The sequence below is a fragment of the Aplidium turbinatum genome, chromosome 11, assembly GCF_918807975.1.
Source record: "Aplidium turbinatum chromosome 11, kaAplTurb1.1, whole genome shotgun sequence".
NCBI lineage: Eukaryota > Metazoa > Chordata > Ascidiacea > Aplousobranchia > Polyclinidae > Aplidium > Aplidium turbinatum.
In genome coordinates, this window is record NC_137482.1 from 16,183,461 (window position 1) to 16,319,859 (window position 136,399).

At 37.4% G+C, this 136,399-nt stretch overlaps 5 protein-coding genes across 5 annotated transcripts; 3 read left to right on the plus strand and 2 right to left on the minus strand.

Annotated features, from left to right (window-relative positions):
- Window positions 1–21,559: 21,559 nt before the first annotated feature.
- LOC145780252 (neuronal acetylcholine receptor subunit alpha-7-like) lies at window positions 21,560–34,008 on the plus strand. Its single transcript, XM_082591956.1, has 13 exons — window positions 21,560–21,623; window positions 23,457–23,596; window positions 24,065–24,109; window positions 25,172–25,281; window positions 26,533–26,713; window positions 28,127–28,199; window positions 28,493–28,690; window positions 29,763–29,846; window positions 30,380–30,492; window positions 31,626–31,766; window positions 32,543–32,622; window positions 32,900–33,013; window positions 33,909–34,008. The coding sequence occupies exons 1-13, from the start codon at window positions 21,560–21,562 to the stop codon at window positions 34,006–34,008; spliced, it is 1,443 nt and encodes a 480-aa protein (XP_082448082.1).
- Window positions 34,009–36,719: 2,711 nt separating this feature from the next.
- Window positions 36,720–51,086, minus strand: LOC145779391 (sodium-coupled monocarboxylate transporter 1-like). The gene is made up of 13 exons (XM_082590970.1): window positions 50,864–51,086; window positions 49,738–49,939; window positions 45,112–45,229; window positions 44,294–44,400; window positions 43,793–43,908; window positions 42,906–43,046; window positions 42,284–42,413; window positions 41,967–42,055; window positions 41,205–41,317; window positions 40,486–40,640; window positions 39,998–40,120; window positions 37,980–38,145; window positions 36,720–37,445 (listed from the first exon to the last, which is right to left on the minus strand). The coding sequence occupies exons 1-13, from the start codon at window positions 51,046–51,048 to the stop codon at window positions 37,285–37,287; spliced, it is 1,806 nt and encodes a 601-aa protein (XP_082447096.1). The 5' UTR covers window positions 51,049–51,086; the 3' UTR covers window positions 36,720–37,284.
- Window positions 51,087–65,711: 14,625 nt separating this feature from the next.
- On the plus strand, window positions 65,712–81,659 carry LOC145779477 (elongin-A-like). The gene is made up of 17 exons (XM_082591078.1): window positions 65,712–65,916; window positions 68,178–68,234; window positions 68,590–68,793; window positions 69,469–69,519; window positions 69,642–70,191; window positions 70,367–70,468; window positions 70,727–70,855; window positions 73,240–73,337; window positions 73,744–73,812; window positions 74,088–74,244; window positions 74,786–74,839; window positions 76,278–76,372; window positions 76,561–76,662; window positions 77,267–77,348; window positions 77,498–77,638; window positions 77,960–78,079; window positions 79,591–81,659. The coding sequence occupies exons 1-17, from the start codon at window positions 65,842–65,844 to the stop codon at window positions 79,653–79,655; spliced, it is 2,151 nt and encodes a 716-aa protein (XP_082447204.1). The 5' UTR covers window positions 65,712–65,841; the 3' UTR covers window positions 79,656–81,659.
- Window positions 81,660–92,691: 11,032 nt separating this feature from the next.
- LOC145779941 (uncharacterized) lies at window positions 92,692–95,619 on the plus strand. Its single transcript, XM_082591630.1, has 6 exons — window positions 92,692–92,930; window positions 93,330–93,507; window positions 93,750–93,866; window positions 94,252–94,404; window positions 94,746–94,851; window positions 95,090–95,619. Exons 1-6 carry the CDS (start codon window positions 92,794–92,796, stop codon window positions 95,497–95,499), a joined length of 1,101 nt encoding a protein of 366 aa, XP_082447756.1. The 5' UTR covers window positions 92,692–92,793; the 3' UTR covers window positions 95,500–95,619.
- A 1,398-nt stretch (window positions 95,620–97,017) lies between these two features.
- On the minus strand, window positions 97,018–118,087 carry LOC145780254 (sodium-dependent multivitamin transporter-like). Its single transcript, XM_082591957.1, has 18 exons — window positions 118,036–118,087; window positions 116,600–116,703; window positions 114,891–115,079; window positions 113,903–113,968; window positions 113,360–113,479; window positions 112,494–112,648; window positions 110,441–110,581; window positions 110,081–110,299; window positions 109,331–109,443; window positions 107,476–107,633; window positions 106,594–106,748; window positions 104,541–104,681; window positions 104,181–104,399; window positions 103,431–103,543; window positions 101,576–101,733; window positions 98,395–98,684; window positions 97,999–98,102; window positions 97,018–97,616 (listed from the first exon to the last, which is right to left on the minus strand). The coding sequence occupies exons 1-18, from the start codon at window positions 118,085–118,087 to the stop codon at window positions 97,414–97,416; spliced, it is 2,700 nt and encodes an 899-aa protein (XP_082448083.1). The 3' UTR covers window positions 97,018–97,413.
- Window positions 118,088–136,399: the final 18,312 nt, after the last annotated feature.

Here is a 136,399-nt window from a genome sequence, read left to right on the forward strand (position 1 = left end):
TTCCTTGGTACTCTGTCAAATGCCTTTTCTAAGTCGACGAAACACATATATAGTTTTCTCTGCTTCTCTCGGTATTCCTCCTGCATTCTTCTCAATATAAACAGAACATCCACTGTACCTTTTCCTGGCATAAATCCAAACTGCTTATCATTTAATTTCACCAATGTTCTTAACCTCTTTTCTAGTATTCGCTCCACAATTTTCATTCCATGCTCTAGTAGTTTTACACCTCTATATGCACTGCAACTTCTCACATCCCCTTTTCTCTTGAATAGTGGAACAACAATACTATGCTTCCACTCCTCCGGCATTCCCTCTCCATCTAATACCCTTTGGCTAAGTTGTAGCATTACTTCAATTCCCAACTCTCCACTTGCTTTTATCATCTCTACGCTCACTTCTGATGGACCGGCTGCTTTATGCAGTTTCATTTGCCCCATTGCCTCCACCACTTCATCACGAGTAATTTTTCCCACTGGACCCTCCACCAGATCAACCTCTGTCATATGATCCCATACATTCTCCTTATTCATAACATTTTCCATATGTTCCTTCCACACTTCTCCTCTGCTTTCCGGGCTGAAATGCAACTTCCCATCTCCACTCCTTATACATCTTCCCCCTACAATATCTTTCCCATCCTTTTTCATTTGCTTTATGAGTCTGAATACTTTGTTTTGGCTTTCCCCCATTTTATTAAGTTCCTCCTCAGCACCATTCTTCATAGCTCTTGCAACAACCCTCTTTGCCTTCTTTTTCATACTCTTATACTTCTTTTTATTCTCTTCTGACCCATTTTTGCGCCACTGCTTGTATGCATATCTTTTCTGTGAAATCGCATGCTTCACCTCCTCATCCCACCACCATGTGTCTCCACGATCCCTCCTCACTTTCTTTTTCCCACATCATCACATGCTGCTAGGACACCTTTCTGAAATGAAGCCCACAAGTCTTGCGCACTCATGTTTACCAGCTCTTTTGCTCTTTTCACAAACTTAATTCTCGTTTCTTTTTCTTCCAGTTTCCACACATTTCTCACAAAAACTCGTTCTTTCTTCACAATTTTCTTCACTTTTTTCATATTTAAGTCTCCTACTACTAGTCTATGCTGCAACTCCCACGGAATTACTTTCACATTCTTCAAGTACTTTCTCTGTTCCTGCCCAACCACAATAAAATCAATTTCCGACTCATGTCCTCCTGAGCTGTAAGTCACCTTCCTTTTCTCTTTCTTTTTAAACCATGTGTTGGCAATACAAAGTTTCCTTTCATCACAAAATTCAAGTAGCATTCTTCCTTCCATGTTTCTCTCCCTAAAACCATACCCTCCATGAATGCCCTCGAACCCATTTGCTTGTTTTCCAACATGCCCATTAAAATCTCCTAATCCAAACACCAACTCTTTTGAACTCCGTAAATCCCATTCCTCTGCCAAAACATCATAAAAACTTTCCTTTTCTAAGTAATCCCTACCACTTTGAGGTGCATATGCACAGATTAGCCTCGCTACCTCCTCTTCAAAAGCAAGTACCATTGTCATCACTCTGTCACTCCTTCTTCTAACTTCTATTACTTTCTCACATAATTCCTCTTTTACCAAGAAACCAACACCACCGATTCCTGTGTTATTTCCTGACCACCATAACTTATATCTCCTCCCATTGGCACCTAAAAACCGCGCTGACTGTCCCCTCCATCTTACTTCCTCTAGGCCACATATATCCACCCTTCTTTTTCTTAGTTCTTCACATATTTCAGTTCCTTCACCACACAAACTTCCCACATTCCAGCATCCGATTCTAACACCATAATCTTTTTTCAATGTTTTTTTGTATTCTCGGAACCCAGAGATTCTTCGCACCCCTTGCCCATCTAAGGGCTGCTGGGGACTAGGGGCCATTTTTAGCTTTTGCTGCATTTAAATAATATTTTGGAGCATAGATTTTCCAGCCGGATGCCCTTCCTGACGCTAACCACAGTTATTGGCGGTGGGCCTAGCCTTTACTTAAAAAAGTATTTTCTGCAAGGCAGCAGGATTTCTAACAAGTTTTAGCCAACCAGTCGAGGTTGTTGCCCATGAGGTGGGACGTGGACCCACTTGTTAGTTTGGTGTGTGATCAAGATCAGTGTTCCCCGAGACCCATGGTGTAACAATCCATGGCGACTGCCCAGGGTTCAAAGGTGCTACTTGTACTACACACCTACCTGACTGTGTTGTCTAATGCTTGTACGCTATCAGCGCTTAAGCTACTCAATGGCACGAGTGCAAATGGATAGCAGGTGCAGGTCTACTGTTGACACCAATATCAACGTGATTCTATTAAATCAACCAAGCACTAACAAATATGCAGACAAATATAAAAGAAAATACAAGTAGAAGGGTAGACTTGCCATGGGGAGGAGACGCTATCACTGACCCAACAAAGCTCTTCCAGGATTGCACACAACAAACAGACAAGGGTAACAGCTAACAGGATTATCAGCAAAGACGCTCGCATTGCCAAAATAATACATAGGTAGGGCACTTCCAGTAGCTCTATGGATGCTCATACTGCAAATTCAGGACGTAGATTAACTGGTCAAGGATTGTCCAGCCACCAAAATCAGTAGCAGATAAGGAGCAGTACACGCATGTGACAACATTTTTGAACAATGACTGAAGCACCAAAGGAACTGCATATGAGGTGTGTGCAAACCAAACGACTCTACTATTAGTCTTATTTGTAAACATGAAAGTCAAGTGTTGTCCTGCAAACACAGTTTGCACAAACTTTTTCTAGAGAGATACACGTTGGGAATCGAACTAACCATGCAGCAAACTATAGCACACACACTTACACTTTTGTCACCTCTATCTATTTTTAGACGTTTGCTGTGTTGACATGTAAGAGGTTTTCGCTGTGATGGTCAGAAATGGGTAATTGAACTACGATTTCTGGCTCGAAAAAAACACGGTAGTCAGTGACGTCAGAATTCTTATAATTAAGGGCGGCGGCAATCGAACGTGTCAAAACGGAGCAAATCCTCAAGCAAATTTTACGTGTGCGACAGATCTTGTAGAGGATATTTTTATTGCTTTTCGTAGGCGTTTTTCCCAACCGTCAGCACCGCTTATGTAGACCACCAATTATTTTCAAAAAATAAACCGCTATTTCCAAATACTGTAGCCGAATGTTACATACTTGTTAAAGTTTTTTTTATTGGACAATTTCAATAGAAGCTTAATTTTAGACGTTCGTATTCATTACAATTTTGTTTCAAAAATGCTGTAATAGGCTACAACAGCTATTCCTCTGAGCGAAAATCATTTTTTAAAAGAAATAAACTTGAATAAGAAGTGACAACCATGAAATGACATCGGGTCGCATTTTGGATAAGCTGTATCACGAATGCTTATCAGGTCAAGTGCTGCATATCTGATCAAAACAGCACTTTAGAACTTTACATAAATGTCGTGGCATAAATCACATAACCTTCCTTTGCAGCAACGTATCAAAGTTGATTTTGTTGCTCGTGCTGTTTGGCTTATCCCTTTAGAGCAGTGATTCTTAACCTTTTTTCTATCAAGCTCCCCTTCAATAATGGTCATGTGCCTCGCGCCCCCCTAGATTTTAAATAAGTATCATACCAAAAAAATTGCATTTTTGTATGTTTATTGTAGGCTACACATCAGTGAGATACTTGACACTGCTTCTTAGCGACTAGATTTTTACTGCGAGGTTTAACTCCAGAGAGTGAACAACGTAAGTCTCCTTCAACTCTTAGCCTGTTTCTGTACTTGGTCTTGATAGCAACGAGAGCAGAAAATGCAGCTTCACAAAGATACGTGGATCCAAACATTATTAGAATTCGAAGAACCCGAGTTGCGATAAGAGGGTAAACCAGGCCCGTAACTAGGGGGGGCGAAGCCCCCCCTGCAAAAATGTTGGCACCCCCTGGAAAAAATTATGTTAATTAGCTCTGTTCGCTGACTTTTCAGTTTTATACTCAATTTTCTTGTGTTATTTAATTGTAAACATTGTGTGTTTAAGGGTGTGGTAGAATGTTGTCTCTAAAACAAAGTTTGCCTAATTTTAAACGAAACTGCATTAAAAGAGCGAGTTTTGCCAATACCAAACATTCAAATATCTCAGCCAGGAATTAGCAACAAGAAAACATAGAGACTTAGCTTTATTACCGAAAAATGCCCTAGAAAACATGATCTTATCCTTTTGCTATGCCACCGGACAGCACCATTTTACAGGAATATTTATACCCACATGTTTGTTGAAAATGCTTTCAGAATGCACCAAATTCAAAGTAATTTTTCAAAATTTTCTGGGGGAGGCCCCCCAGACCTCCCGCTGCTGGGTGTCGCCTTTGGCGAAGACGCCGTCGGTCTTTGCCCGTCGGCCGTCAACCCCCACCCCCTTTCAAAATTCCTGGCTACGCCACTGACTGGTTCTATGATAAACTAGTCTAATGTAAACGTTGTATTAGGCCTACGATTAATGTTCTTGCGTAAATATACCCACATTGTGTACAAACGTCGTTTTCGTACATGATACGGAAAGTAAAAGTTGGGCCCCCTCTAGAATACTTTTTGCCCCCCTGCTGCTCCAAGCTAATTACGGGCCTGGGGTAAACAGGAAGGTAATTGGCCCAGAACGTCTCAAGTTCCAGTTCTTTGAAGTTTTCTTTAGCTGTGGAGTTGAATTTCATCTCAAGAAACTCCTCCTGTCCTTCTTCGAAAATATCAACTACTTCGCATTGAAACGGGTTTCTGATGAACTTCCAAGTTTCACGTTTCTCGTCCAGATCTGGAAAGTATTTAATGAACTCTGCTTTCAATTCATTAAGGTGGATTTCTATTTGTTTCTTCAACTCAGACTCAAAGTTACCATCTTTGAGAGCAGAATCCAAGTTACTGAAGCTCGCTGGATTTCATTGTTCAATTCGACTTCCAGAGGTCGAGTTTGGCTATAAAATTTCGAATGATGTCATGATGCTATGAAGCAAGAATTACTGAATACAATGTAAAATAAGATAAAATACAAAATATGACGAACAGCATAGGTCCTAGGACATTAAAGTAATTAAAAGAAAATTGAAATTGTGTAGAGCTCGCGCCCCCCTGGGGAGCGTGCCCCCCCGGTTAAGAACCACTGCTTTAGAGGTAGGCGACCTGCACTAGAACAACATTCCACCTCGAAAAGCCGAGCCAAATGTTGACCAAAGGACACAGAAAACGATTTTGTTAAGTTTATATTGAATTCGTAAAAGTCGAAAGTGTAAGAAGTGGCATTTGTAATAAATTCTGAATTCAACTTGTGTTGAATTGGGCACAGATACAAAAATAGCGACATCCACAAAGTAACACAAGAAACATTTTACTGGTCGCCCCAGGGATAATCTTTTTCGGGTGGCAAGCAATAATCGTCTAAACATTTGCTTTCCATATTTTTATTTATTGTAATAAGTCAAATGCGGACGGTTAGTGTTCTCACCACTGCCCTTGAGCTGCCTGGTTTTGATTTCCGGCCGAGTCACCTTCAAGGAATCTTAAGATTTTTGCTGATTGTGCTCTTTTTTAAAGTGTTCAGGAAAAGTCAGCGCCATTGTAAGCGAAGATTGTGGGTTAACAGCAACGATCATAGTGAAATTGAATACGGTGATTTACTAAAAACACTTTACAATAAATAAACCTTCAGATTGTTACTGATTAAAACATCAATACAAGGTATTTGGTCAACAAGACTGTCGAAAGTAAGTTATAAATTCTTTACACAAAAGCAGTTCTAGTAAGTCTATATCCGCTTGTGATTCATAGTTGGATACGCAAACTATCAGTGAAATATCATGGATTGCCGTAGACTGCTGGAAATTAATGGAATTAACTTTTAAGTGTTCCCTTTGGTCTATGCTACGTAGGCCTATTAAGCATTTTCAGTGTTCAGATGTGACTAAACCTGTAAAGGATTGTTTTATTTAAATAAACATTTAATGAGAACCCCTTAACTGGCACGGGCTCTTAAAGAGTCCAAACTCTTGATACATTGACGATTTTAAGAATCGTTGAAAGTTTATTTTTTCTGAAAAAGTTATGTAGAGGATTTTGATTTGTACTTTTCCTATTCCAAGCTACAATTGCTTAAAAGCAAAAGCTCACAATCTGTGAACTAAAAGAGAATTGTGTGTGGCAATTAAAGGGTTCGATTTATGTAAGGTGGTCTTGGTATTAGTGGAATGACAATTCAGACAACTATTAGCCCAACTGGAGGTAGAAACGACATTGTACTGTATAAGATTTTTCACTTTGCATCTTGTCGTCTGTTACCCGGTAGGCTAGTAAACAAACTTACGTTTGTGGGATTAAAGCTTATGAGGTACATAGCCGCAAGATCATTTTGCAAATACGGCGAAAAAATGCACAATTTTGTCAAAACAATGTAAACAATTCAACTTTCAAGCGAATAAAGGAAGCACCACTGTATAGTTCATAGGTAATGATTTAAACGTTAAAGCGATGTATAACAGTTTCATTGTAACAGTAGGCCCATAATTTTGGCCCAATATGAAAGAACGTAAAATTTATTCAGTTTTCATCTTGTTTGAGACAGTTAGCGAAAATCAATTCTTATTGAATGTTTAAACAACTATGAGAAAAAAGGAGATTTTCAAGTATAGCTAATCTGCATTTCATTTTGATGACTGGCATTATTTGCAGCCTACGCACGTACGATTAGCTAAGCATCTAATGAGGCATAGAAATCCTACCAAGCTTGTCGCATATGCTTGGCATCATTTTGGTATCATGATTTGCTGATCTATCTTTGAATGAGCACTGTTTGCTGTCCGGTTCAGGCTCAATTGAGTTCTCATCACAACGATCCGTTGTTTCTCCCTCTTTACTTAGTACCGCATCGTTTTTTTTACAAGTTTGTTTTTCAAAATTGTCGACGCTAATCTTTGACTGTTTATTGTTTTTCTGGAAAGTGCGTTTCAATTTTGGCCCGAGTATAGCCGCTGCAGTTTCACCAGTGCCTCTAGTGACGTCATCATACGCTTTCTTCGTGGAAGTAGCTTCTTCAAATTCAATGATTGCACAAACAATCTGAAACAATAAACAAAATATATTACATCAAAAAATAAACCAGACCACCAATGGCATTTTGTATTAAAAACATCTGACTTAAACCGAACGTTTGGTGTTATATTAAATTGGTATAAAATTATCCCATAGCGAGATATTTAATGATTATTTTGACCTTTTATCCGTTTTATAGGGTTGCTTTGTTAGAAATCCTCGCTTTTGCTCATTTTCTTTCCAATAGATAGTAATAGGCCTAAAAGGAAAGTTTTTTACACTTTCAGGTAGCTTCTTAAATTTTTGAAACATATGTAATAAGTAGGCTAACAACATGTTCAGAGTTTTCTTTTTAGGAATTTAGAAGGCAATTTTTTTTCTCGTAAATTCAACTTTTTATTGCAGCTTTCACCAAATATTTTTTTAAAAATACGATGACATAAAAAGCCCAAGCTTATGAAAGGTTTAGCTTAAAAAGTGATGCAATTGAGATAAGCTTGCATGTGACTCATCGGGTGGAATGTAAATTGTTACATTGCTAGAGATGCTTGTGGATAAATGCAACTTTTTATTGCAAATACTGCAAATGCAATTTTGTGATGTTTATGCGGCATAAATAGTTGCTCTCATGATATTACCCTCATGGATCAGGCACTTAGTCTTATGAGTTATTCAACAGTGACCTGCCTCCTTGTTACAAAAGTGGAAAAAGCGATGTCTGAGTAAAATGAAACGATAACGAAGCTCGCGTAAATGTACTATGGGTATCCTACTTGTTTTTTTGCCTATACCTAGCTGGTAAAAACGAAAACTTTTTCTAGCTCTCTCTGTTGTAGTTGCTTTATTTGTAACGCAATTGAGTCATTTTTGAATGCAATCGCTTTTCAGTAATAAATCGAACATCAGTTTTAACGTGCATCTGCAACTAATCTGAAAACCCTTGATGATAATAAAGAGAAAAAATCTTTTCGAAACGCAGTAATTCTATTTTTTTTTATCAAAGCTTAGGTCAAAGACATTTTACTGTTATTTTGTAACAAAATTGATTGTGCCTTGTTTTTTGTTCCGTTGTTGCATCTGCAAGCAAGTATTTTGACTTTGGCTTCAGGTATTGTGAGTCTACATTCTTTCATATCAAACAAGCAATGAAACATTGGTGTTCTAATTTCAATGTGAGTATGAACGTTCTTTGTTGCTGTTGTTAGAATGCTCATTGTTTAGTTGTAGAAATGATTTCCAAAGTGTCTTTCTTGAACCTTTTATCATTCATAGCGTCTTACGCCTGAGGGCCACCGTACCGGAGCGGACGGACATTTTTGTCATTCTGCCCATTATGCTTTTTGGTTTGCTCTGGTACAACTACGCGTCCGACTTTTGAGAAACAAAACAGTGTTTCCTGCTTTGATATTGTATAAAAATCCTTATTTGTCAAAACAGGTTAATTGCTCAAGGGCAGTTTGAGTTTCATAGCGTTTACTTGATATCCGTAGGATTTGAAGCATGCCGGATAACAAATCGGTTAACAACCCAAATAAAATAAAAAGTCGAATCCACACAGTATTTCTCTTCGATCAAATTTCTCAGTTTTTGAACGACATACAATCACCACAAACAGAATATCGGTGCATGGTTCCTTTCATCACTCGCGAAGAAGAAAACCAAACTTCTTGTTGCGATGATTTAAGTGGCAATGCTTGGATTCATGGAGGCGCATATGCAATTCTTTAATTTTTTAATAATTTTTTTAAGTTGTATGATGCAAGCAATGAGCATTTGCAGAAGTAATGTCACTGCTTCTAACGTCGTTTTATATCAAGCCTCAGATCTGATTCAACGACGACAACACTGCCATGGCTGCTAGGCATTATTTGCGCTTTTTAATTTTTTTCGGATAAGTTTATACAGTTTTAAGCTTTCTTTTAAACCCCGTCGCCGTGTTATCATTAAAAAGACACAACTTTGTTAAACACAGCGTTATTATCAAGATAAAAAAGTTATTTTTGTTTTGGAGCCTATGGCTGAATACAGACGGTGGGGCGAATATCTTTTCTATTGTATGATTACAACTTTTTAAACATAAATCATACGAATGAGTTACCTAAAGATAGCTTAGGGCTAAATGACAGTAGATTTTGGTGCAGTTCACGGAGTGCGTGCCATCTTACTATAATCGTTACAGGGTGATGTTACTTCATACCCTAGAGCGGTGTAAAGCACGTCTAGTCGTAAGCGTGTGAACTAGTCCCCAGGATGTTGTGCAAAATGCATTTTTGGTCATGTTTGAAAGAGCTTTGTGGCAGCTGATGTTGTTCCCAAAGTAAGTGGAAAATATTTGTTGTCATTGCTTTATTGCAATGGGATTGCAACAGATAGACCTAAAGTCTCTTCTGCACGTGCTTTTGAGTACAGCTTATTCTGAATTTGTAATATTTGTTCAATAAAGTATGAATTATTGGTAACGAGATCAGTTGCACACTGAAACTTTTTCTAAGATTATACGTTTGGTGATGTTGACTTTTCAGCATAACCAGCGTTCTCTGCATGCAATGACACACCGTGATCACACATCTTAGTTAGATAGATATAGCCTACCTTCCCCAACTGCGGAACCGCTGCTGCGTAACCCTTCAAGTGTTGAGGTATTGGTCGATCGGGACGCACAATTCGCAACTGTGCGATTGGCCCATATTTCTTGAACTGTTTCATGACGTCTTCGATCTCCAGAACGCGATTGGGATCGGTCACCAGCAGGGCAGTTGAATCTTTGCAGGTTTGTGAGTGGTCGAAAATCGCATTTCTTTGCTTTACTTTGGTGGAGGTGCTGTTCAGAGAAAGCTTTTTGGACTTTCTTAAAGCCAATACGAGGGTATTGTAACATTTGATTACTTTTTTCATACTTTTGACGTTGGCAAGTAACTTGATGCTCACATATCCGTCGTGACTTCGTTTCAACTGGCGGTGAAAGTACGCATTTTCTTTCTCCTCCATCATGATATCTTCCGCCGTTTTCACGATCAAGTCCAACGTTGATTTTCCACTTTTTTCGTTGCCATCACGCTCGTGTATTACCGAATTTTCTTCATCTGTAGATTCCATTGAAACCAAGCCAGAGTCACGTGACACCGATGCTGTGTCAGCTGACATGACATAAGGAGATGAACTTCTCGACGTGGAGGAAGAAAATGACGACATTGGCTGATAGTGATTTGTTGACGCTCCACGCGAGGAATCTTGCATTTGGGGAAATGGTTCTGGTCGTTTCATGCTATTCAAACCCCCAGTAGAATTTAAATCAGGCATCGGGTGCTTGCATACACAATCCATCTTCATCACGTGAGACAAACAGTTTGTGCAACGTTTTGATGTCGACGAAGAGTTTACTGAGTTGTCTTCGTGGAAAAACGTGGTTCCGTTAATGGTGGTAGCCAACACTCGAGAAGTTGGTGGATTAATTGGCAAGTTTATTGGAACTATGGCTTGCCCTGCAGGATGAACTGGGTGCTCAAGGTGGTACACATGCTGTTGATTTTGAAGTGATATAAATTCTTGCGGTGTGCAAGGAACTATTCGAGTACTTTGCGTAAAACCTACGCAAATGGGCGTGAGATCAACGGAGCAAGCGTTATGGTCGCAAATAGGAATTTGTTCTTGAAGAAACGCTCGTGGAACTGCTTGCATGTGGTCATGCATGCTGTTGAAACTCGGGTGCATTAGCTTGTGATGCAGATCGAATTGACGATGTGGCGGGGCTTGCCGTCTCTTGCGTCCTCGTTTCGAATGCCTTCGTGATCGCCAATCTGGTTGTACTTGATTGTTTGAGAGAGCACAAACTGGACTTTCCTTGTCCATTGCTTTATTCTGGAGACAAGTGTAGTTGTAGATGAGTAGCCACTTTAATATTTTACTTTGAGATATATTTATATTGTCTCTATCTGAAACAAGTTTGCTACGTTTAGTCTTGTTTGCCATTTTACTTAAAGAAGTAAATTTTAGTTTTAAGTGAAATTTAACCTTAGCAAAGCATCAACAACTACTTTTTTTAAAGTAAGATTTTAAGGGAATCGAGAAATTGTTTAAGTATACTAAAAAAACGAATGTGTTTATTAAAAATATCTCAACGAAATAAACTTATAAAGATTGTGTTAAAATGACAATGGTATAAATGCAAACTATTATAGTATGATTTCTGATGAAGCGTTTTGACTTCAGCAATGGCAACACTTCTTTTACATTGTATAGTAACGTTAATTATATGCAAACTATTTTCAGGCTTCACTGCGGTTCGCAAGAAAAAAACAACTCTTGATCGTTTATGGACAGCTCTTGCACTGACAAGTCTGTTCTAAGATTTCCAATTTTTGCTCTTCACTTATTTGAGAGTGCTAAACAAATTTACCCTTCCACAACACGAAGTAACATCAGTATAAACTTGAATTCTCATAACTGTACCTCAATCTAGGTTATATAATAATTGTATCAACTTATCTGAAATGTATTTTGAAAATAAACGATAAGTTGATTTCTTGACTTTCCTGATTAGTGTTGCTCAAGCACTCCAAAGCGATGAATGAAACACGTCTAGTTTCTACTGTAAGTGTAGCCTATCTTGCAATATGTTGAAGGGAAAGTCTTGGTATTTAAATTATCAAAAGAAAGCTTGCCTTCTTTGACCCTTTTGTCATTAGCCTGGGGCTACTAGGTTATTATTTGTCCAGACTCGTTTCCTGGCTCTTCGGGTTTGCCACTTGTCGACTCTTTAAATTCATTTATTTATTCATTATATTGGTTGAAGAATTTTGGTATGCATTTCAAAACCTAATTGATTTATGACGTGAAAAGAGCTTTACTGTTACTTTATGTGAAATGTCAGTAAAAATTCGCAAAGTTTTGAAATTGTCACCATACCCAACTTTCATCTCTACATTTTATTTCTTGCCGTACATATAGGCAGTATAGTAGATTTTAAAAAAAAATGGAAGAGGTATCAAAGTGTCGATAAAGCAAATTTTTTAAAGATAAAATAGACAATGCAGCGTTTTGATTCAAAGGCAAAGATTTTAGTCTCAAAGCTTGTTCCAATTTTTTTTTTATAAATTTTACCTTTTGCATATTCTATGGCCCAATAATTATGTTTTGTTTGTGACGCACAGTTTACAGTACATTTGACTGTAATCATTACTGTTAAATTTCTGAAAAAGTTGATGTGAAAAGTGTTGATTCAACAAGAAAGTTGAATTTAACATCATTTTTTTGATAGCAGCATAAGAAATACAATAATTTATTTTTTTAAGAAGTTTTAGCTACTGGAGTGAGTTGATTTAATTGTTAACTTGATGTACTGTAGTTGAATGAGCAATGTTTTACTTCGAAACACTGCATTATTTATCAGACCTGATTGGCACATGACCGCATTTTTGCCCCCTGAACCAGCTGATGATTTGAAAGAGGCATGCGATGTGCCCCATCAAGGCCATCATGTTGGGCAATTGCGGCCAGTTATGTTTTGTCCAGAATTGTTTGAACTTATGATGCACGGATTTCGGTTAAAATGGCGCGTAAAAAGTAATTTGCGCACTTTTAAAGAAGTTGGTATTCACAAATCTTCGACATATCCACATAATTATCAGTGATAAAAATCTCAGTTTCATTTCGTGATGATCATCGGTTTAACAATAGCAATGAAAATTTCAGTCATTTTTTGTAATATTCGCAAAATACCATCGGCGTATTTTCAATTTTGTGACTTAATGCATTTAACACAATAGTTAGGCCTACAATGTTGGTAACTGATCAAAAACACAGAGAAATGAACCATAGATTAGCTCTTTTTGGAGTAGTTTGATGAGACAAATTTTTGGCTTCATTTAAACCAGCGGTTCTCAACGGGGGTGGTAGCGCCCTCCAGGGGGCGTTTTAATTTTTCAGGGGGGCGGTATGATTATCTCGGCTTAAGGGGGCGTTTTGATTATTAGAGGGCATTCTGGTTTAACCCATCTACCAACCAGCGTAACGATTTCGTCACATCATTGTCTGGATAATCTACTCTACATGCTCGCAAGATAGCCAAACAATTTTTCTTACACCATCGTCGTATTTGATTGACCAACCGTTTTGTTTGCAAAAGTTTTGTCTACAGTATTTAAAATTTAAATTCAGTAATTTTTCAGTATATTACAAAATCTGGTGAGTTCCATTATGACGTAACCACTACTAGGCCTACAGTATACAGTTTTCATGCTCGCAAATATATACTTGCAGAAAATTTGAAAAAATCAATTTAAAAGATAAAACAGATATGAACAATGATACTACAACATATACGACGTGCTATAAAATAGACATTAAAACAGCTATTTTTATCAGTTGTGAATGTTTAAAAATAAATTTTGCTTGAATAAAAATTGCTGAGCATGCAAAGTAAACTGGAAATCTGGTTTAAAACCCTGTATGCAGTGTCCATGACCAATTGGATATTTTTTTATGTTTACAGACATATACGGTAATTGATTGAAATTATAATGAAGACTAAAAACTATAAAACAGCCATTCAAGGTTTCAGATTGTTTCAACTGACGTTATTTGGTTTAGCGTTGGTTTCAGCTGAGTCAGCTCCAACAAATGTTGCTATTAAAATGTATTTGAAATTGTATGAAAGAAAATAACGGAATCTGATCGATGGATAATTTCAACCACAGTAATAAAAAAAAATTATTCGCTCCCCCGGGATAAGTTAAGTCCTCCGTGGGACTAAGATCAGCTGTTTAGAAGCTAGTAACAATTAGCAGTTAACTAATTTAAGAAATTTAAATAATCTAATGGGTTTGCAGTTTCGAAATTGTTCAAGAGGGACAAAAGTTTTGGAGAAAAATTTCTTCATCGCTTGATCTCTCAATAAAATGAAACTGAATCAAATTACGAAAAAATCGTCTCAAGTATTTTATGGCAATATAACTGTTTTTGCCTTGGTTACTATTTAAAGAATTTTTGTTGCAAATACTGTAAGCGATTGAAGCTGGTTGAAATTTCTACTTACACATGAGATAATAATGATCATCAAAATTCAATTTTGGAAAAATTGCTTGCTCTTTCGTTTCTAATAATGTTGCTTTGTTGAGATGCAGCGAGCTAAAATAAAGCATATAATTTTTGTAACTATTTTGTACGTTTCAAAGGTATTTTCATGTTTCTAGTAGCTCGTTAGAGTTTACTTTTATTAAGAAATATTCTTGAAATTAAATACCTCTGCAGATGCCAAACTTTTTAGACGAAATTTACAAATTTATTTTTTGTGTTTTCGTAAAAACCAAACTTTCAGAAAAACGGATTTATTTTTGGGACGCTTCTTGCAAAGGTCACGTGTATTTTGCTTACTAGCTTGTATTTTGGCAATTAGCTGAGCTATACTGATTCTTATGTCAGACATTTTTCTACTTTTTGTACCTTCAACTAGTCGGAACATATGTCCTTGGCTGATTGAACTTAATTGTGATTTATAGCATCGCTTTCCTATTTTATGATTATTGTTGATCCGATATATGTCAGTTATAAACTGTAGGTAACCTAGTAAGTTATATTAAAATGATTTTTGTTAAGAAAATACTGCTTAAACAGCTGCTAAATATTTTTTCCTTGCGTTAAACTAATGAAGCTGATCTATAGACACAGCAAAGATGTGGTTCTGCTAACGTGCTAACGTAACGGACAAGGAAATAAATAAGGAAGAGTGTAACGCTTGTATGTTGTGACCTGTCCTCAGGTGCTAGTTTGGCAAGAATATTGTTTACAGTGAAAAATTATTGAAATCTTCTGACATATTTTCAAAATTTTGCACAAATCCAACGTCTATTATTGCACAAACCACGCAAAGTTTCTGCGATTCTTTGTACTTTTGGTATATCTGATACCAGTTTGAAATATACCCAGATAAAAATTGAAGAAGTACTTTTTATGCCTTGTATTGATTTGAAAAAACAAAAAATTAGATAAAATATTTTTACAATAAATTATGCCCTCCAGTTAAAAGAACCCAAGGTAGCACATCCTGTTCATGAGGTTGATCTGATACACTCTCAGTGCCACGCTCAAGTGCGGTCCTTTCGTCTATCATTATATTTCTTGTCCTTTTCATCCTTAAGTTTTGGAAAACGAGCTAGTTAACGTTGTAATCATACAAACTTTAATTAGAAATGATTACTCGACGACCGGATATTCAAAACTTTTCTATCTTATTTTATCTTTTTTTCTAACGCTATTCTCTTTTGTACCGCTGCAGGGTTTTGCTGTAACCACGAAATTGAGTCTTTATTGGGGTTAGTCAAATTTCAACCTCACTTATTTTTTTGAAAAACCACTAAACAATAGCTTTTCATTTAATTTTGATAAAAACAATTTAATTTATAATAAAATGTTTGCTAGTTTATTTTAGTTTCATTTATATACTATAATATTAAGCGGAGGTTAGTAGCAAATACTTTGAGACACTATGTTTTTTGTAGCCTACATCTATTTGTAAATATAAAGTAAACTACATACAAACCAAACAATTTTGTGCAACCGTTAAAGCTGGAGTTTAATTTTGATGAATCTAAACATAATATTGTTTTCACAACTTTACTCAACTTTGAAGTAGCCTAATCTTGTTTAGTGACATTCTCATGTTATTTTTAGGCGGAAAATAGTATTTCGTTTTTGTTTTGATGTGAGTATACACAGTTAAAACCCCAATTGAAGTCGGTTTGCATGATGTGCTCATTGCAGTAGAAAGATGACCACAGGCAAGGAAACGCCTACAATAACTTTGCTAAGAATTTTTGTTTTGTCACGGTTGTTATATTTCACCTTGCCCTGAGTTTATCAAATGGTCGCATCGCAAATGAAAAAGAGAATCGCCGATCTTCAAAATCGTATTTGTCACTTTTGTGCCAAGGAGTTAAAAAAATAAGTCATTACGACCTAAAATATGTTTCACTGCTAAGCTATTTTATGAATACTTATGCATTTTCGAGGAAATGTGTAACCTATCAAGTATCAACCCATATTTCTTTGCCTCCAAACTGCAGTTAATAGCAGAGTGGTTGATTAGTGCCTACCAGTTACTGTTAAATCTTATCGTATCCCTCTGTGGTGATCGGTGGTTGATACCAGCTTATACCAGTCAACTCGAGAAACGTCGAATTGCAACCTTTTTCAAACGCATATGACTTGAGCCTGTTGCAGACGGTTTAATTTGTGTGTCTTTTTTTTTTAATCAAAGATGGTCACATCCTAGACAGGTTGGCGAAGACGAGATGGAAATAGTGCGTTTTCAACCAAACTAAAATAGTCACTCTGTAGCCTAATCAACTATAGGAATGCTCATAATGAGTTCATCAATTTGCAAAATGTCATAAAATCTGTGGTACAATTAAGTATCAAAACCAATTCAACAATGTTTCATGCGTTTAAGAAATATTACAATACAAAATTTGTACTTATGTAATCTTCAGTGTTTTTCGCTATACTTTCAATTTGCAAACTTGAAAATAGGTTACTTTACATGTGGTTCTGTCTAATAGCTTATTTATACATTCATTTTTTCATTTCTACTTTCTGACAAGGACCTGGCCACCACCTCGAATAATTTGGGCCGTCCATCAGTAGTTTTCCATGACTCCTTTATTATTGTTGTCATTAGCATCATTGATAATAATAATTAAATTTGTTTATTCGTGTCGTATTTTGCAGCTTCACTTTTTATTAGATCTCGCATTTTACCTTTTACAGTTTTAACTCACTTGGAACTTTTTTTACTACACATTCCTCATCCATTTGTTCAATGTTTAAAAGTCATCTCATATGATGCTGTATGAGATGTTTATAAATATTCTCAACACAGTTCAGTTTGTGTTTATTTCTGACCAACATAACAAGAAGCAATATAGCAAACGTTATAACGTGCATTATAGTAAAAACAGAACAATCAGTTTAAAATATGTCATGGTCGCAACACCTTAAAACACCAGTCCCCTTTTCAACATAGGCTATTATTGGTGATTTGTCACGAGAGGTTTTCTTCATACTTTTTGAATCATCTCCACGTTTGTCGTCTGCTTTGGTTTGGTTGGTTTTGAATCTATATCCTCGGACTGACAAAGCCTTGATAACTTAGATTATTGCTGGCATTTACACTACTTGTAGAGGTTCTTGACGCAGGGCCGGTTACCGAGATTGATAGAGGGAAGTCTTCCGATTGTTGAAGTGTTGTTGCCTGGGAATTATTCCATCCATTAGGTGCTGCTGAATGGAGAGCAGTCCTGAAATGCGTTGCTCAAGCGCACACCCCGAGAGTCGAACCAGCGCCTGACAATGGCGTAGCTAGGGGGGGGGGGGGGGCGGAACGTCCCGGGCGGCACGTCTGGGGGCGGCACTTTCAGACAGGACTTTTTTTGTTGATATATAATGCAAAAGTACACGAAAAATAAAAGCATTTTCACATGCTTTTTCTTGAAGGGGCGGCAAAATCTGAATCCGCCCCGGGCGGCACATTCCCTAGCTACGCCACTGGCGCCTGATATCGAACTTTGGCCTGATATCACCCTTCTTCATTTCCAAGATGTCATCCCATGGCACATAACACTTCTCATACAGTGCTGTTGAAAGTTGCTTCAGTTTTTGTTTTCATTCCGTCCATATCCTTGCTGTTAAGTTACTACTTGCTAGTGCCATCACTATCTCATTATACGACTGCGATCCCCACGTCAACAAACTAAGTTAAGCATCAAACTAAATCTTACGTTTTTTGACCGCTAAAAAAGCACTTTAATTTCCTGCAAGAAATGCATTGATGTGCATGAAACCTACCGCAAGATGTCGCTAAATAGTATAAAACAAAAGCCAACATTTGAATACTTTGCACAAGCAAAGCCTGAGAGCAAAAATAAATACTGAATAGGCCTAAGTGTGATTTGTATTTTAATCTGGCCAAGTGTTTTACTAGCACTGAAATAAAGTTGTTTGAAAGCGAAAGAAACATGGTAAACTAACGAATAACTCAGATTCAGTAACATAGCCAGGAGTTTATTTTGCATTTACTAGCTTGTTTTGAGTCTTGGCTAGAGTAAACTGGTGATTGCAAGTGTTTGTGAGTAGGTGGCGTAGAAAACTTCATGCTAATTTTCACGTGAAAAAGTTAAGATTCTTGTTGTTTGTAAAACACCATTGGCGTAACCACCAACAATCTTCTGAGCTGAAATGACTTTCTTTTTTTCGAAACGAATCAGGATTCGGATTCAGCACACCAAATTTACATTTTATCTAATAAATAATGCTCTGTGATTACTTCACAGAAAGATTTTCAGACATCTCAGTCTTCCATGGCTTAACTCTGTAGCAGCATAAATGAGACTCGCTTGTTAGTTATTTCGGACTATTTTCAGCAAAGATCTTCTCAGTAGGCCCATAGGGCCTATTCAGCATATGGAGCATACTCCAATAGTAGCCTGCATCAGAAATTGTATTGTTTGAAACTTGGTTTGTGTGTTGATGCAATGACTTATTTCACTTGTATTAGGAAGAGTCGTTTTATTGCTCACAGTGCTCCGAGCGAATCTTGTTCGTTTGCTCGTATTTGGTATCTGGTGTGTCTTTCCTGCCAGCAGTATTTTTTCGTAGTTTGATAAAACGACTTCAGTAAAATCAATAACGACACCATCTTCGCATGCAGAGGCTCTGGTGGTCTCAAGTTCAGTTTCAGGCTAGGTTATATCAAAGATTTTAAAGTTGTACAGACTGAGCTCTTCTGTAAAAGCAGTAAAAACAAGTCGATGTAGTAGCCTAATGTGTTCAAATCGAACCTTTGATTGAGAAATGGATAGACGTGTAGCCTTCGAAAGTCTTTAGCTGATACAAAACAGAAAAAAGTTAAAAGCGTAAATAAAATATCTAAAGTTTTAAAATAAGAATAACGTTCTTCTCTTTATAGTGAACTTTTAACTTAGTCAAACTAAAGTGACAGTGGTATGACATTATGACACATAAAACTTTATTTGAGGTAGTCTACAATAGACTTATTTTTTTTCTGCATGATTTTATTTTTATAGCGTAAATTTGTAGTAGGCTATGTAGTAAATAAAAACAATACCGGAAACGGAGACTTTCTCTGATCTTGACTGTATTCATTGCGACATCAATAATTAATTGAAGCAAACTTGGAGTCAAGAACCTTAGTAGCATTTGGTGATGATTATCATCCAATAACAATGCGCTACAAGTTTGAGAAAAAAAATGATATGTTTGGAAGCCCTAAGTGTCTAATCTAAATTTGAACAAACTTTCGGAAACCACATACTTTTACTTCACCAAAGGAGCAGTATCCTAGCTAACGCTTTAAAGTTAGTTTTAATGAACAGTCGTGCAGGGAATAATTACAAATATTAGCAATTTTCAGGCAAAGTAAATTCACTGGATTCGAATAGCCCATTGTCAATGCTAAATTGAATCCACTTGCATAAAGAAAAGTAGATATTTATAGATTTTCATCAAAATTGTAGACACACTTTGATAGAAGTAAAAAAAGATGTGTAAAATTTTTACTTTTATACTCAAACAAGGAAAAAGATAATTTCCTCTGAGACTAAAAAACCAATTTGTTTAACAAAATATTTTGCTGATGTGATTTCTTTTCATTTCCCAGCGTACATTTAACGCATTTATTGTTTTTTTCTTCAAGTGACCAACGAGCTTTGTTTTTTGACAAAATGTATCTTTTTAAAATTAAGTCACTACAGCAAGTTTTCAATTACATACTGATATTGCTTTTCCATCAATTTTTCAATTAAGCTAAATTATATCTAAATTTTAAAACTACTAGAAAAATGGGTGCGATTAATTTTTAATTTTTTCTAAAGCAAGCCTTTCGCCTGCAGAGGTGTTAGCACTTAACAGTACGGTAGGCTACAGCTCAAAGCAAAATTGCTTAAAAATAACTCATGAACTGAATGCAGGGATATCCCTGACTGAATGTTTTGTTGCATTATTTACAAAAACGTGTAGTTGAAGTATTTTTGCAAGACAAACAGTTGAAGAATTTTTGACTTTTATTTGTTGTCAAAAGCAGACCTTAATATGAAATGAAAAAAAAGTTCAATAGCCTACTGCATGATGAACCTTTTGTGGTGTCTTAAACAAAATCGGTGAGCTAACTTTGTGCACTAAATTTGTCAACACTCTTGCTAAATCAATTTAAAAATTTTTAAGTGACCATTTTTGGTTACAACGGAAAATAGGTAATGAAATTGATTGTGTTTAGTTTTGAAGGATTTTGAGTGGAAAATGACAGATTTTGCAGGACATAGAATATAGAAAGCTTCCTTTCTATTGGAAACCATTTCGCGTGGTCAAAATTTAAAGTATCTGCTTTTTACAATGTCAATTCTTTCTGTACTCACCTTTTTGATGGGTTTCTGATGCAAATGTTTACATCATGAAATACAGAAATTGCCTTGTTCTTCAATACCAGAAAACAAATTTTGCAAAAGTACAGTAGCCTAAGCATTGAATTTGAACATTTTTGACACATTGGCTTATCAAGTCACAGTATAATTCTTTTTTTGATATATGCCTATTTTGGAGAAGTCTGGCAGTTGCTCAAAAAACAGAAAATATGGAAAAGGGTGTTCATTGTCCAAAGACAAGATAGTATCAGTAGGCCTAATATTTCGTTAAGAGAAAGAAAAATGCTGAAAGACATCGATAAGGTATAGCAATACAGTAATGCGCTGACACTGCAGCAAGAATGGAGAGAAACAGATTGTGAAAGAAGCAAAGTGGTATGAGAAAGAAGAACTAACTGTAACTTTACAACGAGAACAGCTACAGATCGAGTGCGTGGAGAATTTTAGAAGTCATTTGCCAGCTATGACATATTCGCTTGATGATGATCGTAGGTTATTTTGGGCTTTTATTTTTATTCTGCTGTAACGTCTTGACCTTGCAAAATAGAATGCACGTTTGTAAAATGGAAGTATCAATCTTGCTACCTTTTATTTGTATTTGTATGTAAAGACGGAAAGAGCAAAACAGGCGACACTCTGACTACACCTGGAACACTTTTGGTTTTACCGCAGTAAACAAGACACACAATCAAGTTATAAAATTTGTTGACACTAAGCCCAACACAAACTTCTCACATATTCTACTGTACTTATGATAGAAATGCTGGGACAATGTGAGCCTAACCCAATTTTCAAAAAATATTGTGGAAAAACTACAATTTTACTCAATTTTCTGTTTTTGCAAATTTGCACTAAAGTTTATACTTTTTCCCAACGATAAATTATGGTTTCAAGTGAAGTCTTGCAGCCGTTTTCAAGAAACAGACACATCTTTAAAATATCGGTTATTGACTATCGTATCGACGGAAATGAAGAGGGAATTGTGTTTTCTCATTTTTATGTTTGAAAGTCACAACGTATAGGCTATTAAACGCGTCACATGCAGGAAGTGCAAACATGTAAAATGACCTTCATGTCACCAAATGTCTTCATTCAAATAATTTGTAAGATAAGCAGCTATTATGCAAGTAGGTTGGTCACGTGATATCCTTATCTGAATTTTCTTGGACAATTGAGCATATCTACTATTTTTATCGTACGCTAAAAGATTTGTCTAAAGTCATTTTAAGATGTTTCAACTCTGTAATTTTAGTTGTAACAAAGCAATCGCAATATGAAAAAAAAAAACGAAAAGATATGGCATTCAAAATGCCGCGTTTGAAATTTTCCGAGGTTTTATATTGTTTAATTTTTTTTTGTAGGGATGACTGCGTAATAAACGTATCAATTCTTTGATCAAGCTTCTTCTTGCCTCTAAATTTTGTGACATTTCAGAAACAATATTCCGGGGATTGGGATTAGAAAATATACTTTTAGATCTTTGAATTTTAACGTTAGGATTTCTTAACAAACTTAAGCAGAGATGAAAAAGTTTGCCAAAATTGGAAAAAAATAAAAACGCCATAATTTCTGCAGTTGCAGCTAAAACAAACATTATTCTTTCCATCCATTTTACCTCTTATTTTAGTGAAACGAAACAACGTGACTAAATTGACATTCTAATCTAAACAATAAGAAAAGTATAAGAAAGTTTTAGCCTACGGTAGATTGTAAAATAACATTGCAAGAAACAAGAAAAGCTTTATTGTACTGATGTAAACATAGCCTACTGTAATTGTCTCAACAAGTTGAAAAGAAGTGAATTTGTCGCTTCGAAATGAGAGCATGGTAAGTAGATCAAAAGAAATTATGTCATTCCTTTCTTTTTTCAATCGATAAACAACATTTCATCAAGTTAAAATTGTTGAACACAAACACAAATCATGGAATTTTTTTTTTCAGATTGCAGGAAGCTCTTTTAAACAACCTTGCTCTCACTACAATTGTTGTGTTGAAATGACAGTTGTAAATGACATAGTCTGAAAAATGACACAAATTTTAAGGAAGCAGTCAGTCTTTCATTTTCCCAAGCAGACGTGCAAATCTTTCGTTGGCAATACTGGCTATAGACCCAAGAAAACATCCCGTCTACTTTTAACTAAATTATACATTGGCAATCGACTGGGAAAAGAATAGTTATGGCAGACACTCGTCTATTTTTAGTTGCAGCCGGTTATAGTTACAGCCATTACATTGAAGTTTTTCGGCTAGCGTGAGAGCCGCACCGATATAGAGCAAAATAGAGCGTATAGGCTGCTAGTAAGTATTTATCCATTTGAAGATAACCGAGTAGAAGTTGCCTTTCTAAAAATAAATTTAACGTTTTATCATTTTAATTTATCACAACACATTGTATTTTGTTGGTATTTTATGACTAGGCCTACTCACTTATTATAACTATTGATTGTATCAGAATTGTGTTTATTCTTGTCTTACCATTGAAACAGGAGTTCAAATAAGATTACAAAATTGATGATAAAGTTTTTTTTATGCTCTAAGAAATTGAACATGCGATTGCAGTTTGTACAATGTTTTTGGTTATTCTTCTACGTATGTTGTTTCCTAATTTTGGGTGAGTTTTACTTGTGTTTGTATTTTTTCTTCTGTCTTTTCTTTTTGTCATTTTGTAGTTCTGCGTAGGACATTTAAGTTTAAAGTAATCAGATAGGCTTAGGCCTTTAAACCTAATGACGCTATAATTGTCACCATAAGTTATCAACTACAGATTGTGATAGAAAAAATTCTTCGTGAATGAAAACTTGGCAGTCAAATAGCAGATTTTAAAGCACTCGGCTTACTTGCTTTCTTACAACGTTTAACCTTTTGCGATGTTTATGAGTGAAACGAGAACCGAAAGTCTTTTTGCAGTGTTAATGGTTACGATACAAACCCTTGATTTGTTATGAGCTTTTTTATTTCAGTGGCAAACGGAAGTTCAGAAGAAAAGGAGTTAATCGACAATCTGTTGAAAAAGTATGATCCCAAAATTCGACCGGTAGAAAACTTTAAAGATGTCGTTAACGTTTCCTTCTCTTTAACGCTGCAACAAATAGTCGATTTGGTAAGTTTAAGGGTGACAACAAACTTCCCACAGCAAGAAAGTGTGGTTGCTTTCCACACTGAGATGACAAATCGCTTGTCGAGATTAAGTTTTTGTTAAATTGATTAAAATTTTTTTTGTAATTTTCTGGTTTATAAATTTCGACTTTACCCAATTGTCCCACAATTGGATTTTGGAACCTGAAAAAAGAAAGCGAGGTTGAAGAGCGGCCCATTTCACTTAAAACAAAATCTTGGTCAAAGTCTAAAGTTAGGTCCCGTGGTTAACTTCGAAAACAAAGGGCAAGCATCATCATCTTATTTCTTTACAATCTCGTATTGTTTTATAATACTTCGATGCATTACCGCAAAAATTTTAATAACCAAAGACTTGAATCAAAAATTGATTACAATATTGTCTTCATAACATTATCAAGTATGAAACCTAATTAAACTTTTTTTGCATTTTTTTTTATTTCTGATTAAACAGGATGAAAAGAATCAACTTCTAACAACGAGCATGTACATGGGATGGGTAAGTAGTGCTGTTTTTCTTATGTACCGTACTTCATTGCCGAGTGGTGAGAGCCCTGATACAAGGCTGGAAAAAATGCCAGTTTCACACCGCTTGGGAGCATGCTGTGTCGTGGCAAGACAATAACACGTATGTTTCGTCTACTTTAATCTACAGTAAATCTTCAACCTCCGGCAAAAACTTAATTAAGACAAATACTTGCAGACTGCACTGAGTAGATCTGTATTAAAAACATTGATCGAAATAAATTTGTTTTAGTTCGCAATAAACAGGTCTCAGTGAATTACTTTTTGACATGACATACTCCTGCCAAAGATATTTAAATTAAAGCTTATAACAGTGGTTCTCAACCGGAGGGCACGCCCTCCTTGGGGGTCGTCAGCCACTTCTCATGGGGGATGTTCTTCTCACGAGCTCTACAACGATATTTAATCTTTTTGCAGTATGCAGAGGTTTCAATGCTCTGTAGCCAAGTATTTTGCAGCTCACACTTTCTACAAACTGGTAATCATTGGTACCGTATGGTTATAGGTATCTTTTTTTGGGCTTGCTCTGCAGTCTTGCTTCATTGTATGTAAAAAAGAATAAAACCTATTTACTGCTAGTATTTATTGCATTAGCATTATTAGTTACAAACACCCTAGCAGGCTGCTTCACCTTGATTGGGATTATTATCAGAAGATTCTTATTCAAATAGAATATATTTGAATGATTCTTTTTGTTATATAGATATATTATTTATTTGTTAATTATTTATGATTCCATATAAGTAAGAACATTCTGATGATCCCAATCAATGTGAAACAGCCTCTTTAGGTTTTTTGTAAATACTGACTGTAATTGATGTAATTCGCTCAGCATTGAGCACTTTTTTTAGGGCAGTATCAGCAGTATTTACGGTTTACTATTATGCTGAAATTAAATCAGAATCTACAAATAGAACATTAAAGTAGGCTGTTTCTCACAGTCATGCCTTGTATTTCGTTTTCTTCAAGTGATTTATTACATTTAAAAGCTTTTGTAAATGGCGTGATTAAAAAATATATATCGTAATCTGAACAGTGTTGGAAAGACGAGTTTTTAAAATGGGATCCAAAAGCATACGGTGGAATAACTGACATTCGACTACCGGCAAGTTACCTGTGGAAGCCAGATATTCTAGTCTATAACAGGTGAATAAACAGAAGAAAGTGGAGAAGCTAATCAAAAAATAAAGAGCCCAAAATGTGAATATGCTACTAAACTCATGTTCAGCAAACGTTTGAAAAGCTGACCTGTTTTCATCGTCCGTGCTGTTGAATGGAGAAGGTTATAGGCAGGGGGTTATAGGTAAAAATAAAAGTCCCTGCTTAAAGCTTTGTAGGCACACGTTATGAAACTTTCAATGAGTTAAAGAGATGAATGTAAATTATTTTATTTTTTTAAACATTTCTTGAATGTGTGTTGATATTTGATTACAAGCTATTTCGATATATAATAAAGTAACAAAAGAGCTGAAAAATATTTGTGATTTTCATCATAAAAGTCAGTTTGCCATCTTCTTCTTTGGAAGCAGCTTGAGCTTGTATCTCCACTTCGAAAAAGAAAACGACTCTTAGATGATAAATTTTATGTCAATCTGCATATGGCTTTGCGTTATCATTGGAAAATCAACACAAAAACTAAACAAACCATGAATGAAAATATAAATGCTTTTTCCCTGTTGTCGATGCGTTGTGGTCATTTGAACTTTAAAGCTTGTAATTGTTTAGACAAGTTGGAAAACAAGTTTTATTGTTGTTTGTCTGGAGTCTTTCTATTAATATTTAAACGAAAAAGAACGTGAACAATACAAATAGAACAAAGACACTAGCTTTAATAATTTAAATTCACTTAAAAAAAAACTTTTTAAGAAATTTCAAAATTAATGCAACCCAATTATTGCACTCAAAGTGTTTCATCATTTGTATTCTATAAAATGGAAAGAAATTTTGTCGGACTCACACAGCGTTACTTTGTTATAAATCTCTTAAATCAAAACTTGACCATTTTAAAAGGAATTTATAAGTTCCGTTTTTAAAACGCTCGCTTTGAATGCGAAGTTTCATCTTTGATCAATAGGATCTATTTTTACATTTTACAGAAATATGAAACAAGATAGCCTACATGCATTTGTCTATGTTGAATCAGTTCTTAATCTTTTTCGGACTGGTTGGGTGCCTGGGAGTTTTGTTCACTTACTTTCCATAACAAATTTTCATTAAATAATGTCATGTGTAGATAGACTTAAAAGTTATTTTATGGTCTTGTTTTAAACGCAAAATTTAAAAAAATCTTAGGTTTTTGCGTTGGTATCGCAATAACAAGATCCACAGCAAGGTTGAAACGCCTCTTCTTTCTTTTCACAATCTGCTTCTAATACAAAATTGTTTCCAAAATTTCAGTGCAGTTCCCGCTTTCGACCAAATGTTGAAAACAAATTTGGTGGTCCAGCACACTGGTGACGTAGAGTGGCTTCCTCCGGGCCTGTTCCAAACTACATGTGACGTTGACATTCGATATTTTCCTTTCGATGAGCAAAAATGTTTGATCAAGTTCGGATCCTGGACTCATCATGGCGGATTGGTAGTTTGTGCTTGTTTCTACTGTTGGCAGTGTTTTTTTTTTGGTGTTTTGAGAGTCCATGTATTGAAATTGTAAAGTTTTTTAGCGCTGTGGGAAGAACCTCCATCAATGGGACAAATTTTGCGTTTTGCTAATTTTTTTAAATTTTGTAACCAAATGCAGTGCTTTTTTTTTACAACCCTTATGTCAATGCTTTTTTTTTTTCAAATAACACTTGATTTAATTTCATTATCTCCAGTGGTTTAGAAATAACGCGCAGTTTTTTAAGGTTACTCGAAACGTCCCATTGTTGAATCTGGCTCCACCATTGGGACAGGCAATTTCTAGCAATGGGACACAATTTATTATCCGTGTAAATGCATATTATAAACTTGATATTCACTTTGTTATTGATTGTATTTACTGTAGTGCATTATTAAAGTTTTCTAAATTTTTCTCAACTTCATCATGCAAAATCTTTTTGACACCATAATGAGGTTGAAAACTTAGATTGCTTTTAAGATCATTATTTGCTTGGGCTCTTTTGTATGTGTCAACCCAGTTTTTCAATGTTTGGCTTGGTATGTCAAATTCTCTTGCTACAGGTCTATTTTTTCCGGTTTGTATTGCTTTTTCAACAGCAGTTTTCATAGTTAAAAGATCTGTGTTTCCCTTTTTACGAATAAGTCGAGTTGATTTACAGTGTCCCATTGATGGGCAAGATCTGCTGTCCCATTGTAAGATGCCATCCGCAAATGCAAAAAAAATCAGCTAATTTCTTAAAGGCTACGTCACTGCCAACAACGTTTTGTCCTAAGAACTGCCAGACAAATAGACTATGCTACCATGTTTTTTCAACCTGCTTCGCCAAGTATGTACAAAAATATCTTCAAGACAAGTGACCTGTCTTTTTTTACTTTGGGTATCAAAAAATACACTTTCTTTAACAAACCAGCCATGCATGCAAATTGAAGGATCCCACTGTTGGTACAAGCTATAGACTACATGGCGAATTGAAATTCGTCATATACGTTGTGCTCGCTTGATCAACCAAGCGTGGGAGACCAAGTGTCCCATTGTAGAATCGTCCCAATGATGGAGATTCTCCCCATATTTGTTTCATGGTGCTCGATCATAAAGCGGGTGCATAGGCTACACTGCATATTAGACTTGCAATATCTCAAAGTTAAACTGACGCACTTTGATGCAAATATCGTTAACCTTTCCGGATGTGCCCTTATACATGGCATTTGACAACAGTAACTCACACCACAAACACCTGAGACTCAGATGCTTAAAACGGTCTAAAGTATGACTTGGTTTTACCTTTTTAAAATTGATTGTAAAACCTTTCCCATGTTGTGTCATCTTACAGAGATAGAAAGGTCAGTATCTTCATGAGATATTAATGCTCAAATTTCTGCCTCCCTTTAGGTAAACTTGTATTTAAACGGCGAACATGCTGTCAATGACTCATACACTCCGAGTGGAGAATGGGATCTATTGTGTAAGTTGAAAAAAAAAACTTTGGAAATATATATTAAGTATTCCTGGTTTATTATTTTTGCTTCACTTTTTAATAGCGGGTTTTCATTTTAGCGTTTTTACTATTTGCAATATAAGTTAGGCTACATTGCTGAAATTTCTTTCTTTGAGCGTATGTTTAGCTGTCTAAGTAACCTACAAATCGCATCAATAATGTACGCTGCTTAAAATTGCGTTTTAATTTCAAGGCATTAAATACAAAAAAAGCATCAAGCGCATCACTGTTGAAAACAAGTAACTGTTTTCCATTTTCAGCCATGCGAGGGAAGCGTACTGCCATGAAGTATGAGTGTTGTGGAAATGTAACGTTCGTTGACATAACCTACTCAATTCATATAAAACGAAGAACATCGTTTTATGGCTTCAATCTTTTGTTGCCTTGCGTTCTGGTTTGTTCCCTCACAATATTAGTGTTTCTGCTTCCCGCTGATTCTGGAGAAAGAATAACGCTTGGTAAGCGAGCGTAGGCCTACAATATATTTGGAAAACTCAAGTTGTAAAGTTACTCATGGTTACCCAACGTTTATGGAAACACAAAATGCAAAACTTGCTGCTGAGAGCAGGTTGGGTTGCACAACATTGTGGCCAGATTTTTAAATTTTTTTTTTATTTCCGTAAAATTTTAACCACTTTAGAAGTAAACCAACGCTTGTCTGTAAAAACCTGCTTAACATTAACCCATGAAGGTTTATCAAGTCACCAATGCACTAGTGTTGGTAAATTTTCTTGTGAAGCTCATAGCCTGGAAAACACTTGGTTTCTTTAAAGCACTTGAATAAGAGGAAAGTTATGTTCTTGATAGTTTTACAAACGTTAACTGTTGCCCTATCTTTTACTTGCTGTAAGTTCTGCAATTAACTTTGCACTGTATTGATCAGTTGATAAAAAGTCACTTTATAGTAACATGAATGTGATATAGTTGCATTGTTGAAGCTGGAATACACATATTAATATTTTTTTAAGCTAGTTGAAAGAAGAATTTTGCAGGAAATTTAAGAACGTTTAGCATCGCTATCGAATATGACGTACTCGGTCATGTATTTCCCATCCCGTGGTTCAGAAATCTTTGCGATACCTTGTGTCGAGCAATTCACACTTCGACTTCAATACTTGAGCTCACGTAGCAAAATAGTCCACCCCATAAAAACGTTTTTTATACATCGTCAATTTGTTTAAACTGTGACTCATATGTTTGCAAACATTGTTTTTAATTTAAAAACATTTACAAGCATAATGAATAAATTATACTGTACTGTAAACACTTAATTGAACACATCCCTTTGCCAAAAAATTCCTCAGTTAAAAAACACATTCATTAATGAACAATGGCCCTATTTTAATTGGATGTCTTGTGATGTTTGAACAGAACTTTGTTGTGACATTTAATCATTGACATAAAAAAGAACTTTGAAGCAACATTTGAAGCGATATCAATAAGATATTCAAAAAATAAAAAAAACTTTTACTTATAGGTTATACCGACTAAATATATCATCATACATTTTATTAGTTCTTATTATTTTAGGCATCACGGTTCTATTGGCTCTTGTAGTTTTTCTGCAGTTGGTGACCGATAACCTTCCCCCAACAGATGTTATTCCATTACTTGGTAAGCTGCATGTAGCCAACAGGCTTCTTGTAGATAGCCTAGTATATAGGGGTTCATAACCAGGGGTGCATGCACCACTAAAAGGTGCGAGACCTGTTTTCAGGGGTAGCGGAGATGCTGAGTCACTATGGTTAGTTATAATATCACGTAAGAAATTAAATTTGCTTACCGGGCTTTTAACAAACATTCTGAATTGTAGGCGACTATTACATTTCAGCCATTCCATGAGGGGTGCGATAACTGGTTGGTCACTTCAAGGTGATGCCAGCAAGGCAAAAGGTTAAGAACTTTTGGCCTGCTGGTAGGAAGCCACGGTGCCGATTCACTTGGCTTTTTTAGCTGAGTTCACAGCTTACAATTAGGGTTTGAAGTTTGAAGTTAAATTTTTTTACAACACGCATTGGAGTTAAAATTTTTCATTCATAAAATTTCAATGAACTGTCTCAATCGATGATAACCAATGCAGGAAATTAATTTAGCATTTTAACAAAGAAAAACAATTAGGCCTACTACAAATCTCAATGCATTTGCAGGGAAGTACTTCGCCTGCAGCATATTCGTCGTTACGGCATCGGTGGTGGCAGCTGTAATTTCGCTAAACTTTCACCACACGAACGCTTCCAACAGCAATGAAATGCCAGCATACGTGAGTTACAACAGTTGCAAATAAGCAACTTATGCTATGCTATCATTATCAGTGTTAAAGTTAATTTTTTTATTTGTTTGAAGATATCCTACAGCAGGTTACGCTTGATCTTTTTTGTTTATTTATTATTCTTGGATGTATTTTCGTATTTGTTTACTCCTATTCATCATCATCATCATCGGCCCTGCCTGAATAAGGCGTCGGCTACCGTGAGTCTCCACAACGATCGATTGTCCATAGTTCTTATTAAGTTTTCAAAATTTTGGTTTGTCCATGTTGAAAATTTTTTGAAGATTTCCAAACGGTATTCCTATTGCCCTATCGATGAAAACTTGGAAAACCAAGTGGCAATGGTTCGATTCCCGTTGTAAGGTGCACTGAAAGTAGCCTACAGCTTGTCTCCGTGTGGCGGCGCTGAGCGGACTGAATAGTAGCTGATAATAGCAACAAAACTGCCAACATAAACGGACATTTCAAACTGTCAAGTGTTACAGCAGTGACCAAGCCTGAGCCACGGCAAGCTTCAGGTCTTCAGACATTTCAGTGTGGCAATTAATATCTTTATCAATCCGCCCCGATAGCTCAGTTGGTAAGCGCGTGACATCGTGAACAAAGAAGCTTCAAGATCAAGCGGCGCAGATTCTACTCTCAGGGCATGCACTTGAGCAGCACATTCTAAGGAGTGCTCTCCATTCAGCTGCACCTAATGGATGGAATAACTCCCAGGCAACAACACTTCAACAATTGAAAACTTTATTCTGTCAATCTCGGTAACCAGCCCTGCGTCACGAGCCTCTACAAGTATGCGAAGCAACCAGGAATAACCTATCAAGGCTTTGTCAGTCCGAGGATAAAGATTCAAAAGCAAAAACCAAACCATAATAGTTTGATTTGTTGACTTCAACATTTGTATACTTTTTACAATTTACAAAAAACATGTTTATTTTTTTAAAACATGTTGACTTTTCAAAGTTTATTTTTATTTTATTTTTTTATACAATGTTTCAGAGTTGCGCAAAGCACGCGTGTATTTAACTTTCATAAAAATTATACTACGACGCGTTGTTTTTTCAGTCCAATTTTGAATTTTAGGTTTTATGCATAAATCAAAATTGTTATTACTACCATTACAGATTCGTTGGATTTTTCTTTATGCTCTTCCAAAGCTTTTGCGGATGAGAAGGCCTGGAGAAAACAGTTACCGTCGCAAGTTTTTAGACAATCCAGAAAACTTTCAACCCAATGGCAAACTAGAAAACTATCCTATCATTGCGGTAAATAAATTATAAAAACATTGTTGCAGTTAATTTGTAATACTCTAATGTTGATTTTAAACGCCAAAGGCATGGCTAAGCATTGAGTGCGGTACAGTCATGGATATCTAAAGAAGGGGATACAAGGGCTCACAGCGATTGCCTTATTCTCACGACACTAGAAGGGCGGTAGTTGGTACCGCGTTCATTTTGAAATTGCAGAAAGTTTTGTATTACAGCTGGTACAATCAGCTACAGAAAACAGTTAGCAAATATTATGCATGGTAGAGCAGAGCAGGTCTTCCATACTTTTTGCTCTCAACCTCTTTTAGTGTCCAAAAATATTCCGTGACCCTGCACGGTTAAAATGATAAACAGTACGAAACGTACATTGGTGATATTTGTTGAAAGTCTTATATTGAACGAAAACTAAAAACAAGCTAACCGTACTCGAAGCGTATTACTTTCCATGCAGCCTCTGGACCTTTTGTTTCCTGATGCTTAAGTTTTCTCATGAGCGATCAATTTTAAATTTGAATGTAAAAACATTGATGTTTTCTCCTTGAAAGGACAAATTAAGTTTGTTCAGTTTTTCAAGCAAATCTGACAAATAGCATAATTTCGAGTTTATTTTACTCGATTTTAAAAATATTTTTTTAGTTGAACCGTTTTTTTGCGTAGGCTGTGGAATGTAACTTTGATTGCTGGCATGTGGTGAGCCTCGTGCAGTGGCATTGCTTATTGTTGCAAAGCATCAAGCGATCTAGTGATTTGTCTGAACGTTTTCTGTATGCCAGGTTGAAAATCGATTGAATCAATGGAAAGGATCGAAATCTGATCAAATAAAGGAACTTACACTTCTAAAAGAAGCACAAAAGTCAGTTTAAGATTTTCTTATATCTAGTATAGTCTAGACTTATTACATTACCCATTAATGACCATATGCAAAAAAAGCAGTTTATTGTAGCTGCAGTCTGCAGACTAATTGGGACAACCTTATCTGATCGATATGTTTGATGCAGCTTCAACGAAAAACTTTTTCCTTGTAAAAATTTAAGAGAGTCAGCAGTTCACGTCGAGTATGTTATATTTCAAAAACTGATACTTGTTTACAAAACATAATCTAAAACCCTGTATATTTGTATTCCATCCAGAGAAATGATCGATATTTTAAACGAAGTTCGTTCCATTACTAATCGAATACTAAATGAAGATAAAGATGAAAAAATTGCGCTGGAATGGAGGTTTGCTGCTACAGTTTTGGATAGGTAAGCGAAACTTCCTTTACGCGAACATTTTTCTTCCAGTGATTGCTACCGTGATTTTGACTGGCAAGAAAATCTTTACATCGTTTTCACATAGTCCAATAGTACTAGCCTACCTTCTAGTAGGCTACACTACTACATCCAGGGCCATTGATACGATATCTTGGGCCCTGTACCAATGGAATTTTTGGGTCTCAAATCAAGAAATTTTACAAGTAAACAGACTGTATCCAAAGAATACCCGGTGGCTTCTTCATGATCTCGGGCCCCTAAAATTATCCCGGGCCCGGGTTCAAAAGTACTCCTGGACCCCCTGTCAACGCTACTGGCTGCATTAAATGCGATTTAAATGTACATTCATTGGTTCATTTGTGTTTCGTTTTGAAGACTATTATAGGCTATAATGATGTGCTACTAGTATAAGAATGTGAAATCTAGTTTCTTCTAATGTGCGTTGGCTATGTGCGATTATATCAATAGTAACGATCATGCTTGTATTTGCGCCCATTGTGATAAAATAAAGTACACCGATGGCATACAACAGATAACAGGAACCAGGGAAGTGACATATAGTCCGAGTCAGCTGCTCCCTTTATTTTGGCATGCCATTAAGTGTCTTTGCCGAGACGCAGCCGCATGCTTTGAAGCTCATGTCGAACAACGTCCTTTCGAACGTCACGCAGACGTTTTCACCATTCGACTACGCAGCCGACGTTGCTTCAAAACATTTGCTTGAACATTAAGCAAGAAGTACGCAATAATATGAAAAGTGCGACAATCTGGCGTACTTTCCAACAAAAACTTTATTTTAGCAAAATCAATCTCCTCGTTGCCATTAAAGTTTTCTATTCTGTATTTCAAACTTTAGTGAAACTTAGTTCTCATGGAGTGTTCACAGGTTTTGCCTCTACATATTCTCCTTTTACTTGGTCGTGTCTACAGTCCTGACCATTGGCGTCGCTCCTGGATCTCTGATACCTTTGACGTATGACACGTAGGAGAAACAAAGAAAAATCTAAGCACAGGTCAAGATTACACCTTGTTTCTGAAACAAGAATGACAATGGCCTCAGTTCATACGCTCAAATGAAAGAAGGCTTGAAAACAAAACTACAGCAGCCAACACATATCGTGATTGATTGATGTTGAAACAGATCTGCTCAGAGGATAATTTGATCCCGGTACCAATGAGATCCTGAAGAACAAATCAAGACATTGCTATGAAAAATGCGCTATATTAAAAAAATACGCTGTAATTTCTTCAATATCCCGGGCTCTTAAAACCATCCCGTGCCGGAGTTCAAAAGTGCCCTTTGAAACCCTACAGTGAAGGGATTGTGTGTTGTGGAAAACAGTGAAGTGGATTAAGGTATCTCATTTTTGGGTTCATGTTCGACCTTTTTGTAGCCTACCCTTTTATATTATGGTGTCTATTGGTGGTATAACTGCATGTATAAAATTTTAGATCGTTTTCTTAATTTTAATGGGTTCTCAATTGATCTGAAATTTAAAATTTGGGTCATTTGTTCAAAAAACCACTACGGTACCTGAAAACTCCTCTACAATTCACTTTTTAGTAATTTTTTCTTTTCATTGTTGTCTATCTTTGTTAGTTTATCATATTTTAGTTGGGAGCAGTCATCAAAATTTTGTGTTACGCAACTACAACAAGACTAAAGGAAGTAGCCTGTTTCTCAGAATACAAAGTTTCTATTTTATGTTTTAATTTAATTAATATTTAACAGTTGCACTCAATTAGGAGGAAATATGAGCATTTAACAAACAATTAATAACTGCACAATGTACAGTAACACGAACTGAAGCGTAGCAGCCTAATGGTTTTTAAAAAAATAACGTCATCATGATGTCACAATGACTAAATAAGCCTGAAGGTTATTTTACTTTGTATGTAAACGTTAAAAATGAAAAAAATATGAATGTAGTGAAACCGAGAAATTGCGGTTTTAATAATAGCAAAAATGGCCATCGTTGCTGTTGAATCTCCATCGTGCCGTTGTGTTACTTTTTTTAATTAGGGCTGATCAAATTCTTCTTTTGGCCTTTTTGTTCTGTTCTCATTGTGTCTTGAAACATTATTGTGCAACTTATTGTTCTGAGAATATCGCTACTTTTTTCTAAAACGCTATCGAGGATAATAAACTGTCTTGACTTGTTGAGCGATTGAATCCGATTATATAGTCGACTGCAAGCAAAAAAATGTTGTAGCCTACGTTTGCAGCTAGATCTAGTGTGGTTTGTATTAATGCTCACAGATTGCTTGTGTAGATCTAAATGCTTTATGTGATTACTTAAGTTGTGACCATTGTTTGGTCTGCAGATGCACAATACCGCAATGAAGGCCAGTGCTCTGCTACTATCCGTCAATCGTTTTGAAGCTCACGAATCTTGTTACGCTTCTTCTACAAAATTTCACAGTAGCCTGGTTTTGAACATCTATCCTCGGACTGACAAACCCTTGATAAGTTATTTGTGGCAGTTTCGCATAGGCCTACTTGTAGAGGCTTTTGACGCAGGGCCTGTTAACGAGACTGACAGAGCGAGATTTACCGATTGTTAAAGCGGTTTTAGCCCAATTTTGTACATGAAGAAACCGCAAGGTGAAGAGGTGCTGGTTTGGCCCTCGGGGTGTGCGCTTGAGCAAGGTCTGTTAGGACTGCTCTCTATTTAGCGCAGTGGTTCTCAACCTGTGGTACGCGAAATGATTTTTGATGGTACACAGTTTGTTTTCAAGAAAAAATTACAGTTTTAACAGAATGTTAAACAAATTTTTTCTATTGAAATAAACTATGCAATTCAACCATCGTAATGATTGTATAGTTAAATATTTTATGTGACATTCAATCTGATTAGACAGCAAAAACCATGCACAAGGAATTACCTCCAATAAACTTCTGCTTGAGCATGGCCTCTACATACAAGATTTTGGCTCGTAACGCTAATACGCAGGTGTTAGTTTTTCCCAGTACCTGGGAGTGTGAGCAGGGTTTCTCTTCCTTCATGTGCATCAAAACCAAGAGTCGAAATCGCCTTGAAACTCCTAGATACGATTTCCGATGCGCTGTGACCTCAGTCGGACCCTGTCTAGATCAGCTTGTGGAGAAGAAACAATTGCAACCATCACATTAACTTTTGTCCTGTTGGTGTGTGTTGTGAATAAAAATCAGGGGATGATTATTGATTAGCCCGGCGGGGTGATCTTTTTTTGTCATCAACATAAACTTCTTCGAGAGGAGTGGGCCGCATTTGTTTCGAAATTTCCGGGCTGACTAATTAGCTAATCCGCCCCTAATAACAATTCTATTTACATTTTGAGTAAAGCTGAGTTTTTCGATAATAATTTGTTGGGACACAACAAGATCATAGAACCTCGAGGTGGTACGCAGTAAAAAAAGGTTGAGAACCGCACTGAACTAGAAGATATGTGACGCACGATCGCTGCGATAATCTGGTGGTCTTTTTCAAAACCCGAATTCTACAATAAAATAACGATAAACTGTCGCACATTTTATTTTGCATGTAAATCACTGAAAACTGGTTTGTTTAAGCAATCTCGATCGGCTGTGATTCCTTTTTGCTGTTAGTATCAATGCTCTATCAATATGCGAAAATAAGCAGATTTATGTCAGGTTAATGAGTAGTGGATCTACGGTAGAGACAGCCGGTTCCGGCCATTAGTTTAACAAACCCACCAAATTCAACTTCATTTTATTTTCGATCAAAATAATCGTTAAAAAAGTAGTTTTCCTGCTACTACATACAGCAGGCTGATTAGGGCATAGCCTACAACCAGTAAACTAGTATAGCCTACATCTAACTGTACATGACTGTAATATGGAACGCGCAAGCAAAGAAATGCAATATACTGCGAGTAGGTATCAGTATGTTAATGACAGGTCAGATAGACCTCAACTCAGAGCTACTAACTACGCTTCACATTCAAATAATACCCTAACTATCTGTTGACGTTATTTAATGTTCATATATTGCTATTTGACGTATTTAACTGTAACCTATCAACGATATTAATACTTCTGTTATAGTGTATCATGCTTTCCACAACTAGATAATGTAGGGCTGTGGGTTAATAGAATGATGAAACCCTTTAAAGCAATTTATTAGTTGCAAAGTTCACATTTCGTTTTCAATCGTATATGCAACAAAGTGGCCCTTGACCTCCAAAACAACCAAATATCCTTAAAATAAACGTTGAGCGATGCAAAGCCTTGATCAGTTTAACTGTATACCTAAGGCAATTTAATAGCTATTGCTATCCACAATATCAAATTGATTGCTTTCTTTTCCACGGACGTAAGCAGAATCACTGCACGAGCAACCTTTTGTGCCAACGCAGCAACATATATCTCCTGGAAATGCCAACAGTTTCCTATCTACATACTTCATTGTTTTTAATCCACCTGAAAAAAGAATAACGGGCTACACTTATGCTCACATGAACAAACGTCGTGAGAAAGTAGACCCGCCACAACAGTAGCACTAAAAAAGTTGCGCACACAGTAGTGGACCACTGGTACCAGTACAAAATGAACACCAACAATTTTAAAGAAAGTTCACAACACTGTTCAATAGAATTAAACTGCAGCAGTAACCCTTCATTTTTTTTAATAGATTCATTACCAGGCAGCGGTGAGATGGCTCAGCAGATACGGCGTTGGTTTTCCAACAATAAGTTACAAACCTGGTTCGATTCCCAGCTTAAGCTGGTTGTTGAAAACACCGCTCACCTCTACCTAGGGTGTAATAAATTGGATAGGAATAATCGCCGAAGGAAAGGCGGTCGAGGGAAAGAAACTAGGCACCTTACTTTCCTTAGTGCCGAAGGCTTAGTTCAATGAGAACCTTGGCTTTCCCGAAATTTGAAATCAAGTATGGGACCATGTTTGCCTTACTAGCTAAACGCAATAAGTTACACCATGGCTACCTGGACTCACCTGAAACTAGGCTGACAAAAAATCCAAGTAACCACGTAACTCCAACCAAAAATAAGCTGTAGTAGCAGTACGACAACGAATAGAATGTATTTGTTACATCAATCTGGTAGCTATTTGATTGGATGAGATTCATAGTTCCAGTTGTATTTATAGTGATGTTGAAAGCCTAAAACAGCATTTGCATTAAAAAATAATCCATTGTCTAACAAGTGGTAAAAACTGCACAACGAAGTGTCGGTTCGACGCCGCTCCAGCGCACGAGATTGTATTTCGGCAAAACACGATAGCATGCCAAAACAATGGGAACAGCTGACAGAATGACTCTTTGTCTCAACAAGTACGCAAAGCAATCAGGGTTAAGCTCTCAAAAAAGCTTACTCAGTCTGAAAATAAAGATTCCGACAATCAATCAACTTCTGAACTCAGATTTGAAATTCTTTGTTAACTCGAATAAATATTTACCGAGAGTGTAGTCTTTAGATAGATTAGATGGATGTTTATTGGCTGCTGCGAAAAAGATGTACGATAAATCAAAACACAATTTACAGTAAAACTGTTGAAAAGATTACAACTAAAAAAAGAAAATGATAATAGCATCACAGCAGCGGGAGGCTGCGAAATGACCATTCAAGGTCTTCAAGTCAAGCAGCCACTCCTAAACTCATCAATGATAATTATAATTGGCTAATTGAGACAAATAAATAAATTACAGTGAAGCTGTCCAAGACGAAAAAAAATAAAAAATTAGGTAGGCCAACGAAGCCTATGTTACAATTGCAAGTCTGATTAATAATTTAGCATTTGCCTAATATGTGCGAATAATTTTCTTTTTGTACATTCTGTTAAAAGTTGTGAAGGAGGATTTGCGAATTTCAACTGGTATATTATTCCAAATTTTTGCGCCAAATTGTTTTATGGAGCGTTGTAGTTTAATGGTTGTTGTCTTGAATAATACTTGAAAAACTTACAGCTACAACGTGCATAGGCGTAGCCAGAGGGGGGGGCGAAAGGGGCCATGGCCCCCCCTAAATTTTCAAACTTTCGATTCCAAAGTTGAGCCCTTTGTTGAAAATATAATAAAATTTGTAGAAATTTATAACGTTTTCCAAGACATCTGGCTATTAACACCCCCAAAGACTTGTTTTAGACAAACAGAAAGAAACCAACAAATTTTGCAAATCGTAAATCGCGCAAAATTTACGCGATTTACGTTTCTTTTAACTAATTTGTGGAAGCAATTTCAGAATGGCTTACTCTGTTGGGTTTTTGTGTAGTTATTGAGTTTTGTGTAGCTGAGTTTTTGGTGTTCTCTAATTTTAGCCGCACTTTTTGCCCGTTCGTGTGTAAGAGCTACTTTTAATAATAGCTGTTTATCTGCTAATAAATTTCATACAAATATTACCCTAAAAGTGTTTCCAGAAAGCGCTATAATCCATTATTTGAGTGTAATTTTGCAAAAATTTTCCGGGGGAGCATGCCCCCGGACCCCCCTAGAATACGCGTGCCTTGGCCACGCTCTAATCCCCACCACTTTTATTGCTTCCCTTGCTCAACCCGCCAGGATACGTCACTGCACATCAGGTGGCGACGGCTTAAATCAAACACTTTGTCGTCCTCTTCAATTCATCAAATATTTGCCCCCCCCCCCCAATTTTTTTTTCTGGCTACGCCACTGACAACGTGTTGTACATTAACGTTTATTTTATGCATGTTTGTACGTTATCGTTTCTCTGCTCGGCGCGCATTACCTTGATTGTTTTCTCTGTTCGCGTCTCTTGGCTCACTCAATCTCAGCAAGCCCGTTTTCCGAGCCTTTCTGGCAGTGTTCAGTTTAGGGGACTTTCTGTTGCTTTGTTCTGATTCTGTGAGACTGACTTACTTTGTTCGTTTTATATTTATGGCTTGTGTTTTGCAGATGTACGTCGTTTCTTAGTTCATTAAAGTCTAATAAATGGTCGTTTCACAACGTATGAGTTTGAGGCCTAACCAAACTACATAATGCTACTTTTGGCACTCACATCACACCCATCTGTGGACAGTGGCAGCTCTCGTGTAAATTCACTTGATGGTGGATAAAGTGTTGATCCGATTCCAAGCCAAATTCCCACAGCCAGGCCACCCACGAGCCCGACAAGTGTACCCTAAAAATACATCAAAAATTGAAAACAACGTTTAAACATTTTATATGAATTTCAGTTCACGTAAAAGAATTATAACTATGCCAAGTTTGGGAGTTTTTTTGCCAACACTTAAAGTTTAAAAAGTATTTAATTTAGGCCTACGTGTCTACCTTTCTTCAGTATGTGAATAGCACATCCTTAATAAAATAAAACTGTTGTCTGTATGTGGCAGAGGCAGACAATACATTTTCAAACACGTTTGTAAACATAAAGATGCCATATTTCTATGCGCATGAAATCTTCTAAAATGGTTTTGGAAGGCAAAATGACACACCTTTGTTTATTTAGAGAGACGCATGAAAGTCAGACTTAACACAAATTCTTACCAAGGAATTCGCAACTGGAGTAAAAAGACCAAGACAAAAAACTCCAAGCATCGGTCCTCCAATAATTCCAAACATTTTTAAAGCAATAGTCAAAATCTTATCCATAAGTGAAGCCAGAAAAGCAACTCCCAATCCAAGAATTCCGTAGAATACCACTAAAACGTTTCGAATTTTTGTCACATTTTCGAAACATCTGAGATGCAAGATCCATTCATACTTTATAAGCATTGGCATCAATTTGTGGTGCTTTTTACATGAAAAACTAGTAAAGAAAAAAAAGTTATTACTCACCAAGATTAACTCGTGTAGGCTAAGCTTTGAATTTTTCATAGAAGATTGACAAAAAAGGGGTGTGACCTTAAAAACTTTGGTCTTTTTTCGTGGAATTTAAACTTGAAAATTAGAAATCGTTCAACTACTGTAGAAGAAAACCTTATCGACTTTTGGGTTTGCTCACTCCGTGATTTTTAAAAGACTATACACAAACGTGTTGGTGTTAGACCAACTGCGGAATTCTTACCAGCTACAGTAAAAAGAAAACTTAAAATAAGAGTTTAATGCTTTTAGAAAGCCATTGGTATTTCACACATGATTTCACTTTACAGTGTTCTGACGTATCGTCTTTAAAACAACAATCTAAGAATTTCAAATTCATGTCAAGTTTGAAACTTTAATTACTCAAGGGTAGTCAGATGATCATAACTCGTTGCTTGACTCACCTAAAGCCTTAGAAAGAAGAACAGCTTTGGACTCTGACATATTTGGAAAGATTGGCTTTAAAAGATCTTCATACGTCGAGCAGGCAAGAGCATTTATTCCAGTCGAAACGGTGCTATGACAAAAATGTGAATAAAATTGAATTTTATAATTTTATTAAATTTATTTTTCTTATAGATCTAAAGATTTTTACAACCCGAATTTTTAAATCAATGCGGCTCTAAATTGCTGGTTTGGAAAAAGAAATTCTGCTTAACCTGCTTGAGCCACAGGTCAACATTGAAGATCTGGCAGAAGACTATTGTATAAGCCTTACTTAAAACAGCTTTTATTTGTCAAACATTCTCTGGCTTGGTCAGTTCACGCAGAATTAGCTTAAGTGTTAGAGGCGAAAAATTATTTTTGTTATAGTACTATTGGATTAGCTGTGCTGATATGCAGTAAAAGTGAAAATCATTTTAAATACGAAGCTTGGTTATTAATTGGTTTGTAAATTTTTTTTATTTAAATTGAAATGGTACTCCATCGTAGCCTTAATATTTGGCGATCAATTTGGCCACTCATGCCAAATAATTCACAGAAATCAAAGAATTCTTTCAAGAAACCTTGCGCCTCAAACATTTTTCACACTTTGTGTTATCACAATATTTTTGCCACAACTGGAAAGTAGGCTACACTATTGTTTGATGACGTTTATTACTGAAAAGTGGGCTATAGAAACATTAACTACCACTGTGACTGAAACACACAGATTCGAAAGTTACCTTAAAGTTCCACTGTACGCACTGGCTACGAATAACCCGGGAATACCGGGAGCAACACTCAAGATATCCATCACCAAGTATGGAATCAACTGCAATGCAAAATATTTAGAAGCGATTGCGTAAAATTCTATTTAAACGATCAGACGTTTTTGCAGATAAGAGTTGTAAAATTAATATACTTTATAAACCAAAACGTAGACTTTTAAAAACCTTGCATTTATTTTGTTTACATATCTTAAGTGTACAAATTGCGGACTCTGCAGTAAACATAGACCTAGCCATTACGACGCAAGCTACTAAGTATAAAGTAAACCTACCTGGTCGGTTTTTTCCACTCTTTCGATTGTACGAGGGTCGCAAGTTGCGTATATAGCATACATAACAAGACCAGTAAGACAAGCCAAACTAAGCACTATCAGTAGTCCAAGATCATTCAAATATAGAGACCTAATATCAAAGAGTTTTATTGAATTAATCGTGGTAAGTTTTCCTCTTGTGCACAAAAAGAAGTTTCCCACGTTTCACCTCTTTAAAAATAATAGAGAACAACAACAACACGACATGTCATGGGTCATACATGATTAAAGATGCCAGAAAAAGTTTGCAAAATAAAGTAAACAAGTGACTTAAGAAGAGACTTGCACTAGAAAGTAAACATAGCTGAAATGGACCTTTTTAGCCACATGAGCCAGAAACATTTGTTCCCTCTTCCCTCTATTACTTACCCCCCTGCGAAAACCTATCGCAAGAGCACATCTTAAAGATGATCTGAAAATCGGGATCATAGAGCAAAAAACTTCAAAGTTGGAGTGAAACAGCCTGGTACTGTCAGTTTAAGTATAAAAAGTCACTCATGAAGCCAATATTTTTGCTGGTCGCTCCGCTTTGTTAAATTAAACTGGTAATAATTTAGCCACTTAATATTTTATACATGCTTACAATTTTGCTTGTCGCAAACTTGAACAGCTCAGGTAGCGTTGAACCATAGACTGGTTGACGGCGTACACGCTTAGCCAAGTAAATGAGCCACCGATGCATATTGACCAAATGGTATGACGCACTCGAGGGTCAAAATCTATTCTGGAGTAAAAAAAATTGATTTTTTTAGATCAATAAAGCCAAGAAATTAACACTTGATTATTCGTATTATAAGAAAATGATTATGATTAAGAAAATATTCAACTTGTTCAAACGCCAATCCTTTATATGAATAATAATTTAATCCGTAACTGAACGCAATGCTGAAAAATTTGAAATATTGGCTTGAAATTGCCAATTATGAAGACTTTTAATGGACTTTATTTTACAACCAACCAAAGAAAAGAAAAAAAAAAAAAAAAACTGTTGTTCTGTAAAGTAAATTATAACTATTAAATCACAAACAAGCATTAAAATTTATCTTAAGGAAGGCATGGAAATCACTTTCCTAAAAAACAGCTTCGATTTTCTGTCCGGAGTTTTTTCCCGGAACTTATATGCAAGTTTAACCATGTGGTAACGAAATTGAAACCAAACCGTTTTTTTACTTTGTTTTGTTGAAATAAACGTTTTCATAAGATTTGGCTTCCGTTGTGCTGTCAGCTTTAATCACTCGAAGATTTTAAAATGGAGAAATCTTTATAATATTTAAAATATATGTAAAATTAGGCCTTGTTCTTCAACGATTAATTAATGAAGCTAATAAGAACAAAGGGCATAGGTGAGCCACAAACAAAAATAAAATCATTATTTCAAGTTAAGATTTCCAGTGAATTTCGTTTTTCCGAAACAGAATTCGTTTCGAACGTGTTCAATCGATATCGACAATGACACAGTATATCACTCACTGCAAAAAATCTATCCTTCCACCTTCAGATGCGATTTCAAATACTTTACCAAATCCACCAACATCAATGCTTCCTTTGATTATAATGGCAGCAAATCCAATCCACATCACTATGCACTATTTACAAACAAGTTAGGCAGTCATAATTGCTGTCACGTGATGCTATTTAGTAGCCTTAGGCTAAATACCGTTATACATTGCCAAGTAAGTAGCTTACGACGCTATGTGCAGTGTGCACTTGCAGAAAATCAGGTTCAAATAAAAACACAGATACAACACCTGTTTACGTGAGACGTTTACCTGAATAAATTCAACTTGTACATACGTCTCCAGACAGCAAATCAGTCGTTTTTACATTGATTCAACGTCTACAGACGTTGTAATGTCAATATAAAAAACGACTGATTTGCTATTTGGGTTAAAAATGCGTCCTTCCATGCAAACAACAGCATTGGTAAGTTTCGTAAGTTTACAAATGTGGAAGAGTAAGAAAACAACTCACTTGAACCACATCGTTCCACACAACCGCTTTCATTCCTCCGATTGATGTGTAGAAAGTGCATACCACGGAGGTGGCAACAATAGATACGATGAGGCTGAGTCCGGTCACTGGGAAGAAAATTGTGATGTACCGGTACTCAATATTGCCAAATTTGAATTTAGCCTATATTTTTACAGTTTATACGAGAGAGATTTCAAAACATTTGACACTTGACTGTATTTCGTTTGTTTTTACAACATACTTTCAGTCCTCTGTATATACAGTAGTTACTTAAGGAAAATAACAACTTCTGTGAAAAATTTCTGAAAAAAATCTAAACGTGTTCAAGCTCAACAACTATAAAGTCATTCACCATATAAGTATCACTTTTTATACAACGTCAACTATCGACGGTCGGCTGCATAGCCGAGTGGTGAGAACACTGGAACGGCAATCGAAAGGGCGCCGGTTCGACACCGCTCAAGAGCATGCGGCTGTGTTTGTGGCAGGACACTTAAAGGTATGCCTGAAGGTGGACACGAAGATTGGCTTCCTTGCCTTCCTCCCGTCCACTTAATCTAAATCTTCAATTACCGGGTGTAAGCCTGGATACGAACAACTATCGACGCTATTTTGCACCCAATTAATGTGAAATTATTTATTATTTTTAGTACTATACAACGTCTATTCTACAGAGTACAAAAACAATATGCTTGTAGCTTGATAACTTTACAAGTTGCTCGTACCAACAATGAAGGTTTCTGCAGCTTCCAATTTTGTTTATTCGAAGTTTGTTAATTGAAAGTGAAAAGAAATCACAAGATCTTTTGTACACCTACCTTTATTTAGTGCAAGAGCTGGCATATAAACAACCATTCCCATGTACAAAACAGTCTGCACGATGAAAGCCGCCGTGCATGCAACCCTCACTGTTCGGTTGAATCGAGCTTCAAGGTACTGCCAAAAGAATGACACTCGAAAGTTAATTCACATGTAAAAAGTGACCAGGTTCAACTCACGTATCTATCATGATACTTTCTTCAATTGTGTTAATTATACCAGTAACCATATCACGATATACATCTATCCAAGGACCATGAATAGCTTCATAGGAAGTGAAAGTTATGGTGTGAAAGTTTTATGAACGTGAAAGTTTTGTAAAGGATTTTTATTTTGAAGTACAAGTAGGCTACTATTACCTAGTCCTAGACGTAGGCTACAACAGTTAGAACAGTTCAAACGCATTTTCGGCTGATATAGGGCTACTGCAATATGCCTGGTTACAAAGTGTTTTGAACAAGTCGCGTCGATTGGAAACACTTTCTGGTTTACTTTTTTTTTAAAGCTTTAGGCCTACAGTAGACAACAGTTTTGCAAAACACAGTAGAAGGCTACTTAGGAGCAAAACAGTTAGAACACCTGGTCAATCTCGTCAAAAATAAAGAGCCTAAAATGCAGATACATTTTTTTTATTTGGAAACATCACAGGGAAAACAATAGGCTACATGTCAACATTTAATATTCTAATAGCACTGACGATAAAACAGTCTGGTTATAAAATCGTTTGCTAAACATGAGTTAAGTATCTACATTTTGGGCTCTTTATTTTGTGATTAAATTATGCAGCAGTGCTTGTTATCTTATTTCTTGTTTTTCCACAGTCTATGTCGACGGTCGAAAACAAGTCGTTCATGTGACATTTTGAGAAATTCCCTTTTTTGCATTTTCAAAGCCTATGCACTAAGGCAGTGGTTCTCAAACTTTTTCAGCTTGTGGCACATTAGAAAAAATATAAAACGCACGCGGCACACTTACAAAAGAAGAAAAGTTGCTTTAAAAAAAAAATTTTCATGTGTCAATGCGATGGATGTGCTTGTTTATACCAATATAGGCTTCGACTGAAACGAGGTTGCATTGTTGACAAACATATACCCGGATTTTATCGTCAATTCCAAGCAGTCTCTCTCGTTTACAGCTTTTAATTTCAGTCAAAACAGAAAAGCCATGTTCACATAGCCATGAAGATGCAAATGGCAATATAATTTTGATTGCTTTTGCACCGATCATGAAATAGAAATTGGAAGCAGACAGCCAAAACGCATCCAAGTTTTTTTTGTGGAAACAACGTTTGAAAAAATGGTTGTTTCGTAAATCAATGAGCTGTTCTTCTTCTGCAGAAAGATTGCTTGATTTATTGCTTCCAAATGGTGGGAAGTAATGTTAGCAATAGCAATAGCTAACATAGCAGCCCAATAGTGACGTGGTAATTACCCTGCTGCATCGGCAATGCCATAATTGGTTTCATCGTCACATGTGCTTATTTATCATCTATTGAAGGAGTTAAAGCGCTTTTAAGTCGCATGCTTGTCTGAATGGCTTATTTTAAATATTTATACAGTTCTTTTCCAAAATTTCAAAAAGATTCGCGGCACACTTGAGAATCTGTGGCGGCACACTAGTGTGCCGCGGCACACAGTTTGAGAATCACTGCACTAAGGGCTATCTACTACTAAAACTAAAGTTACAGATATTAATGCTCAAAGTAAAAGCATTAATAAAATTTTAAAAAAGAAAAAAAATTGTTTTGTTGGCTTTTTACTCCAAGGTGTAAAAATGCACTTACGACTTTTTTGTTTTCGACCGTCGATGTGCGATGCAAAGAAAGTATGCAATGGTTGAGGTTCTTTCACTTTATAAAGTCTCTCACTAAACCCATGCTGTCAAATGTGTTGTTATTCTGAATGTGAACATGAGGTTTCGATATGTAGGCCTAATTATTTTATTCCTTGTCGTCGTCGGTATTTCAGACGGCAGAGAACACTGCACAACTGGCAAAACGTAGTTGTAGAGTTCCATTCAACTTGTCGACTTATAGCTAGCCACATGGCATCCATGCTAATTTAAGACAGAAAAGACCACGCTTCGTCTGGCCTCAGTTATTCAACCAATTTATGTGGATCAGATTCTTGAGTCCATTATTAATACAACAATTAGAAATGATTTTCACTGCTTGTATTTCTCATAGGCGGGTACAAAGTAGACTATATGCTACAGTCGGCCTACTTTAAGGGTTTGGAAGTTATGTAGGCTGCGTTTCAATGTGGAACAACATTATGTTTGTGTCATAACGGGATATCACAACATAGGAGTTACAGTACAGTAGTTATGGCGGTTGTGTAGATGTGTCTTGCTCATTGACATGATCCCTAGAGAGCATATTAATTATTAACAATTCGTTAATGCGATCTTTCGATGTAGGCTAATCAGCCACCCTACTGCTTCCTCAAGATTCAATTAGGCTAACCTCATGCTTGCAAACACGGCATTAAGTTAGGGTGTTTGATATTTGTGGCTAAAACGCTTGTGTACAACATATGGTCTGTGGCTTTTGTTTAGGCTATGCATGGCCACCTAAAGATACTGCCTGATTTGTCACATTTTGCAGAAATTTCCAGGTTTTTCTAACTTTGGGCGAACGTTTAAATAATTTTTTCTAAAAATTAGATTTTTAAGCTTTCTTTATTCCTTTCCCCAGATGACACAATAGGTTTTAACATCCTCACATGTTGAAAAACAAAGAAAATTTGATTTCGAAGATTTTAGTCAGACTGTTAATTTTCAATAACAGTCTGATTTTGCGTTTTTCAACTTACTTTTTCTCATTTGCTACTGCTTCCCCAAGGCAACAAAAAAGTTTTATGTCATTAGGAAACCGCAAAAAGTAAAAACATCTCAAAAAATGTCAGTCAAGCATCGACAGTAGCTGTAATCAAAATCTGCAAAATGTGACAAATCAGGCCGCATCTCCAGGTGGCCATGGGCTATGTAAGATTCTCGCCAAACAGTTTACAGCAGGCTATAGATTTTTATTGAGTAAGGAAAGTTCGAGACCTGTGGCCAATGGAACTGTTTTTATATCTATTCCCTACATGTACAGATTAACTACAGTCAGGGGCTCTATCCACTTTTAGAATTCGGGGGGGTGATTTTTGGACAGTGGGCTAAAATCGTCATAGTCATTTCAACTTCTGGGGGGCTGCGCCCCCCAGACCCCCCATTGCAGCATCAGCTTCTTTCTGATCGAAACATAGGGTTTCCAAGTCGTTTCACAAAGTATGTTTCGGAAAGCGCATTTTTGGTAAGCAAACTGGTAGTCACTTAACAAGAAATAATTCTGGCACTGCAAATGAAAACTCGAACCAATCATAAACTACGTTCTCCGTGACGTGAAAAAGGGCGAAAAGAAGATGATACAAAGCAAATCAAGTGCTGGATTTTCTATCAGCTGTTTGTTTGTTTGTTTATTTGTTTTTCATATTTTTACCCTGCATTGCGGGAAAGCGGACTTGAGCGCTATGCATCGGTGTACACCTTCTGACGTACACCTGACCCACGCTGCAGCCGACGGCAATGTCTGTTTCCGGTTGTCTACTCTACTTATGACTTAAATTAGGTCCTACCCATTACTCGAAATCGATCACTGGGTAGAGGCAATTATACTTATAGTGAAGTTTCTTCCCCAGAGAAACAACAGCAAGTGCGGGGGGGTGGAGTCGAACATGCAGGCTCTCGACTGCGAGGCCAACGTGCTAACCACTCGGCCACTGCTGCCGACTAAGTTGGCAGCTGGTTGGCTTTTTAGGGGTTAGGGTTAGAAAGTAGTCATTTCATTGACGTGGGTTCGATTCTCACAACTGCTATTGCTCTTTTTTCTTTTGTAATTACCAAATAAAGTTCAAAGCAAAGATTAACTGTCTGGCTGAGTGCGAGAAAGGTCACAATTGGACGGTAGCCTCTTATAACATGTTCTGATTGGTTGGCGGCGTTATTCTATCTAGTCATTTGCAGTGGCAGAATTTTTTCTTGTTAAAGTGGCTACCAAGCAAACTAAGTTAACTTAAAACACAGTGTAAACGCCTGGCTCGTAGTTCAGGGTTGCCAAACCAAAAAATCATATTGAAATGAAATATATTCATATTGATAAAAAATTCAAAATGTGCTAACAGCGAAAATATATTTTTTTAAATTTGATCAATAAAATATCACAAAACCTTTTCAAAGCCAAATCAGTGGGGGGTGATTTTGCATCGATCACCCCCCCCACTCCAATTAGTGGGGGGGTGATCACCCCCCTCAACCCCCCTTGGATAGAGCCCATGACTACAGTTAATGTTCAAGAAAACTTTTTAATGGGATTGGCCAATTTCAGGCACATAAGCCTATACGTATTTTATCTAATTTGCATTTTGAGAATGAATCACAAGCATAACTAATTGTAGTGTAATATTTTTTAAATACTTTCCCCTATCACCAGTGGAACACATGCAATTTTCACAACACTGTTTCAGAGTAGCTAAGTAATCCTGTGAAACCTGTAGACATCATGTAGCCTAAAAAATGCAGAAATAGTTCATAAGTACCAGCACCAAATTAATCAAACGTGTTGTAGTCTAATAGCATCATACCTCATAAGTGCTTGCTATACCCATCCTGTAAAATATTGGAACGAATATATTGGCCGTAACGATAGCAGTTACGGTATAAGAAACGAAAAACCACCAAAACATTGTGCCATAAGTGTAAACTTCTGCTGGAGTTCCAAGCACTGTAATGGCAGACATAAAACTTGCAGTCAAGCTCAGCGCAACTGGCCATCCGCTCATAGATCTGGAATATATAAAATATAAGAGTTTCTAAGGAGTTACAGCCTACTCGTCGCCTCGAAGTGCCAAAATAAATTATAGGACTTGTTCGGAAAAGTGTAGTCCAGCCAACACAGCATATTTAGCAGTAGCCTAAACTTGTTGCAAATTTGCAGTGATAGGCTATAAAAGGACAATAATATTGAAAGTGTGTTATTTTTAATTTTCTTCAAAAATTTTCATACTAAGTTACTCCCCAAAGGTTGTCCTTCCAAAAAAATTACGGTATTTTTGTCACTACAGTTTTTGAACTAGTAGCCTTTAGTTTTTGCCATCTGCCTGTCGCTGAAGAGCAAACAAGGCAAAACTGGGGTGGGAATGCGATTTTGTTTTCAGAAAATAGACGTTCTGGCGAGAATTTTATTGTGGTTGAAACTGGTAGACATACCACAGATACAGCTGGTTTTACTCTTACTCATTGCAAGAGAAACTTTCGAACACCAAAATGAAAGTAGTTTGGAAAGTATGATTACAATGAAACGATAGATCTGTATCAGTTTTAACATTCTGTATTGCCAATTTTAGACCACGTAAAACCATCAAGTTCACGCTTTAAATGTCTTAAAAATATTTTGCTTTTATAAAAAAAAATGTAAATCCAGAGATGCTGTTGGAAGTTGAAAGTTTAACGAAAAATAGAAATCGTTGCAATTAATTTTTGCATTTTACAACCTCCTATGTATCAATAGCATTGCTATGGCGAAATTATTGCATTTATTTATGACAAATTTGATGAGCATGCTTTGTACGAATTAACGAATGTTAAATTATGTTGTTTATAAGGATAATACAGTCTGGTTAATAATGTAGTAGGCTACAAGAAAAAAATGACGGATTTTGCTGTTTGGATACGACCATGCTAACACGCCATTGAAAGTTACACACTTACCTTCCAGCTAGAAGATAATTTTCTGAAGTCTTCTTATTTTTGTCTTTGATAGCAAAGTAAACTCCTATTAATCCAGATATAAAAAACAGGACTCCAAACACACAGTAATCCGCTACACTAAAGGTTGAAATTCTCATCGGAGGAGTGGATGAAGAAGTGGAAGCTGACGCAGTAGTTGCATCCATTTTAACCAGTGCTTGTCAAGTTCCTAGTCCTGCAAATGTAGCCTACAGACAAAAATGATGATGTTTTATTTGAACGCAAAACTCTTCAAGTTGGTGCGCGCTGTTCAAAACAAAAATATTTCGTTTTGCTTCGATGCTTTGTAAACATAGAACTCGTTTAAAGCAATTTTTTGGGGATGCGGTCGAAACAAAAACGCACAAAATATAAGCGAAATGTAGCTGTAAACTTAAAAATAGGCTAGCCTCCGTAGCCTTGCGTCATTGAGCGTTCTATTCAAATTTAACATAAGCCTACTTTTTAAACACTTGATATTTTTTGTTATTTGTTTTATTGTTGCGATGCGTTTTATGCGTTATGTCTATGCGTTTTACTTCTAATCACCTTTCGTCCATAGAATACAATTTCTTTTTTATTTCCTTTTGATTTACCTTGTTGTTGATTTACCTACTTTACCGTTGATTTACCCCACTTGTAAACATAAAAACAAATGGATTGGTTTGCTTCAAAATTTTTCTGCGGATTACCAACTAGGCTACATTACAATGTGCGCTGGTCTGCGCTTGAATAACTTTGTGAAGCCTACACTTACTAAAGCAGTAGTTTTTTGACCAACTTTTTATATCAGTTTCTTGGCTAGCAAGAAGCTTTGTAGACCTATTCATCATACAAATTATTTTTTCTGCTTCATATAATTGTGATTTTTGATTAGTGTAAACATGTGTAAATAACTTAACTTCTATCACTAGATTAAATAAATTCTACTGGTAAACCTACACCAGATAAAAACCCTTTTCTAAAACTACAAAGTAGTTAAGGCTAACTACTCAAACAGAAAACTGAGGTGGTTAGCTCTTGTAATAGCCACCGTCTAGCACTGTATGCTATCATCATCACTGCTATCATCAAATCACGAAAACAGAAAAAACGCAAAAAACACATCTCCCTCACGTTTACAGCATATAGAGGCAAACTTAAAATTGAAAGAAATCAGCTACGTGCAACGATGTTGTTCTGTTTTTGATGTATCTATGCTTCACCGTACTATGACTAATTGTTGATATGGTCACCTTTGATTGACGAACATCTTTAAACAATCCGTCATCATAAAAAATGTTGATTAAAGCTTGAACTTCATCAGCTTTAGTATGCTGACCGAAGTTGCATAGCGATAGAACCACATCGCGTAATTATCCTTGCTTTATTGCCAAAATCGCATTTGTTTGAATGAATGCGATCGCCAACGCCAACCCAATTCCGCAATGCACGCAGGGCAGCACGCAAAGCACACACAAGCAGCATAATCCTCCGTTCGTACGTATCGCGAATGTGGCATTAGCAAAAGCAAAGAGCATACGTGTGCAGTGTCAGGAATGCAAGGAAATTGCCTTTCTTTTCAGAATGGGGACTTTGTACAAACAAAAAATCGGAAAATGACACAAAGAAAAGGGAAATTTGAGACGTGGGTTTTAGCATCGCTTTGCAATGCAATTTTACATTATGTAAATTATTGTTTTTTCCAGAGACGAACAACAAATTTTTGAAGGCCGATGCGTTAAAAAACCGCTGCTTACAAACCGCAATAACCAATAAAAGGACAATATGATTTAAGTTTTGCAAAGGTGCCGCACATCACATGTTGAATGACATTGTGTTGAAATGTGCGACAAAAAAAACAGGTTTACTCAATCTAACGTTATGATTTACGAGTGAAGCTAATGCTTATTATGCTTTCTACCGGCAGTAGCGTTGACACGGGGTCGTTGTGGACCTGGGCCTACGATGATTTTATTGGCACGTAACCTTTCTGATGGAGCCTGGGACTTGAAGAAACTACCGCGTATTCTGTGGATATAATATGATAGCAACATTGGTACTTGCGGGTTGATAGCAACATTGGTAAGGAATTTTTCAAACTTGTTTCCATACACTTTCCGCCCCATCATAGATTGCACAAAATATTCAACTGTAATACTATTAAGCTGAGCTACAACAGTTGTACTCCGAATGTTGCAAGCATCATATCCTCCCACAATAAAGCAATATTGCAATAAGGAACCATCTCAGCCTGGTTGCAATTGTAGGGTGAAGCCAGATTGTCCTTTGAATGGGCAATGCTTGCAGAAGGCCGTTGTTTACAAAGCCACCATTGATAACGGCCCGAAGGTTCTTAATTACATTGGTTGTTGTGAAACTACTTTTAAAAAACGTTTTTCCAACCATAAATGTTCCTTCATGGATAGGTCTAAACGCAACAGCCCGGAACTATCTAAGGCAGTTTGGGACCTTAAAGACAAAGTTGTTGATCCTAAAATAACATGGTCCATCCATAGCTGTGCTCGGCGTTATAGTGGAGGTAGTCGTAATAATTGTGGTCTATGTTTGGCTGAAAAACTGGCCATTCTGAAGGCTGATAGTGGCCACCTTTTGAACAAGCGTTCTGAACTGGTGGGTAAATGTCGTCATAGAAACAAATTTAAACTCAAGTGCTGTACTTCAAAATAAAATAAATTCCTTTTGATTTTCACTGGTTATATTTTTTTTAAATTTTATTTGATTTTTACAGGTTATAAATCTCATTTAATTTTTACAGGTTTTTTTAAAAACAAATTTCATTTAATTTGTTCAGGTTACTACAGGTTGCTTCATCATAATTGCATTTAGCTTCTTTGTGATGTCACAGGTAGGGTTGGGATTTCGGGATCAAATTTGAAATCCCGGGATCGGGATTTCCCGGGATTTTTACTCCTTAATCCCGGGATTTCTCGGATTAGCAAAGTAGGAAAATACACATGCAAGCCACATTTATTTATTGTAATACTGACGCAAAAACATGAGAGCATTGAGAGTATCATCGTTTTAAGACGATTTCTGATTTTGCTGGCAAAATATCCAAGAGCTGAAAATGCACGTTCAGCCTCAACAGATGTTGACTTAGTGCTTTTCAATGCCCCATATAAATTGTTCAGGTTTTCTGGCCTTTTTTTGCTTGCTTCATATAGCAGCATTTCATTTTGCATTACTCGAGCGCCGACATCAAAGTTTTGTGTTTCTGCACTTTCATCTTCAGGTACGAAAGCATGCAGCTCTTGAGCTAAAGTTATTTCAGTGTCATGGCTACTATCCTCTGTAATGGCATTTTCATGCTGTTCAGTAGAGCCTCGATTCAATTCCACAGATGAGCTTGGGAACAATCTTTGAAGAACGTTCGTGGCCTGGGCAGCGAGTTTCTGACGTTTTATTTTATGACCAAGCTGAGCCTGCGGTTGATCAATGTAGGAAGGTTTCTTGAGGTACCCAAAAAGGTGAACCAGTTCGGCGTTCCGACGCTCGTCGATTCGAAACCTAAAGCTTTTCTTCGTCCTTGCTAATTTCCAAATTCAGTTATTAGTCTCTTTGCAGCCTACTGAAGCTTTCAAAACGGCTTGACAGAAGTTACATTTTGCTTTTTCTGTAGATTTACTATACAAAGAGTTTTGCTACACCTCGGATTTTCTCTTTGAACTTACACCTTCAAAATTCGACATTTTGAGCTAAATTTTAATTTCTCCTTTGTAAAAAGATAGGGCAGAAGTAGCAGAAACCATCCTAATAGCACCATGGCGCAACCGTCTTTTTAACTCTAAGATACTCAGTTGCACTTATGCTACGACTGAAGCGATTGCGTAGTTCATTGTTATGCCATGGTTGGTATTTTTATCACACTAATGTGGAGTGTTCAAGACAACCAGCTGATATTGTAAAGCTGCTTTAAAACCAAAATAATATAAGCGTCAAGCGATATAGCGCTACATCAGCTTTTGTAGATGTTTTCTTGAAATCCCGAGATTTTAATTAAATTAATCCCGGGATCGGGATCAGAAAAACGGGTTAAAATCCCGAGATTCCGGGATCGGGATTTTCCGGGATCCCAACCCTAGTCACAGGTGATGGCATCAATTTTGCTTGGTTTCCATCTCAACATTCTAATTGAGGCTTTGTAGTAATGATTGGAGGTAGCCCTTTGTAATTCTGAGGTTTTTTTTGCAGATTGGATTGTGGTTATAATATTTAATATCTTTTCAGGAATTACAGATTGAAAGGATTTTTGTGCAGATTAAATTACAGTTATAATATTTAATATCTTTTCAGGAATTATCGATTCATTAACTTACTTTTGCATGTTTTTCAGACCTTCTGAAGATCCGTTAGGTGAAACAGTCTGTAAAGGCTTCAGATAGTAATAACTATATTTGATTTGATTATACAGTACGGTATTGAATATTTTTACAAGTGTTTTGATTTAAGGTCTGATGATCCCATTAGTACCAGGACCAAATTATCCTCTCAACAGCCCTGTCTACAGATTTTTACTGGCAATGTTTTTCGTCTTCAGGTTTTGATTGTATCTAAATAGGTAAAAAATGTAGACTGTTCTTGTAGCCTATCCTTCTTTTTCTGCATAGGCAATTACACACAAAATCGTTTTTTATTTCAAAGATTGCATCCCAAGAACGAATTAACCTACCACATATTGGAGGCACTTGGTCACGTGACCCCTGAAATCGAAACAAAACATGCTAATTTTCTCAGTTTTTACCAAATGAATTCTCACTTGCTCACGCAATCACATTGTTCTTAATTGTGGCTGTTTGAAACGAAAAAAAAATTGAAATTGTGTTTGTTTGCGTGTCTCAGTTTTGTTTAACTTCGAAAAACGAGCAGTTTTATATTGTAGCCTACTGAATTTTGAAACAAAAAGTAGCCTAAATGAAGAAGTAAGAAAGGTTAATGCATCTTTGGCTTATATGTATAGGGCCGCCGTAGGCGTATGGATGAGAACCAATAATATTGCAATGGTCAACAATTTTTCAAAACTTGTTTGCTTCCGAGATGAAAACATTCGATTCTTATGGATTTTTGGATGCTGAATTCAAAAATGTTGGTCAAAATACCTAGCTCTGATTTAAAAGATGCACAACCTTCTATTTTGTATGTGGTCAACATATTGTAGGCGACAAGCTTTATTGGTGCACTTTCATAAACACCAGGGATTTCTATACACAGTAACAATTTGCAACAATCCATGTCATTATTGCATGCGTTTCGATTTCAGCACAATAGCTTATAGCCTTATAGCTTAGGCAATGCAACAAAGGATTGTCATGTTTATAAATTTCTAATTTATTTTGCTTTTTCTTCGTCTTAGGGTCTGTCTTTAGTGTGCGATTAATGAAGCATCCTTATAGTTATAATTCAGTAAAAGTGAACAAGCGTTGACTTGATTGGTTTTGTTTTCTAGGGTTATTTGAAACGAACTTTTTCAAGTCGAAACGAAATTCTTCTTAAAGATTTTTGCTTCGAAACGAAATCAAGATAAACAATAGTCGAAATGAAATATTTCGTAATTTCAAAACGAAACGAAATATTTTACAGCTAGCAAGACATTGCTTTTGAAGTCAACATGAAATTTTGAACATATTTTTTGCTAACGAAAGTGTGATATTAGAAAAAGATGTCGACAGCCAACATCCCTTTCTCCGCCAAGCAGAACAAAACACTGGATGAAAACGCAAACAACCAAATTTGGTAAAGACCGGGATGTTTTGTTTGAAACGACGCCAAAGCTGATAGCAATATTCTTTTTTTCTTGCTTTTTTATCAGCAACTGAATAACAGCAAATTTCCAGAAATGCAAAAGTTTGCAAAAAAAGATGTTGAGCTTGTTCGGTTCGACATATTTGTGTGAGCAGACGTTCTCGATTATGAACTTAAACAAGAACCGCTTGAGGTCAAAGCTAAGCGACTCCCACCTACGTGATATTTTACCACTTGACCTGGTATAGAAATCAAGAGGTCAGTATCATCCTTCACATTAGCATAGAACTTGTGTTTTACAAAATTTCTGGATGTGTTCATTTTTGATGGAAAAACAGACTAGGCTAGCCTATACATATCATGATAGTTCGGCTGCATATGTTTCCAACGAAATAGCCCACTTAAACCTGTAGCCTATATATATATTACTATGTCGTATGAGAATGACATTAAGATAATACAATATTGCTATATATGCATCTTTCTTGGCGTAAAACAAGATTGTCAGAGGCTGTTGGCCGTGGGCACTTCCGTAGTATTATCAAATTTGGCCTGCTTAGGAACAATTTTGGACACCCCAGTCCTATAGTATTTTCACAAAAGTGGACAAAAGGACAGTGTAGGTGGACAAAAGAAGCGGTATAAAGACTCACTGAAGAGTAATCTTAAAATGTGTAACATTAATTACACAAACTGGGAGGAAACCGCAGAGGATAGGCTGCTTTGGAGATCTGCCACACATGAAGGTGTTGCCACGTTTGAGAAGAAAAGAATGCAAAGAAAAGAACGACAATCACACCCGCAACCAACTCTCCCAAAGGATCATGTACCAAATGTAACCAAACTTTTAAAGCCAGGATTGGACTCATTAGCCATTTAAGAACTCACCGTTAGCTTTTTATTTTTATTGCGAAGGCCATCATCGGCACATTTCACTTTTTTGAAAATAAAAAGTTTTTGTGTTTTTTTTTTGTAAGTCACAAAAAAACTTTGTAGCTCCTCCTCTTAATCTGCTTTAACACTAGAACGGCCGAAAAAAAATGGGTCTATATACCTCCAACGGCCGCTGGTGTCGAAATCGACACTTTTCACAAAAACTTTATTTTTCCGCAAAATTAACAGTAAGAGTTCGTTTTATTTTACAGTGATAAATTATCTGAAGCACTTATTACTTTGTCACCTGTTTGCGCTGTTCATTTTTTGGTTTTAGACGAAAGTTATGACGTAGGCTACCAGATTTTTATCAGTTCGAAGTTTGACTGTATCTGTATCTTGACTCTGCAATGTACGATGATCTGAAAATTGAACAGAGCGAAGGCATAATTATCATAAAAATAGCACAAAGTTTTCTTATTCAGGAGAAAAAAATCAAACAAACCAACAAGCACTTTACGCAGTGCAGCCTTTGCACTCTGTGACTTTTCAGTCACCATTATCACACTTTCCACAAGTTGGTTTACGACAGTGGCGGCAAATGGTAACTGTATTGTTTTTGCAATAATGTCCAGCACATTTTCTGCATTTTCTAGATAGTCGTCCCTCTTCCCTGCTCTTCTTCTCTCTGCAGTGTCGGCTTTCGTTTCAGCACATGAGCAGTTCTCAAGCTTTCAATAAGCTGGAGCATAAAATCATGTCGGCTGATGATGAAACGACCATTTATTAGGATTTAATGAACTAAGAAACGAAGGACATCTGCAAAATACAAGCCATAAATATAAAAGAACAAAATAAGTCAGTCTCACAGAATTAGAACATAAAGCAACAGAAAATCCCTTTAACTGAACATTGCAAGAAAGGCTCTTATAAAAACGGGCCTGCTGAGATTGAGTGAGCCGAGAGGCGCAAACAGAGAAAACAATCAAGGTAAAGTGAGCCGAGAGGCGCGAACAGAGAAAACAAGCAAGGTAAAGCGCGCCGAGCAGAGAAACCATAACATACAAATATATAATATACATACAATAAACGTAAATTTACAACAGGTTTTAGACAAAAATTATGACGTAGGCTACCAGATTTTTATCAGTTCGAACTTCGAAGTTTGACTGTGTCTGTATCTTGACTCTGTCGTGTAGCCTACGATGATCTGAAAATTCAACAGAGCGAAGACATAATTATCATAAAAATAACACAAAGTTTTCTTATTCAGGAGAAAAAAATCAAACAAACCAACAAACACTTTACGCAGTGCAGCCTTTGCACTCTGTGACTTTCCAATCACCATTATCACACTTTCCACAAGTTGGTTTTCGACAGTGGCTGCAAATGGTAACTGTATTGTTTTTGCAATAATGTCCAGCACATTTTCTGTATTTTCTAAATAGTCGTCCATGCTCTTCTTCTCTCTGCAGTGCCGGCTTTCGTTTCAGCACATGAGCAGTTCTCAAGCTTTTAGGCCTAGTGAGCTGGAGGATAAAATCATGTCGGCTGATGTTGCTGCCGAATGTTTTCTAAAAATAAATCAAGAGTTTAAAGCTGCAATATCTAGCATATTTGTCCAAACTGCAAGAGGCCATCTTTTGCTTGCTGCATGTGTGGTGTATTTTCTTGCCATTTGGTCAAACACATCAACTGCTACTTTGTTCTCGCTATAAAATGGGATCACAGAGGGTTTCTTTTTCTCTGTTACATCGATACTGGGGCTGTCATGCATAGTGGAAAGGAAATTTGCATTTTTTTGCACTGATAGTTTACAAGCATGCAGCTGTTCGTTGAATTGTAGAAGAATTTACTGCGAAAATTTTTCTTCTCCACCCTTGATCATCTCCTTTGTCAGTCCTTTACTGTTAGCTCGAACGGTTCCAACAATGGTTATATTTCTTTCCTATAGCAAACCAGCAAGATTCACCCTAGTAGCCTAAAGAAGTTAACTGTGGTGACGTTGTACCCGCCTTGTCTGTGTTAATTGGTGGTGATCCTCATCACTACATCCTCGGTGAGAAGCCTTCCACTTCGTTGCTCTCTTTCAATAGCTCCAAGGTAGCCTACAATAAGTACGGTACGGTATTGCATACGTATTTGGAAATGAACCTCGGCTAACACCCAGAATTTCATGTCAAACTTGTCTGGTTTGTTTGGCATGAACATTTGGCATGAACATAAAAGGACATTTGTTTTTCATTGGAAATAGCTGTTCATCGATTGGCAGGCTCCAATCCGGAGTGTAATTGTTGATGCAATCAGCAACAAGTCCTTTCACTGGCTCTCGAATATGAATAAACTCATCTGTTGCATATCGCTGATAGATTTGTGGAAGGTAGCCTATCTGTAAACTCAGTGCGATGAATTAAAATCAAGCCGAGCGATGAGACACATCAAGCCGAGCGTTGGATAATTACCATGAGAAACGCTATATGTAAGTGTGAAAACCATTGAATTCGTTTTTTTCACACAGGAAATCTTTTATACTTTACAAATCTTTCTATACAATTAAATTTGTATGAGGTGTCGATTTCGACACCTTAGCTTAAACTTTACCAACCTGTAGACCTACCGATTCTCAGCAATTTAATTTTTACAATCACATGATTAGGCCTAAACCTTTGCAAATTGAAAGAGTACCGTAGGCTAAGTCTACCCCTTTACGGTAATCAGGCCCGGATTTAGGGGGGGGCAGAGGGGGCAGTTGCCCCGGGCCCCCCGACTTTTGAAGGGCCCCCTATGTGAAAAAAAATGTGATTTTGTGTTATTTTTTCCTTTTGGCCTTTAAAGTTTCTGCAAAATGCTGTGCAGTACTGGACTGATGCTACTGAAGACGTAGAGGTGGTTTTTCGCGCCGTAGGCGTGAAAAATTTTTTTGCGTGGGGCCCCCCCGATCTAAAAGTGCCCCGGGCCCCCCATCAGCTAAATCCGGCCCTGACGGTAATGCTTATTTGGTAAGTTACTTAGAGCTAATTTATTCTGGTAGATAAGATGTACGATCGTGGTTTGCAACAATGGTAAAACTGTTAAAATTTGAATGAAAATGAGAAAGCTACAACACGTTTAGTGGCAAACATTTTTAATGTTAAACTTTAATTGGGTAATTGATGTATAACTCGACGTTGGTTTAATGTTTTATTGTAATAACATAGGAAAATTGTCAAAAAATCCGTATCCATCCCGCTTTATCACCTCCATTCCGCTTCACCTTTCTTTTATTCACTGTTTGCATTAATAGTTGCGTCCGTTCGGTTACGTCATATTGACCAGAGAGGCGGATTCTACAGGAGCCAGTGCATCCACTTGGTAACAACTAGAACATCACACGCCCAGGGCGAAAGAGAAAATGGAATTGAGTCCTGTCTTTGTCATGAGTTACCATGGGAGGTGGGGGGAGACAGGTTATACCTGGGACTGGTATATAAGTCCTCCCCCACCCCCCTTGGTAACTCATGACAAAGACGGGACTCAATTTAATTTTCTCTTTCGCCCAGGGCGTGTGATGTTCTAGTCTTTTCCCATCCACTTTGAAGGATTTTATCCCGAAATAGGGACTTTTTAACGCTTCGAGGGATAAAAAAAGGAAATGAAGATTGGAAGGATTTTTAAAAATTTCACAAGGAAATTTTGTCTTAAAAAGGGAATTGTTATTTTTAGCAATTTTAAAGAAAATTTTATTAATATTTCCTTTCAAAAGTTCTAAAAACGACTGGAATAAGGATGATCAGCTGGTTTCCGTCGCCACTCACAATCCGGAATTTCCGCTCCTCTCTTTCCCATTCTCGCCTTTCCGTGCTCCGTCACTTGATTTCTATTCTCGCCTTTTTGAGAATTGGACGTGAGTAGGTGAGTTAGTTCTTAATTCTTTTAGTTGAAATCAGGTGATCCATTGATTTACAGTTGAACTTGAATGGCAATGACAAAGTTCACTGAGCTTCGACATGCAGTTGGGTACGATAAGCTTAGGCTAGTGGTATCCTTCCAGTTTAGAAAAGTTAGTTATAGCCTACTAACCTATTATGGTCATAATAATAGAGCAAGCTAGGCTGTGTTTACAACAATACAACATGAACCATATAGTGTACACAGTCAGACTGAGTCAGTATCATGAATAGGCCTAGTATCCAGTCTCAAGTGATTATGCAGATGTTACTGAAGTTGATGGATAATTCGTTACCGGACATTTACCACCTATATATTTTCGGTGTTAAGGATACTGTAGGTTAGGAGTCCGGGCAGGAAAGATGAGAGTGGTAATTGGTAAATGCTGTCCAGGACTGGACTCCAGGTGGTGAATGTCCCAGAACCGACTAACTGACGAGCAGTTTTTTGGCTGGACAGTGAACAAAGGAAGTACCGTACCGTACGTAAACCATATTATTGTAAAATATGTGCTGCTTTTGTGTAGCCTACTGTTCTAATAGATTGGGTTTGTCAACTAAATCAACCATGCTACTGCCTGCAAGGTGTTGTTTCTTGTGGCGATTTAAATACCATACCACTTTTTCAATTCACTGATTTTCTGTTAACTTTCAGGTTAAAACATAACTTAGATGAGATTAAAATAACTTTAATGTTGTATTGGCACCTATTTTAACTTAAATAACGTCAAAAATAACCTCGTCCATGAAGAAAATCTTCAAGGACTTCCGACTGAAAAAAAAGGAATTTTTCAGGACAAAAAAGGAAACTGAAAAGGATTTATCAATTGTCAAAAGTGGAAGCACTGATAGGAGCACCTTATTGCTGCTCAGAAAGCAAAAAGAGCTGACATTTCAAGTGATCAATTTTTGTACTTTTGCGTGTATAATCGTTCTTATTAGAGAACTTTCCATGATAATTATAGTCAATTTCAAATCTTAGTAGCTACAATGCTACATAAAAGGGTGCAACCTAGTTCGTACCCTGAACAGTTCGGACCCTCAGTTCGTACCCTGAAAAGATCGAGAGAAAAAATTAAAAAAAGCCGAAGTCGCTGATCGCAGTTTAATAGCACAAAGCCGAAGTCGCTGATCGGAGTTTCCGCAAACAAACTCGAGGGTTAGGGTTAGCGGAAACCGCGGAACTGCGGAAAAATATTTGCGGAAACTGCGATCAGCGAGGGTTAGAGCAGAGCATAGATTCCTCGATGATTAGAGTTAGGGTTAGCCGAAACTGCGGTTAGCAAAACTGCTGAAAAATGTTTGCGGAAACTGCGATCAGCGAGGGTTAGGGGTAGAGCATAGATTGCTCTATAGTTAGGGTAAAGGTTAGCGGAAACTGCGGAAAAATGTTTGCGGAAACTGCGATAAGCGAGGGTTAGGGTTAGAGCATAGATTGCTCTATAGTTAGGGTTAGGGTAAAGGTTAGCGGAAACTGCGGAAAAATGTTTTGGGAAACTGCGATCAGCGAGGGTTAGGGTTAGAGCATAGATTAATCTATGGTTAGAGTTAGGGTTAAGGTTAGCGGAAACTGCGGTTAGCGGAGTCTACGGAAAATGTTTGCGGAAAGTGCGATCAGCGAGGGTTAGGGTTAGAGCATAGATTAGCCTATGGTTAAGGTTAGCGGAAACTGCGATCTTCGGCTTTGTGCTATCTTTCTCTCGATCATTTCAGGGGGAAAATTTTAAAATGTTTGCGGAAACTGCGATCAGCGACTTCCGCTTTTTTTAATTTTTTCTTTCGATCTTTTTAGGGTACAAACTGAGGGTCCGAACTGTTCAGGGTACGAACTAGGTTGCATCCACATAAAACAGGGATGTAAGGTTGGCTTGATAATAATAGCAGCAATAGCTGTGGTGTGGCGTTAAATCAGTGTAAAAAGATATGTTGACTAGGTTCTTGTCATCCCCGGTATCTGTAATCAACACAAGTTATAAACTTGTGTGGGCACAAAGACAAAATGCATATTTTGTTCAATTATTGTGGCATTTTCCACGGCAATTGCTCATTCGTAATTCAAAGGTTGTAGCCATAGCCTCTGGTCTGGAGTTATTGCCACTTAGGTATTTTTAGAGATGGGCAGTAGCGCGCTACTTTTTTGGTAAAATTAGCGGTAGCGGCACTACCGGTAGTTTTTAGAAGAGTAGCGGCTGCAGAGCGACCCTATTTTTTTCCAAAGTAGCGGGAGAGATGCTACTTTTTTTCAGTTGCACTTCCGCTACCCGCTACTTTTTAATTTAAATTTGGGAATCTCGTTTTCTGGTGTCGAGTTGCGATCAAGGTAATTGCTGGTATTATCCAGCAATTGTGGACGCCTTTTTTTCGGACAGGAGCAAGTCCTTGAGCTTTTCGAATACCAAGTTATAAGCCGCCCAGGCATGGGCGCCTGGGCGGCTTATAACCTACAAGCGACCAAACCTGATCTAAATTCTAAGTAGCTCATTTGATAGTGTTTTTTAACTGTATCTCGCTGTATTTTGCTGTACGGTACGTTTTTAATTGCACATTTTGTTGACACAATGAAAATCAACTAAAATCATTATTATTTCGTTCTTAGTGATCGAATGAAGTTATCAGAAACAAAACACATAATAAAAATGTCATTGAAACAGCAACAAATCTGAAGTGATAATAAGTGGGGCATGCAGCAAGAATAACAGACAACTGATTAGCCAAAATAACCACAGAATGGACACCAAGATGCAAAAAGAACTAGATGGAGACCGAAAAGAAGCGAAATGGCCCGTTTCGGCAAGTCCAATTCGGCTAGTCCAATTCGGCTAGTCCGATTCGGTGAGTGCCCTATTCGGCGATTTTTTGATTTTTTTTTAATTATCAGGTATCGTAGCCTAATTATCATTGTCGTTTTAGGGGTTGGGGTTAGAGGTAAGGGTTAGCAGTTAGGGGTTTGGGGTTGGAGTTAGGGGTTAGGGTCTTATTTCAACGTTTAGCGACATTAAAACAATGTAAAAGCGGCAATGATAATTAGGCTACGGTAACCAATAATTTAAAAAAAAAATTCAAAAAATTGCTGAAAAGGGCTCTCGCCGAATAGGGCACTCGCCGAATCGGACTCGCCGAATAGTAGCAGACCCGAAAAGAAGATAGCGGGATGACATTGAAGAAAAGATTGGTATCACCTGGTTGAGAACAGCCAAAGACAGGATGGTGTGGAAACATATGTGGAGGCCATCTGCCAGCAGTGGCATGACTGGCTTATGGTTATGAAACAATCTAAATGAAGGTTGTTCTTTTATACTTTGTTAGTTGTGAGTAGGCCTAATGTGTTCAAGTTTTTTTTCGATAGCGTTTTTTTGATAATTTTGATGAAAATAATGATTGTGAGTGGTGCTCACAGCAAATACAATTGGAATGTTTTGCAAAAAACAGCTGGAAGCAGCAAAACACACTATCATAGAATGAGTCGCTTCAAATTTCAATAAAGTTTGTCAAAAAAGCATTTCGAATCAAGGTTGTAGACTTGTAGTGGGTACGTAGCTGCCTGGGTAACTACCCTGGTTGGCTGTTTTTTTTTTAAAAACTGTGTTTTTTTGAAAGGACATGGATAGATATACACTGGTGTTACCAGATGAGGAACTTTCTTCCAATTTGAGAAAACTTCAAAGCTGTTAAATGCAAAAACTTGCAGGAACACCTGTGATGGAGCAAAGCTTTTTCTCAAAACTTTCAAAAGTTATATTTTGACAACTTATCTAATAAATAATGCAAAGTTTGGGTGTTTATCAGAATTGTTACCCTATTTAGTATTTAGTTTTGTTGCTAGAATAAAAAATAAAAACTGATCACATTCTTGTTACATTTACCAGGCTTAACAACCAGCAACTCATTGCCTAGTAACATGAGTCAACTTATTCTTAAACTAATAAACAAATCTGTAAATTATTTTGTGTTTAGTTATTTATATATGTACGTGAAAAAACCTATTTTTGCCCCAAAAAACATTTTTTTACCAAAAGCTTGTTTTTGCGCATAAAACTGTGTACAGGCTGGGTTTTATTAAAAAACCATGGCTTTTTTCAACCCTGCTTCGAATAGAGGTCTTATGGAATGCACACAGACACTACTGATGACACAGAAAATGAAGAGTCACGAGGAAGTTGAAAGCAGACCTTTTCATTGTTAAAAAGTTGAAAAAAGAATTTAAAGCAACTTTATACTCAAGTGACTAACAGATTATAGCCACTGCCAAAAAAATCTCAATAAACTTTGAACCTACATTTTTAGAAAAATTTTGCATCTTTGTCTGGTATGAATACTTAAGCAGATCACTGTAATAGAATATAGCCTGGTTCCGTTAATCTGGCAGTGAACCTTGTAAATTGATTCACTAGTTTTGTTCATTGTGCTTGACAAAACGTCATGGACTATGATCATGCCATAGCTGCAGTAAACAAGTACAAAGAGTATCTCTCTCCAGAAAATGATATTAAAAAGGTAAGATATTCCATCTGCATTCGATGAATGCAAATTAGCAGTATTACATTATGATAGAGTAATAGTATTAGTAGCCCCTGTCGACCAAACGATCGTACTTAGTATTGGTACAAATTTGTGTTATTTGGCTTTCACATGGTCTTCTTGCAAAAAATAATTATGTCCGTCTTCTAATGAAAAAGTAATTGACTTAATTTAATGATGTTGTTTTCTAAGGTTTAATTTGCCTAGCTTTGAGACACAGATTTTTTGTTGTCTCTCTAAGCCCCTAGCTGTACATATGTTTTCTGGCTGGTTTAATGCAATAAACAGAGCTTTGTATCGTTTGCTTTGCTATTTAAGCATGATAAGTTGATCTTTTGCTTGGTTGTTTTAATCAGTAGCAGGCCTCGAAATTCGTTTTTGTTGACGGCGGACAAACGTGTCCGGTCTGAGCAGCTATCTCGGCGGACAAATGAAGTTTCACGGCGGACACGCCAGTTTTAGCGTCAAACGTCATGCTTAATCAGTATAATCACTTTATCTTGATAGTTCTTCGCCATTTGATAACTATAGCTACGGTTTAAAAGAAGTCAATCTGAAATGCTTTCATCAGATCAACGACGTGCGCTTGAAGAGTCAAAGCGCTGCGTAGCTGCTTAATACGCTGCATAACTGATTAACTTCCACCGAACGAGGTTGTGTGGCTTCTTGCGTCACAATGCTCTGGGCACGAGTCGGAAAACTTCTACACCAACGCTACTATTTTCCAATGTGCAAAGTTTCACTAGGCTTTTTTCTTTAGGTTTATTTTTGCGTATCATTTAACGAAAGTGAATTTTCTCTGGCCTTTTCTTTCTCACGGTAATACCAAAACTTAACAAATTTTGCTGTAGTAGCCTACTCGTAGAATCTAATTTTGTAACCAACCTTGCCTTATCAATATTACTCGATCAAAGCCAGACATTGTGACGTAAGACTTGAACTAAGTTGCGCGTGATTAATGTAGAAGTACTCCCATCGATTCTTAGCAAAGAATTCACCTTTGTTACGCTGATTCGATGTCGTCAATCGTTGAAGCAACGTAAAAATCGAAAGTTTTCCTGCTTGAATGGAAGCTAAGGGATACAGTATTCACATTTTTTAGATGCGCAGGAAATTATACTCTCGCAACAGTTGTTCGTGCTATACAATGACGATTAGTATCGCTGGTTCCTGTGTTAATTCTCGGCGGACAAATATGACCGATCTAGATGGTACTTCCCGCGGACATCACATGCTGTGACGGCGGACATGACCGCCGTGTCCGCCGTGAATTTCGAGGCCTGCAGTAGGCTACTGATCACGGTCTGCTACTATTCGGAGAATATGATTTGGAGAAATCCCAAGTTGGAAACAGCTTTTTTTGGAGAAAGCCTTTTTCAGAGATTTCTAAAATCTCACAGCAGCATCTGTTGATTCAAAGGAATTACCTTCTAATAGAGGTTAATCAAATAAAGTCTCAGTGAAAAGAATAAAACACTTGTCAAATGACAATTTGTGATTAACAATAGTGGTTAATCAAATGAAGTCTCAGTGAAATTGTCTCAATTGAAGTTGCTAGATATCGCCTATACACGCAAGATATTGCCAGCTAATTTACATCTACCTCACTGAAACAATAACTTGCTCATTTGCATTAATATGGAAAGGTAAAGGCTAAAACTACTTACCCAGATGATCCCTATAAATTCTCTAAATAAACAGAAGCTGACGCAGGATGTAAGAAATCACCTAATCGGTTGTCTCCAAGAAAAGCTGTCTCTGAATTGAGATTTCTCCGAAACGGGCCATTCTGTACTGACCATGCCATACTGATCAGACCCATTGGTTTCAAGACAGACTGTAAAAGTAGAATAAACAGTAATACTGTATAATAATAAGAATATCTGTAAGCCATCAGCAAGATTTGTTATTGATGATTCGCTTTGCATAGGCCTGTAACATTGTGGTGACCATTCTAAATCTATGGTGCCCATTGCTTACCATGTGTAAGACTGGTTTTTCAATCAAAATTGTTAATTTGGTTTTCATGATCTGGGTGATCCAAACTGGTAGGCATGGACAGCTCAAACTCAAACCCTTATGGGCCATGAAACAATGTGGAACGGCCTGGTTGATGGACAACTGCAAGCTGAATTTACTATCTAGCCCACCCTGCTCTAGGTTCTATTTTGTATTTTTAATTTTATAGAAATATTTTGTTTGTTTTATATGCTTGCTTTCACTATAATATGTTTCAGATATTTCATGCATTGCAAAAGTTAAACAAAGTGGGCATGACAATCAACATCCTTCATGTAAGTTTTTAGGCATAGTAGTTTGGTACAAAAGCTGTTACATTGCATAGCTTGAATGCTTCAAAGTATTTGATTTGTAAGAAGTGAATTGTTATATTCTTTATAAAAAATTTACCGAATAATATTGAAGTGCCGGCCACTGTACAAGACAGCTTGTCTACCAATACCTAAAATATATGCTTGAATCTTGCAAACTGTTCCATGTTTCCCATTTTATGGTTTAAAAGCAATCATGATTATATTTATTTCATTAAAAGCCATTATGATTATTTTATTTGTAAGCTTAAGTACTAGCTTTTACATGTCAGATATTTGGAAATTTAAGTAAAGTAGGTAATCTTGTGATCTGTTGTAGACAACCGGAGTTGGCAAATCTGTTAACAAACTGAAGAAGATGCCAGGCATTGGCGACTTCGCCAAGCAACTTGTGATGAAATGGAAGGCACTACTTGTAAGTCAGAATGAACCAAATGAAAAGACTAATTGTGAAACAAAGTCTGCAAGTGAAGAACAATATGATCCTGCTGGTAATTGGGAAATGAAGAGACAAGATGATGGGGTAAGTAGATTATATTGATTCATTAAAGTACATTTTGACTATTGTTATTGTACAAGCTAATTGAAAGTGGATTAATAAAGTTATTTGTTGGAAATGTGTAAATTATTATCTTCTCACCAGATCGATCTGCTTTAACAGTAGCACACATTTTATCAGGCAGAATTTATGCCATTTAAGCTTTTTGCCAAGAGGCCCAAGACATACCCGGTGTTGTTCAATGGGCACTACTAAACTACCGGTAATGTATTTTTGAGTGCATTAAGAGTTTGAGATAAACAATAAAGATAAACGGTAAAAGAAACAAAGGCAGACCAAGAATGATTTGAACTACAAACATCACTAATTGGACAAAATTAAGTTTTGAAACTGCAGTACGAACACTCGAACAGCTTATGGTCGAGAACAATGGCGCATTGTATGAAACCCTCAATACGAGGAAGAAACTTAATGATGAGGACTTGAGGAGTTTAAGATGTTGGAGTGGTCAAATAATTCACCATCTGGCCTTACAGTTTATGGAAGTTACACAGCCCATGCATTTATTATTGTGCAATTTGCTGTTGTACGGGTTGGTCATACTATGACCACTGTAATACAAAAACTTTTTTCCAATAGACCTTATTTCGTCTTTATTTCTAGTTCTGCATGATGAATGGACTGCTTTTACTTTTACAGGCTGAATTGCAAGAAGAATATGACCCAACCCAAAATTGGAAAATGCAAAAGGTATTATTGCTTATAAATTGTAATATTTTTCATGAAAAAAGATCAATTTTCATATATTCAAAGACTACCCGAGAATGGTTACATATGAATTCGTTACAATTTCGATTAAACTTGTTTTTCAGAAAAAGTCAAGGGATAAGAAAGTGTTCAACAACAATCCTTCGTCATACGACTTGAAGTACGACAGTAGTGCATTGAACAAATCAACAACGTCTGAAGAAAGTGATAGACACGTTGTTAAAAGTCGTAAAAAGCCGTCAAAACGTTCCGCTGCCCAAACATACAACGATTCGTGCAGTGATGACGGTTACCCGTCAAGCGAAAGCAACGTGGACAACTCACGTCAGTTCGAAACACTCGATTCAGAAGATGAGTGTCTATCGCCGGATTCTACAACTTATGTCCCTTCAGTTCAATCTCAAACTGTATATTCCACCAGCTATGACGACACAGACAGAGGTCGTGACAGCGCCGTGCCAGCCAAATCAAAACATTTTAACAACAGAAATTCTGATCATCGCAAGTCAGGAGCTATCAATGTAAAAAAAGAGTATGTTCCTTCCGGTAAATTAAATAAAAAAGACTCTGCCAAAACAAATCACGTTAAAGAAAGAATAAAGACTCTGCCAGCGGTTTCAGCTGACAGAAAAATGGAAGCCACAACATCAACGGGTAAGGTTTCATTCTCTACTTTAGAAAAATCTAACAAAACGGTATGCGCTATACATTTTCAATTAATTTGTGAATTTTTTTGGTAGCACGTTAGAGCTTCATGATTATGTTCCTATTACCATAGTTTACCTTCTTACAGTTTTACTCAAGTATTTTGCTCTCAATATATTTTCAGGTAAAAGGAAGCGGGAAACTACAGAATACGGTTATTCCCCAAAGAAAATTAATAAAGTAAAAACTGCCGACGTCTTATCTCCAACAAAGAAAATCAACAAAGGTATGTTGACACTAATATTCCGCATTTTTAACCCACTGAGTCTTGTATTTTCAAACCAATTTTGTCTTTGTTTGTTTAAAAGCTGTTTGTTTGAACTTTGAATCACTCAAATCGTTTTTGGGATTGATTCAATGTTTGCTGATGTTAAATCAATGTTTAAAAACACCCATTTTTTAACTAGTTACGCATTTACTAAATGTCTCACTCTGCAGTCTATAACCACAAGCTGCAAGTTGGCATTATTTGTCTATTTTTTAGAGAAAATGAAATCTTCAAAGGTTGTCAAAGTGAATTCCTCGAAATCAAGCTTCAAAGACACGCAAACGAATGGTGAAACCCGGCCCAAAAAACGCAACACCACTTCTAAAAAGGCCGTGGCCAAAAAAGGTGACGAAAGAATGCCTGGCATGTTGTTTGCAGTAAAGTTGGATTACCGGGATAAAGCTATAGAGCTTAAGCTCTTCTACACAAGTGGTTTTTACTTCGTCTTATTGAATTCATTGTACATTGTGTTGCTATAAGGTCAGAACATTGTAGCAGGTGTGAAATATTTCCCTGGTTCAGATTTTTATTCGATTTGAATAAATGGGATAACTAGTGATGGAACGTCCTCCGGCAGTCCGGCTCCGGCCAAACTCCGGCCTTTTTTTTAGGTAGGCACTTTAACATGCAGATATCCAATCCACCACGAACCAACCAGATGTTACGTTGTCTGTCCAATTGTGACCATTCCAGCATTCAGCCAGAGACTTGATTATTACTTTGAACTTTGTTCGGTAATTACAGAAGAAAAAAGAGCTATAGCAGTGGTGAGAATCAAACCCACGTCAATGAAATGACTAGCCTACCACCGCCCTAACCCTTTGTCCCTCTGCGCCAAGCTAACCGATGGCAAAGCGATGACTTAATTTAGCTAGAATTTGCGTTTTTCCTTTGTTCTTTCTCAACGCAACCTTGATGACGTCATGAACAGCGTAGCTTCTGATTGGTTCGTGCTGGATTGGATATCTGCATGTTAAAGTGCCTACCTTTTTTTAACTCTGGCTCCGGTAAGGTATCGGCCTGGCGCCGGTACTGTGTGCGCAAGGGTTCTAGGACAATTGCCCCCGGACAATTCTATCAAATAGTGCAGTAAAGTTTTTTCTTAATTAGCACTAGTGGTTTGATTCTTATTTGCGACAGAAAGATATATAAACATCGCCACTAGAAATGTAAATTATGAGCGATTCCTCTTAAAAAGTCAAGTACATTGCGATTTTCATAGTCTTCTACAATGGTTGCAATGCGAGCTGAACAGTCTTGATAGTGTTTTTTGGGCGGTGGTGCAGGAAATCCTGCAACCATTTGGTTAATTGTTACCGTTGCTAAAGCCTGCTCGCTCTTTATTGCGTCCATAAACTTCCAAACGTTTGGATGACATGCAGTAATATTAGCTTGAAGGTGGATATGCCATCCTTCCAACGAATTGTTTGTGCGGGGAAGATCTTCTACTACACGATCATGCATGCTCCACATGCTGATCGGAAAACGGGGTGACCGTCTGTTGATGCGTAGCTTTCTTCCGATGAAGACATCTTCAAAGTGATCTATGGTCGAGTCAGCTTCTGTTGGCATAGTATCCTGAAGTGTTTCAAACGCACCGACTACGTCATTTGGTCGAATGAAAGCCAGAGCTGGAAGCATACGAATTTTCAGAGCAAAGTCAGCATTTGCCTGATACTGGCCTTGCAATCCTTCCGCCTGCCTTTCCTTTGTTCGGTGGACGAGTAACGATGTTGCCACCAAACGTCTTCGCGCTATGAATAAACTTCACCCAGTCATGGTTAAATTATATTATTCTCTTGGTATTCTTTATCCGGGGGCAGTTGTCCGGGAGGCAATTGTCGTACGGGGGCAATTGTCCGGGGGGCAGTTGTCCGGATACCGTGCGCAAGCTGTGTGTAGTCAGGTTCATTAAACTTAAAATAACCTTGAATAAAACTTTTTTGTATCATTGTGGTGCTGCAGTAATACAAGAATAGGCTACAGGCTACACATGTCCGCTGTAACATTGGCCAACCCGTAGTGCCCGAGAAAAAAAATAAAATTGTCATATTTTTGTTTTAAAGGGTTTAACCTAGTACAACCACCACAAAATATTTAGCTGTAGACCATATTGCAAATTTGCAACATTGAACTATAAAGGGTCACTTGAAAGTATTTTTTGTTTCATTTTTTTCACAAATATTCATTCTACACTCACAAAGTTATGTGCTACCCAGAAATCTTTGTTGCATATATGCAACATAGGGCGCTACTGGGAACGTACAATTGAAAATGGGATCAAGGATGATCTTCGATATTTTAAAACAATACTATGTCGATGTCGGGTGGATAGAAAACTTTGCCAAATTTGAAACTTACCCAAAAGCTTACTCCTGAATAGACCCCTTTAAAGGACCCTAAACATTGCCACGAGGCACCTTTTACAGCGCTTAGTGAGAGTGGTATACAACCGCTCTGTGGGAACATTGATTACGAATATCAAGTATAAGGCCGGTTCGGGTCGGAGTTGCAATTTTTTGGCCGAAACATCCGGTCTCTGGTCAAAATGTTGCCTCCGATGCATCAGTAGACTGGTAACTATTGTTGCTACGCATGTCATAGACATGCAAAATTCCACCGTGTTAAAACAATGATTTTTAGAAATCTCATGACTTTCGCAATTTAAGGTAGGTCTAGGAATGAAATCTGCTGTAATAAAATACACGATTGTTTGGTTTTTTTTGTAGCTAGCGGAGATTTCTCGTTCGAAGACTTTATGATGATGGATACTTCAAAGGTGATGAAGAAGAAGAAAGTTTTGAAGGACTACCCTTCTTTATCCGCTGTAAGTGCCACCTTTACTATTTTTGCCCAAGCATATCACGTTTAACTAAACTCCTGATCCGGACGTTCGCGGACGTCAGAAGAAAAAGTGGATGAATGACGTAAACAAGGACATTTGAGAGCTTCAAATCGACACCGCGCACGATCGTGGTGCGCGGAGAAGCGCAATCCGCCCAAAACATTGTAGTAGACATACCTCACCGCCTAACTCTCAAACTTGAGGAACCCATAACATTAATAAGGGTAGTTATTTTTATAATCCTTATGAATCAGGTTTTGTCATTCTGATGGGTCAGAAAGTTAAGATTTAATATTTTGATTTTTTGGCATTTCCATTGCTTTTCGTCCGCTTTGTGGGGTTTACTGTAGTAAAGTACCACAAAACTAACTATTTTTCATTATTTCAGGATAACCAGGTTCCTAAAACTACTGCCACAGTTAAACCTAAAGTTGAACTTCATCTGCCGAAAATACAAGTAAGTCATCAGTCGGTGGATGCGCAAGTTTTGAGGCAATGCACTTTCCTTGTGTTTGGTTAGGAAAATACAATTTGTTCGGTTTACTTTATTGATATTTCTTCAAAGTGTGCAAATGTTGTTCAGAGCTTTTTCTCTCGTCATCTTCACTGTTTTTTTCTGCTCATCGCCGATAGCGTGTTGCTAACACTCATAGCTAGTTTCGTGTATGATTTGTTGTCGAAGATTTAGAAAACAAACTTGCAATTTTCGTTAATATTTCATGGTCTTCCCAGCAAACTTATCGCCCTCTCCCTAACGCTTTGACGCAAAGCAGTTCCTTACCGAGCAAACCTTCCAGGATGACGGACGCCATGGCTGCGGAGTTGCATACACAGCGAAGTTCAAACAAGATGGTTGTTTATTCAGGTCACAAGAAGTCAACACTGACTGGTATGTGCTGCTTTTCACAATTTAGTCCACACTGAACAGTGAGCAAGCATGATGGCAGTAATTGTGATAAAACAGCATAATTTTATGTTTATGTTTTACCTGTCCGTGGCTGATGTACATTTGTAAACGGCACAAAAATATGCAACGGTTACAAGTTCTTCATGTTTATTAAGTTTTAATTTTACCATCACGCGTATTTCCTACCTACAAACATTGCATTTAAAAAAACCGTATTTTGAGAAGTGTTTTTGTTCGTCGTATCCAGGCTTACACCTGGTGGTTGAAGATTTAGATTAAGTGGACGGGAAGGCAAAGAAGCCAATCTTCATGTCCACCTTCAGGCATGCCTTTAAATGTCCTGCCAAAGACACAGCCGCATGCTCTTGAGCGGTGTCGAACCGGCGCCCTTTCGACTGCCGTTCCAGCGCTCTCACCACTCGGCTGTGCAGCCGACTTTTGAGAAATAACAATAGTTGACATGTTGCGTAAAACCCAGCGTATTGGGTTCATTATTGATCGTTTGAATTATTTTGTTTTTCAGAGGTTCTGTCGCTCTACGATCAGTGCATGGCTGTTTTGAAGAACAACATCGACAGTGAGTTGTGAAACGATTTGAAACATTTCATGCAAAACATACTAAGCATTTGAAACATCTAAACAGATTAATCATTGTGGCGCCCATGCAATATTTACTGCTCTAGTTGTAGACGTAGAGCCTTAAGATCACCAAACCATTTACATCACTTTACAAACGTATAATGCATATATTGTCACACACTGGAATAAAATCACTTTGTCTTAGATGATAGACCATTACTTTTTCAATTTGATTCGTTCCACGAAAACCTAAGAAAATCATGAGTATGTGTGACCAGGGTTTTTTTTAAGGTTTGGTTTGGGTGACCGCTAAGTAGTATTAAGAAACCGCAAGTGTTTCATTTAAATACCAAAAAATAGCCATATTTGCTTAAGACATAGCTTCTTCTTCTCTCGTTTGACTTGTAGTAGCTTAGATTGGCAATGCCTCATCGTGCAGCCATGATACGGTAGTTGGGTCCAGTTTTCGAATACCAATGATTCCACTTGGGGGCCGTAAGATGGGGCATTCGTGGAGTATGTGTTGCATTGTTTGTTCTACCGCTCCGCAGACACATATCGGCGTATTATGCAACCCCCACCTAAATAGATTAGCTCCAGTGCAGCCAACGTCACATCTGATCCTGTTCAATGTGACCCATGCCTTTCTTGAGAGGTCTGCTCCAGGAGGGATGGAGAGTGCTGGTATAACTGAAAACTGGGGAGGGATATGTGGCAGCTCGTTCCATTCCTGGGCCCATGTCTCCATGCAGCTGAAGTACTTCCACATCCACAAGCTGTGTAGCATATCGATGGAATGGGCGCCTTGATGACAGGCGTTGGGGTCTGACTGGTCCATATCTTTGGGAGTGACTGTGGAGAAGGTGTTGAGGATCGAGTCTTGCATGCAAAGCCAGTTTGTGAGAGGCTTCTTCCCTACGGACATGAGCAGGAGCAATGCCAGCCAAAGTTGGCAGATAAGCAGTAGGTGTGGGGCGGAGACAGCCGGTGATGATGCGCAAGGTGTCGTTAATGCATACATCTATCTTTTTTGTGTGTCTGCTACGGTTCCACACTGCTGTGGCATATTCGGCTGAGCTGTAGACCAAGGCTAGTGCACTTGTACGCAAGGTTGATGCTCAGGCTCCCCATCCTGTTCCTGCAAGGCTTCTCAAGAGGTTATTTCTCGAGGTAACTTTGGCACGGAGTGACTCGATGTGGGGTCTGTAGGTCAACTGTCGGTCAAGTTTTACTCCAAGGTAAGTTGGGTTTGGAGTATATGGTAAAGGATTTCCTTTTAGCGAGACATAGCGAGAAACAACCATTACTTTTCTACTGTAGTTGCAAGTCCAAATTTTGGGAAACCGCTGGAGAAATTTGGGGGACCGTTTCGGTCCCCCAAAACACCTTAAAAAAAACACTGTGTGTGACTATTACTGGACGTTGCTGTTTTGCAGGGTTGGACTTCATTGGAGTTCCGTATGACATCATAAAACCTGTTTTGGAGCGATGTACGGTGGAGCAGCTGTACAGGCTGGAAGACTGCAATAGTGTAATTACCATGCTCTTCAAAATTACTGTGTGGTTTATACAATGCTTACCTATGAAAAATCTTATCAACTTAAATCAAGGCTTCAGAGAAAAACACAGTTTGATTTTTCTGATTGATCTTGAAGTTTTTATGTCAATCACTTTCACTTTTTGTTAACTGTTACTAATCTGCCGTTGTTTGCGTTTTAGTACTTGCTGGAAGACACCGATGAACTTTGGATGAAACATGCGATGGTTGATTTCCGATCCCACCAACCTGACGACATGGAGGCGTGGCGCGAGATGTACCTCGTAAGGATTTTTAACTTTTGCCACCCAATCGATTCCTACCAAGCCCTCCACGTTTGTCAATGCGTTTCTTGCATCAGAACACCTTGTGGTGAATTGCGAAAATAAAAAAATGAATGTTATCATTGAACCATAGAAACCAGTAAAATTTAGTAAAAAATATATTAAAAAAACGCACTTGTAACCTGAATGGATTTTGCGGACGTTTCTTTGACCTAACTGGTAAAACACATCTTTTTTCATGGTTTCAACATCTTCAGACGCTTTCTCGATCTAAAATAAATAAACATTTTACTAACTGGGAAAGATCATCGACATATGTGAATATGTACTAAGAAAGATGAGTTACCTTGAACAATATTTGTTAAGGAAAAGAAATTTTTGAGAAAAAAAAGATGAGGAAAATTTTTGTTGCTTGCGGTTTAAGCGAATATAAGTGAACAGAACTTACCCATTTTTGCAAATGAGACGTGAATTGTATTTTACAGTTTTAAAATTTGTAAATCCACAACGCTGAGCACCACGTTCTGTTTACTCATATCCCTACAAATCGTTTAGGAAACACTTCAACAAAACCAGGCTGTATAACATTAACTATCTTGCACAGAGACTCCACGATGAGAGGGAACAAAAGCTGACTCGCCTGACGCACTCTATACAAGCTAAAGTCAACAAAGCGAAACCCCTCGGTAAGTGCAAAGAAACGCCTACGAACTATGTTTTACTGCCTCCTGTAAAGCTATAGTAATAAAATGTGCAATAATGATGATTGTCCATTCAATTTCCGAAGGAATTTTTAAGTAGTAATATGCAATGGATTCTTGTTTCTTTTTATCAGAAAAACGGACAAAGTTGGCCTACGTTGGCATAGGGGAGGCCAAGGCTCCTCGGAACGTGCTGCGAGCGCAGTTGAAATACGGCACTGCCGGACAGAAGCCGATTCCTTACCAGAAAAGCTCCAGCAGCAGCAGCAGTCAAGGTAGGTTTCAAACCATTGATAGCGAAGCTTGTCATAATTGAACCGCATGGAGTATTCCAGAAACGATTGCTTGCGTAGCCAGGTAACAGGACTTAGTTACTTTCATCGTATCAGTGTTATTCAATCCTCAAAGAATTGTTACGATATGATGTATCTCACTTTTTGTTTTGTCAAGCATGTTTGTTTATTGTTAAGTATTATATTGATATTAAATTTACCAAGCAGACACTGCTATATTTGCAATCCTGTATTTGACGGATGCGAATGAAAAAAGTATGAGAAAAAAAATATTTCAGTCGCGCCATATATTTATTTGATCAGGCTCTTCGTCTGACTCCTTGCGCCATCAAGTGACCGATGTGCGCATGTCTGTTCCTGTTGGTTCCATTACCGCTGCTAGTGTTGACAACGTGCACCCGTCCAGATCAATGCGCAGACAACGTAAGTATAAAATTTATCTTTGTTTCTTGTAAATATAAGCTAAGGATGTTAATCTTTTCACTGTTTAACCATAGAGAAATAAAACAAAGTAACTTCAGCGGGTTTAACATGATGTATTACATACACAAATATAACATAATTAAAATAAACTCAAACGTTTTCGACACGTACATGTGTCCTCATTAGGAATTAGGCTACATATCTACAATATAAATAAAATGAAAATTGTAAGGTAAATTTGACTTTGCATTGTAACTGTAACTGTATACTAACGACACTCCAGACTGAAAAACACAAACGGAACGACACAGGAATGATTACAAGTAAATTATACGGTGGAAACAGATCACATGAGGTGTAAACTACAGGCATTTGACAAACAATTAGAACACACACAAGAGGAACGATAAGCCACAGGCGAATAACTGCCGCGGTTGAGAGACGGATTATTACGTTTGATTCTTAAGGCTTCCATGATCTTAGTCTGAAATTCAGATCTGCCTCGAGAGATGATTTTAAAATGGTCGATCGAGACATTGTCAGTGCACGTTTCACAAGAGGCGATGTGCTCTTTAATTGCACTTTTGGTTGTTAAGTTTGGGTTTAAGTGCTCCCCGGCCCTTGTCAACAAATGTCTGGTTGACATACCAATGTATGTCTGGTTTGCGTCACGCAAACAACTAAATTTACACACAACATTCGAAGAAAGAGCAAAGGGGGTAGGCGACTTCAGTTGAAAATATTGGTGCACTTTAAACGTTTTATATACAGGATGAATGTCACATGAAAATTTCTTTTTTATAAGTTTAGCTAGGTTTTTGACAAATCTTGTTGAATCGTTTCCTAAAACAATTTTCATTTTATTTATATTGCAGATATGTAGCCTAATTCCTAATGAGGACACATGTACGTGTCGAAAACGTTTGAGTTTATTTTAATTATGTTATATTTGTGTATGTAATACATCATGTTAAACCCGCTGAAGTTACTTTGTTTTATTTCTCTATGGTTCAACAAAGCAAACTCTCTACCAAAGCTTTTTCACTGTTTGTGGTATAGAAAGTCAGTTTTCAACAAATTTGATTTTACGCATCTTCCAAGACAGCAAAATCCGTCATTTTTACATTGATTTAACGTCTGCAGACGTTAAATCAACATAAAATGACGACTTTTGCTTGTCTAACTTGTTCCCCGTACTGCGAGGGTTGGATGCCAACGAATATCTACTCTGTCTTATTGCATTTCTTCAATGGAGACGGGTTCTTTCAACCGCAGATCTTCACTGGCTTTGTCCAGCCAACACTTTCCACCAAGTCCTTGACTGTTACTCCCGTGGACGTGAAAGGACTGAACCGATTTGAACTAATTCTTGTTCCTACCCAGACAACAAATCAATCGTTTTTTTTTTACATAGATTCAACGTCTGCAAACGTTGAATCTATGTAAAAAAAACAAAAACGATTGATTTGTTGTCTGAGTAAATACGATAATCACCTACGACTTGTTTTCAGCTCCACGCGTTGCACCAATGATGGCGAAGACATTGAAGAGCTTTAAACTTCGATATAAAAGATAGCGGTCTATTGTGTTTGTCATTTCCACTGTGAAAGCTTATAGTTGCGTTGAGATTGCTAGTTGCACATCAGTAAATTCTCCAAGAGATATGCGCACCCAACTCAAGCTGTTATGGATGCATGTTTAGAAAATTAATGCTGTTGGCCAATCCCAGCTGGCAAAACTCGCCCTGTTCACCTTGTTTCGACATCTGCAAACGTTCAATCAATGCAGAGCAGATCAATTTTGCTAGCTGGGATTATCTTAGTCTGTCTTTTCGCAATCATTTTGACCTTACTGTGTGCAACTGTCATGTTATTTGACAACAATTTTACCTTTCTTGTGTTACTTATACGGGTGTGCATGAGTGTTATGAAATTCGGGCGGTATGCTACGCTTAGTACAAGTGTACCACCATCGAGATAGTAATGATTCTGTAATAATTGGTATTGTATTGCCTTAGAGGTGCAAGAATGAAGTGAAAACTTGTATTGTTTTCATTTATTGTTGTTTCAACTTCTCGAATTAGTTAGCGCTTTTGGGGCTATGATTTATGATTAGCTGCTAAAACTTTTGAAGAGGTTGCTTTTTGGTAGGCCTACTTTATCTGGAACGTTATTTCAACATTGGGCTCCGTGTAAATCCACCATCGTTGCTTTCCCGATTGGGGTGAATTTTCGTTATCACGCGATTGCTGGAACTTACAAAACGCAATCCGGAAAAACAGCAGCTAAAGGTGTCATGGGGATTGCAACACATGGTTGTTTACACTGGTCATTTTTGGTAAGATTTGTAAGTTTATCACGTCATAATGGGTTTTCACATTATTATATGAAAACGCTTTTTTTGCCAACTGCCATGGTTTGGTCGCTTCACGCCAGCCGTGGTACGATCGTAGCATGTGGTGACGTGGCGTTTCCGTTTTGTCTTCCGACTTTGTCGAACGTCACGAGGAAGGGGTTGCCTTTTTTAACCTTTTATCTGCAGCGCTAATTTCATTGCAGGCATATTACCCCCTTCAAACCATCGCTGTTCTGATACTTCTAATAATCATAATCATCTGGTGTTGTACTTGGTGTGTGGATTAGCGACTATGCTTCTGCTCTGTCTTCATCTGGTTTTGTTGTCTTACGAAGATGTTTTTATTGCTTTCAATATGTACCAAAGCGGAGATTTTGGTTTCTATTCCGTTTCTTGTACCTACTCTTGATTTACATTGAACTATTTGAACTAAAGCAGTTGACTAAACAAAATAATCCACCACCGGCAACTGTGACGAAGTGAGCTGCGCAAAATTGGTTTTTCATCTTGGCATTACAATCTTCTTGTGTATAGATAAACGAACCGCTGGGTTGTATTGCATCTATTTGAATGGAATTACAGTGATGTACTGTTTTATATATATTTTGTGGTTTGCTTGCTATTACAAGAAATTAAATAAGCACTGTGCAATGTGCATATTTGACAGCTAAAGTGGAAGATTAATCTTAATCGTTTTACAAAGTTTTTTTTTTTGTCGCCAATTGCAGGCTTTCATCATTTTAACATACTCTGCTGTGTTGTACTGTACGCTAACATATTCCGAGCTTGCTTGATTTGTATCAATTAAGAGGTGAAATAAAGCGAATGTAGATTGGTAACCTGCAATTGCCAACAAGCTGAAATTTTTCAGAAAATTGTTAAAACGCATATTGTTGTTGTAAAGGTGGTAGGCCTGTGCGCACTGCCGCTTTCTTTTCTCTCTGTTCTGCTCCTGCTTCTCAAAATTTTAGAAAGTGATGTAGGCCTACTCTGGAGTTTGTATTTTCTTGATCAGCTTAATTTCTTTCACACCCAACAGTTTGATTGTCGACGTAATCACTCCACTAACCACTAACCAGGCTACGATGCGCGCACTGCCTGGTTATTATCGAAATTCTCTCTCAACGTAGTCAAAAATTAATCACGTGACTTACAAAAAATGTGAGATCATCTGAAGGCAAACGCGAGACTAATTTAGTTTTTCGCGCGAGCTGTGGTGATCGAAGCCAAACGTCACAGGCCCACCCAACAGCGGTAGGCTATTTAGACGCAGCGGATGTCTGAGGTGTAAACCTTTTTAATGATCGTTTTTCTCCATTGCAATAGCCTAGTTGACTTATTTTTGCTGCTACTCAATTGAAATTTTGTGGCAATGCTTGGCTATGTCAGTTATTAACTTTGTTAATAAATGAAATAGTTGTCTGAATTCAAGAGTTTATAAAATGTAGCACCAGTTTCCTATTTAGTCCAAAGAAAAGCATTACCGCCTAGTAGGCTACCGTAAATTGGAGTTACTTTGAACGCAGGGATAGGTAACTTTGAATACTTTTTAAATTTATAATCATCCTAAAAAAAAGTTTAAATTGTTGTTCGAGACCATTTAAGCTTTTTGATACTGATTAGTCTATTGCTTAGTGAGAGACTCTGAGTCTCTAGCTACAAAAAGGGTGATTTAGGGTTTCTGTCTAGAGGTAGCCTACGATTGCCTACAAAAATTAAAACAAGTTAAATGTATTTTTTGTTAATCAAAGCTACAATATCTTATTTGGAAAATTGAGAAATAATTATCCTGTCTAACTAACCAATTTAGTTTATTGCGACGGGTGTCAGAAAAGCGGCATTTTCCCGTCGTGAATTTTACGTTCTTGTTTTAGAGTCGTTCAGTCTGTTCAATTTTGAAAGTATTTCTGTCTATGAGTCTCCTATCTGAGTATTTTTCAATTCCCCGCTTATTTCATAATATAGTGCCTTTTATCAGTAATATGGTAGGAGTTATGAAAGCGAAACGGTTAGGCTATACAGTTAAGTCGTTTCATAATACAGATGCGGTGAGCTTTTGGCGTATAGGTTGTAGGCCTAGGTGGTCGAATAGTGTACGCTAAGCACTACCGACATGCGACTCCTAGCTCAGAAGGGGCGTTGTTCTAACCTTAACTCTTCTAGAGTGCACTGTCTAGTAATACCACACTAAAGTAAGCATTGTAGAAGTAGTATAATAATTCAAAGTAAACACAATAACATTAATTAACAATGGTAGAAGCTAATACAAATGAAGATCACCAGGGCAGACCAGGTTACACACACAGTAATATTACTTAATAGAATAAATGTCCTTAATCAATAGTCCGGGTTCAACCTTGTAGCCATGTTCCGATTTCCGAATGTCATTTCTTTATTGTCTTTTGTGCATCGCTTTCCTTCACGTCCGATCGCTGAGTTGTTGTTTTCAAAAGTCTCTGTTTAGTATTCATCCGCGGCGCGAGCCACGTTCCAGCCTTGGCGCCTCTAGCGGACAGAACTATTCAGACGCAGGCAGAATTGTAAAGGGGAACGCCACAAGCTAAACTCCATGAGAGTGGTATTTGTTCAGGAAGCGTAACCTAAATTCCGTGGGAGCAGAATTTAGGTTTGGAATTTGCAGAGTTGAAGTGCATCTGCAAATTGCAACTCTTATAGGTTTCGGCCAAATGTTTACATAATTTAAATTTGTCTACATATTACACACTTCCCTCTTTACGGCAAAATAACAGATCATATCACAATATCAATAAGACGGTTATGGCAACCACATTGCTTGCACGCTATAGTGCTCATAGCAGAAAACACTTTGTTTACAAAAAAGTATTTCTGAAGTGTTTTTCAAGACTTGTCTTGTGTTTATCCATGTTTTTTTGTTCAGCTGCCAGAAATAGCACAAGCATCTGTGATTGCAAAGACTTTTTGGTTTCGTTTAGTGGATTTTCTGTAATTTTAGGCTGATTGGCTCTTTAGAAATGTCGGGGTTATAGACACTTGACAAAAACTGATAGCAATAGCCAATAGACTACAACTAAAAAAATAAGTACCGTCAACCAGGGCTACTTTGAACACTTTTTGCACTTATTTGCTGGTATTTTCACGCGTTTTTAAGTTAGAAAGCTCAGATTTAGCCAAAATTGGGGCTGTGAGTAGACGCTCAAGGAGGTGTAAGCAATTTGGGAAGTTAATTGTTCAATCTAATTGGGAAGTTTGTTCAATCTTATATGTCACGTAGCAATATTTTGAACAAGTTTTACCATTTAAAAAAGTTTCATGATGTAATAACTGCTAAAAAAGTCAATAACAACCCCCTAACCCCCCCTCAGCAAAGTTTCTCCAGGACGCGTCTCGTAATATTGATGAATATTATAGGCTACTGCCCTGGATCATGAAGCAAAACTGCACGTAACCTAATCATGAAGCAATAATTACTACTTTTCTTGCAAGGTTTAATAAATTACGGGGCAAGTGGTTTTAAATTTAATCACGTGAGAAAACAGTTGTATACAGCGATGAAAACACCAGCCCACTCAATGGAAATATACAAAATGTAAAAAGGGTGAACTGAAATGACAACTTTGAACATCACTAAATCATAGTGGTGTAGCCCAAAGAAAATGTGCGGGCTACTTTGAACACTGTGAAACCAGTGTGAAACCTAAACTAAAAAGGTGATGCTATCTAGAACAGAACTTTTGTAATTACGAGCGATATCCTCAACTTAAATCCAGTTTTCAATAATTATCCTCGACATGCTAATAAAATTGAAACCTTTTTCTACAAAACTGGGTCAAAAGCTCTGTTACTTTCCAAGATCGGCATAAAAGTTTCTAGCCTACTTGAAACTGCTAGGCTATCTGGTGGCAAAAAATTTAAATTTTAAGAAAATACTTTCAAAGCAGTTTTTACTGTCAACAATACAATTATTTTGCCATTTTCGGAAAGGACAGTTCATAACGATCATTTGATGAAGTTTTCCGCGAAATGCAATTTAAAGTGTGCCTTTTACAGGCCTTAATATAACGGGTAGTCGGATTTTAAAATTAGTGTTCAAAGTTAGATTAGGCTACCGTTCAAAGTAGCCCTGGCTGACGGTAACCTACCATGCCTAGGCCTACTCATTCAAAATAAAGGTGTGTGGTTCGGCTACTTGAAACAACAAAATAATAATAAAAAAAAGATACACCGGTAGCCTATTGCCTAATTGAAAACACTAAAAGTTTAATTTTTATTTTTTTGAAAGATCTGCATTACGCCCTTATAGGCAACATTGTCTCAAAAATTCGGTTTGATCGAATCAAAATTCAATTTATTCTTTATTGTTTTCTAAGTATTTTTTCAACCAAGTCATATGCTTTGCCCCTGATGCTAAAAAAATGCAGTTTATGGAAAAGTATTTGATGATCGATTGTATCAAAGGTCTTTGATAGGTTTTAAAGAATACCTATATACAGTTGCTTTTTTCATTTCAATAGCATTCGATATCGCATTTTACTTAGGCTAAGGAATAGGCCTATAGCCTAAAATATAGGTCTAAGGCTGCTAGATTAGTGGAGTGCGATTTCGTCTAAAACCAAAAATGGACCGGACTGCATAGGTTTGCTTCTTGAACACAGACCCATTGACAGGAAAATTTGGGCCTGGTACCAATCGAAAGAATATCCAAAGAATTTCTTCAAGTTTTCAGGCCTCTTGAAAAAGTTGCGACCCCCCCCCCCCCCCCATTCCGTTAGCTCAGTGGTTGCATGCCAATTCAAGATCAAGCGGAACTGGTTCGCCTCTTGGGTAGGGCCGGATTTAGCCTAAGTGCTAACCTAAGTGCTGCCTAGATTTAGCCTAGCCTTAGCCTAAGTGCTGCCCTAGGCAGATAAGAAAAGTGCCGCCCCCCAAAAATAAATTTTTGATGGTGCGCTACGATTTATATTTTCAATTCCTTACAAAAAAGTTATTTGCACTGTTTATTTGAATACGGTACATCAATGAATGTTATTGGTTAATGAACTAATTGTTTAAAATCGCTTCCGGCGGGCTTTTTCCCTTGCAAACGAATCAATAATTTCTTCAAAATCTGTAGAAATAAGTAAAGATGAGGTAATGCTCAAAAATGTGAGATCGTTCATGTGATCATGCTTCAACGCAGATCGCCGTGCATTCTTGAATCAGCTTCAAAATAAAGAATGATCGCTCTGCACTGCAATTGGTTTAGGCTACATAGCCTACTTTAAGCATCACGCCCAGGGATATCTAGAGAAGGGGATATGAAGGCTCGCAGCGATTGTCTTATTCTCATGACACTACCAGGGCGGTAGTTTGTAGTGCTTTAAACATGTGGTTCTTCTTAAAATTAAAGAAAGTTTTGTAGTGCAGCTGGTACAATAAGCTACAAAAGACAGTTAGCAAATGTTACGTAGAGCATATTTAAAGAATACTTGTTTACAAAGACAGTTGAAAAATTACCAGTAAGCTGTTTTTTTTAACAAAGCCTTTGCAGTAGGCTAGATGTAAAGCAAGTAGCCAGGGGCGCCGGAAGCGGGGGGGCAGGGGGGCGAATGCCCCCCCTGCCCTCAAATTCTCTGCAGATGGAGGGGCAAGGGGGGCAATGGTGCCCTTTTAAAGTCATGTAAGCAACTGCACATTTTGCAATATAACAATTTCTGCTATTCGCTTTTAGCCTAATAATAGTATTTACGGCAGAAAATTTTGCAACACAATAGCCTATCAGACCTTAAAACTCGTTTTTTTTTCTAGAGCTCCTTCTCGACGGCCAAATCTGCGTGCTTGGAGGCCAAAATACAAAATAAAAATAACGATAGCACAAGTAAATAAAATTAAACTTGCAACAATGCTAAAATGATCACTTAGCGTTGTTGAAATCTGGGCCTGAGCGACGTCCTATACAATAGAATCGTTGCACCACGCAATAACTGCTTTATCGGGATTGTAATCCAGTACTGCGGGACCATCTAACGACCAGGCCCGGATTTAGGGGGGGGCAGAGGGGGCATGTGCCCCGGGCCCCCCGACTTTTGAAGGGCCCCCCTACGTGGAAAAAATGTAAGTTTGTGTTATTTTTTTCCTTTCAGCCTTTAAAGACTCTGCAAATTGGTGTGTAGTGCTGGAGTAATGCTATTGTAGACGTGGAGGTGGCTTTTCGCGCCGAAGGCGCGAAAAATTTTTTACAGGGCGGCCCCCCGATCTAAAAGTGCCCCGGGCCCCCCATCAGCTAAATCCGGCCCTGCTAACGACACTTGCACGTGTGTCTCCAATGTGGCTGATTTTAAAGAAGTTCGCCACTCTCCTAGAATTCTTTTCAGCAACGAAAAACAACGCTCGACATGATTGTGTTGACCAGGGGTGTGCAAAGTACGGCCCGCGGGCCAAATGTGGCCCGCGAAGAAAAATTGTGTGGCCCGCAAAGATGTGGCAATTTTGAATTGTGTGCGGCCCGCGAAACGTGTTTATAATTTAGTTTAGTCTGGTACGTGCGAACAATTCATTATAGAATGGATTATTGTACATTTCGCACCTTCTGTTAACTATTTTAGAAATCTCCCACTGACCACCGCTCATCCGATTGTATTTAATTATTTGGAACGTCAGTAGATCAGAAGCACAGAATTGCACAGAGAATAGCTCAAATTATGAAACCGTACTCTGACAGTAATTTTGTGAAGCAGTGTCTTATCGATGTCGCAGAAGAAATGTGCTCTAAAATGAAGAGTGCGTTCGAGAAAGTGGTGGACGATAGCGAGGCGTAGGCTATCGATGATCTTGCTTGTGATATTAGTGACACTCTCACTCTCAATAAGGATAAGGTGAAGAACTTTGTTTCATGGAGCTTTGCGATCGATGAAAGTAGGCTACGGACCAGAAGGACACAGCACAGTTGGCCATATTTGAAAAGGAGTGGACAAAGACTTGAACGAAACGGAAGAGCTTCTGTCATTACAGTCAATGAAGGGTACGACAACTTACTGGTGCTGACATTTTTACTGAATTGATACTTTTGACAACTTCGAACTGGACTTGTCCAGCTTATGCGGAATCGCAACTGATGGTGCTCGATCCATGTCCGGAACTGGCATTGGATTCATAGGTCTCTTGAAGTCTACCGTGAGGAAGAGAAAAATCGATGATGACATAGCAATTTTTCATTGTATCATTCACCAGCAAAACCTGTGCGCAAAATCCTTGAAGTTCAAACACGTCTTAAGTCCGGTTGTTAAGGCAGTAATTTCATTCGAGCACGAGGGCTCAACCATCGTCAGTTTCAAAAGTTTCTGGATAATCTCAACACGACACATAAAGATCTACTTTACTTTTCCGAGATGCGTTGGTTAAGCAAGGGCTGCATGTTGCAACTATTTTACGAACTGCGGAAAGAAGTCGTAAATTTTTTGATTTTACCGAAAACATCTCAACCAAGATGACTTTCCACATTTGAAAAAAACATGACTTCAAAAATGGCTCTTTTTGGCTAAACGTATTTGTGCGAACAGATTTTTTCTAAAATGGGCGTCATAAAATATCCCCATCGATCCGTTCTGACAGGCGAACACCTGGAAAATGGACTTCGAATTGCGAGCACTTCCATTAAAGTAAATTTGGAAAAAGTCGTCCGGAAAAGAAACCAGCTGCAAATTTCTCACTGAACTCGTAGTCGGTGTGACAATAAATTTGAATAGCAGTTTTCTTCAGAAATTTATGTGTCTTAACTTATTATTTCTGCAAGGAGATAACCTCTAATAATGCCATAAGATTAACATGAATAACAAAAAAACTACTTTTTTGTGCCTGCAAACTACTAGAAAACATATGTTAAATAAACGTGTGGCCCGCGGTTTCACCCAGATATTTATATATGGCCCTCCTGTAATAAAGGTTGCACACCCCTGGTGTTGACGATGACGACAAGGTAATAAAATAAGTATTTCAATGATGTGAAGGACATTACTAAAAGGAGCATAATTTTTGCAAAATATGATCAAAAAATGTTTTCCCCTTGGATGTCAACTATTCTAGTTCTCCTTTTTAACAACGATTCAATGTCCGACAACATCGAATCGACATAAAAACGACAATATTGCCAGCCGATGTAAATTAGCACTTCGGATTAAGACTTTGTTAAAATAAACGTCGAGAATTACAAACAAGACTTACAGCTTTGGTGATCGCAGATGGATATATTCCATCAATAACAAATATCCCCGCACAATGCAACAACGGCGATTATGACGCGCTGACCTAATTTTGTGTCACTCTTTGATACTACATATTTTCGATAGTTAATCCACGATCATTCTATTGCGAAATTAAATATTTGGCTAGAAGAGACCGGCGGCCAAACTTGGCCGATTGTGGAGGTAGCACCGGTGGTCATTTAAGCACTACTTAGCGGCCATGGCCGCAGGCTGCTTTAAGGCTTGACAGTAGGTTACATCATTATAACATATAGCATGATGCCCTTCTTTGTATACTGGACATTTGTAGGCTATTATTACTCAATACATAGTGAGCTGATAGATTACAGTAGCATTATTGCTAAATCTTATCTTAAAACTTGAAAAAAAATTGCCTTTAAGTAAAAAAAGTGCCCTTTTTTCGTAATCTTGCCCCCCCAGTCAAAAATCGTTCCGGTGCCCCTGCAAGTAGCCTATATGGGTAGTTGAATTAACAAGCAACCATGAGCATGCTGTGAATATCCAGGCCTGATTCTAATAGCGCAATGCAAGTTATCATAACAAGATTTATTAAACTACTATCGGTGCCAATTGCCATTTTACGATAAACACAGATTACTTACAATAAACAACAGCCCTTCTATTGGCAGACGTAATAAAAGCCTTCGTATCCCCTTCTTTAGATATCCCTGCATCACGCCAAGTAGCCTATACACAAATAGCCTGCAACTTTTCCATCAACCTAACATTGACTAAAAACATTTTTTCTAGGCTCCTTTAATTTAACTAACAGTGAAAAAAACCGAACAAAAATAAATAAAAATTGCACAGACAAAGCCTATAGTCCCCCATAGGCTACCAAGCGAGACAGATAACTAAAAGAAGCGCTATGCAGCACATATACAGTAGTTGAAAACCAATCAAGCGTGAAGTACTCTAGGGGCGATGACTTGCCATACTCTAGGGCACATGACTTGTCGCACTGTTTATAAATGTGTGTGATGTGATAACATATTTATTAATTGCTATATATCTGAATATATCTGTTGTGAATTATTATATTCACGTACAGTTCAGTTCAGTTCAGTTGTTTTTTTATTTCTGACCATCATATCAAAACAATACACGTCAACATAGCAAAGGTCAAGAAAAAGGTAGAAGCGACAAAACGCGAACGTTAAAACGTGCTTGTGATCGAAGTAAGTTATTGAGTTGAAAAAAAAATTTGGCACGGTCGCAACACCTTCAGAAAAATTTAAGATATAAAGGGAAAATAAAAAAGTTACAAAACAAATAAACATATATAGGCTATAACTTTATTAGCCTACATAACTTTAGCTGATACAGTATTATCAATGTAATACTGTATATTCGTATATTTTGCCACCCCCAATAATTTTCCGCCCTAGGCAACTGCCTACTCTGCCTACTGATAAATCTGGCCCTGCTTTTGGGATGTGCGCTTGAGAAACGCATTTCAGGACTGCTTTCCAATTCAGCGGCACCTTGTGAATGAAATAATTCCCGGCAAGGCGGCGACAAAACTTCAACAATCGGAAACTTACCTTACTTACCAACAATAGGAAACAATCAGAAAATTACCAGGAATAACTCATCAAAGCTGTCAGCCCGATGATAAAGATTCAAACACCGAAACCAACCAAAACCAGTTGTAGCGATTAAAGACCACTTTTTGGCTAATTTTCTATGGCAATTGAGCAAGAAATTGAAAAAATATCTGGCAACACTTCTGTTTTTCTTGTTTTAGGCAGATTCTTCGTTTCTGCAATCTGCATTCTGCAGCAGTGCACTTGTAGAAGTTGTAGGTTGCACTCGCAGTCGCAGGTTGCGCCAGCAGCAGGACCAGCAATTCTCCAAAGAAAGCGTGCTCGTAGCTTACAACGGATTGTATAAAACTCGTTTGGCAGGTTGTTTTTAGAGAACAACTGACTGGATCAATGACTAAATGGTCTTAAGCCTGGTCTACACTACAAAATGTTTTGAGCTGAGCGTGGCTCATTCTTTGTTTATTTAACACAAAGCTTCTCTCAGCAACAGCCCCGCCGTCGGCCTGAAAATGTCTGGTCATCGCGAGCTTTTTTTACGCTCTGGAGAGATTCGCTTGACCGAAGGTTCTATCGCAAAATTTAGTTTGAGCTTAGGTCTTGGCATTTTGTGGAACTTTGGTGGAAAGGCAGTTTCAGTTTTCTAGAAGGATGGTACTCTGTTTCAGTTAATAGGTTAGTTGGTGTGTGTAGATAAAAATTAAAAGGTTAGGTTTAAAAAAGTCTTACATAGGCCTACTTAACTGTTAGTTTGGTTAAGGTGGCACTTCACTAGGCTTTTGGTATGATTAAAGTTAGCCTTCCAGTTAGTATGGTAGTCCTACCTCTTGGACTGATTCAAACTATCTTTAGCTGTTGGTCAGGTTCAGGTAGCAGTTCACCAGGCTTTTGGTCAAACTTGGGTTGGCCTACCTGCTAGCCTTGCATTGATTGCAGGGTTCAACTCTACAAGTTATAGGATAGCTCTAGGTCTACAATACTATTATGGATTATTTTCAGTTGACCTATTACACTGTGTCAGTACAATGATGGATGCGTTTGATTGATAAGTTTGAATCAATTGAAGGCGACTGTCTAGTCAGATGACGATAACCAAGCAGAAAGTGACGTTGTTAGCGCTTGAATGCACACGGTCGCAAGATCAAATTTGCCAGTGTAGACAGTTTTTAGTCAGTCAAGGCTGGACAATGCAGGCGTTTGCGCTTTTCGGGCTTGTAGTGTAGACCAGGCTTTAGGCTTACCATATTTTTGTGACTTTAAAGCGGGACACCTCCAAAAACCAAGCCCCTTAGCTGTGATGATTATTTGCTGCTTAGACAAGTTTTTGGTGTTAGGGAAAGTGGTACGTACACATGTTGTTGTTTTAATCAAAATGCTGCCAATCAACTATCGATAGCTCAATCGCCGATAGCTCAATTGGTTAGCGCGTCACTTCTGGAACGAAGAAACTTCAAGATCAAGCGGCGCTGGTTCGACTCTCGGGGTGTGCGCTTGAGCAACGCACGTTAAGGACTGCTCTCCATTCAGCGGCATCTAATGGATGGAATAGTTCCCCGGCAACAAGACTTCAACAATCGGAAACTTCACTCTGTCAATCTCGGTGACCGGGCCTGCGTCAGTGATTCAAAGCCTCTACAAGTATGCGAAACTGCCAGGATTAAGCTCTGCAAGAAGCTTTCCCAGTCCGAGGATAAAGATTCAATCAATCAATCAATCAACTAAATAACAGATTTAAAAAAAAAAAAACTTTTGTGATGCTCATGATAAAGTATTATATATTAAATGATATATTACTCAAGAACTTAGAAGTTTATTCACCTATTGATAAAAAAAAAACAATTTCTCTATCTGCAAAATAACATTAAACCGGCTTCAAACTCTCAAACAACACAAACTTTTACTTAATTGAAGCTTTTAAAAGACTAATAACTTTTCCATGTTTTGCTAAAATACCAGAGGCTTCATATTAGCCTACACTGCTTTCTCCTACTAGTATTTGAAAAAGGGATGTTTGGCTGACCGGTCGGGACAAGACGTTAAAAAGCAGGTCTGTCTCTCCTAAAACTAGACGTATGTTAAGCCTACTTTTACTATTCCTGGCTAATCAGATTAAATTGTTAAACACTATGCGTACTTAAGTGTTTCTCTATGATTGTGAATTGTATGTTATTGTATTGTAAGTTTTTTGTGTACTATTAAGAAGAAAAATACATTGAAATCAAATTTCATAATAGAATGAATATGGGGTTAAAATGACATGTTGCAAAGACAATTGAATGCATTTTAGTAGAAAATCGACGAAATTGCACAAATGGTAAGATGACATATTTTTCTTGTCAACTGACAAAGCCGATCATAGAATTGCACCGATGTAAAGATCTTCTTGAGATTGAAAGTTGTTATGGTAATCAAAGTGTTTTCCTGTTAATACTGTGTTCAATCAGTCATTTTCTAATCAAAGCTTGTCGCATATGTATATGTATTGTATAGGTCAACAAATTTCAGGTTTTGTAGAACAATATCTCTGATTTTCATTGCTGTATTGAGTGTAGACTACTCAGATAGAAAGACTTCATTTGTGATAAGCCTAGTTGAAATGAATACAATTCACTTTCAAAGTACACCTTCGTCAACCAGAAAGTTAAAACCAGACTATTTTGGACATGTCAGCTCTGAATCAGAAACATTTACGTCTTATTTTGAAAGCTCCACATCTCATTCTACTGAAAAAATGTAAGGATATACATACTGTAGTTTCGTACATGTTCATGATGTTTTGAAACTACTGTAAAGCATAACTCATTAAGACGCTTGCAAACATATCGGGTAGAAATGACAAAACTTGGCTTTTAAATCACTGATTTCAGTTCCACTGCATTTTTACTTTAATGTTTTTAGAAGATATTATACTGTTTGATAAGTGTGCATGACACTCTGGCCTGGCTGACATGGTGCAAGACAAGTGATCATGACCAACATATTGTAGAGACTATTTTCTACAAATTGTAGGCCTATTTCGTTCATTGAGCATATCTCTCCTTTATTATAATTAAATATAAGTGTGTGTTATGTTTATATTATCATAAACTCATCCATCATCAAATAAAAGCAAAACTTTTTTTTCACTTTAAGCTTTCCACCAAAGCCAGCCAAATGTTCTGGTTCAAGCGCAATAACATTGAGACAAGATCACAAGTATGGATTTAATGCTTTATCACATCCAAGCGATTGCTTATCATTTAATTTAAATGCATGGGAGCAATGGCTGATGAACAAATTACAGTTGGAACAAGAAAATTTGAAACAAAAAGTATGTTAATAATGCCATGATATTATCTGAATATCTGACTTCACTTTTGATGTACTGTAAAGTTGGTTGAACGTTGGTTATAACTTTGAAGCCACAGTTTTTGCATCACAATTTAAGCTTCGCTTTATCAAGCTTACCTTTAAATTGGAATTAAAGAAGTAAATTGTAAAATAGGATGTGATTTGAAACCTTTTATAGCTTACGGTACCGGTATATTAATACACATTGTTTTGTGTCGTTAGAAAATGGAAACAAAAAGAGAAAAAGAAGAAGCAGAAAGGAAGAAAAAAGAGAAGGAAGAAAGAGTGAAAGCAGCAGAAAGACGACATCAAGAATGGATGGAAGAAAGTCTTTTGAAGGTGTTGTATTATTATTAAATCTTTTTACTTGAAATCTATTTTTGCTTATCTGAGACATAGCACCGTTTGACTTATTATTTGTAACGTGTTTCTTGTGGCACTAAAAATATGAGGAAATTATGACGTCATTTAGTGGTGTTGTTGGGTTTATAGTGTGGGCATTCAGAATACAGTGTTTTGTTTGCTATTGCCAAGTTACTTAAAAGAATGATCCCATAACGTTCTCAATATTTTTCTGTTCAAAACTCTATGTTTAATGGTCGTTGGAACAATAAACAGATCTATATGTTGCGACAGGCAAAATGAAAATAGTAATTTGAAGGATAAGTTTTGTAGTTGGAACATGAACAAACTATATTTTCTTGACAAAGCTATATACAATTAGATGAAGCTACAAATTTCTGCTGCTAAGAGAGAGAAAAAGATTCAGAAAGAAATCGAGCTTGAAAAGAAGGAGAGATTGAAAGCGGACATGGAGGTAAACTTTCAACGATGGAAAGACAAAGTAGAAAGGGTCGAACGCCGAAAACGGCTCCAGGCGAGTTTTATGTATTATTTTAACCGCTGTAACGACATTTTAAACGTTTACACGTTCATACTAAAGTATAGTTTCATCTAGTAAAGCGGCATTTTTTTGAAGATTTTTGTGTTTAATTTTCTGTTGTTTTTACGCCAGCAACGTTTCAAACGTTTACACGTTTTTGTACAAGCATAGTGTATCTCGGCGAAACCGAATTTTTTGGACAATTTTTGTGTTAAATTTGTTTCTAGTGTTTCACAGCAGCAGTGCTGATGGAAGCATAAGTGCTTTAATAGTCCATTCGTTATGTTTGTGCTCCAGCACATCCCCACCAATTTTCTTGTGCCATTCTATCCCAGGACAAAGCAGAAAGAGAGAAAGCGGCAAGATTGAAAGAAGAAAAGAAAAAAGTAGCAGAGGAAAAATACCAGGAATGGCTTGAAAGCAACAAACATCGCTTTTTAGGTGCCTGAGAATTTACTCATAGCCTATGACCGTGGAGGTTACTTTTATTTTTACGCCGTCTGTGGCTTAGTACGAAGCAAATATAACTGCAAGCAAAATTAATTCGATTAAATCATAAGTTGACCTCTGACTAACGTTTTAAAACAGGACTGACGTTTTCGTTTTCCAACTCAACTGTTTTTTTTTTTGGGAGGTTAGGGATTGCTCCGCCGAATAATTTGCACCTTGTTTTTGCCAGCATTGGAAGACATCGCTTCGCGTGCTCCTGCATTTGTGAATCCGAATCCGTGGATTAGACCGAATCACGACGAAGTTCTCAAACCTTCCTCTTCGCTAACAGAGCAGCCATCGCCAATCAATCGGTCTCAAGCGAGCGGTTCAGCTAAGACCAAATCCAAGAAGCAAACTTGTCACCGCGACGCTTACTCACCAACAATGAACGCTGACGGTCGACATGGGTCTCACGCTGCTGGTTTTATCCGAGCTAGGAGTGCGCCTTTGCGATTTGCCGGATCTCGACCCAAAACACGCTCGCAAACATATGTCGGAGTGAAACCAATCCGGAATAAACAGGTAAAGGTTCTACAACCTCTCAATGGAATGCAACATGCAGTCACAAGAGAAACTACTGGCTCTCGTACTCGTTAACAATTGACGTTGTTCTTATAATTTAAACTGCCAACTTCATTTAAATTTTAATTTAGTATTTATATCTCACTGTATTTGCCAAAAGGTTACTTGCAATAAACATTCCATACAGTGTGCACACATTTTGTAGCCAAGAGCTTTATAGCTGAATACAACTGGCTTTCTGGTACCGCAGTCAAAAGCTATGTTTAGCAGAGAGACTTGAGGTATCGCATCAACATATGCCTGAAGAATATTTTTAAGCACCCAGTTTTTATAGCTATCTGAACTTGAAATACGTTCAATAATAACGAAAGTTATACATTATACAGTAGCCTACTGCAAGATTAACTGCAGACATCATTAGCAAATTTAATAGTATTGATTCAGGGATATCTAGAGAAGGGGATATGAAGGCTTTTAATACGTCTGACAATAGAAGGGCTTCTGTTTATCGTAAATAATCTCCGTTTACCGTAAAATGACAATTGTCACCGGTAGTAGTTTAATGACTCTTGTTATGATAACCTGAATTGCGCTATTAGCATCAGGCGTGGATACTCACTGCATGCTCATGGTCACTTGTTAATTAACTACCCGTACACTTGCTTTACATTTAGTGTACAAAAACGGCTTTGTTAAGAAAAACGGCTTTTTGGTAACGTTTCAACTGTCTTTCCAAACAAGTATTGTTTAAATATGCTCTATGTAACATTTACTAACTGTCACCTGTAGCTGACTGTACCAGCTGCACTACAAAACTTTCTGCAATTGTAAAAAGAACCGCATGTTTCACGCGCTGCAAACTACCGCCCTGGTAGTGTCATAAGATTAAGGCAATCGCTGTGAGCCTTCGCATCCCCTGGTATTGATTTCGTACCAGTATCAATTTATCTCTGCAAATTCTCAGCTTTGCATTACAAATCCAATTGCTAAGTTTGCAACAGAACAATTACCTCGAGACCGTTAAAGAAATATTACGAAAAATAACTTATTCAGGAGCAAAACAAGTACCGTGCATCATATGTTGTACAAAACGTTTTTTTCGATATAATTCGTTTTGCGGTGAAGATACGGCAATGACGTCTCTTACGAAGGAATAGGAAAGCGGTCCTTGTTTCGTCTTCGTCGGGACTTTCCAAGTTATCCAAATGGGTCTCACTCTCAGCTTTCATTATTTTTCCTTTTCTTAGCTTTGTAGCAGTAATGCAAGGTAAATTTGTAGCAACAGCTCCACTGACAGAAAAAATTAAACTTACCTATATATAGCAACACTTTGTGTATACGAAATATCGTTTTTTAGATATAACTCGCTTTGCGGGGAAGATACGGCAATGAAGTCTCTTAAGAAAGTATAGGAAAGCGGCCCTTCTGCGCATTTTGACACCAATTTCGTCTCTCTACCATGTTCTGTTACCGAGTTACGGAAAATCCCCTATTTTTAGCCCCACGCGGTGCCACATCTAAATGACGTCATAATGGAATAAAAATTACCTTTTTCAAATCAGTGTCCAAAATACCATCATACGCAAACCCGAACGTTTTTAATTTCGAAAGTGTGGATAAAATGAAACACCCCATTATACAACTGGTCGACCCTGATGATTCGGGATGAAGAACACGCTTCTTTGGAGCAAAATGGATGATTCTTTAAACAAATCATTTGTTCCATTTTCCGAAAACGTTTGAGGTAGAGTTTTAATAGTGTGAGTGCTGTGTCTAAAAAGATCTACTCTTACTGATAAATGGTAAGCTACAAACCACCAATACAATGCATTCTCTAATTTGCGTGTCATACAGTAATTTGTGTCTTTTCACACGCTTAAAATCATCGAAGACTTGCTTTTTCATGACAATATCGGCCCACTTATCACATTTTATCACTTGTCCTTAAAACTGTTCTTCTGAAAGTTACATAAACTCCCTCATGTTTTCCTACAATACGCTTTCTTTTTCGTCAATACCAGGTACAAGTTTGTATTCTTGCATAGAGTCATCTTGTTTGTCGTCTCTTGACTTTTCATCGCAAGAATGTGGTACTCCAAATCGGAAAAACTTTCTTACTTTTTTTGGGAGTTCGCGATTGTCAATGAATGGAACGAATAATCTCGGATCAGCCTCACTCGGTTTGTTGGCTCCTGCAGAAAAGCAATGAGTTATCGGAGTGCAGTGGGCAGGCTAATTATAAATCAGTAGCCTATAGGCTACTGTAATCTGTAGCCTACTTTGTAGAACAATTCAGCAGTACGATTGTAAATTTGGTGCGATTGAATTAAAGTTGTTTTTTGTATTCACTCATAATAGTCTAATCAGCATGTAAATCTTTTTACACTCGTAGTAATCTCAATAATTTGATAGCCCCGTTCATGTGCATAACTCATCCAAGTTAGAATACAGATATCTCTGTTATATGCTAAGTGGAGGGATGAAGAAAATTGCGCCAAAAGATATTTTAACTGAACCTAATTTCTATCAAACCCACAAAGTTATTAATTCATCTAAAAAATTGAAGCAGTCTACCTGTGATGAAGGACGCAACTAAGCCAACAATGACAGTCACTGCCATTGAGAACACGGGAATGTAAAGGAAAGAAATGGCGTACAGTGTTGTTTCGATGCTGGAACTTGAAATGAAATTGATCATAAGGTGAATGTAATACAGGGATAATGTAGGCCTAATAAAGCACATTGATATTTATTGGTACCTAAACTAACTGTTTGTAAAGTTAACTCTACAGATTATAGTAAAATAGTAGCCAACAACAAGTAAAAGATGCTGTTACAATATAAATTTTTCTCTGACTGACAAACTTAAAAATATATCAAATTGAGAAAATGAAACAAGTTCTGCTCCTTTGACTTTTTGATTAGGCATAAGGCAGCCTTTTAAATTGAAGGTAGCTGCAATGAATTTACCCAGTTGTTGCAGTTTCTACTTCATTCGCTGATCCTAAGAAGTCAACATGCCTTGATGTAAACACAGTCGTGTCATCATAAGAGCTAGTAGATGTGGCATTTTTGCCATATAATGGGAGAAACTTTGTGGAGAAATGTGTGCCAATTGCCAACAGATTGGTCGTAGTTTGCGTTGGGCACTGATCTACAGAAACCGGCAATTTAGAGTTTGCTGCCATTCCAAATAATAAACTTCCAATCGTGATCCAGCAAGAAAACATTGTTCCGACAAGTTGACCAATAATGGCCCCCTAAAAATAGCACCGATTTCAGCTTCTTTGCAAATATTAGCTGAAACAGAAAATGAGCTACACTCTACTACACTACGGTAGGCTATAGCTTACGCTACTTATTTTCCCTTTGTCTTAGTTTGGTGCGACAAAGGCTAATTTGGCTATATCAGATAGGCTAAGCCTACAATAGTTAAGCTATAATCGAGTCATCAAATATTTCACAATGGTCATAATAACCAGAACCGTAGACAACCTGGAATAAGGATCTAAAACCTTTTAGAACAGTAGTTTTCAACCTATTTTTCATGAGGAACTCCTTTTTGTGCCTTCAAAGCGGTGACGGACCCTTAAAAATATTTTCTGAAATTTTGTAGCCTAGGGCAGGCTATAGCCCATCTATAGTCTCCTGACGGACACTTGAAAGAATTTGCTTAACTCGCAACGCCCTTAAGGCGTTTAATGACGTTGACAAAATTATGTTATTATTATTTATTTGCGTCAGACAAAGTTTTCCATATGCAAAACAAAACAATGAAAAAATACACAAACTGCAAATAATATTCTATTTTGATTTAAAGTTTTTTTTATAAATTTTATCAAAAATTAATAGAAATTTTGCGCCTTTTACAAGAAATTTATTCCTTTTTTCATAGCCCAACCGAGATTTCGTTGTAGATATTTCACAGTCATGGCTGTGAGTGCTAATAGGCTGCTGACTGACGTTTGTGTTTCTAAATTAAGCATTCATCAAAAGTCTGTTGTCTCAGAAAATTTTAGTTGAACATACATGGCATTATAAAAAAGTTATGCTTTTTACAGTAGGCCTACCGGTAGCCTAAGTTATATAAAATTTTATTAGTGAGGAAACCGAACTCTTGTGCGACGCTATTGAAATTTTATACAAGAAGTCTCGACACATAGTTTAAGAATAACTGTAGGCTACTACACAAATAAAGCACAACCACTTTTTAAATGTTATAATTTATCAATCCTGCTACAAATTCGAAAACATTTATGAACCCCCTGAAATTGCTTTGAAGATCCTCTAGAGCAGGGGTCCGCAAATAGTGGGTCGCGACCCAAATTCGGGTCGCGAGACCATTCACAGTGGGTCGCAAAACGGTTTAAAATTACCATAAATATAACTTGTATGGCAAAAATAAATACAATCATATAGTCTTTGATGTGCTGAGTTTCGTACAATTTGGTAGGCTACAAGAAAATTTCTACTTTCGATTGTAGTAGCCTACAGTAGTTAAGCCCACTGTTATATATATAGCCTGGAAGACAGCTTGAGCCAGGGCATGAAAACTCTCTCAGGTTATCTCCAGAACTGGCGACTGAAACTTAGCGAAAACAAAACTTTGGCGGCAGCTTTCCACCTATACAATCGGGAAGCTGATCGTGAGCTACATGTTCAGAACAATGGAAAACCTCTGACCTTCTGTCTCGAACCAGAATATCTTGGGGTGACACTAGACAGATAGTACTCATGCCGCCACCATTTGGTGTCACTGCGCAAGAAAATGACATCCCACGCTGCACTACTCAAGCGCCTGGCAGGCCACAGCTGGGGCCGAGGGCTGACACTTTGCGTATAGCAGCCTTAGCCCTTGTCTACTCTTCAGCAGAGTAGCCTACTGTGTACCTGTTTGGTGCTGCAGTGCACACTGCCATAACATCGGCACTGCCATAAACAGCGCCCTGCGCACTGTTACCGGATGCCTGCGTCCCACACCATTGGATGATTTTGCCATTCTCGCTGGCATCCAACCTTCTGAGCTTCGTCGCGAAGAAGCCACTCTGTTTCTTGGCCGACGGGCAATAAAGCCTAACCATCTTCTCCACCACAAGATCTCTGCTTCCCCAAACCAGCACCCCAGTCGACTGAAGTCTAGACAATCATTTGTGCCAGCCGCTCAACTTCTGATCAACGCAGCAGATGAACTTCATCTCTGCGGCTACTTGGGCGGACTATAAATGGAATTCTGAAAGGAAGTCAAGTACCACCGGACTTCATTCGTTCATCCCCAACGCCGACACATGCCCCATCGGCCTGACACTACAAAGACAAGCATGGGTGCACCTCAACCGTCTTCGTACAGACGTCGGGCTTTTCCGCTCAACCATGCACAAATGGGGAATTGGCCTCTTCCTCCTCCTGTGAATGTGGTGCCGAGGAACAGACCGCAGACCACATCATCAATAACTGTACCATCTTCAAGCCACCTAACGGAGTGGAAGGTCTGCGTGTCATGGATGATGAAACTAAATACTGGCTGCTCTCTAGTAGCCTTTCAGTATAGTCCTGGAACATCTTGAGTCTGGGCTGGTAAAAGGATAGAGTAGACCCTCGGCCCCAGAGGCTTGCACGACGACAAAGCGCACGGTTAATAGGTCCACCCGCTTATTAAGCCCAATTTGGTCCATTCCGGAATTACTGAAGGTATACGAGTGGTAGAAAATTGTCTCCCGCAGCCAAAATCGTCCGGTCCCGATGTGGCCTTAATAAGTGGGGACGACCGTATTGGAATTGATATTAATTTGCAAAGTGTTTTGCGCAAAATTATATGCTTCCGAAACGTTTTGGTCGCGAAGACTTTGAACAGTTGCTTTTTGGGTCGCACCAAAAAGTATTTGCGGACCCCTGCTCTAGAGGTCCGCAGACCTCGGATTGAAAACCGCTGCTCTAGAAAGTTTCTCAGTCAAAAGATAAAGATTCAATCAATCACCGTCACGCATGACATTCATAAACAACGCTATATAGCTTACAGCCCCACAATAGACTTCACCACACTGTATTTCAGTGAAAGTTTGTCACCAATAATGCTGTTTACAAAGGTTTCGACGTTGCTCAGCAGATTGTAGGCTATCTAAGAAACCACAGGTATTGCTATAAAGAAAAGTACCAAACTTGTAGACCAGGGAAAAAATATTCCGAGAGTGAAGACTCCGAGCAGTGGTCCTTCAAGAGCACTACCAAGTGAAAACCCAATTCTTAATATGCTTGCATCAAACTGCGATATAATGAAGGACACGCACATGACTAGGAACCCAAATCCAAACACTGTAAAATTAAGTCACGTCAAGGATTGTATAAAATCCATGTTGTAGCCTAACTTTCTAGTAATTGTATTGAAGGATGATTGTCTGCTCTACCCTACATAAATAAGTATGCAGGCTATAGCCCACATGTCTGCTAAATTGTAACCTTGGCAAACATGTCTTCCCCCAGATTTTTTTAAGCTATAGGCCTAATGGTTCGTCTAGTGTAGGAGCTGGTGTCCAAACTGCGGCCCGCCTGAGATTATTGTGCGGCCCGCTAGCCATTTTCCCTCCAAGTAGCCTAGTATTTTTTAGCAAAACTGCTAAAAATTGAAAGATAATAACATTTAAAAATATTTTCCTTCATCTTCATCAATTTTCTGAGATTTATGCCGCACCTCAACAGCCTGTGCCAGTGCAACTTGCAAGTACGGCACGGTTGGGCCAGTGTCAAGCGAGAGTCGCTAATACAGTAAGTGGTGTGTACAGCTCTGTGGCTTCTATGTGTGTTATTTGTTCCTATTTTCAAAGATGAAATTAATAATTTTAGTTATTTTTTCTGTACCCATTTTTCTTGAAATTTAATAGGTTCTGCGACGCATTGAATTATTTCAAGTGACAATGCAGCCCACTATAATAAAAAGTTGGACATTCCTGGTCTGTGGCTTGATTGAAACCGCTGTACTCACGCTCTCTATAGAAGCTACAAGGCATTAGGATCCTTTATTTGTAAAATTCAGCTTTGCACGAGCACTAAAGCAATGGCGTTTGCAGAAAAAGGGCAGTGCGATCAGAGCACTGAGCGCTCAGTAAGGTTTATAATGGTTTTTCATGGTTAGCATTCGAGGGAAAAATGTGGCTAGCACAATGCCGCTTTTTTAACCAGCTAGCTGCTAGATAATTATTGTCCTTGATAAACAGACACAACAAAAATACACCATTACAAATTAAACATATTGGCTTTTCGCCCGACAAGTACAGTTGGGATTTTGGGACTGACTGAGAAATTCCTGCGTTTTTGTTTCATTTTTTATGGGATAAAGAAAAAAAATGTATATAAGCAAGCTGAATATCTATTTCTTGTAATGCTGATATGGCTACCACAGTTTTGAGTCAAATCAAAAAATTATTGAACTAAACATGATTTTTTCATGTAATCTTTCATGTGATTTTTGCACTCATTAAACACAAGCAAGTGTTTCTCGGCAGACAAGTGCAGCAAGAATTGACAGCGATAGACACTTGTTTCGCCCATGAGGCTGGGTTCATTAGTATCGCACCACTATTTCATGCCACATAGTTCTCAACCGCTGCTTTTTTCAGTCATTGGAATCCTTACCTTTGTGGAAAGGAAACCAAGAATTTGAAATGTTGACTGTTGAGAAGCACAAGTAGCATAGTTTTCTATATATCTGTGACATCGATCGACGTAACGTCAACTGGAAATTACTTTAAACCTTCGTTTCCAGTTTTCGCTCAAATTGAAGAAATTTACTTTATATTTTATTTCTTCAATCAAACTTAATACCGGTAGCATATAGTTACTGTAAAAATATAGGCCTATATAGGCTAATTTGAATCTTGAAAATAAATTCTGTAGTTAGTGCGCTTTACATTACAACTTGTCAATTTATCATAAGGCATTATGATAAGGCGTCATCATTAAGGCGTTAAAATGTTATTTATCACAACTTAACAAGGTGTTATTCATTCACTAACCTATTGCTTTACTGATGGTCAATTTAGCCATTTGACTGATGTTAGGTTTTATATGAAGAACAAAATCTTCCATTATCAGTACACCAAGTGAGTTTATTCCAGAGGATACAGTGCTGCAGAAAAACAAAGAAGTTAATGCGTCAGTCAAGTTAAAGTTACGTGTAGCCTACGTCATAAAATAGAACAACTTGGATGTTTCTACTTTTCTTTTCGCATTCATCAAATGAACGTTGCAACTACTGCTAGAAACGATAATATTTCTGATAAATACAAGTTAATTTATTTTCACACGAGCAGTTTAATCATAAACAGCTAAAAGTCAATTTCGGTCAGTTAGAAGCTAAATCATATTCAGTTAAGCTGAAAGCAAACAGCACAAAAAAATCAAATGATGAAGGTTCGAAAAATCAAAACAAATGAACAAAATCATTTGATTTTTTGTGTTGTTTGCTTTCAGCTTAACTGAAAATGATCTAGCTCCTAGTTGATCGAAATCGATTTTTAGCTGTTTATGATTGAACTGGTGTGAAAATAACTTCGTTTGTATAGTACAAGACATGTAACCGAGTTGTTCATATCAAGCATAGTTGTGGGTTTGACGCCTGTCAGAAGATACTTCATTTTATTGATATTCCTGATAAACACCCAAACTTTTATTATTCAAAGTTAATGTTTTCATTACATTTCTGGTTAGGCTATTATTGCTACTTTTTTAATTTCAAACCAATGTTAGTGCTTTATTTATACAACCTCAAAGTTCCACTAAATCCGGCGGCAACAAAAAGTCCGGTCATTCCGGGATAATTTTGAAAAATATTCAACACCATATAAGGCATCATTTCATCTTGTTTGGAGATTTCACCACGGGAAAGCGGATCACATCCTTCATAATACGTGTACATAGCAGTTCCAGTCAAAACAGCGACAGTTGTCAGAAGAAAGGTAGGTATTGTAGATATTAGAGCTGCTCTGCAACGTGAGATTATACAGAAGTTATTAAATTGTGGTTGCACATGCAGTATAATTAACTATTTGTAGGCTATACTTTAAACATATTTCCAGTTTTACATTGATTTTCTCGCTCGCAATTCAATATGTATACAGACTTACATTCTGGCTTTGTTAATAGAACCGCACGACAAGTATCTCTGACATATCGATTGGTTGATGCAAGTAATTCTGCAGCTTCCAATACCGTGTCCCAGCAAAAATGTCCACATCGTGTACCGGATTGTTGGGTCAAGGTTCAAGCTGCAAAGGAAACGTTTTTATTCATATTTGCCTAAAAATATTTCAAATTATTATTATTACTCTTCCAAATGCAAAACATACCTTTCTGAAAACTAAAAACAATGATGCTGTTCAGGTAATATAACAACAAAAACTTGCTCTAATCAGTGATGGAAGATTAGTGAGTGTAACATAAAGGGACAGATCGCAGACTACATCATTGACCGTGCAATTTACCGTTCCCCAAGTGGGGCTCGTGGTTTGCGCGATTTAGATTACGAAACAATGGCTGCTCGATACTTGACATTTTCCAAGCCACCACCAGAGATGGGCAAGATCACTAGTATTGGTGATCTTGAAGATCAAGATCACCAAGAATAGGTGATCTTGAAGATCAAGATCAAGATCACCAAACTATGTGATCTTAAAGATCAAGATCAAGATTGTGATCTTGAAGATCAAGATCATTCAAGATCACTTTTTGTGTACTTGAAAAAAAAGTTTTTGATCAATGATGTTGCAAAAATAATTACTATAAGTAACCTGGGTAAAGGTATATAGTTGGTATTGCTAACTTTTACTTTTAACTACTAGATGACTGGCCTAAGAATTGTAATAAGTTAGTGTCTGTTGCTATTGGGCCTATCGATTGCTGAAGTAGTTTGCGTCGAACCGCAACGTCACACCCAAGGCCGAGGTTAATTACAGAAGTTCTGAAAAAGTCGCAAAATTTGCAATTAGTTTTATACTTTTTATTTATAATAAATAAATAAAAATAAACTATGAACTGCATCATTTATTACCAAATTTTTGTCTGGTTCATGTGAGAGTTTTTCTTTGTGTTACTAAGTAGTTTTAACTTGCACTGTATTATGTCAATGTTTATTGTATCATTTACCCATCTGGCAACCTTGATACCAAGTTCAGAGGTTTGCGGTCAGACAAACCGCTCCACACTCAGACCTTAAACAAGTCTTGGTCTGGTTGATTTGCTGCAATAAACCACTTTACATGACCAAAGTCGGCTAGAGTCCAGATTTTTTAACACCGCCATTCTAGACTTTTGAAACATTTAAAATTGGATCAAAGAAAGCAAACATTTCTTTAAAATTCACACATGGAAATTGTGAACAAAATTAATTCATTTTTTTATTATACGTCAACATAAAGTACACGGAAGTTGACTTCTTTATTATGACCAACACAAAAAACTTTTTCAATTTTGAAATGGCAACACTGATCAGATTAGATGGAGACTTTAAATCGTCTTTTGTTCGACACATATCATATTAACAGTGGCTTAATGTTAGTAGTCGCCACTAACTATTTTGTAAAGTACGAGTTCTAAAAAAATGCCTCTATCTAGTAAGTAAACTTCAATTTAAAGTGATCTTGATCTTATTGTACTTCAAGATCAAGATCACACAAAAAAAAGTGATCTTGAAGATTAAGATCAAGATCACGCCCATCTCTGGCCACCACCACTATCTTCATTGGTGATGAAAAAAATGTTCGTCGACCATTGAACTGGCAAAGTCGGTTTAATGAAAAAATATATAAAAGGCGATGGACTTTTTTTACTTGCCTCATTGTGACTGCCAACAGTCTCTTTCAAAAAAGTGAAGCTGCAAACAGTAGTTTCGACTTGCTGAGCAAATTAGTAGCCTACGAGTCATTTACAAGGCTTATGGAGAAAGTAGTTAAGTAGGCTAGGCTACTTGTATTCTAAACACTTCTTAACAAGCATAATTTGTCACACTTGACATTTAAAAAAAACAAACTTTTTACATTGATTCAATGTTTGCAGAATTAAACGCTGAAACAATGTAAAAAAGCCGTAATTTGAAAGCTAAATGTTGCGTAAAACTTAGTGTAGGTAGCCTATCTAGGCTAACCGTACAGCAGTAAGTTATAAAATGACATGGTTCCATACCTCCATGTATTCAGCCTTCCTCCTCGTTTTGCAGCAGGCCATATTTCTCCAAATCCTCCAACTAAAATAGCAGTTTTTATCAAAGGAGCCAAGGCGCCCGCTGTCATTGTAACCGTTTGAACAACGTCAGTCCAAATTACAGCCTTTATTCCTCCCTTCAAAACACAAAGTCAAAAAAGTTTATTTGAACAAAATTTTTCCAAACAGCTAAACATAAACTGTTACAATGCCGGATGTTTGCAATTACAACACTTCTGATACTTTTCACGATGATATCAACGTATTCAGTTATTTTGTTTGTTCTTCCCGTTTTCACATATGCTTATGAAACATGAAAACCAACATTAGCACATTACACACTCAATCATTGAGACGAATTTTCGAAATTTTATGGACTAAACATATTCACAATGACCTGTTATATGATGTGGTAGGAGAAACTACCGTACCCTGCTTCAACAAATCAACAAACGTCAACTTCTCTGGTTGGGACATAGAATGCGACATTCAATAAGCTCAGTTTACAATGAAACTCTGCTACTATCAAAACTGATTCAAGGCAAAAGAAATCATGGAAGACCAGCACAAACTTTTATACGCAGGATTTGATTATTCACAGGATTGAAAACCGATTGAAAAACCTCGGATTGAAAACCGCTGCTCTAGAAAGTTTCTCAGTCAAAAGATAAAGATTCAATCAATCACCGTCACGCATGACATTCATAAACAACGCTATATAGCTTACAGCCCCACAATAGACTTCACCACACTGTATTTCAGTGAAAGTTTGTCACCAATAATGCTGTTTACAAAGGTTTCGACGTTGCTCAGCAGATTGTAGGCTATCTAAGAAACCACAGGTATTGCTATAAAGAAAAGTACCAAACTTGTAGACCAGGGAAAAAATATTCCGAGAGTGAAGACTCCGAGCAGTGGTCCTTCAAGAGCACTACCAAGTGAAAACCCAATTCTTAATATGCTTGCATCAAACTGCGATATAATGAAGGACACGCACATGACTAGGAACCCAAATCCAAACACTGTAAAATTAAGTCACGTCAAGGATTGTATAAAATCCATGTTGTAGCCTAACTTTCTAGTAATTGTATTGAAGGATGATTGTCTGCTCTACCCTACATAAATAAGTATGCAGGCTATAGCCCACATGTCTGCTAAATTGTAACCTTGGCAAACATGTCTTCCCCCAGATTTTTTTAAGCTATAGGCCTAATGGTTCGTCTAGTGTAGGAGCTGGTGTCCAAACTGCGGCCCGCCTGAGATTATTGTGCGGCCCGCTAGCCATTTTCCCTCCAAGTAGCCTAGTATTTTTTAGCAAAACTGCTAAAAATTGAAAGATAATAACATTTAAAAATATTTTCCTTCATCTTCATCAATTTTCTGAGATTTATGCCGCACCTCAACAGCCTGTGCCAGTGCAACTTGCAAGTACGGCACGGTTGGGCCAGTGTCAAGCGAGAGTCGCTAATACAGTAAGTGGTGTGTACAGCTCTGTGGCTTCTATGTGTGTTATTTGTTCCTATTTTCAAAGATGAAATTAATAATTTTAGTTATTTTTTCTGTACCCATTTTTCTTGAAATTTAATAGGTTCTGCGACGCATTGAATTATTTCAAGTGACAATGCAGCCCACTATAATAAAAAGTTGGACATTCCTGGTCTGTGGCTTGATTGAAACCGCTGTACTCACGCTCTCTATAGAAGCTACAAGGCATTAGGATCCTTTATTTGTAAAATTCAGCTTTGCACGAGCACTAAAGCAATGGCGTTTGCAGAAAAAGGGCAGTGCGATCAGAGCACTGAGCGCTCAGTAAGGTTTATAATGGTTTTTCATGGTTAGCATTCGAGGGAAAAATGTGGCTAGCACAATGCCGCTTTTTTAACCAGCTAGCTGCTAGATAATTATTGTCCTTGATAAACAGACACAACAAAAATACACCATTACAAATTAAACATATTGGCTTTTCGCCCGACAAGTACAGTTGGGATTTTGGGACTGACTGAGAAATTCCTGCGTTTTTGTTTCATTTTTTATGGGATAAAGAAAAAAAATGTATATAAGCAAGCTGAATATCTATTTCTTGTAATGCTGATATGGCTACCACAGTTTTGAGTCAAATCAAAAAATTATTGAACTAAACATGATTTTTTCATGTAATCTTTCATGTGATTTTTGCACTCATTAAACACAAGCAAGTGTTTCTCGGCAGACAAGTGCAGCAAGAATTGACAGCGATAGACACTTGTTTCGCCCATGAGGCTGGGTTCATTAGTATCGCACCACTATTTCATGCCACATAGTTCTCAACCGCTGCTTTTTTCAGTCATTGGAATCCTTACCTTTGTGGAAAGGAAACCAAGAATTTGAAATGTTGACTGTTGAGAAGCACAAGTAGCATAGTTTTCTATATATCTGTGACATCGATCGACGTAACGTCAACTGGAAATTACTTTAAACCTTCGTTTCCAGTTTTCGCTCAAATTGAAGAAATTTACTTTATATTTTATTTCTTCAATCAAACTTAATACCGGTAGCATATAGTTACTGTAAAAATATAGGCCTATATAGGCTAATTTGAATCTTGAAAATAAATTCTGTAGTTAGTGCGCTTTACATTACAACTTGTCAATTTATCATAAGGCATTATGATAAGGCGTCATCATTAAGGCGTTAAAATGTTATTTATCACAACTTAACAAGGTGTTATTCATTCACTAACCTATTGCTTTACTGATGGTCAATTTAGCCATTTGACTGATGTTAGGTTTTATATGAAGAACAAAATCTTCCATTATCAGTACACCAAGTGAGTTTATTCCAGAGGATACAGTGCTGCAGAAAAACAAAGAAGTTAATGCGTCAGTCAAGTTAAAGTTACGTGTAGCCTACGTCATAAAATAGAACAACTTGGATGTTTCTACTTTTCTTTTCGCATTCATCAAATGAACGTTGCAACTACTGCTAGAAACGATAATATTTCTGATAAATACAAGTTAATTTATTTTCACACGAGCAGTTTAATCATAAACAGCTAAAAGTCAATTTCGGTCAGTTAGAAGCTAAATCATATTCAGTTAAGCTGAAAGCAAACAGCACAAAAAAATCAAATGATGAAGGTTCGAAAAATCAAAACAAATGAACAAAATCATTTGATTTTTTGTGTTGTTTGCTTTCAGCTTAACTGAAAATGATCTAGCTCCTAGTTGATCGAAATCGATTTTTAGCTGTTTATGATTGAACTGGTGTGAAAATAACTTCGTTTGTATAGTACAAGACATGTAACCGAGTTGTTCATATCAAGCATAGTTGTGGGTTTGACGCCTGTCAGAAGATACTTCATTTTATTGATATTCCTGATAAACACCCAAACTTTTATTATTCAAAGTTAATGTTTTCATTACATTTCTGGTTAGGCTATTATTGCTACTTTTTTAATTTCAAACCAATGTTAGTGCTTTATTTATACAACCTCAAAGTTCCACTAAATCCGGCGGCAACAAAAAGTCCGGTCATTCCGGGATAATTTTGAAAAATATTCAACACCATATAAGGCATCATTTCATCTTGTTTGGAGATTTCACCACGGGAAAGCGGATCACATCCTTCATAATACGTGTACATAGCAGTTCCAGTCAAAACAGCGACAGTTGTCAGAAGAAAGGTAGGTATTGTAGATATTAGAGCTGCTCTGCAACGTGAGATTATACAGAAGTTATTAAATTGTGGTTGCACATGCAGTATAATTAACTATTTGTAGGCTATACTTTAAACATATTTCCAGTTTTACATTGATTTTCTCGCTCGCAATTCAATATGTATACAGACTTACATTCTGGCTTTGTTAATAGAACCGCACGACAAGTATCTCTGACATATCGATTGGTTGATGCAAGTAATTCTGCAGCTTCCAATACCGTGTCCCAGCAAAAATGTCCACATCGTGTACCGGATTGTTGGGTCAAGGTTCAAGCTGCAAAGGAAACGTTTTTATTCATATTTGCCTAAAAATATTTCAAATTATTATTATTACTCTTCCAAATGCAAAACATACCTTTCTGAAAACTAAAAACAATGATGCTGTTCAGGTAATATAACAACAAAAACTTGCTCTAATCAGTGATGGAAGATTAGTGAGTGTAACATAAAGGGACAGATCGCAGACTACATCATTGACCGTGCAATTTACCGTTCCCCAAGTGGGGCTCGTGGTTTGCGCGATTTAGATTACGAAACAATGGCTGCTCGATACTTGACATTTTCCAAGCCACCACCAGAGATGGGCAAGATCACTAGTATTGGTGATCTTGAAGATCAAGATCACCAAGAATAGGTGATCTTGAAGATCAAGATCAAGATCACCAAACTATGTGATCTTAAAGATCAAGATCAAGATTGTGATCTTGAAGATCAAGATCATTCAAGATCACTTTTTGTGTACTTGAAAAAAAAGTTTTTGATCAATGATGTTGCAAAAATAATTACTATAAGTAACCTGGGTAAAGGTATATAGTTGGTATTGCTAACTTTTACTTTTAACTACTAGATGACTGGCCTAAGAATTGTAATAAGTTAGTGTCTGTTGCTATTGGGCCTATCGATTGCTGAAGTAGTTTGCGTCGAACCGCAACGTCACACCCAAGGCCGAGGTTAATTACAGAAGTTCTGAAAAAGTCGCAAAATTTGCAATTAGTTTTATACTTTTTATTTATAATAAATAAATAAAAATAAACTATGAACTGCATCATTTATTACCAAATTTTTGTCTGGTTCATGTGAGAGTTTTTCTTTGTGTTACTAAGTAGTTTTAACTTGCACTGTATTATGTCAATGTTTATTGTATCATTTACCCATCTGGCAACCTTGATACCAAGTTCAGAGGTTTGCGGTCAGACAAACCGCTCCACACTCAGACCTTAAACAAGTCTTGGTCTGGTTGATTTGCTGCAATAAACCACTTTACATGACCAAAGTCGGCTAGAGTCCAGATTTTTTAACACCGCCATTCTAGACTTTTGAAACATTTAAAATTGGATCAAAGAAAGCAAACATTTCTTTAAAATTCACACATGGAAATTGTGAACAAAATTAATTCATTTTTTTATTATACGTCAACATAAAGTACACGGAAGTTGACTTCTTTATTATGACCAACACAAAAAACTTTTTCAATTTTGAAATGGCAACACTGATCAGATTAGATGGAGACTTTAAATCGTCTTTTGTTCGACACATATCATATTAACAGTGGCTTAATGTTAGTAGTCGCCACTAACTATTTTGTAAAGTACGAGTTCTAAAAAAATGCCTCTATCTAGTAAGTAAACTTCAATTTAAAGTGATCTTGATCTTATTGTACTTCAAGATCAAGATCACACAAAAAAAAGTGATCTTGAAGATTAAGATCAAGATCACGCCCATCTCTGGCCACCACCACTATCTTCATTGGTGATGAAAAAAATGTTCGTCGACCATTGAACTGGCAAAGTCGGTTTAATGAAAAAATATATAAAAGGCGATGGACTTTTTTTACTTGCCTCATTGTGACTGCCAACAGTCTCTTTCAAAAAAGTGAAGCTGCAAACAGTAGTTTCGACTTGCTGAGCAAATTAGTAGCCTACGAGTCATTTACAAGGCTTATGGAGAAAGTAGTTAAGTAGGCTAGGCTACTTGTATTCTAAACACTTCTTAACAAGCATAATTTGTCACACTTGACATTTAAAAAAAACAAACTTTTTACATTGATTCAATGTTTGCAGAATTAAACGCTGAAACAATGTAAAAAAGCCGTAATTTGAAAGCTAAATGTTGCGTAAAACTTAGTGTAGGTAGCCTATCTAGGCTAACCGTACAGCAGTAAGTTATAAAATGACATGGTTCCATACCTCCATGTATTCAGCCTTCCTCCTCGTTTTGCAGCAGGCCATATTTCTCCAAATCCTCCAACTAAAATAGCAGTTTTTATCAAAGGAGCCAAGGCGCCCGCTGTCATTGTAACCGTTTGAACAACGTCAGTCCAAATTACAGCCTTTATTCCTCCCTTCAAAACACAAAGTCAAAAAAGTTTATTTGAACAAAATTTTTCCAAACAGCTAAACATAAACTGTTACAATGCCGGATGTTTGCAATTACAACACTTCTGATACTTTTCACGATGATATCAACGTATTCAGTTATTTTGTTTGTTCTTCCCGTTTTCACATATGCTTATGAAACATGAAAACCAACATTAGCACATTACACACTCAATCATTGAGACGAATTTTCGAAATTTTATGGACTAAACATATTCACAATGACCTGTTATATGATGTGGTAGGAGAAACTACCGTACCCTGCTTCAACAAATCAACAAACGTCAACTTCTCTGGTTGGGACATAGAATGCGACATTCAATAAGCTCAGTTTACAATGAAACTCTGCTACTATCAAAACTGATTCAAGGCAAAAGAAATCATGGAAGACCAGCACAAACTTTTATACGCAGGATTTGATTATTCACAGCACACAGCCCGGAAGAACTGCGACAGTTGACTGAAAATCGCCATTATGAAGACTTTCAATTGACTCTATTTTGCACCCTACTGGTGTGAAATAAATTATTATTATTTATTGTTATTCGGTTATTAATATTAATAAAAAAAAAGTCAGACAATGACATGGTTAGGCGGCTATACGTCAATGTACGTTAAATTGTTTGTTCAGTAGCTTATCTTTAAACTTTCCTAATAATTTTAAATAATATTTTTACCAATGTTGTGTAGAATGTGCAGATCATACTCGTAAGAACAATCGTCCAAGACAAACCAAGAGGAGTCACAGCTTGCAGAGCCAATCCAGGTACGTAAACCGTCATTCCCATATATATAATCTGCCAATACCACATCAACTCATGACATATATGTTAGGATATGTTATAATGCTCTTGGTTCGCCAATTGAGCACTCTACTAGCAGACACCTTGCTGTTGCATTGCGCAATGCGCATAGCTCACTGCTCCGGCAGTTTGAGCACTCTGGCAAGGTGGGTGAAAAGTATCCAAATGTGGTTCCTTGCGTACCACAATTGGACAAATCCCCACTCTTAATTACTTATATAGTAATAAAGCGTTCAAGTCCAAACACTCAAACAAATAAAATTTATCTGTTTAAAGACTGTTTTGCAAATATTTTACTCAAGATTGCTCTTTGAAGTTTTGGTCTCCACAGGCTTGATGAGTGTTTGAAAAGGGTCCGAGACTACAAAAAGTTAAAAACTGTTATTTTAAAAACTCAATCAGATAATAAAACATTACCATCGTTATAACAGCAATCAGTGATGCAGATTTTCGCAGGAACTTGTTGTAGCGAAGTTCCAAATACTAAAATATATTATTTTAATAAAATGTTTAGCAATAGAACAACTACATAGCCTAACTGGAAAAGTCCATGTAATTGTAGTGGGTGACATCGCTTCGTATCAGTAAGAAGACAAAAACTTATTTCAGACATTGTACAAAAAATAAACTTCTCATATTCATTTTGCAGATAAACGAAGCAACGATACGACATTTAACATAATATAGGCTACAGGAATTAACTAGAAACTGCAAACGTTATCAGTTCATTTCGGTTGACTATATAAAAATAGAGCCGCCATAATGTAGTGACTATACATATAAATTGTTGATATACTGTACAAGTGTAGGCTATAATGCTTGATTATGATTATTTAACCATGTTTGGTACAAGGCGAATTTTTTTGTCTCATTTATATTAGTTTTGCAACATTACATACATACAGTGCAAACAAGATTTGGTAAAATCTGAGTTTACGTGATTCTTAGTTTTAACTACTCTTTGTGGGTTTTACAATCAACATTTTGTCACAAGAAATTACAGGAATTGGGCGCAAATACAGTGACTAATATTTTAAACTTTGATTATCGACTTCAAAATATCTTATCTGTGCTTTAATATTATCATTTTATGAAATTCTCTTCCCTTGTCACAATTGATATATTTGGTTTCAAATACCTAAAAACATAGGATTACAGTTAATCAAGCTACCGAAACTGCTTCAACTAAAAGAAAGCATGTATTGTACCGGTATTGTTTTGTAATGTATTCTAATCACAGTGGCCTTATCGACTTGGAACGATGTCAACTACAGTAATATACGCCGCTTAACGCCATTTTTATTCCATGGAGCCTACTTAATTGTAACCTACATAGCCTATCAATAGCACGTTATCGAAGTTTGAACATTATGAAAAAAGTTACTGAACCTGTAGCCACATTAACCTCGTATATTGAAGCAACTTTCAGTTTATGAACGAGTGGAATGTAAAACAGACATGCAAAAATATACGGGACAATGTTAAACCATCCAAACCAAAACATAACGGTTCCGTAGAAGTAGGTTTCAGCAGGGAATCCAATGATTGTGATTGCTGATACAAAAGTAACTGATATTGAAAGACCCACTGCAACCTAATGAAAAATAGAAAATTAGGGTTAGGTCAAGATTACAAAAAAGTGTTTTCAAAACTAGAAGCAAATTGGAGTGCTTTTAATACTGAACCATAGTTGTAATTCGTCCCTGCCTTTTATGAAAAGATTGGACATTCATGTCACTATTCCATAGATTTCATAGTTACATCTTCATATGAGCTGTTACATTTGTACCACTTTGTAGGCTGCCGTACCACAGTTATTCACAAAATACAACCTACCAACCTTTTTCGAGTTTTCATTTTCGGGTTTTGTACTAAAATCTGCGATCCACTTACAATTCTGGGCTGAAATTGAAATTGATCTACCCTTCCAAACATTAGATGAAGTTTAAATTTTATACAGATACTTTGGCTCATTTTTTTAGTCTAACTGACAAAGCATTTTGCACGAGTCTTTAAAGCCAAGAAACAAATTCGAACTTCTGTCTCATCTAACAAAATTCTTTTTTTTGTAGATAGCATGACCGACAATGTTGAATCAATGTAAAAATACTGGCTGTTGCTAACAGAAGCATATTCTACTTCTTACCGGTGACAATATTTCAAATTTTAAAACAATGAACTAATTTTTTTGGCTTTGAAGGCTTGAGCAAAATGCTTTGTCAGTTAGACTAAAAAAAATGAGCCAAAAGTATCTGTATAGCATTTAAACTCATGGTTCATCTCTGTCACAATCAAGGTGCAATGCCTTGCGATGGCTTGCTTTGTATCTTCAACGAGCGTGTTGTTTTGGTTGTAGAATTCTGGTGCGATGTGTTATTATCGGTTATGACCTGAAGTAACCTCTGATTACGAAATCTGTATTATGTAAAATGTGTTTTCTGGAATCATTTTCCCTACGTGACATTCTAGAGACTTCTGTTGTTTACATTTAAATGCTGCTTGATAGAACAATGGTTCTTTATGATGTAACCTTACGTAACCTTCTCGAAGTTACTGGACTGAACAACCAACTATAAATAGTGGTGTATAATTATTATTATGATGATTATTATTGAGTTGGTTATGAGAGTTGTGTTATGAGTTGTGGATTGGTAGTTGATGCAGAAATTATTGTTGATTGAGAGTTGAAGTAATCGAATACAAGTAGATGAGAATTGATGCTGATATAATTTCTGATCAAAATTAGAGTTATTTGAGAAGCCGTTCGTTAAAGTCCTTCAAGAAGTTAGATTATCATTCCACTAGTAGAATTATTCGACATTTAATTGACTGCTTTTCGGTTATAACCCATTAAAGTACGTCATTGAATCTTTCCAAGTGTTTTTCCTGGTAAGAGATAGAAAGAAATCGTGACAATCTCAATCTAATGTTTGGAATGGTAGACCAATTCCAATTTCATCCCGGAATTATAAGCGGGTCGCAGATTTTATCATCACTCATCACCATCATGGTATCATCTAACAAAATTTTATTTTCGTTGATAGCAGGTCCGAAAATGTTGAATCAATGTAAAAAGACTGGATGTTGGTAGCAGGGACATGTTCTACTTCTTACCGGTGACATATTTTTTCCACCAAAATAATAATGATCCACATGCTTTGCTTTCCTGTCTTTTATAGCGTAATACACTCCCACCACTACTGAAACTCCAAGTGTACCTGAAATTTGCAATTGCTGTTTGCCTGAGCAATTTAGATCTACAGAAAAAACACATTAAAGTAGAAGTAATAGTGCTAAAGGCAATGTAGGTTTGACAAGATTTTTCATGCAGTTGTCCTATCAAACATTTTTATAGTAGCTGACATGGCTTGGAATCAACTAATTTACTTTATCAGCAGTGTGTGAGTCAATAAAAACATTGACTGCACTAGTATCTAAAGCAGTCCGAAACCTTGTCGTCAAAATTGAATATTTTGCAAACAATATTTTTGCATCTATTGCATGTAGCATCAATTTTTTTCAGATTTAACAGTGAGAAAAATCATTAGGCTATTAGCTTTTGAGTCCACGCACATTCGCTGTTTCGTTTGGTGACTTTTAACAGTCTCGTTTATTTCTTGATCGGTAGGTTTAATCACTAGACAATGTATCACCCACGCAATTACTGTAGCCTATGACCGGTTTAGAACAACTAGATTCATCTGCATGTGTTTCTCGGCAGTCGAGTGTAGCATGAATTGACAGACACCACTAATTCATGCCACGTAGGCTACTGTAGTTCTCAACAGCTGCTTTTGTCAGTCAATTGAATCCTTGGCTAGTGTGGAGGCTACACCGTATGGTTGGCGAAACGCAATGTTCACTGTTCTATAGATAGTGAGTAGTCAGGTAGTGCTGACGCCAGGAAGATCGCTCCTTTTCAATAGGTTTATCTACACTCTACAGTAAAACTTTCTAATTCAACATTTTTAAAAATGAATAAGTCTCGTCATAGGTTCTTTGGTCACAAGAGAATTAGAGTAAAAAAAGTTAAAATCTTTCAAAGGTCTTGATCGTGTAGCTTTTTAGTGATATTGCTTTGAAAACCAGCAAGCCTCCACCGACCCTCTCCCCCCCACAGGACAAACGGTTAAATACAAGTAAAAAATAAACATGTGCTGCAATAAAACTGCAAAAAACAAATTTTCACGTAGCTTACGTCGATTATAGCTTTTTCTGCTATGACACTGAGTTGGGCGCTAATATAGTTGTTCGTCCTATTCAGGATTTGCGGTTGCGAGTAGCTTCAATTTGTGAAGGCTGGTTAAAGTGATAGCCTACTAGCATGATTGATTAGTCATTACGCTTGACGACCCCACGATGGAAGTTTACCCTATCAATGCGCACTACTGAGGAAATGTATCCGATATGCTTTGTAGGTGTCACCGTCTCAATATCAACCGTAATGGCTTATATTCAATTATTATTGTAGATTTGGTGTACGGTATTTAAATTTTAAGAAAACATGCAACAATTATCCAACTCGGCAACAAATATGCTATTTTTCATACCAATGAAAATCAGTAAATCTGCAATTCCGATTTGTTTGGTTTCTTCAGCCATTCTTTGCGGTAAGAATACAACAAGTTTATTAAAACAATGACTGAAAGAAGAGACAAAAATAGTAAAGTATAGATGGGTTGTTATAATGCAAACCTATATTGGAATTTGGATGGAAAGAATATAGAAGAGAGTATAAAAGCTGCAAATTCATTTTAGAGATCTATTCTACGTGGTGCAACCAATCACAGCCGTTCAGTCATGGACACAAACAGCTCCACAGACTACATCAGCCTCACATGTTCATCAATATAAGTTTTAACTTTTGAATTTAAGCTTCTGATTCGATAAGTTTGAACTTCGCGTATCAGCTTGCAATGAAATGTTTGAACATGTTATAAACTTTAAAAAGCAAAAAATATTGATTTCATTGATTTTTGGTTTCTGCAGTTATTTTCACCAATGTTTTTTCAGTAATCACTAATCTAACAACCAGTTGCAGTGCGTCTTTCACATTTCTGTAGTTAGTGTAAGCTTACCTGTGCAGCTATAAAAGTTTACAAGTATTTTTATTTCTACTCACAGATAGTTGAGCTTCAACTTCTCAGCATTTTCGTTTTCGTTTAGCCTTTGCCGAGTTTTTAAAGTAAAATTTACCCCTTTTTTTTCAGTTAAAATCAAGGCATTTTCCACGCGGTTTTTCTTTTCTTCTTTACTTAATTTTAAACCCATAGATAAATGAAATCTAAGCCTACCCCCAGAGAGTAAATTTATCCCGGTGGAGAACATAACTAAGCCCCACAACTGCCGGCTGGTTAGCCGAACGGTAAAAATGTATAACTGATACATTGAAGGTCGTTACTTCAACACTCCGAACTACGCCTAAACGTGGATACGATAAAAATGTGCCACTGTGCCTCAACAAAACAAACGATCGCACTCAGGAAGCTGGAAACACGAATTTGCATAATTTAAGACTCTTTATCATGGGAGGCTGTAACTTGATTTCTGATCGTTTTCATTTCTTTCTTTTATTGTGAAGCTGCATGTGTTTCTTGCGTTAACATGCAGTTAAACCAAACTTCTTTCTCCTTAACACTTCTTTGTATGTCGCAAATAGTTTAAACATAAACAGACATAACTCAGCAACAACACTACATTTAACATTATAAAAACAAAAAACAGTGTTGTTGCTGAGTTATGTCTGTTTGTGGTTTAAAAGAGTTACCTCTCTACCCAAATTGTAGTTTAAACATAGGTCTAAGTCATCCGAAATGATAATTAGTTTTTATTCGTGAAGCACCTAAGTTGTTGAAATACAGAGTGACACAGAGATTTTAACACGCGTTCTTTAAAACATTTTAACTATTAACATAGGTCTAAGTCGTCTAAGTTGTCATGTTGTCATAGTAGGTCTAAGTCGTCATGTAGTCTAAGTCTCGGAATTAATTTAAAAACTTCACTTTTTGATATTGGCGATGTCACGACTAAACAGAAACTTTTGAAGATGTTAAAGCTTTGAAAACCCTCAATCATCTTACGGCACGGTGAGTAGCGATGCAGGTTGCTGAAGAAATCGATCCTATATAAAACTTTCAATAATATCTGAACCAACACCACGATGTCTGTCATTTTATATTGAATCTAAATGATTAAATAATATGATGCGCGTACACGATGTAGAATTTGCTGCGTTTGATGTTTATGTGTAACAGCCTTGTAAATACTTGTTTGATATTATGTTTAACATGTAAATTGAATCTATTCACGACTCACACAAGCTCATTGACATGTGTGGAAGTTGAAGCTCAGGTATCTACATGTATGATTTACGCCAATACACATAAGCTACGTCAGTACTTAGGCTACTAACAACATGTTCTTTGAAATGTCGCTTCAAAATATATGATAAAATAGTAGGAAATGTTATTCTCGGATTGAAAAAGCTTCATCTTTGCAATTTTGCATAAATGTTGTAGTGTAGATAGACCTAGATACAGAAGCTTTAAACCACTGACGCAGGTATGGTCACCAAGATTAGCAGAATGAAGTTTTGCTCTTGTTGAAGTGTTGTTTGTAAACTATTCCATCAAGTACGACTAGTTGATTTTAAAAATTAGATCAAACACAAAATAAAATATAGTTTTCGTTTCGTTTTTTTTTGCAGTACGGTTTTATGTAGGCCTAGGCTACTCAAAATCTTAGAACCACCAGAAAAAATAATATTTTACTGATTCTATTTGAATGAGCATCACGTAGGGCCAGTGGCGCTGGCAGAGGGGGGGAGGCGGGGCAGCTTCCCCCCAATGTTTTGGGCGTCATCTTTTTAATTTTTTTAAATTATTACATATTGTTATTATTTTTATAATATGAATCACAACCTGAAGTCAACTCAAGTTGCAAGGGGGAAGGGGGGAGGTAAAAGCTTTCTCTTTTAATTTTAAACTTGCTCTTCTTGCTGCTGTTATTATTACAATTTTGTTATTCTAATCACGTATACTTCGCCTGCTGCCTGTTACGTAGCAATTGTTACCGGCAGTCCGTCCTGCAAATTGGTTCTTGCTTGGTTCTTGAGTGGTTGCAGTGCATGCAGCAGTGGGTCATTCAATGTTTCAAGGATATAATGTAGATTTAACTCAACGAAGTCTACTAAAGTAATCCAGTAAGTAACCACTGGTTTGATGACTATCTCTAGCTGGAGTATTCAGAAGCTAAGGATGCCACATTTTGCTTTCCCTGTCGAGTTTTCAACAGCTTGGTATGTTAGGATCCTGTTAATATTAGTTAAAGTTTATTCTGTTAAACTGCAATTATGCTCCACCGGTGTTAAATGATTTTTTATTCTTAATGCTTCTTTATCCTACCCACGAAGATTTCATACGCAATATAATGACGATAAAGTTCAAAACACAAAATGAGCGAACAACTATATTATTTATATACGTATTAAGATGCAAAAAATGCAGTATGACAAAATAATGCAACTAAAGTCAACATGTTCCTACGTTTATTAAACGTTAAAATACGTTTCACTTGTAGTAAAATTCTTTTCTAGTTCTTTTATTTCTGAGGATATTGCGTTGCTTATTGCCTTTAAATTTGAAGACTTGCGTCCAAGCGAGCAAGATTGTGCATTTTTTACATCGATTCAACGTCGTTTTCGCTAGCCATGGCTGTTGCAAGTCCCACACGGAATCAAACTGTAATTTAAGTTGAATATTATGTTTTTCAACAGATCAGACATGTCAAAAATGTGGGACTTTTGGTAGGCTATATTGCAGTAGACAATAGCAGTAGAAAACAAGAGAAATTAAATAATAGGCCTATATCACTGTCTTGCATGTCTTGCACCAGTGGCGTAGCTAAGGGAGGGAGGTTTGGGGGTTGCAACCTTTCAAATTGAATTTGCGGATGTTAATACATTGTTTGCAAGAAAAGCTTTAGTCTATGATGTAATTTCACATGAAACCGTGCAAGGATGCAAGCCATCTGTAACTGCTGAGATCGCTTGTTCGATCTAGATTAACGTCTAAACAGCTATTCGTTATACAAAACCGATATAGAGTTATAGACATATACCAAAACATACATCAGAAATAAAGTAACTTCATTGTCTCAAAGCTTTTTGTTTGACACTCATCAAGATGTAGGCCTATGACGTTACATTTTCTGAACTTTGGATTGACTATAAACCATAAAAGTTTGTGACTTACCAGAATAAGATCGCTTTTTGGATCAACCAAGGAGAAAATTGATAAATAATAGAACTGTAATAATCTCGCAAAAAAAAGCAATCAACCTATGTCTCTAAAGCAAAGTTTGCCTAATTTTAACGAAACTGCATTAAAAGAGCGAGTTTTGCCAATACCAAACATTCAAATATCTCAGCCTGGAATTAACAACAAGAAAACATAGAGACTTAGCTTTATTTCCGAAAAATGCCGAAGAAAACATGATCTTATCCTTTTGCTATGCCACCGGACAGCACCATTTTACAGGAATATTCATACCCACATTTTTGTTGAAAATGCTCTCAGAATGCACCAAACTGAAAGTAATTTTTCAAAATTTTCTGGGGGAGGCCCCCCAGACTCCCCGCCGCTAAGTGTCGCTTTCGGCGAATACGCCATCGGGCTTCGCCCGTCGGCCGTCAACACCCCCTTTTAAAATTCCTGACTACGCTACTGTCTTGCACTGTCAATATTTTGCCCTCCCCCCCCATTGTTGAAGGTCTGGCGGTACCACTGCGTGGGGCCAATGTCTGAAGCAATTTTCTAGCAAGCATACTGTAGGGAGACCAAGTTAATATTTTTCAAACCGGTAATAACGCATTTGCTTAAAAAAAAAACTGGTTTAATAACATTGTAACTTAGGTGTATTCAACTTATGTATGATTGTTTTACAAGCAAGTCAATTGCAGAATGAACTTGATTAAAATGCATCCTCTTTGCCAGCAATTTCCATGGCATCAATATGTTTTGACATGGCATCACGGTGACTTTCTTGATATGGAATTTCTTCTTCTGATTTTGAATTAGCGTTTTGTAGCTGAGGGACCTCAAAGCGAAAAAAATGTCTTACTTTCTTGGGAAGCAGCTTAGTGTCGATCATTGGCATGAATAAATGTGGACTGGTTTCGCCAGGATGGTTTGCACCTAAATTAAAGGAAATAAAAAGTCAAGCGTATGTCAGGCGTGACGAAACACGTGACAAATAAGATTACAAACCTGATATGAATGACCCGATCAATCCAAACACCACTGTGGTTACCAATGACAGTGATCCGTAGTACAAAAATGATATGGCGTAGAGCAGGGATGGCGAACCTTTTTTAGTGCATGGGTCACAAAATAGAGCTTAATCCTTGAAACAGCAAAAGTGGGTCATACATTTAATTACATGTTAATGCGAAACTACATGTTAATGCGAAACTTGCTGCTGCATCTTCTCTGCAAGTCTTATTATCCTTGGATGGTAATCCGTAGTTTTTAGCTTCACACATGCAGCACTCATATCTGAGCTGAGACGATTCCGTGTGCTTGATTGTATAAAAATCATGTGCGAAAATAAAGATTCGCACGAGTAGGAGGAACCAAACAACGTTAACAGAGCTACCGGTACCGCAAATCTTTTCATAGTTTCAAACGAATTTGGCAGAGAGTTCCACTCTGTAAGAATTATATTTTCAGCATGGTTTTCAACAGCAGGAAAGTCACAACCATCCATATCCGTTTTCATTTCAATTTTTTGTAGGAGATGATTTAAGTCTACAAATTTTGTTTTCCAAACTACACTTTCTTGAAAGTATATCATTTCCATTTCCAAGTTGTAAAGACGAAGCCATTCGAAGTTTGATAATTCAAGATTTTCAAATTGAATTGCATGCGGGAAAAGAATGAACTGCAATGTAGCCTAGTATCTAGCTTTCGGAACTGGGTAAACCTTACTGACATTACATTTTTGGCCTCTTTCGTCAGTAAAGCATACTTGTTGAGTTCAGTTTACTTTTGTTCATAAGTTAAATTGGTGCTGGTAAAGTGCTTCAACAACTGAGGAAAATATTTCAGCTGACCTTGTTCAAGGTCTACAGAAAAAATAGCGAGTTTCTTCTCAAATGCTTAATGTGCCCAAACATGGATAATACAATATTTCCACAGCCTTGCAATTTAGTATTTAACTTATTGTAATGCATTATGAAATCAGCGAAAAAATGTAAATCATTCAACCACGTACTTTCGCTTAACTCTGGATATTTTTGATTTTTTTCAGCTAAAAAAAGTTGTTTTCAGCTAAAAAAAATATTAAAATAGGGTGGGGCTTTATTACAAATATTTAGTGAAACATTTATTCTTTGCTGAAATATTTGTTTAAATTTCATTATTTTAAAACAGACAAGTGGGTCACTGAAAATCTGTAATGGGTCAGTTCGTGACCCGCGGGTCAGTGGTTCGCCATCCCTGGCGTAGAGGGTAGTCTTTAATGTCCCACTAGAATAAAACGTAATTTTTGTTACAAACAGTGGGGCAGTGGTTGTAACAGTCATAAGTCAGGCATGTAGGTAGAGTAGCTAGTTGCAAGAGGCCACGAAGAAAAAAAAAACAATATGCAAATTGCCATTTTTACTTATTAAAAACGTAGCCTACAAATTATAATACCGTACTTTGTGGAATGTCATACTACGTTGTAAACTATTAACTTAAAGTTAAAGCAACATGTCAGTTTAGATTTTTTGTATTATGAATAACATTCAACTTTGTTTAGGCACCAATAAATTTGAAACTTAAGACTCTTCTTTATTCGTTGAATTTTGCATAGCATCCGTTATCAATAAAATAAGATAAAACTGTTGATTTTGGTAAACCTTTCAGGAAAATCTTTATTTTCGCTGTTTGGAGATATAGTAGTGGCATCAGTTATAGTTTCGTAGCCAAACATCACTGTTGTGTTGTTTATTGACAAAGTCGAGTTGAGCATTGAATAACCTGATGTAGACACCGGCAGAAGTTAGTTTCTTACTCCAGACTTTCCATGCACTAGGCTTCCAACACCAACCCACACGGAAAGTGCTGTTCCAATGATTTGCCCAAAAGCTGCCCCCTGTCAATTTCAATAAAAGTAGTTTTACTAAGTTACTTCACAATAACGAAACAATAAAATAAGGCATAATATCCAGTAAGCCAAAAATAGCATGAAAAGTTTCTTGAAATACTAGTATGTAATGCTGATGCCAGATCAAAACCGCCTCTGGTCTGGACATGGTAGCACGAACAACGGATGCGGACGTCTGAACAGATCTGGCAATGATCTGTTTCAGATTGGAAATAGCCTACTGATGAGCAAAACATGGCAAAACGTATTTGAAACAGGTGAACCACTGGTAATTTAAATCATAACACTGCAGAAATATTTCAGTTTAATGGTTTTAGATCAACAAGCCAGTAAGTTAGAAAATCAAAACTAATGGATATATCAAGAAATAAACATGTAAATACACATTTGTGATGACAGGTTAAAACTTGGAAAATCATTAACTATTGTTGGTTTTGTCGCTGTCTGATTGGTGTGTGATTTTGAGTTAGTTTTTTACATGATAATGTGATGAGCAGGGAAGGCAAAGCAAGGCAGTGAAGGCAAAGAAGCCAATCTTCGTGGCCACCTTCAAAGATGCAAAGTCACAGCCCCGTGCTCATCACGTGATATTCCAAATACACGCGGTTAAATTGCACCTGTTTGTATTACGCAACAAATCAGAAAGCACAGTAGCAAACTTCCACTTTGTTGAAAACTCCATAGAAACTTTTCAGTTTTAAAGCGATTTCCTTAGTTTAAGCAGAAGTTTTAAGTTTTTGTTTTGCAAAAAGGTTGGCCTGGTTTTATGTGTGCGATCAGTGAATGAAAAGCCTATCAGTAAGTTATCTATGCTATAGTAAGTGAAATTGGATATTACAACTCAGAATGTAGGCTAATTCTTCTGAAGGTCATGAAGTTACAGAAACAAGCGTTCAGAAAATCTTAGTTGAAAAAGAAAAAAATAAATATTAGCTACAAGCATGACCGTGTCATCGTTATTGACAAAATGCAACTTGTCACCAGGCCAAATTTAAAGTACAGGATAGGTTTATTTTAATGCTTGCTTGAAGTGCGCTGCAACTTTTGCAAGTTTGGTAAGAACACCAGAGATGGAACGCAAAGGTGTATCAACTGGACAAATCGCCGAATTTTGAGAGATAAAACAAATGCACACATTCAAGAAGTTTCTGAATGTTTAAATAGTGAAGCCTCTTTTAAATCTATTATTGATGGTGTTCAATCTTCTCAAGGTATGTAGGCTCTGTAGGCTCTCAAGGTATGTATGTAAGGTATGTATTCTCAAGGTAAGGTATGTAGGTATAAAAAAAAAAAAAAAAAAAAAGGTATGTAGGCTACACATTGTCTTAACTCTTATGTGTGGACTTTTCATAACGACTTTCTGTACTATGTAGGGCTTGTGGGCTATAGGCCATGGCTACTCAACTGGCAGACCGCGGTTCGAATCCGGACCTTCAGGGTGTTGATGGTGGACCTTAAGATTTTGGAAGAATAACCTCATTGCCACGTTTCAGGGCTTCTTTAAACATATTTGTACTGGTAGGAAGCAATCTTTTACTGTGATTATCCTAGTTGCTGGGGGGCTTCGACTCCCAGACTCCCCATTAGTCACTCCCAGATAGTTTAACTTTCGTGATTGGGTGTGAAATAACTTATTCACCGGACCACTAAAAAATTTTAACTTGTCAGACTGGACCTTTGTTAAAATTAGTTGAGTAACCCTTGGTCACAGCGGTAAACCATAATTCTTCGTGGGAAAATTGTAACATAAACTTCCCGGATCCGTTCGTCTGCATGTAATGACCGAAAAAGAAACACTCTTTCGAAACGTCTATTCAAAAAGTGTATTCCTGTAAAATTAGCCCGCGGCTATCGAAATCGGGATGCAACACCGTACACCACTAAAAATTATCACTACAGAACAGATTACTTGGATAAAGACGGAATTTTTGTCCAGCTAGCAAGCACTAAGCAAACAGTTAAATGTGCGACTAACTCTCAAGCAACCATTTCACGAATGACCAGAATAGATAGCAATATCTCAAACTCACGTTCGCAGTACTGTGACGCAATAGTGAAAGACATTGTCACGCAATTCAAACAGGTGTTCAAAGCTGGTGATCCAATATTTCATGTTTAAACAGGTTTGACACTGAAACAGGTTTAAACAGGTTTGACACAAGTCGTACGAACAATTGTGCAATCTCTGCTCATGTTTAGGAAAAAGTCCATGACGTAATACGCTAAGATTCAGTAGACCTGAACGGTTTTTATATGACGTTTGATTAGGTGAACAATTGTCTGGAACATAGCGACCCCTAGTTATGACAGTCTGACATGGCATAACTAAAAAAGAATTGACGACAATTGTGAGCCAATGAATAAAAACACATGATACACAAATTGTTTGAATCACTCACGTTTAAGTTAATACGCAAATACAAAGGGCATGCAAAGAATGAACAGCAATAAGAATAATTCACGACGATACATGAAATTGGTACCATAGGTACACACTAAAATGACGCTATATACAATGGTTGCGATAATAACCGACTGTTCTGGGCTCAGACAAGTGTCGGCCACCGCAGACAAAACCAGGCTCAAACCCTAACACTTAGGTGTTCTTTACGGGGGCGAGGCACGAAATATCTCTCAACACGTAGTCTACTTTCACTTTCCCCGTACTCTCATCATAGTTGCAGACGGCAACTTTGGCTCTACGAACCACAGGCTTCCCTTTCCTAATTTGTGGAACTACCTCATGCACCCTCCCAAGTTGATACTTCCCACGTTTACCAATGTCTTGGAGAGAACCTACCACTACAAGTTGACCAGACTCTAAATTCTCGGCCATTTTTAGCCATTTTTTCCGGCCCTGAAGACCTGGCAAGTAAAAATCTATCCATTTGCTCCAAAACTGCTGAGAAAGTGACAAATTGAACCGATAATCCCTTCTTAGTTGGTCACGATTATGTGGTTGCCCAACAGCACAGTATGGGTCTAAGTATGGGGTCAAAAGTGAGGCAGGGGTGATGACAGTAAACTCCCTAGGGTCGTCACTCAAAGGTACCAAAGGGCGTTCGTTCACGATCCGAACAGCACTGCCAATGTACGTAAGCAGTTCAATAAAATTGGGCTTACGTAGCGAACAGTCCAAAATATGAAAAAAGTACTTGGTCATATCGGCCACGAAACCAAATCTACTCAGCCGAAATCTAGCCAAGAGATCTGCCAGAGGGTTTAACAAGTCAGGACAAGAAAACATTACATCATTAACACAAGTTCCTCGAAATTCAGACTTGCCATCGTAAACAATACGCTTTTTTAATTGTGACGTCACAAAGTATGGTAAATACCATTCAAATCCCTTTACATTTTCGGCTTCACCAGCACGCTCAATATAGCCATTAGATTTAAGATCCTTCATGTTGTCAGTAAGGAAATCACGAAGTTCAGGTTGTTTTAAAGCCTTCTTCCTTAAAGCAGCAGCTCTATCTGACGCCAGCACAAAATTGTTAGGTAAATCAATATCTTCCTTCAACGGTACAGGTATCTCAAATCGACCATCTTTCAACTCAATATTCGGTTCAACAAGTTCTCTAGCCAAATTATCATTGCGAGACAATTCACAGGTTTCATTTTGCAACGTCAAATCCTGAATGACTTTATTCAGGTCTGCTATTTCCATATCACGAGACTCAATTTTACGCTGAAAGCCAGAGATGACATCCGACTTTGAAGACGTCTGCACTCTGCACACATTAGCAACGCTTTCATCTAAGAGTGACTTACCACCACAAGCCAACCAACCAAGAGGAGTGAGCAAAGCATGCGGTTCACTACGATTTTCACCAACACGCTCCTCTTTGGCCCACATCAAATAAGCGTTGTCGTTGCCAATCAGTACATCTACAGTACTACAATCATTCAAATGAAACATATTCACGTCATGAAAATGACGAAAACCACTTAAATCCTGCTTGTGCGGTAAAGTTTTAACATCGTCAGCCCAAGCTAGGTTAACCACCGAAGTTATATCACAAAACAGTTCATCCGTCTCTAACGACTGGATGTTGAGTTTAACAAGGTTAGCACAAGTAGGTTTCTGACCAGCCAGAGTGTTCATTTTAAACGACGCTTTATCATACGGTTTAACGCCAAGTTTGCACACCAAATCACTCGAAACAAACGTCAACTGCAAACCAGGATCATGCTGACAATACACCAACTTCGATTTGCCAGTTATTGGATTCAAAACACGAGCAGCAGTAACGCGGTTAAAGGCTGCTTTAACATTTCCAATCTTAACATTACGCACAGGAACTCTGGCACCAGCATCATCTTTACCGACCGAATCCAGAGAATCGCGTGACGTCACATAAAAATCATGCAGAAGAAAATAGTGTTTCCTATCGTTGTTAGGCCCACACTGACGACAGTTGTTTGCATGATTACAGTCCCTAACCATATGCTGGCGCAAACAATTCAAGCATTTGCCAGCTTTCACAATGACATCTCTCCGATCTTTAGGTGTCAAGCGCAAAAATTTATTACAATTAGACAAAAAATGATATTCAACTTGACCACGTGACGAACAATAAAAACATGCCGGTATGTCACTACGTCTGGCCACACCACCGCGCGGTGCGCCAACAGCAGTCGAGCACTGCGAACTCCCTGAAATCACATTATCATGGGGTTTTACCGACGTCTGCCTAACCGGACATGAAGGCAATTTTCCTTTGCCAAACTTTTTAAATGCTGCGACTCACCAGAATCGCCCATTAGCATAATGCTAAAATCAGTCGACTTGCGCGTTTCCTCCCGTACTACAAAATCAAACAAACTCTGAAAAGTAGGTTCCTCAGTGCTACCATACTGATCACTTAAAAAGTCAAGATAACGCTGCTTAGCGTCAAACGGGAGTCGCTTAGCCAAATCCAAAACAAAACGTCCTTCCAATCTGTCACGCTGACCATAAGCTTGCGCGTAAAGCAGACACTGCGACAATTCATCTTTAAACTCTTTCAGATCACTGGAAGAGGTCGAAGTCAATTTGCTACCATAGCAATACTTTCTAATTTCTGGTTCTGCGAAAAGACTTCCACGAACTCCAAAACGTTGAGACAAGCGAGCTAATGACATTTCTATCCTGTCTTCCTCTGACAAGCCAGGAGTGTCGGAAACCAAATTAGCAATCGTTTGCGCAGCTGTTCTAACACAAGCTGCTTGTAACAAAGTCAAACGAGTTCCTTTAAAGGGCGAAGCTGCCATTAAGGCCGTAACACGATTTTTAAAGAAGATAAATGGCATATTATTACCATCGTAACCAATCAAGGCCGCCTTGTCGAAAAACGTCCTACTATTTTGGTATTCAAAAAAGCTATCCTGTTGTTGAGAACTCGATTTAGCGGGAGAAGACAAGCTATATCCCTTAAGGGGCTGATGGGGCTCAGTCACATGCACAGCCCGATCATGATCCTCACAAACGTTAAAATCAGAAGACGCGATACGCCTCTCACAACCACCCAAATTACGTGTAGCTGGGCGATGAAAAACTAGCGGCGCAGAAAACTGTGAAGGGGGCAAAGCATTACTGCTATCAGCGGCCCCGTGACCTGTACGCTCTGGGGGAAGAGTTCGACTAAAATTCGCAGGCTTTGGCTTTAGATCCTTCGGAAGATCCTTAGCTGCGGCCCCGAGACCTCCTGAAACAGTTTGAAAACGTGTGGATTGCACTGGTCCACTTACAGATTGAACAGGCGTCTGGAAAAGGTTAGGTAAATTAAACTGCGAATGATGTTCACTTCTGGAATGCCTAGAAGATCCCTTCTTAGAGCTACGCCGGGAGCCCACCTCTGATCGATATTCAGCTAAAGCTACCTCCTTACGTTGTTCAGCCCTCAACTGGGCGTCTTTGAGTGCGAACTCAGCAGCTCTCGCTTCGGCGTCCGCTCTCGCGGCAGCCTCAGCTTGTATGGCCTCAGCTCTAGCGGCGGCCTCAGCAGCTCTCGCTTCGGCCTCAGCAGCTCTCGCTTCGGCCTCAGCAGCTCTCGCTTCGGCTTCAGCTCTCGCGGTGGCCTCAGCAGATCTCGCTTCGGCCTCGGCTTGTATCTGGAGCTCCTCTCGTCTTAGCTGCAGGTTAATTTGTGCAACTATCCGTGACGAGCTCTCAGACATCCTAGTGCTTACATTTGAAGCGCTATCCTCAGGATGAATGTCAGTGTCCAACATAGCTGAGAACTCTCTTACGTTTTCTTCGAAGTTATTTTTTAACGAGTGAAATTCCGGATCTACCCTATCACGAAGTTCTGCCAAGATTGCAGAGTTAAAAATTTTAGTCAAAAGAGCATGGAAATGCCGTAAATCCTCTTCCAAAGTAGAAAACTTAGATCTAAAAATTAACAGTTCCTGCTTATCACTCAAAGAACCTAGGGCTACAGAAAGTTCCCCAATTTGAGTCAAAATATCCCTTCTAAGATGCCGGGCATCTCGAACTGACTTAGCCTCAACGTTACTGGGTCCCTCCCCAGAATGGCCTGCCCGACCGCAAAGAACATCATCAGACTTAAACTCAGTCGAGTCGACGGCGGCCGGATCCCTGTCGCCACCGAGTGTAGACATATTAAATGTTGGGGCTAAATTTAACAATTAAAAAATTAAGTTACACAAACACACAAAATTATTACAGTAGTTATAAAAAACTTAACTGCAAAGACCGTAAAAATACAAAAAAGAATTTAAATGCACGATACCGTAGCTGTACGAGTATATGAAGTCCAAAAGTCCACAAACTTGCTTGGATTCTTCGACTTGAATCTTCAAGCACAGATCGATTGTCTTTAATCTTCTTTCTTGCCAATGAATGTCAAAGTTATTTTTCTTCAGTACCAAACTGAGAAGAAATGTCTTTAATTTTCTTTTGCTTCTGTAGACTACCAACCAACAAGATCTTCTTTTATTATTTCTTTTCTTCTGTAGCCTACCAACCAGGGTTGCATTCCTGGGGGGCTCGGGGGGGCTCAGCCCCCCGAAAAACGAAAAGACTTGATGTAGGGGGGGCTCAGGGGGGGCTCGTTCAAGCTTCCATTTTTCAGCTTTTCTGGCTGAACAACAACTTCTCGACTGAACAAGTAACACTTTAACAGCTTTCTCACAACAGAACTGCAAAAAAACACGAACATAAGCTGATAGCAATCGCCAATTATCACTTTTGTCAGAAACTCTCCAGACTGGGATATCAACTTCGTAGTAGCTAATCGTCATGTCAAATGGACTGTTAATTCTCTACTTCAAATAAAAAAAGCTATTCAAGAAGGAAAGTATTCGTTTGATGAAGTTGTTAACTTGAGTCCCGGAAGTACAAAAAACTACTCCTTCAAAGGCACAACATTGGACCAGTTTAAAGCTCGACCTAGAGACTAGCCTACCCTTCTTTTGATCGTAATCAATTTATTCAAGCTTTGGTTGAGAACATTGGAAGCAGGATGGTGGACACCAACAATGAAAATTCTGTGAAGAGCTTGGAAATTATTGTACCAGAGTTATGGCCTGCTGCAGTCGAAGTTCCATGGCAAGAAGGGGAGCAGAGATTACGAAAAATAGAGGAGAGATTTCATGTCATCACTCCTATTTCCGATTTTCGATTGTATGTTGACAATCCTTGTCATATACCAGATACGATAAAGTTGCTCAAGAACGTAGTAGCCTACTAAACATGATTGCTATAAGTTCTGCTGAAGCCGAACGTGGATTTTCACAAATGAACTTGGTCATCACACAGCTACGATCACGGCTGACCATATCACTTGTTTCAGCATTGTTGTTCATCAGCATCAATGGACCACCTCCTCATTTATGGAATGGCACTGCGGCAACTCAGAAGTGGTTGCAGACTCATCGGTCGGCTGTGGATGTTCAAGTTAAGCATTCTAAGCTGCCCACATTGAATGAACTCAGATCTCCGCAAAAACTGTTTGCTGGCTAAAATCAAGGACTGTCGTGGTGCTTTAAACTTAGCCCATAAAACCAAAGACCTGGCAGACAGGCTGTTTGTTTTGTTTAATCTCGTTTGCACCAACTTGGAATATGCTTTTGCTGTAATTGGAGTTTTTTAAACTGTTCGTTAATAACTAAATGAGATTTTAGTGTAACTGTCAGATTGGCAGCTTATTGGTTCTTATATTGCAAATCTGCAACCACAAGCGCTCATTTCAAGAATTGCATTTCCTTACTTTCCTATTGCAGTCAATGTTTTTGCAAGTGTGCTTAGGATTGGCTCATACAAATAAGTTTACAATTGAGTTAAGAGATTGGAATTAGCTCATGGAAATCGAGTTTCAAGTGTAGGCCTACGCAGTAAAAAAAAAAGCAAAGGAGATTGCAGTGTAGCAACCAAGCCAAATTTTAAACTTATAATTTTATATCGGATTCAACCACGCTTTCACGTTTTGTTGCTTCTACCTTTTTCTGTACTTCAAGCTATGTTTTAGCATGGGTTGTTTTTCGACATGATGTTCAGAAGTAAAAACATACTGAACAGTGTTTCCTTTTAAAAAAGGTAAACATTGTTGGCTAACCTACACCGATTACTTATACATACTTTGTCTATAACAACACAGCTAAGTGTTAGAGCCCCCCCAAAAAAAATTTTAGGAATGCACCCCTGCTACCAACCAACAACTTCGTCTTTATTATTTATGGTTACAGCGGTAAACCATAATTCTTCGTGGGAAAATTGTAACATAAACTTCCCGGATCCGTTCGTCTGCATGTAATGACCGAAAAAGAAACACTCTTTCGAAACGTCTATTCAAAAAGTGTATTCCTGTAAAATTAACCCGCGGCTATCGAAATCGGAATGCAACACCGTACACCACTAAAAATTATCACTACAGAACAGATTACTTGGATAAAGACGGAATTTTTGTCCAGCTAGCAAGCACTAAGCAAACAGTTAAATGTGCGACTAACTCTCAAGCAACCATTTCACGAATGACCAGAATAGATAGCAATATCTCAAACTCACGTTCGCAGTACTGTGACGCAATAGTGAAAGACATTGTCACGCAATTCAAACAGGTGTTCAAAGCTGGTGATCCAATATTTCATGTTTAAACAGGTTTGACACTGAAACAGGTTTAAACAGGTTTGACACAAGTCGTACGAACGATGGTGCAATCTCTGCTCATGTTTAGGAAAAAGTCCATGACGTAATACGCTAAGATTCAGTAGACCTGAACGGTTTTTATATGACGTTTGATTAGGTGAACAATTGTCTGGAACAACCCTGCTATAGGCTCTTCCATTAATTTGACTTGCGAACGGTAGGGTGAGTGCGTGCTTTTATATAGGCCAACCATTAGCATATAAAATGGTAGCCTACTGATTTTATTTACCAGTAAGTAGAAGTTGCATTGGTATTGGTGAAAAGATCGGTGTCAGTGCACTGGTAAGACTATATTTTCATTCACTTAAACATGTTTTATTTGTCATTGCAATTTTATGAACTTTTTGATTTTATTTTGTACATAACTTAAACATCTACTGGTGCTTTGATCTTCAGTTGTCTACTTGTACTCTTGGTTTAACAAATAATATTGCATTTTAGCACAACCTCCTTCACCCCAGGCTGATGATGCAGTATGTTTTTAACCAAATGCGCAGCGTGCCATGCAGTCGCAGGACATGTTACTAGAAGAAAATTTAACACTAGAAGATTCATGTCATGAAACTGACAGTGACATTTCAAGTGTATGGAGTGATACTGCTTCAATATCAGATGAAAGTGAAATTTTGTGCGATGAAAATGAAATTATTATTTCCAAGATAGCAACATGGGCTTCACAATACAATATTTCTCATAATGCTGTTAAAAATTTAATGCAGATTTCAAGACTTATTCTACCAGATTTGCCTTTAGATCCAATATCTCTTCTGTGTACTACAAGAAAATATGATGTCAAAGAAATTGCTGGTGGGTCATATTACCAGTTTGGAATTTCAAACAGTATTTCTGATTTACCTAATATTGATAGCTTATGCACTGATGCTCTTAGTCTGCAATTTAATATTGATGAACTGCAACTTTTTAAAAGCTCAAAACAACAATTTTGGCCCAATCTAGGTATGATAGTTGAACCAAAGCAAAGCAACCCTTTCATCATTGGGATATTTACAAGACAAAGTAAACCAAATAGTGTCAGCGCATTTCTTTTTGATTTTGTGGAGGAAATGAAGCATCTTATGCAGCATGGTGTGTTAAGTGCTTTAGAAAAAATAATAAAAATTAAAATATCATGCTTTGTCTGTGATACTCCAGCACGGTCATTTCTAAAACAAACTAAAGGCCATAACGCTTATCATGGTTGTGAAAGATGTGTACAAAGGGGAGTTTGGCAAAAAAAGGTAATTTTTGAAATTAACCGTTGCTACCATGATTTGAGTTTGGTAGAGAATTAAGGACTGGCACTAAAAGGCTTTGGTAGCTAGGTTTCTGGTACCGTACTTAGGCATATTGACCAATTTTACACATTGAGTTATCAAACCTGACAAGATTAGCTAAAAGTTTGATCTGAAGAGAGTACGATATGTGCTCGTCGCCAGACTCAGAGGTTGTGTTGCTAGATAACAAGAGCAGCGAAAAGAGTAGCCTACATCAGCAGTCAGCAATCAGCATCAAATAATGACAATCATTCACCAACTCCCAAAACAAAAAAGTGGTATAAACAGCCTTTTAATCGTCAATAGTTGAATGATCCTGATTTTGAAAGTTCGATACAAGAAGACAAAACTGATCGATAGGTCTATGTAGCCTTTGGTAACATTTGTGATATTAAAATTAAAGACCACAAATTGAAAGAGAACAGTGATTAGTAAGCATGTATCTTCTCTAAACTGTTGATTTTAGAGTCGTGTTATTCTTCAAATTGGCACAAAATGGGTCGCAAAGGTTCAATTTTGCAATCTTGTGCTTTTGTATCCAAATCTTGTGCTTTTTCCAAATTTGCTGTGGCAGCATTGATTGGCAAACGATTTGAAAAGTTATCGGATCATAATGCTTACTTACCTGAGTTGGAAAAACTAGTCCGAATGGAACTGGTAGTAAGTACTTAAGTGTAGCATACCTCATGAAAGAGGTAGGCAGTAGAAGTAGCGTGCTACTTTTGTTATTGGATTATCATGTTACTCTCACTGTAACCCAAATTTTAATCGGAAAAACTAGTCCGAAAAGAATGGGCAACTCTAACAATGGGTGTAAAGAGGTAACATTTGCAGGTCTCTGATTTAATAAAAGGTAATTTAATCTGGCCACACTATACAAAATTTTTAAACAAAATTAAGAAAATGAATATCTAACCTGGCAACACTGTTAACAAATGAAATTGCCTACAATGCGGCTCATGTCGGCAGCGACTTTCAAACCTCAGACTCAAATTGTATATTAAATTTGCAGAAACCAATTATTTAATTTGGCAACACTGCTATCAAATAATTTAATTTGAATTCTTCATTAAAAATTAATAAGTTTAAGAAACAAACTTACCCTCACCGCAACGCAAATCTTAATCGGTAAACTAATCCAAATGGAATTGGCAACTCTGACAATAAATATGTAGAAGTGCTGCTTCCAATTAAGCAAAAAAAAAAAAAATCTTTTGGGATCACCTACAAACGGCTCAGCTCAATGGCTACTTTTAGATACTACTCAATAAAATTAAAGAAAAAAATCTAATTTGGCAGCACTGTAAACAAGTAACTTCAATAAATTATTTCATAAAAATT

Coding starts and splice junctions, on each gene's coding strand:
- LOC145780252 (XM_082591956.1), top strand. CDS start 21,560: ATGACCTTCATGTCACCAAATGTCTTCATTCAAATAATTTGTAAGATA. Junction 29,847..30,379: donor AGATGTTATTCCATTACTTG/GTAAGCTGCATG, acceptor ATGCATTTGCAG/GGAAGTACTTCGCCTGCAGC. Junction 30,493..31,625: donor GCAATGAAATGCCAGCATAC/GTGAGTTACAAC, acceptor CTACCATTACAG/ATTCGTTGGATTTTTCTTTA.
- LOC145779941 (XM_082591630.1), top strand. CDS start 92,794: ATGAATACAATTCACTTTCAAAGTACACCTTCGTCAACCAGAAAGTTA. Junction 93,508..93,749: donor AAGAAAATTTGAAACAAAAA/GTATGTTAATAA, acceptor TTGTGTCGTTAG/AAAATGGAAACAAAAAGAGA. Junction 94,852..95,089: donor CAACAAACATCGCTTTTTAG/GTGCCTGAGAAT, acceptor TGTTTTTGCCAG/CATTGGAAGACATCGCTTCG.
- LOC145780254 (XM_082591957.1), bottom strand. CDS start 118,087: ATGGCTGAAGAAACCAAACAAATCGGAATTGCAGATTTACTGATTTTC. Junction 112,649..113,359: donor GCACATTCTACACAACATTG/GTAAAAATATTA, acceptor TGTGTTTTGAAG/GGAGGAATAAAGGCTGTAAT. Junction 97,617..97,998: donor AGTTGCGTCCTTCATCACAG/GTAGACTGCTTC, acceptor GCTTTTCTGCAG/GAGCCAACAAACCGAGTGAG.
- LOC145779391 (XM_082590970.1), bottom strand. CDS start 51,048: ATGGATGCAACTACTGCGTCAGCTTCCACTTCTTCATCCACTCCTCCG. Junction 45,230..49,737: donor GTATAGCAAGCACTTATGAG/GTATGATGCTAT, acceptor TTCTTTTGGCAG/TACCTTGAAGCTCGATTCAA. Junction 44,401..45,111: donor AGCTCTTGCACTAAATAAAG/GTAGGTGTACAA, acceptor TTTTCTTCCCAG/TGACCGGACTCAGCCTCATC.
- LOC145779477 (XM_082591078.1), top strand. CDS start 65,842: ATGGACTATGATCATGCCATAGCTGCAGTAAACAAGTACAAAGAGTAT. Junction 70,192..70,366: donor GGAAGCCACAACATCAACGG/GTAAGGTTTCAT, acceptor ATATATTTTCAG/GTAAAAGGAAGCGGGAAACT. Junction 76,663..77,266: donor CGTGGCGCGAGATGTACCTC/GTAAGGATTTTT, acceptor TATCTTGCACAG/AGACTCCACGATGAGAGGGA.